Source organism: Leptosomus discolor, chromosome 25 (assembly GCF_034619465.1).
Source record: "Leptosomus discolor isolate bLepDis1 chromosome 25, bLepDis1.hap2, whole genome shotgun sequence".
Lineage (NCBI taxonomy): Eukaryota > Metazoa > Chordata > Aves > Leptosomiformes > Leptosomidae > Leptosomus > Leptosomus discolor.
The window spans coordinates 2,930,263-3,049,185 of NC_141415.1; the positions used below are offsets into that span (position 1 = coordinate 2,930,263).

The 118,923-nt window shown below is 62.8% G+C and overlaps 9 protein-coding genes across 11 annotated transcripts; 4 read left to right on the forward strand and 5 right to left on the reverse strand.

Moving 5' to 3' along the window:
• Positions 1-346: 346 nt before the first annotated feature.
• GFAP (glial fibrillary acidic protein) lies at positions 347-7,372 on the reverse strand. Its single transcript, XM_086478168.1, has 12 exons — positions 6,906-7,372; positions 6,243-6,303; positions 5,749-5,844; positions 5,514-5,675; positions 4,456-4,581; positions 4,021-4,241; positions 3,764-3,807; positions 2,997-3,082; positions 2,621-2,658; positions 2,183-2,240; positions 1,028-1,100; positions 347-561 (listed from the first exon to the last, which is right to left on the reverse strand). Exons 1-12 carry the CDS (start codon positions 7,370-7,372, stop codon positions 347-349), a joined length of 1,647 nt encoding a protein of 548 aa, XP_086334294.1.
• Positions 7,373-11,044: 3,672 nt separating this feature from the next.
• On the reverse strand, positions 11,045-22,226 carry KIF18B (kinesin family member 18B). The gene is made up of 15 exons (XM_086478169.1): positions 21,917-22,226; positions 19,089-19,246; positions 18,815-18,919; positions 18,452-18,562; positions 16,786-16,983; positions 16,404-16,580; positions 15,940-16,014; positions 15,709-15,821; positions 15,271-15,403; positions 14,362-14,462; positions 13,948-14,168; positions 12,672-13,215; positions 11,802-11,897; positions 11,505-11,596; positions 11,045-11,160 (listed from the first exon to the last, which is right to left on the reverse strand). Exons 1-15 carry the CDS (start codon positions 22,224-22,226, stop codon positions 11,045-11,047), a joined length of 2,550 nt encoding a protein of 849 aa, XP_086334295.1.
• Positions 22,227-24,700: 2,474 nt separating this feature from the next.
• Positions 24,701-30,571, reverse strand: C1QL1 (complement C1q like 1). Its single transcript, XM_086478043.1, has 2 exons — positions 30,011-30,571; positions 24,701-24,880 (listed from the first exon to the last, which is right to left on the reverse strand). Exons 1-2 carry the CDS (start codon positions 30,569-30,571, stop codon positions 24,701-24,703), a joined length of 741 nt encoding a protein of 246 aa, XP_086334169.1.
• An 8,846-nt stretch (positions 30,572-39,417) lies between these two features.
• On the reverse strand, positions 39,418-44,618 carry DCAKD (dephospho-CoA kinase domain containing). Its single transcript, XM_086478058.1, has 4 exons — positions 44,507-44,618; positions 42,372-42,575; positions 40,385-40,472; positions 39,418-39,863 (listed from the first exon to the last, which is right to left on the reverse strand). The coding sequence occupies exons 1-4, from the start codon at positions 44,616-44,618 to the stop codon at positions 39,578-39,580; spliced, it is 690 nt and encodes a 229-aa protein (XP_086334184.1). The 3' UTR covers positions 39,418-39,577.
• A 3,732-nt stretch (positions 44,619-48,350) lies between these two features.
• NMT1 (N-myristoyltransferase 1) lies at positions 48,351-65,899 on the forward strand. Its single transcript, XM_086477903.1, has 12 exons — positions 48,351-48,493; positions 55,188-55,299; positions 56,599-56,743; positions 59,071-59,189; positions 59,768-59,859; positions 60,493-60,609; positions 61,065-61,235; positions 61,615-61,723; positions 62,810-62,980; positions 63,270-63,437; positions 64,125-64,262; positions 65,825-65,899. Exons 1-12 carry the CDS (start codon positions 48,366-48,368, stop codon positions 65,843-65,845), a joined length of 1,491 nt encoding a protein of 496 aa, XP_086334029.1. The 5' UTR covers positions 48,351-48,365; the 3' UTR covers positions 65,846-65,899.
• Positions 65,900-68,168: 2,269 nt separating this feature from the next.
• Positions 68,169-79,130, reverse strand: PLCD3 (phospholipase C delta 3). Of its 2 annotated transcripts, XM_086477941.1 has the most exons (16): positions 79,028-79,130; positions 76,496-76,657; positions 75,201-75,429; positions 74,983-75,112; positions 74,214-74,439; positions 73,138-73,339; positions 72,903-73,047; positions 72,676-72,828; positions 72,445-72,600; positions 72,215-72,250; positions 71,438-71,597; positions 70,428-70,544; positions 70,176-70,324; positions 69,414-69,549; positions 68,340-68,489; positions 68,169-68,257 (listed from the first exon to the last, which is right to left on the reverse strand). In XM_086477941.1, exons 1-16 carry the CDS (start codon positions 79,128-79,130, stop codon positions 68,169-68,171), a joined length of 2,343 nt encoding a protein of 780 aa, XP_086334067.1. The 2 variants fall into 2 exon arrangements, with proteins under 2 accessions (XP_086334067.1, XP_086334066.1); XM_086477940.1 differs by lacking the exon at positions 72,215-72,250 and having other exon boundaries at positions 70,428-70,587; positions 71,442-71,597.
• A 5,139-nt stretch (positions 79,131-84,269) lies between these two features.
• Positions 84,270-92,650, forward strand: ACBD4 (acyl-CoA binding domain containing 4). Of its 2 annotated transcripts, XM_086477989.1 has the most exons (10): positions 84,270-84,339; positions 84,449-84,569; positions 84,657-84,741; positions 84,835-84,955; positions 87,535-87,648; positions 88,833-88,939; positions 89,697-89,850; positions 91,182-91,345; positions 91,707-91,751; positions 92,109-92,650. In XM_086477989.1, exons 1-10 carry the CDS (start codon positions 84,270-84,272, stop codon positions 92,217-92,219), a joined length of 1,092 nt encoding a protein of 363 aa, XP_086334115.1. In that variant the 3' UTR covers positions 92,220-92,650. The 2 variants fall into 2 exon arrangements, with proteins under 2 accessions (XP_086334115.1, XP_086334117.1); XM_086477991.1 differs by lacking the exon at positions 87,535-87,648.
• Positions 92,651-94,683: 2,033 nt separating this feature from the next.
• On the forward strand, positions 94,684-95,614 carry HEXIM1 (HEXIM P-TEFb complex subunit 1). The gene has a single exon (XM_086478079.1). It carries the CDS (start codon positions 94,684-94,686, stop codon positions 95,611-95,613), a length of 930 nt encoding a protein of 309 aa, XP_086334205.1. The 3' UTR covers position 95,614.
• A 14,377-nt stretch (positions 95,615-109,991) lies between these two features.
• LOC104352220 (myosin light chain kinase, smooth muscle) lies at positions 109,992-113,051 on the forward strand. The gene is made up of 9 exons (XM_009958500.2): positions 109,992-110,007; positions 110,409-110,499; positions 110,622-110,825; positions 111,086-111,303; positions 111,714-111,837; positions 111,916-112,068; positions 112,230-112,350; positions 112,427-112,517; positions 112,891-113,051. The coding sequence occupies exons 1-9, from the start codon at positions 109,992-109,994 to the stop codon at positions 113,049-113,051; spliced, it is 1,179 nt and encodes a 392-aa protein (XP_009956802.2).
• The last annotated feature ends 5,872 nt before the right edge of the window (positions 113,052-118,923 follow it).

The window sequence follows — 118,923 nt, forward strand, 5'->3', positions numbered from 1 at the left end:
GCTGAGAACTTTGAGCGCCATCATTTCAAACTGTTCAATGTTCCTTTGAGCTCCTTAGCTGAAGCAAACCCATTTTTTTAAATTTCGGTTTAAAAGTTTCATTTTTGAAGGAAAAAAATATTTTTCAAATGAATCTGGTGATTTCCTTCAGAAATTTCTCTGGGTTTTGGTTGTTATTTTTAACTCACCCAACTCAGCACAGACTTGTGAGTCAATATTTATCCCTGACAAAATCATTTTGCATGTCCTCCAAAGAGGGTGGCATCTCTGCAGGGTTTAGGTGGTCACTCATTTGCTCCTCAGCGTGGAGCAGAACTTCCCCATGGAGCTTATCTCCATCCTTTTTTCAAGGATGTGGCTTGGGGTTTTCAGCTTTCCCAAGAGAAATCCCACTGTCCAGGAGAGCAGCACTGAGGGTCCCAGTGATGCTCCAGCACTTGAACCATGTAGATGATGTGCAGGATCTAAAATCCACCATCACGACCAGCACCAGTCCTGACAGCTGCAGCCGATCCCAGGAGCTTCCCAGGAGCTGCAGCCTGGGTTTGTGCGGGGAAGGTGCTGGGTTTGAGGTTGAAGAACCCCGAGCAGATCCCTGCTTCCCCTCCCTCCCTCCTGGGAAGGGGATCTCTGCCACCCCGCTGCCTCGCTGCCGGCTCTGGGGGGGTTATTCCTGCACCCCCCTCCCCTGCGTTGCAATCCCTTACGGGTGTTGACCCAGGGGTCAGCCATGCCTTGGGGTACAGCGCTGAGCCCCCGGCAACTTTGAGCTCGGTTTGGGCTCGCGAAGGGCCTCGCCGCCCTGCCTAATCCCAAATAACCCGCGGCGCTGGCTGTGGAGCGGCGAATTGCAGGCACGACCACGGAAGCACGGCGCTTGCATTCGCTTTATTTCTCATCTCAAGCTGCTGCGGGCGTTAGTGCATTAATTCAGCAGCAACGTGGGCTGCACAGCTCCAGCCGGAGGCTGCTCATGGGGGACCGAGCCACCCCCCAGGCCACCGCCATCCCCCCATGGATGCCAAACCTGGCAGCCCCTGGGCCTCCCAGAACATCTCCTGCCCCTGGGAATGGCCTTTCTGCAGTCGGTAGCTGCGAAGCTGAGCCAGGGGACAAGGGGGACAGAGGGGACAAGGGGGATGGCATCCGAGCGGCACCCCGTGTGCTCATCCCAAAGGGCTTACAGGGTATGAGAAGTCCTGCTGGGTTGTTGCTCCTACGTTAGGTGGCATCAGGGCAGGTTTCACTCGTGGTCAGTAGCTAAATCGAAGGTGGGGACAGGGGCTGCGGGCAAGCACCGGGCTGGCAATGGCCCTGGGTGGGCCGGTGGCATGTGCTGGTCTGGGGGGAGCACAGGAGGACAGGTGAGGGGACGGGGCCATGTGGAGCCCAGGGACAAGGGATTTTTCCAACCCCATCTTGAATATCCACGAGGTGGGTGGGCTTGGGCTCCATGTGTGGCCGGGATTGTGTCCAGGGCAACCCCAATCCCCAGTCCCCCTGGCTCCTGGTGTGACCCTGGGTGGGACAGGCAGGACGAGGACGGCTCTGTCCTCCCTTGTCACTCCTGGGTAGCAAGAGGCACCTCCTACTGTGAGAGCACCCGTGGGTGCCCCGGCACGCTGCTCCTCCTCCTCTGCACTCCCCTCCTCTCCATGTTCACCTGCGTGGGACCCCCCCAAGCACGGGGCCAGGCGCAGGGATGTGGGTCACCCCTCGCCACGAGCCCCTCGGGACTGTTTTTTCCCCACCACGGCGATGGGGACACCTTGGTGGCGGACACCCAGTGGGGGTCAGGACAGCCCCATAGCTCTGTGCCAGGAGAAGCCCTTGAGGCCACCCAAGCTGCTGTGCCCACCCCTGCTCCAGCCCCACACACCACCCCAGACACCCCAGCATCCCCAGGAACCCCTCGTTATCCCATTTCATCATCCTTTGACAGCTTCCCGACAGCACCCTGCCTCTCCATCCTCCCCTTCCTCCCGCCCGTGCCTCTTGGCCAAGCCCACCCGGTACTTGGTGACGGGGAAATGTCCCTCACAGCTGGTACCTTACACCCTGCAGCCCCCCCACCGCAAGGGTGCGCAGGGCCTGGGTGCACTGGGGAGATTTGGGGTGGCCTCCCAAACCAAAGAGAGAGGGCAGCAAGGTGGGGTGCAGGGAGAGTTGCTCTTTGCACCACCGTCTTGTCCGACTGGTGCACGGAGATCGAAACACGACGGACGTTGACGAGCTGGAGACTTGGGGGGAGCACAGGCACAGCCCCAAAACTACTGGCCCCTCCGTGCCGTGGGAATGTGGCAGCATCCCAGCAGGGGAGCTCAGCTCTGCCCGGTACCGCTCGCCTCCACCAGGTATTGCCCATCCCCTCCCCACACAGTGCCCGGTCGGACGGGTGCTTTGCTGGCAGCCAGCCCCAACCAGGGTGCCAGGGGGGTCCCTGGGGCACAGGGCGACGTGGGAGAGGCGAGGGGGGGATGGGAGGGAGGTGCCCTCCAGCCGAAGCTCCACCAGCTCCTCCCGTGACCCGTGCCCGGCCGTGGGGCTCCCTCGCAGCATCGGATGGGACCTACGGAGCTACGGCTACAAGCGTGTGGCTGCTGCAACTCGTCCGCCCTACGCCACCTCCTTGTGCTCCTGCTTGGACTCCTTGATCACCTGGAGGCGGAGGGAGAGGGACCGTCACGCCGCGCTCAGGCTCTCCTCCCCAGCTGAGCCTGCCTGGGCTCTGAACAAGCCTGGGGACAGGGACAGGGGTAGGGACAGGGACAGGGATGGTTTTCTCTAGAAGCTGCCAGGCTCAGCTCCACCACAGTCGAGAACCAGTTCATGCCATGCTCTCAGGGCACTGGGATCACTGGCTCCTGCCTGGGCTGCTCCTGGGGCTGCGGGATGGTGGCCCCATGTGCATGATGAATGACTCCCTTGGGGACAACCCATGGGGAGGCAGGGGTGGAGGGGAGGCAGCGTGGGTGACACAGATGAGGATTTCCTACCTCTCCATCTCTGGTCTCCACAGTTTTGACCACGATGCTCCTCTTCAGATGGGCTTCTGACACGGATTTAGTGTCCAGACTGGTCTCTAGGGGACACGGGCAGGACGTGACAGTGACCCTGGGTACAGCCCTTCGAGCCCCTCTCAAATGGAGGGTCCAAAGGAAACAGCTTGGGCTGGAAAACCCTGAACCATGGGAGACAGTGGCCCTGGGGACGTGACCAGCTTCAGGGACACTGTTGGCCTCAGGGGCATGGTTGGCCTTGGGGATGCAGTTTGCATTGGGGATGTGGCTGGCACTGAGGATGTGGCTGGCTTTGGGATGTGATGAGCCTTGGGGGCACAGTTGGCACTGGGGACTTGTTTGGCCTTGGAGATGTGGTTGGCCATGGGAACATGGGTGGCTTTGGAATGCGATTGGACTTTTGGGGACAGGGTTGTCCTTGGGGACAAAGTTGGCACTGGGGAACACAATTGGCCTTGGAGGTGTGGTTGGCATTGGGGATGTGGTGATATAGTCAGTCTTGGGGACATCATCGGCCTTGGGGGCATGTTCAGCCTTGGGGATCTGGCCATGGCACACTCCTCCCCGTATCTTGAGAGAACCCAGGAGTCCAGGTTCTTTGAGGTTTGGAGGAAAACCTCCTGGTCCCTCTGGATCAGGCAGGGATGGCCAAGATGGCACATCCTTCCACAGAACCCCCAGAAGCCACCCCTGCTTGTACCACCATCCTGCCCACCCTGCCCTACATGTGACCACAACCTCACCTCGGATCTGCAGGTTGGAGAAGTTCTGCACGGGGATGGTGATCCTGCAGGAGTAACAGGGGGCGTTGGGAAGAGCACAGGGGTCCCGCCACCCACTGCCCACCAGCTCCACCCTGCCCAGGGCTGGGGCAGGAGGGCTGGAGAATGGTCCCCAACCGAGCCGGACACCCTAGAGGGACCACAAGGACTTGGGCTTCATTTGGGGCATGGCTGGGGGTGTGGAGAGGGGAAGGATGGAGCCCCCGCTCTGCCGTCACCTGCTCTCCTCGCCCTCCAGCAGCTTGCGGTATGTGGCGATCTCGATGTCGAGGGCCAGCTTGACGTTGAGCAGATCCTGGTACTCCTGCAGGTGCCGGGCCATCTCCTCCTTGAGGCTGCGGATGTCCTCCTCCAGCCGCACCACCATGTCCTGGTAGCCAGCTGTCTCCAGGGCGTAGCGCTCCTCCAGCTCCCGCAGCTGCCTCTCCAGGGACTCGTTCTGGGGGGCCATGAGGGGAGGTGACACCCTCCATGGCCACCTCCTCCCAGGAGCTAGGGGGTCTCCGTGGTGCCCATCCATCTCCCATCCTTGGGGACCAGCCGTTCCCCCAGCACTGGGTGGTGGTCCCTACCGCCATGCCAGGGAACCCTGTGGTGGTGGCAGCTCCCCAAGGCCATGTCCCCCTGCCTTGCACCCCTCGGCCATCACCTACCGAGCCCCGCAGAGCCTCCAGGTCGCAGGTGAGGGCCTGGAGCTGGCGCCGGTACTCGTTGGCCTCCTGCTTGGCTGCTCGCAGGGCCTCTGCGTGCCGGGCGGCTGCGTCCGTCAGGTCTGCAAACTGCAGGGGGGGGACACGTGCCGTGGGGTGGGACAACACAGCGGGGATCTACCCCGGTGGCACACGGCGTGGGGACATGACACTGCTCTGCTCCACAGGAGGGACATGGGCCCGGGAGTACGTGGTGTGGAGAAATGTCTGATGCTGCAGGGTGGTGGGACAGTGCACATGGGACATACACGTGGTGTGGCAGTGGGGACATGTCCCTGTTCCCGTGGCAGGAAGGGACACCTGGGACATCCCCAAAGGCACGTGTGCCAGGGACATCCCAGCTCCCATGGGAGGGCTGTGGCCCCGGCAGCACGTGTCATGGGGACACATCCCTGCTCCCACGGTAGGAAGGGACAGCACACGCGGGATATGCCTCCAACGGCGTGTGGTGCTGAGGACGCGTCCCTGCTCTTGTGGGTGGAAGGGACAGTGCACGTGGGGCGTGTAGCCGATGGCACGTGTTGTGGAGGCGTATCCCTGCTCCCTTGAGGTGATGGGACAGTGGACGTGGGACACACCCCTCATGGCAGGTCTTGCTGAGGACATGTCCCTGCTTTGCGGGTGGGAGGGCTGGTGCCTTGGGATGTCACAGGGGACATGTCCCTGCTCCCGTGGGACGGTACACGTGGGCCATATCGCTGTGAACACCACTCCTTAGGGACCTTGCCCATGTGACTCACCATGGGGGACACATCCCTGCTCTCCATGGGGACCAAACCAGATCACGGGACAGAAGTGGGGAGAGTGGGGATGCCAAACCCGATGCACCACCACCAAGAACCAAGAACCACCCAACCCTGGGGGGGGTCAACACCAGCCCCAAGAAGGTGACATCCCACGAGGGGACAGGCTCCACCAAGCAGAGCCACCCAAGCCCAGCCCTGAGGTGACATCCCGGGAGGGGACAGCCAGGCCACCCATCCCTTGGGCTCCCACCGCACCTTGGACTTGTACCACTCCTCAGTCTCCTGGACGTTGCTGGCGGCCATGGCCTCGTACTGGCTGCGGATGTCACGCAGGGCGGCCGTCAGGTCCGGCTTGCTCGCGTCCACCTCGATGTGCACCCGCTGCCGGGCCAGCTGCTCCTGCAGCTCCCGCAGCTCCTGGGGGACAGCGGGGCTCAGCCTGGACCCCCCGAGCTCCGTGACCCCCCTCCAGCCCCCTGAGCGGGGTTACCTCCTCGTGGACCTTGCGGAGGAAGGCAATCTCATCCTGCAGGGTCCCCACTCGCCGCTCCAGGTCCAGGCGAGCCAAGGCAGCGGCATCCACGTCCTGTCACCGCGGGGGGACAGGAGGGAGTGTCCCCAGGGCTGGCCACCCGGGGCTGTTCCCTCCTGAGCCACCTGGCCCTGCCCGTTCCTGCACCATCCCTGCTCCATCTCTGCTCTATCCCTTCCCCGTCCTTGCCCCATCTCTGCCCCATTCCTGCTTTATATTGCCCCATCCTTGATCCATCCCTGGCCATCCCTGGCCATCCCTGCCCATACCTGCCCCAATCCTGCCCATCTCTGCCCCATCCCTGCCCATCCCTGCCCCACCTCCGCTCCATCCCTGCCCCACCTCTGCCCCATCCCTGCTCCATCCCTGCCCCATCCTCACGGGAGGCTGAGCTGGGGGCTGAGCCCCTGGGGTGCAGGATGGGGGACGCAGGATGCAGCCCCTGCCCTCACCTGCCTGTAGGCAGCCAGGTTGCTCTCGGCCTCCAGCCGCAGGGTCACCTCGTCCTGCAGCCTGTGACGGAGCAGAGGCACCGTTACTTGTCCGGCACCGTGACCCCCTCAGCACCGTTACTCGTTAGGCACCATTACTGGTTACTCTCAGCCCCACAGATGGACCCCCCGGGTCGATACAACTCCACGCCACCAGCACCTGCACCCCATGTCAGTGCGTGTGGCCGTCCCACACCCCCTCACCACCATCCCACACTGTTCTCAGGGGGTCACCCTGGTCCCTGTTGCCACCCATGTCCCCATCACCACCCTGGTGCCCATCAGAGCCTGGTCCCCAGGGCTACCCTCATCCTGGTGGCCACCCTCATCCCTCAGGACACTCCAGTCCCCTTCTAGACCCAGGGTTTACCCTGGTCCTTGCCACCACCCTGGTCCCCAAGACAGCCCTGATCACCATCCTGGTGGCCATCCTGGTCTTTGCTGCCATTTTGGTCCCAGTGGCCACCCTGGTCATGGTGGTCACCCTGACACCCATCCCAGTGGCCACTCTCAGTCCTGTCCTGGTGGCCACCTTGGTCCCCATCACCACCTGGTCCCATCATCACCCTGGTCGTGGTGGCCACCTTGATCTCCAGGACTACCCCAAGCAGGGCAGCACCTTACTTCTGCTGGAGGCTGCCGAGGTCCTCAGCGAGGTTGTCCCTCTCGATCTCCAGACGGGCCTTGGCAGTGGCCAACTGCTCCACGTGGCGCCGCAGGTCACGCAGCTCCTCCTGGTAGACGTCGGCCAGACGCGAGGGCTCCTGGTCCCGCGCCTGGTTCAGCTCCACCACCAGCACCTTGTTCTGCTGCTCCAGGAGCCGGACCTTCTCGATGTAGCTGGCAAAGCGGTCGTTGAGCTCCATCATCTCCACCTTCTCGTTGGTGCGTGTCTCCCTGAACTCCGAGTTCAGCGCCGTGGCCAGCGAGAAGTCCATTTTGCCCAACCCCAGGCGGGCACCCATGCGGGGACCCAGCTGGGTGCTGCGGGGCGCCCGGAGCCGGGCCGGGGGGCTGGCGGGGAGAACCCGGTACACCGGGGTGGCGGGGCCGAAGCGGCGGCCGTAGGAGGACAGACGCTGGCTCTCCATGACGAAGGGATGGGCGCGATATGCCCGGCCAGGGGGGTTTTATGGAGCCTGGGGGCCCCGGGCCCTCCCAGCACTGGCCACCGGCCAGGGAGTCAGAGGGCCGGCACAGAAGCCAGCCTTTGTGGCGCCCGGCGGGGGCGGATGCACCCTGGCACCCGGCCCGGGCACCGCGGCACGGCCCCCTGCCCACCGCCTGCCCCCCCAGCGGGCGCTGCCAGGGCCAGGAGGGGCCTGGGGCACACGGCAAGCGGGGAGGCAGGGTGGTGGCCACAGGCACCCGTGGGTGGCTGGGTGCTGGGTGAACACCAAGGGCGGCCTGGCCACCATCCCCTGGGTGCAGCGCCACAGGACACTGTGGGTGCTGGGTGCAACACCGCAGGGTGCCGTGGGTGCTGGGGGCAATGCCGCGAGGCACTGTGGGTGCTGGGTGCGGTGTCGTAGGGTGCCCACTGCAAGGGCCCGGGCTCTATCTGCACCCCAGGGATCCGTCCCCACGACACCCCTGGGCCCAGCAGCGTCTCGAGGTGCTCGGGGCAGGGAGACATGGTGGGCAGCTCGGGTGTGCGCGTGCAAGGCCTCCCGCTGTGCACACACACACCTGCAGGCACGTGCGCACACCCTGCCGTGCACACCCACGCTCCATCCTGTGCACACCTCCGTGGAGCTATCCACGCGCCTGCACGTGCACGTCTGCCCACGTGCACGCACCCATCCACTCGCGTGCACGCGCACACTCACGTGCACATACGCACCTACAGGTGCGCACGTACGTCTGACCGTGTCCACACGCACGTGCACGCCCATCCCTCCGTGCCCACGGGCACACACACCACGTGCAACACGCACGCCTCCCCGTGCACAGCCGTGTGCACACACGCAGCGCGCACGGAGACGCACGCGCGCGCCGCTTTCCCTGAACACGCGTGCACCCGCAGAGCTGCGCACACCCATCCGCCCTTCCACGCACACGCGGCACACACGCGCAGCCGTCCTGCTACGCACGCGCGTGCACATCCACGTGTGCACGCTCCCCCCACACCGTGTGCTCTCTCCCCCCTCCCGTGTATGCACCCGCACGCACGCACCCCCACGCTCCCCGCGTCGCATCCCCCCGGGACGAGCCCCGGCACAAGCAGCTCAGCACCAGCCACCGAAGCCCCGTCTCCCCAGCGGGCCGCGACACTTCGCAGGCAGCCTGGCAGCGCGGGCAGGCTGCTAATTAAGGCAGGCTGCTAATTAAGTGGCTGAAGCCTCCAAAGTCCTTTCCACCCCGGTGGGTCTGTAAAAGCGCTGGCCCGTCGCCACCAGAGCCTGGCCGGGGCTCAGGACACCGGGTCCCCTTCCCAGCTCGGGGGGGACCCGATCCTGCCACGGCTCTGTGCGTGCGGCCACGTCACCGGTCACATGTGCACTGAGTTTGGGAGGTCTTTTGCCCCCCCGTTGGCACATGGCGGGGGGGACAAAAGCCTGGGACCCCTCCCCAGGCAGGGGCCCAGTGCCAGGGGCTTTCCCCGAGTGGCTGAAAGGGTCTTTGTGCGGGACCGGAGCCGGCGCTGCCCGGCACAGCCGTGGGGTGTCTTTGTGCCAGGGCACCGCGCTGCCGGGAACCACTGGGGGACAGATCCAGGGGCGGTGGCAGTGATGGGCACAGAGCCACCACCAGCCCTGTCCCCTCTGAACCACAGTGTCCTGGCCACAAATTTGGGCACGGCCAGGCCTTAGGCACAGCCTGGGCAGGGCACGGGGGTGTTTTGAGGACACAAGGGACATGTGGTGGCATCGGGGTGGGTGTCCCAAATGGCGGCTGGGACCACGCTGAGGGACAGGGTGGTCCCTGGGGTGCTGGTGGGGATGCTGCGGGGACAGGGATGGGGACAGGTCTTGCTGGCTGGCAGCTAGATGGCAGCCGATGGCCGGGAAAGGCTCCTGCCCGCTCTGGACAAGGACACCCGGCCAGGACCCGCTGGACCACGGCCACCATCGCTGGGCCACCGCCACCACCGCTGGGCCACTGATGGCAGCCGGTCGGGGAGGGCTGAGGCAATGGCTGTGCGCTCATGGGTGCAATCTGTGGGGACCCAGAGTCATTGGGACGGGTCATACTGGCGGGACTGGTGGCACTGGAGCAGCGCTCAGGGACGACCCCTTGCTGCCACATCCCCCTTTAATCCCCAGAAGCTCCTTGTCCCCAGCCAGCCCCATGTCCCCCTGGCTGTCCTGGGCCAGTGACACGCAGGGGTTTTGCCCACGGAAACGCCTGGTCTGGGGCACCAATGTACCCCCCACGTGACACTTGGCGTCCCCAGCTTGCCAGAAGCTTGGCACCCCTGGGGACACATGCTGTGTGCCAGCCCATGGTGACAGGGGACCTCTGTCCCTATAGACTTTCTAAAGCCTCCTGGGGTGCACAGCCCTCACGGGGCGGGGGGGGACACAGGGGGGACGCGGGGGCTTCGGGGTCCTGCGCGAGTCCCTGCTCCGCTCCCCAGAGATTTCATTTTCTCCCAGCTCCTACGCAGCCGGGATCAAAGCAGGGAAAGCTGTCACTCCGGCGGCTGCGGGGAGGCAGAGCTGGGCTCTCCCCCCTCCTCCTCCTCCCTGGCCCCCTCTTAATGAGACAAACGAACTGGGAGCAGGCTGGAAGTTTTAATTAGAAGCTTCCAGCCTCTGAGAAGACAAAGGCAAAGGCGAGATCTGCCGCTGCCAGGCAGGAAAGTAGGGCAGGAGGAGCTGGTGACCCCAGGCCCGTGGGACAGCAGCGCGCCCGGAGCTGGGCCCACCCTCCCCATCCTGCTCCTGCCACACTTGGTCACCTCTGAGGGTGGCTACGAGGAGATGGGGCAGGCAGCCAGATGTGCCCGTGTCCAGATGTGCCCTGGCAGGAAAGAGGGGGTGGGGGGGGAGAGGTGTGATCCCCCCACAGCTTGATCCCTGCCCCAGGCCTGGGGTTTGGCAAGCAGCTGGAGGGAGGAGCGCAGGGGGACAAGGAGACAGGGTGGCAGCAGCGGGGCAAGAGCACAGAAGCAGTTTCCCCCCCCCCACACACACACACACGGCAGCAGGAGGGCAGGCAGCCTCCACCCCCCTCGTGCCTGCACACTTGGGACACTGAGCAAGTGGCCCAGACCCCCCCCACCCCCCTCCAGGCCCAGTGCAGGGGGCAGAAGGCACCCCCAGGGCCCTATGATGAGGGGAGAGGGGGCAAAGCCAGGCTGGAGCCCACCCCCAGGAGCAAGGGCCTTTTCCAGGCCCGCTCAGACGGGAGCTGCTACTCCATCCTGGCTCCCTGCGCGAGGGGGAGGCGAGAAGAAACAGCCGCACGTCTCCCCTCGCCCCTCTGCTTTGAAACGAAAGAATTTATTAAAAGCGCGTGTTATTTCTTAGCAGCACCCATCTGTTAGCACTCGACACCCCGGCGCGGATTAGAGAGGGGCTGAGAGGGAACAGCAATAATCCATCTGCTGCAAAAACCACACAGGGCTGCGCCAAGCGGGGAATAACACGCAATGGGGGGGGGGGGGGGGGGCTGGGGGTGACTTTAGGGGTAGAAGAAAGGCTTGAGGGGGAGAGTTGGGGGGCTGCAGGAAGGGTGGGATGGGGCTTTCAGAGAAAATAACAACTTTTGACAGCTGGGTTTAGAGGGGGGGGGAGGGATCGTGGATGGTGGAGCCATCAGCATAAGAGCTTCAGTGGCTTGGGGGTGGAAGTAGTGGGGGCGCTGGTGAGGTCTGGGGGGGGTTTGGTGGTCTTCCTGCTGCTCTTCCAGGCAAGAGCTCTTGAAGAAAGCTCTGAGGATGGAAAAAGAAGAGGATGAGGCAGTTCCTGGGTAAAAATCAGCAAAGCCAGGTCCCTTCCTGACAGAGATCCAGCCCCCTTCTCCTTTCTACCCCTCTCCAAGCACCCACCCCCTTTCCCCGAGGCTGGGGCTGCGAACCCCAAACCCCAAACGGCATCTTCCACCAATGCCAAATATCCCAATTCCCAGATGTTTTCCCCCCAAAACCAGAGCGGGGCTGGCCCAGGACCAGTTTGCTGCCCTTCCCGAGGCAGGGCTCACTCCCACAGCCCATCGTGCCGCGAGGAGAGGGGCTCCCCGGGCACCCGGCGGGGTGCGGAGGGGCGCGGGGCTCACCTGGGATGCGGGAGGGCCGCACGGGTCTCCGGCTGCTGCTCGGGACTTGGGCAACGCGGCTCTGGGGCCCACCCAGGGAGGGGAGAGCAGCGCTGCGAAAGGGAAAAGGGCCGTTTTAAACCCCCGAAGCTCGGGATGGAGGCCCCCCCACCCTGTCCCCAGATGTCACGGGCGAGGCAAAGCCGATGCAGGCAGGGATGGGGGCTCAAGCCCCAGGAGGGAGCCCAGGCAGGAGCTGCCAGCCCTCGCTGCCTGCACGGAGCGCCCTGGGGCACGGGGTGCCTGCGGCTGCCTCACCTCTCCGCTTGCTTCCGCTTCTGCACGGGTGCTTGGGAGCTGGAGAAGGGCTTGGGGGTGGAGGAACCCCTCGCAGCAAACACCGGGATGCAGGTTCTGCAGGTGAGGAAGAGGGGGTCAGTGCCAGGGCTGGATCCTGACCGCCCGCTTCAACGAGGCTGGGAGGAGGCCAGGCCACCCGCGGGGAACAGAAGTCACAGTTTTGCAGGGGAAAATGGTTCAAACAGAGATAAGTCCCCAGGAGCTGCACACAGGAGGTGGCAGCCACCCGGGTATTGCTGCTCCCTGGCTGGGCTGTTTCCCTGTACCTCAGTTTCCCCAGTTACCCTCCATAGGAACTCCTTCCTAGAGCTACAGGAGGAGAAGGGAGACTTAAGGGAGTCCTGCATTACTAATGGTGTGCCAAGCTCTGGTTTTGGGTGCTCACACGAATTCATGCAACTCTGTGAAATCCAGAGCCTCTTTGAAGCACCAGCATTAAAAACCAAACCAAAACAAAACCAAACCAAACCAAAACCAAAAACAACCAAACAAAAAAAAAAACCACACCCAAAAAACCCCCCACTGCGCTGTCCTGACCCTCGCTCCAGCCTCTCTGGGAGGAGAGACGATGCCCCACCGGCTTCCCAACCAGCACGTGGGGCTTCAGAAGCCATCTGGAGGATGCTTCTCCATGTCCAAAGGGAAAAGGAGAGATATTTTCTTGGAATGCTTTTTATATCCTCACAAGCGATTCACACATGAGCTCGGCCCGCTGGCTGCCCGTCTGCAGGCCACGTGTCTTCTGCCCACAAAGGATCCCCCCAGACAGCAAGACCATGGAGGGGGGCTTCCCAAAAACACTATTGACCCATCCTGGGCAGCACTTACTTGGGTATGAAGGGGCCATCCTGCTTGTTTAGGATGCCCTGGACATTGTCCCAGACGGGGACTTCAGGCTCGATGTAGGCAGCTGGGTCGATCACGTCGCACGGGCTGGTGACCTGGCAGACCTCAAAAGTCACATTCAGGGCGTGGACGGGGGCGGCAGGCAGGGTGCTGGTGTTCTGGGCAGCCAGCAAGGCCAGTGGCACAGGGCTTTTGAGGAGTGTCAGTGGGCAGGTTTTGGGGGTGCTGGACGATGGCACCGGGGAGACAGGGGGTGCCTGAGGTGCTGCTTTGAGACAGGGGGTGCTCGAGGTCTGCGGTGTCCCGGGAGCCTCTGCTGCTTTCCCACGTCTCCGCTGGCGTTTCATTTGTGCTCTGAGGCTGCGGGGAGTTCCCAGCCGAGCAGCGCGTGTCGTCTCCAGTTTCCTCCTCTTCTTCATCGGGCTGGGAGCCGCCAGGGTGGAGTGGGAAAGCGGAGTGAGCTGCTGCAAGCACTGCGGGGCGGTGCTCGTCCCAGGGGCGCTGGGCACGGCGACAGATGCCTCTGCTAAAGGAGCAAAGAAACAGTCACCTCCCTGCCTGCAGTTCCCAGGCACCCCCAAACCCCACGGGTCCCTCTCTGCCCCCCACCTCAGCTCAGATCTGCCCAGAGAACTCAACAGCAGCCACTTGCATCAAGCCACACTAAACGCAGAGGAGAAGAGCCAGCACAAACCATCCTGCGCCTTGCCAGCCTGAAGGCACCGGGCTGGTCCCAAAGCAAGTGCCCCGTGGCCATGCCTGGGCCATCCCCGGAAAATGGGGTCTGCTGAGCCCACAGCTTCGCTCTCAGGTTCGTGCATTGGCCCCGAGGCTGAGGAGGAAGAGCTCGGCCCTGGGCAGACACAGGCTGCCAGCTGGGAGGCTACAGCACGGCTGACTTGGGCAAATGTACCACGGAGGAGTAAACAAGATGAGGAAAAAAAAAAAAAATTAGGATGAGAACTGCTGCTTTGGGCTCCTGGAGCAGAAATGTCACTTGTGTTGAAGCTGACTTGCACACACACACACGCTGAGCTCCCCGGGGACAGGGGCTGCTCACGGCTCCTGCCGTGCCCTGGATCGCTCCACAGAGCGAGGCTGCAGCTGCTCTCGGCACAACCCGCCGGGCACCACGTCAGAAGAAACTCGTCTCCCTGCCCCGTGCCCGTGGCTGGAGCTGACCCCCACCACCGCCGGCTCCTCCGGTGCGTGCTGAGGCAAAGGAGAGGGGACAGCCCGGAGCGTCCCAAATCCAAACCCTCACCGTCACAGCCCTGCTGTGCTCTCCCGGCTGGGGTGGCCCCGCTGACCCCCGCAGGTCTCTTCGGAGCCACGGCTTGCTCCAGGCTCCCACCAGTCTCCTGCCGGACCAGGCGCTCCAGTTCCTCATATTCAGAGACCATGGCAGGAGTCAGGAGGTTGGCAGCCTTCAGGAGGGAATACTGCTGCCGGACAACACTCAGGATGGTGGCCATCAGCCTGGGACAGAGACAGACCCAAGAACCCAGTTAGCAGGTGAGCTTGAGCCAGTGTCACCAGTAACAGAGGCTCAGCACCACCAGTGTCACCTCTGAAACACGTCCTTGGGCAGGGCAGAGCCTGTTGGCAGAATTTTGGGCCAAGAGAAGCAAACTTTGAAAGCTGCGAGGTACCCAAGCTGTGACTCTCTTACTGGAGAACCTGAGCTGCGAGTTTTATGTTCACCTGTTGGTTACAAGGGACCAAATGGCATCCACGGACTTTTTGCTGGGCTTCAGACACTCGGTAGCTCAGCTAGAGGCATCAGAGACCCAGGCACACGTCAGGGCCAGCCCCCCTCAAAAGACCTTTCTAAAGAGGTTCATTCTGCCAAGACGCTTGGGGCAGAGACATCAGCAGATGGTGCCACGGGAGCCCTGCCAGGGCAGGACCTTGGGGAGCCGATGGAGGAGGAGAGGCTTCACTGAGGTAATTTCAGGACTAACGACGCACACTTAAGGCTCACATAGTTGCTGTGCCCGGAAACCTTAATTGCTGGCATTTCCAGGAGAGATTATCCCATGGGATTCGATCCCAAGGGAGCCAAACCCCTTCTTTTAGAGGGCAGGCAGTCATCTGCAAGCAAAGACCTGGTCCCACATCCATCTAGCCCGTCCTCAGGATGGCAATGTGCAACAGGAGGGTGGACAACCCGTCCTCCTCAGGCAAACAAGAGGACATTCATGTGGGGACACTCACGTCTCTGTCTGGCTGCTGGAAAACTTCTTTGGTTCCACCTGGAGATCTGTCTGGTGGGTTGCTCTGGGGCTGCTGCAAGGCATTTCCTCTGGAGCCTGGAGCAATCAGCCAAAAATCCTTATCTATCTAGCCTAGGGTTAGCCCATATTTGAGCTGAGTTTGGTCCCCAAACTCCCTGTTATCTGGGACGTTAAGGAGTTTTGCTAGCAATCCACAGGCCAGCACAGGCTGAGCCAGGACCTCACAGACTTAGCTGAACTCCTGCCCTCTCCCAGCATGCCCAGTGTACCCCTCGAGGGTATTTGAGCCCCACTGGCCTCCACTAGGCCCTGCTCATCATGCCAAGCCCTCCTGCACCACCTACCCTTTCTCTCACCTCCTCCTCCAACTCCATCTGCATCTGGACAGGCAATCCAGCTTCCAGCTCCAGCTGCTCTCCATCACTCTCCCTCTGACCATCCAGGGCCGAGCCTGTCTTTGGGACAGCTTCCTCCAACCTACAGAAGTTAGAGAAGAAGCCACTGAGCCAGAGAAGATCCAGTGGGGAAGCCATCACGTTCCCTAAAAAGTTTCTGGATGGGTCAAAGAAGATTTGGGATTTGCAGCTTCCCTTGTGCGCTGTGGTCTGTCTTCACAGCTACACCCAGCCACAGTCAGGATGATGGTGCCCCCCAGCAGAGAGGCTCACCTGCTCTGACAGACCCCTGGGCTCTGACCAGCGCTAAACCCCTGCAGCCTCCTGACACGGGGGGGACACCAGGAGATCACACCAAGCTCTGTCCCTCCTCCCCACCAGCCTCACCTGGGCAGCCCCACTGCGCTGGAGCTCAGGGGAACTGGCAGCGCCGGCGCCTGGTTCTGCGACTCCCGGGCAGCGTCCTTGCAGGCACGAAGCTTCACCCGCAGAGCTGCCACCTGCGAGGGAGGATGATCTGCTGCTTGGATGGTTTCGTGACTCCAGGAGCTGGGAGGTCCGTGCCCCAAGCAGACCACAGGTAGAGACAGAACCCTGCCCTCCCCGCCAGCACCTCACCTCCGCTTTCAGCCGCTCGCAGGTCTCGCAGTATTTACTAACGTGGCCGTCATAGCTGATCACGTTGCTCTTCAGCTGCAGAGACAGGGACGAGGCAGAGGTTAAAGAAGCCCTGGGGCAGCACGTACCCCTCTCCTGATGCTGGAGCAGGGCAGCTCCTCAGCCTCCTCCAAGCTCCAGGGTCCCCAGGGTGGTTGTGGTGGACACGATCTGCGCTCAGGGACCTGCTGCCGCAGTCACAAGCCTTTTTGGGCTCTGGGCTAAACAGCTTCAGCAGAAGACCAGGCACACGCTGGCTGCAGCTTCATCAGCTGCTTGCTGCCTGCAGGGGCACCCCCAGGGCTGGAAAACTCAATCTGGAGAAGGGAGGCACCCACTAATCTACCCCACCACGCCCCAGGCTCCTTCCCACCCGCCCCCAGCAGGTGTGATCACCACGCTGCAGATCACCACGAGGTCCTCACCGACAGCTTGATCTCCTTGGCCCGGCTGGCATACTTGAGGGTGTTGTAGGTGTCCTCGTAGGCCAGCGCGGAGGGACTCACCGCAGCCACCATGACGGTGCGGCAGTTGCCGCCGATGGAGTCCTTCAGCAAGCGCGTGAGCTTGCTGTCCCTGTACGGGACGTGGGTTTTCTTGCTCTGCACCAAGAGATCAAGGGTCTGCTCAGCTTTCGGCCCTTGGGCGCTCAGCTCCGAGCCCTGCCTCACAAGGGGATGGCCACGCTCATCCCACAGCACCTCTCGGAGCCCAGGCTGCCTCACGCCAGCTCGGCCATCACTTGACACCCCCCATTCACCCTTCCCAGCGAGCCAGAGCCCGGCTCTATGCGAGCAACAGCGTTACCTTCGCGTCAGCCAGCGCGTTGATGACGTTGATGAGGGCCAGCAGCGAGCGGTTGATGTTGGCTCCCTCCCGGAGCCGCTCTCCCTTGGTGTTGGCGACCGAAGCTCGCTCTGAGCCTGCCAGGTCGATCAAGCTCATCTTGGCCACTTGCAGATCCCGGGAGCGGCCGCCAATGCGGTCCTGCTGCTTCACATAGATCTGCGAGGGCAGAGACGGGTGAGGCTGCGGCTCAGCCAGGCAGGCGGGGGGGCGGGTTGGCGCCGGCCTCACCGGATTCAGTGTTTATAGAGGGATGGCGAGGTGGATCACAGGCTGTGAGATTGAGCAGGGGGAAGAGAGGAGCCCGGCACGCCGAGAAGACAAGCTGAAAACTCGTCAGTGACGCGAGCACCAACGCCACGGAAGGGATCTCGCAGGAAGCGACAGAGCCACGAAAATAAGCAGCAACTCTGGCGCTCGGGGAGCCAGCGGGGTACAGCTGGTCGGGTCCCCGGAGGGCAGCGCCCCAATCCAGAGCCCCAGGTGTGACCCCGCCACACGGTGGCAGCCCCAGACCAGACTCTGACTGTGGATGTTGCCGGCAACCCAGACCCCGCGGGGGGCTGCCAGCCCGCAGACAGCCTCGCGGTGCCCCTGGGGTGGCATCCAGCAAGGGCTTTCAGTGCCAAGCCCAGTTCCTGGCTGGTGCAGGCAAGGAGGGACACAGCCAACAGGACTCACTTGAAAGCACTCTGCAACTTCCCCTTCTGCACCCCTAAAGATGTCCTGGGAGAAGCAAACGCTTCCTCCACCGCCCTGGAACACCCTCAGCCCCCCAGGAGCAACTCCTGCATGGACTGAAGGTGCCACGGAGATGCTGGAGGCCGGTAACCAGTCCTGCACCCTCACCAGCCCATGGTCTGCCTGCCGGGAGGCAGAGCCGGCAGCAGGAAGGGCAGATTTCCAGCACGGCTAATGGCCTCGCGGCAGGCAGGAATCCAGCACCCACCGACAAGCCCAGCTGGGAAGCTGGCTGGGAAAGCATCCAGACACCTGGACTTCCCTCCTGCGAGCAGCGACGGGCAAGGCACTGAAATGACAGTCAGAGCCCTCCGTCTCCCCACGCAGCCGTGACGACCCTGCTAATTCAGGGAAGGGCCTGGCTGGAATGGAAATCGACTGGCAGGTTTGCGTAGGAGAGCGCCGAGAAACCGGGGAGCAAATTGACAAAGCCCCCAGGGGGGCGCAACTCCCAGCTCAGGGCTGAGGGGGCCACGGCGGCGCAGAGCAGAGTGCCTGCCCGTGGCAGCGGGGGAGGCACACGCAGGAGCCCGGGAGAACAGGGCCCCTCTGCTCTGGGTCAGGCTCCCACACGCTGAGGGGACAAGAGTCAAAAGCACAAAGTGAAATTTCAGCCTTTGGGACGTGTCACACCAAGCTGAGAGCACGGGGCTGTCCGGGAGACACGGCCACCAGCATGACCAGTGTGTGCTGTCCTGTTGCAGCGCTGGCCAGCAGCCTGCCCAGCCCCCTACCTCTCTTTTTGGGGCTCCAACCACTCCAGTTTTCCCCATGGCACACCAGGGGCAGCAGCAGGAATGCTGCGAGGCCAGTCCTGGCCCAGGCTTGCTCCCTCACCCCCTTTTTGGCCCAGATCCCGAGCGATACCGCAACCACCAGCCCTCACCTGGAAGACAGCGTGCGAGCGGGAGGAGGTGGCGTTGGCGTCGGTGGGATGCTGCGTCCGGTTCTTGTTGCCGTTGGCCAACATCTCCAGAAGCTGCTCCGCTGACACGGGCTGGGAGAGAACGGGCAGGAGGGCGGGCGTCAGCGCACCCTGTACATGGGTGCCGAGATGACCCACCGCGGTGCCGGGGCATCCTGCTGCTCTCCGGGGTGCGTTCCAGCTCGGGGCACGTTTGCTGCCGGCCAGCAGCCACGCAGACGTCGCCCCCGTGTCTTCACCCCCCGCCACGTCCCTCAGCCTTTGCGTTCAGGACCGGGGCAGGCGCAGCGCTGCCCAGAGCTTGTGCCCGTTTTTTACACCCACCTGGTGGAAGGAGAGACCCTGAACCACGACTCCTTTCTCCGGATCCTCCCGGATGGCCAGAGGGCCCTTGGGCTCCAGCAGGTCGTGGATCTGCTCGTTGTACACCTGGAGCAGGGAACGCGACGTAAGGCTGAGCAGAGAGAGGAGCTGTGTGCCCCGGGGTCACCACAACCCGGGGTCCCCCCCAACACCACCTATGGGGTCGGGACCAACCCCAACTCTTAGCGACGGTGACCCGGAGGCAGGAGGGGACACGGCTCGGCCGCAGCATTACCTCCTGGTAGGAGACTTGGACCTCGCAGTCCTTCTCCTCCTTTCGGGCCTCGATCCTCTTGTACAGCTCCACCATGGTGAGGTACATGATGCCAGGGCTTTTCTCCGAGCCCAGCATGGTGTAGGTTTTTCCTGCCCCCGTTGCGCCGTAGGCAAACACTGGAGGGAGAAAGGGTGGATGGTTGAAACCATCGCTAATTAATGGGAGCGGCATAACCTCCGCTCCTCGCCGGGGCGGAGAGCTTCCCGCTGCAAGCCCGACAGCGGGAGCCGCTCGCAGGCTTTGTGGAGACGAGGCAAAGCTAATTACCCTGTGCCAGCCACGCTGGCCGTCAGTGCAATTTTTTTCCTCGTTTCAGCCTCTCTAATTTAGCAGAGAGACAGAACGAGTTCCCAAACATCACCTGCTCAGGTGCTCGAGTCACCCCTGAACCTTCCCTTTCACAAACCGAGCAGTCCCGTTCCCCCGTCTCTCACCAGAAGGTGCTGCTTCTTCCAGACCTTGTAATTCACCTCATTTCCCCACCCATCTTTCAACACCCTCTTTGAAGCATCACCACCAGAGCAGGACACGCTCATCTAGAGAGCCTCAGCCCTTCTCCCCATTAGCAGCACTCGGTGCTTCCCGACGCTCTCATTTGAGGATCCTGCAGTTATTTCATGCAGATGGAGACACGAGACGTGCCTGCCAAGTGGGGACGGTGACAGAGGCAGCCTTCAGAGGCTCGCAGAGCACGCTGGAGAGCCAGGAATAGCATCCTGCGGTCCCAGTGCCCGGCCCAGCGCATGATGAGACAGGAGAGCGGTCGTCACCCGCTCGGTGCCTCCTCGCAGAAGCAACGTGCTCGTTAAGCCGCTCCTCTGCTGACAGCCTGCGAGTGGCACGGGGGGCTGCGCCGGCAGGCGAGGAGCTTTCAGACCCAGCGAGGAGCTTTCAGACCCGGCCATGCAGAGCTGCCAGCTTGGGAGGCGCTCACGAGGGGCACGGCAACCCTCGAAGCACCCCGAGATGTGGCTGCTTCACCCCAGATCCCACTCCGAAACTCCGCATCCTCCCAAAGCTCTGCCCATCACAGCAATTGGCAAAAACCAAGGTGCCCTTTGTGCTACAGATCCACCTGATTTCTTCTTCCCATCCTTCCCGTCCCAAGAGAGCAGGGAGCAAGTGATCCCCATCCTTCAGAATACCTGGAAAGTGCCTGCTCGGCCTCATTTTCTACCCCAACGCCCACCTCCATCCTCTACATCACATCTAAAGTGCCAAGCTGCGGCCCCCAGAATCACAGAACCACCGAACAGCCCAGGCCGCGAGAGACCTGGAGGCATCATCAGGTCCCAGCTTTCACGGGAAAGGGAACCCAGATGAGATCCTCACACCTCCCGCCCGGTGGCGCCTTGGTCACCTCCAGAAGTGGGGGCTCCGCTACGCCCCCTGGGACGTTGTTTCAGTGGATATTCTCACTGTAAAAAGTCTTTCTCATATTGAGATGAAACCTCTCCTAATACAGTATGTACCTGTTGCCCCTTGTTTTCTTGTGACCTCTCTGTAGCTGCCCTTTAAATACTTAAAAACTGATGAGGTTCCCCCTGAGCCTCCTCCAGGGAGAAGAGACCCGGCTCCTTGCTCCCTAGGGCAGGCTCTCCAGCCCTCAGATCACCTCCGTGGCCCTCCTTTGGAAACTCTCCACTCTGTGTCCTTCTTGACTTGTGGGGACCAGAGCTGGACACAGCACTGGGTGGGACGATCACGTCTCTATCTGAGCTAGAAACGCCCCTGGGGATGCAGCCTCAGATCCAACTGGCCTTCGCTGCTGCCCCATTGCACTGCTGATTCCCATTTCGGTCGTCCTCCACCAGGACCCCCAGGTCCTTCCCAATGAGGCTGCTCCCCAGCCACAAAGATCCCAGCCTGTACTGGGCTCCTGGGTTATCTCCCTGCCAAGTGCAAGACTGCACACTTGCCTGTGTTCATCTTTGCAGGTTCTTAGTCACCTGCTTTCCCAGCCTGGCCAGGTCTCTCCCTGCCTGCTCCACAAACCCTCTCCCCCCTGGAGCACTGCATCCCGCTCCGGGCCCCCAGCACAACACCAGCTCGAAGCGGGTCCAGAGGAGGCCACGAAGATGGTCAGAGGGCTGCAAGAGCTCTGCTCTGGAGAGAGGCAGAGGGAGTTGGGGTTGTTCAGCCTGGAGAAGAGAAGGCTCCAGGGAGACCTTACTGCAGCCTTCGGTGCTGAAAGAGGGCTTACAAGTCAGGGAGGCATTTTTTTACCATGGCTTGTAGTGGACAGGACAAGGGCCAACGGTTTTTAACTGACAGAGGGCAGGTTTAGACTGGACAAAAGAAAGAAATGTTTTGTGGTGAGGATGGTGAGACACTGGCAGAGGTTGCCCAGAGCGGCTGCGGCTGCCCCCTCCCTGGCAGTGCTCAAGGCCAGGCTGGATGGGGCTGGGAGCAACCTGGTGTGGTGGGAGGTGTCCCTGCCCAGGGCAGGGGGGTGGAACTAGGTGATCTTTAAGGTCCGTTCCAACCCAAACCAGTCTGTGATTCTGTAAGAGCACTTCATGTTTTGCTTCCCCTCATTTACCTGCTGAGATTAGACAACATCTCCATGTCAGGATCATCCCTGTCCCGATCACACCTGCAACTGCCACAGCTTGGTGCCACCAAGTTTAAGGCTGTCTGGTTTTGCATTACTGTTGTGTCCCCCCCATCTCCCCAACTGCCTGGGGGCTTCCAAAACAACTCCACGGCTCTGCTGAGCCCACCCAGCCTGAGAGCAGAAAGGGCACAAGCTCCTGCGAGGATCCAAAGGGTTTGCCAGGTCTTACCGGAGCAGTTGTAGCCGTTGAGGAAGCTGTCCAACAGCTCGCAGGTGGTGTGCTGGAACACCTCCTCCTGCGTGGCCTTCTCCCCGAAAACCCGGTCAAAGACAAACTTCAGGTCCTTGCTCTGGTGCTTGGGCCCACGGGGGGGTTGCACGCAGCCGGGGGGGCCGCCAGGCTCCTCAGGGTTGAGGATGAGGATGTGCTGGTCGACGACACGCAGGATGGGGGGCGCAGCCCGCTCCCGCTCGCAGGGGGCGGGGGGCCGCACCCGCACCGTGACAGCCACGGTGCTGTCCTCAGCGGGGGGGCCCATCGTCAAGAGAACAGGGGAGAGGTTGCGTGGGGGCACGGATCGGGCTGCAGAACACGGCTGTGGGTTCAAACATCCCAGGGGCCTCACACGCTCTGGGTGGGGGGGGAACGTGTCAGCCAAGGGGTGAAGTCGTGGAGGGCGAGCCCAAGGGTGTGTAAGGGATCACACCCCCACCCCGGGCCATGCTACCACCCCCTCCCTGTCCTAACTCCCACCAGTGCCCATCTAGCTGCCCTTGTAACCCCCCCCCCCCCCCCAAGGCCCTAAAGCCCCTTCACGCCCCCACAGCCTCCCCAACAGCCCTACATCCCCTTTGGGACCCCACAACCCCCTCCCACATCCCTACCTTCACCCCACCTTCAGGCCCTCACAGCCCGATCCCCCCATCCTTCAGCCCCCCACATCCCCCCTCAAAGCCCGACCCCCTCCCTTTCAAGCCCTTATAGCCGCCCCCCCCCCCCCCCCCCCCCAGCCATACCTGCCCCCTCTCAGGCTCCTATAGCCTCCCCGGACCCCCACACCTCCTCCTCTCGAGCACCACACCCCGCCCCCAGCCCCTATAGACACCCACCGACCACTCCCGGCCCCGGGGACCCTACAGGGGGCCCCTGAGCCGCCCCCATCGCCGCCCGCCCCGGCTCCGAGCGCTCCGGCGCCCCCAGCGCCGCTCACCCATCGCCTCCGCCGCAACGACTTCAAACTGTCCGCCGGGCCACGCCCACTTTTTGGATTGGCCCCGCGCCACACACCTCCCCTCCCATTGGCTCGCCCCGCGCCGCGCGCCCCGCCCACTCGCCGCGCGGCGCCGCGTGGGAGTTGTAGTCCCGCCTTGCCCTGGGCCGGCAGCCATCTTCCCCCCCCCCCCCCCCCCCCCCCCCAACTGACCCATCCCCATCGCTGCCGCGGCCACCGCGCCGGGGCGGCCCCTTGAGGCGGCGAGAACCGGCGGCCCAAGCGCTGTCTTGTGGGGAGAGCCCGGCCGAGGGGCCAGGGCGGGCTGAGAGGCCCGGGGTCCCGTCCCCCAACCCCCCCCCCCCCAGTGCCAGCTGGGGTGATGGCTGGGCCCTAATGGCGGCCTTCTCCTCACAGAGCTGACAGCCCCGGCCCTAACGAGCTGCCTCGTCACCGTTAATTAGCGCTGAGTAACGAGCACCAGGGATCCAAAGGGGCCGGGGGGGGGGGGGGGGGGGGCACCTCACCCCCACACCCTGTCCCCAGGGCCACCCACTTGTCCTCGATGGCTCCTGTCCTCTGACCCCACCGCAGCAGCTCAGGAGGCGGACGGTGGCCCCGGGCACCCGCTGTCACCTCTAATTGGGCCACGTCCTGCCCGCACCGAGGCAGCGGTGACGGGTGCACGTGTTGGAGGGTCCCCACGGCTCTGCATGACCTGACTGTGTTCCCCCCCCCTTGCAGTGGGGACACCGTGTCCCTGAGGGGACACCCCTTCATGGGGCCACCTGGGCTCTGGGGACAGGGACACAGCGGCGGTGGCACCCCCAGCGTCCCCACTGGAGGTGGCAGAGGGGTCACACCAGCCCTTGGGGACAGGGGAGCCTCTCCCGGCACCCCCAGGCTGGGCCGATTTGGGAAGCCAAGCAGGGTTGGTTGCGGGCAGGTGGGGAGCAGGAGGACCCCGTCCCCGGGGTGGGGGACGTTGGCTCTGCCCCACGCGGGGACACAGACAGCAGACGGGGAGAGGTCACAGCTCTGCTTTACCATGGAGTCGCCCCGGGGGCAGGCAGCAAGGCATCTCCCCCCACCCCAGCGCAGCCCCCCAGCACGGGGCTGGCCGGGGACGGCGTGGGGGGTCACCCGTATTGACACCTGCGCGTCCTGTACATATCTACACGCCGGCGGGGACCCCCCGGCCCCCGGCATCGCCCCGGGCGTGGGGAGGCAGTGGGGAGCGGGGCGCTATGGGGCCAAGCGGGGCACGCAGCCAGGGCATGGGGGCGCAGTGGGGCAGCGCAGGGGGGTCCCCCAGCCTCTTGCCGACCCCCGGCTCCCTGCGGCCCCCCAGCCCTGGATTAGCAGCCGTGGGGTGAGCGGATGGGCAAGGGGGGGGTGGATTGGGGCAACCTAGATGGCCTGGAGCGCTGTGGGGGGAATGCCGTGGGTCTGGACCACGGCAGAGGGATACCGTGGGGCTGGACAGTAGCAAGGGGAGGTTATAGGGCTGGAGAGCAGTGAGGGGATGCTGTGGGGCTGGGTGGTCTTGCCGTGGGGCTGGGTGGCAGCAGGGAGCCGACCCACGGCAGAGGGATGCCATGGGGCTGGACAGTCACTGGATAGCGGGGAGGCGGGGACGCCGTGGGGCTCGATGGCTGCAGGGGGACGCTGTGGGGCCGACCCACGGCAGAGGGATGTGGGCGGTCATTGGGGGATACCGTGGGGGGACGCCGCAGGGCTGGACGGCAGCAGGGGGATGCCGTGGGGCTGGAGGGCTGGGGGGCGATGCCGTGGGTCCAGGCTCAGTCCGAGTAGATGATGAAGCCGGAGAAGGTGCTGTACTTGTTGTTGTTGCCGCCGTGGGCTTTGCCGCCGTCCAGCTTGATGAAGACCTCGTCCCCCGCGTCCAGGTGCAGGATGACGCTGTTGCTGGCGTAGTCGTAGTTCTGGTCGGCGTCTTGCGCGATGGCGCTGGCCCGCACCTGCGCAGGGGGACACCCGCGTTACCCGGCTCCGGGGACGGCTCAGCCCTCGGATCCCACGGGACACCCGGGGTCCCAGCTCGCCCACAGTCAGGGAGACTGCCCGCCAGCTCTGGGGTAGTGTGGGGTGCCCCGGCTCCCCACCCACGGGTGAAAGGGTCCCAGATGGAGGTGGCTTCTCCGAGCATCGCCCAGAGCCTCTCCCTGACCCGGCAGGCTCAGATGTGGGACCACGGCTCCGACATGGGAGCACGGCTCCGGATTCGGATGCAGGATCACGGTTCAGACATAGGACCCCCACCTCCGAATTCAGATGTGGGACCACAGCTCTGACATGGGACCTCAACTCCGGGTTCGGATGCAGGACCACGGCTCAGACATGGGACCTCATTCTCTGGGTTTAGACATGGGACCATGGCTCAGACATGAGATCCCAGCTCCAGATTTGGATGCAGGACCGCGGCTCGGATGTGGGACCACAGCACAGACACAGGACCCCAGCTCCAGATTCAGATGCAGGACCCCAGCTCAGCCACAGGACCCCGTCTTCCAGCCCAGCCCCGACCCTGATGGACCCAGCACATCCCCGCACGTCTTCCCACGAGCTTCCCGGGGACCACGAGCGTGTGAGCTCAAATCCCCCCAAAACAAGCCTCGCTGCTCACCCGGATCCCAACCCGCTGCGGGGCGGGATGCTCCCTCCGATAAATATTTCCTCGGTGCCGGAGGACAAGGACAGGAGGTGTCGGCAGAGCCGGAGGTGCCGTAGCACCTGGCAAAGAAGCTCCGCGGCTGGAGCGCGCTGCCGCTGCAGAATTATTTGGGTAATCAAATCTACGCCGGTGCCTCGCAGGGAGATCGCGCGGCGCTGGGTGACAGTGACAAGCCGGCAGGTAAAATCTCAAGTGAAATGCAAAAGCGACGCGCCAGGGAGAAGCTGCTCCTAATTACAGCCGACAAGAATGGGCTCTTAATTGGCTCACAGTGGGCGGGGAGGTGCTGCCGAGCGGCTGTGGGGTCCAAGAGCTGTCGGGTGAAGGAGGGGTGTCCCCATGGATTCCTTTCCTTTGCCCCCAGGAGAGGGGTCCCAGGGGTCCTCTCCTCCTTGGGAATGCAGCTGCATCTTCCCCAAGCCCACAGGCAGCCTGCAATGGTGTGGTCAAGCACTGTTAACTCTGGAACCTACTGATGGCCCAGCAGGGGGTCCCATAGTGCTTGCTCTCACCCACACAGCCATATCCTTTGTGCCATCACGAACACTGTCACCCTGATACAAGTCACCCTGTGTCTCCCCCGCCACCACGAGGGTCCCCAGGGGGGTCACACGGTGAATCTTAGTCAGCCGCAGTGCCCCAGTCTCCAGGGGACGCTGCCTCGCCCGGGGTCCTGCCGAGGCAGAGAAGGGGGGGGAAGGAGCAGGGGGGAAGGAGAACCAGGAAAAGCCATTTGGTGCTGGGCTCTGGTGCCATCGTCCCCCTCTCCGCTGCAGCCGGAGCCGCCTGGTGCCATCCGTCTTCCCTCGTTAAGGAGCCGCCTCGTCACCGCGGGCCCGCCAGCCCTTCGCGCTAACCAGGGAAGATAAATGGCAGCGCCGGCGCTGGGCTGAGCCGCTCCCGGCACCGCGGTGGCAGAGCAGGTGGGGCTGCCACCACGTGTGTGTCCCCCCCCGCACCGATGGCCTCATCTCCCTCGTCCTGCGCCGTGCCTCAGTTTCCCCGGGCCGCTGCCAGGCGTAGCCCCCGGAGGTGGGGGGGACCCTGGTCTGCTGTAGCCGCTGTCGCTGGCCCCAGTGACACCACTGTGGGGTGTCACCAGCCCTGGGGATGCTGTGGGATGGTCCCCTGGGCTGTCGGGGGGCAGCGGGGAGCTCCCACGTCCGGGCTGAGCCGCTCGCGGTGACACTCGGTGCCTCGGGGACACCATGTGCCCCACATGCCACAGCCACCGCGGCCACCACTGCCAAGGACGCCCAAGGTGTGGCAGCAGGTGCCCCCCGAGGACCCCCACGTGCAGTGGCGGGTGCCCCCCCTCCAGCTCCCAGGCACGGCAGCGTGTGCCCACCCCAGGAGGCCTGGGCGTGGTGGCCCCTGAGGACCCCCAGACACGGTGACGGGTGCCCTCCCAGCACCCCCAGGTGCAGAAGTGGGTGCACCCCTCCCCGGACCCCCCTGAGCACGGCAGTGGCTGCCCCCCAAGACCCTTGGGTGCAGCAGCAGGTGCCCCCCCAGGACCCGCCGGCAGGTCCCTGTGTCCCTGCAGAACGAGTCCCTTGGGGACCGTCCCCAGGCCCCCACCCCCGGGGACCCCAAGCCGTGGCCACACACCCCTTCGGCTCCACCGGGCAGGCGGGATGGCCCCCGCCACCGTCACCGCCTGCCACGGGGACCCCAAAACCACCCGGCTCCAACCGCCCCCCCCCCCCCCCCCGTCCATCCATCCATCCAGCAGCTCGCCTCATCTACGGGCTAATACAAATAAAAATAATTCATGCTAATTAACCACCAGGAGCAGCTCCCTCTCAGCACCGGGGCTCCCCTGGCTCTCATTAACTCCAGCCCCGACGCAGGGGTGATGGGCTGCGCCCAGAGGAAAGTGGGGGGTCAGAGGGGGCTCCCCAAGTTATAGTTCCCTCGGAGGATGCCAGGATCGACCCTCATCCAGCAGGATCCCCTCTGGCACCCCTGGACCCCCCCCAGCTCTGCCAGGGTTGGGGTATTTTTGGCAACAAACCCCTAATTAACCCCCTTTTTAATTATTTGGGGCATTTTGGGGGTCCGTTTTTTAAACGCTCCCGCCGGTGCCAGCCCGCCGAAGCGCTCCCCTGCCTCCCGAGCCGTTTCTTTATAAACACGGGAGCGGCGATACCTCGTTAGTAATTAACAACCGGTTAATTAAGCTGCATCGCGCGCCCGACCGAGCGCGGTTCCTCTCGACGAGGGGCTCCGTAGCTTCTGGAAATTCATCCGGTAGCGCCCGAGTGCATCGATCCCCCACCAAGCCGGGGGGGGGGGTCAGAGCTCGGCACAGGGTGAGAGGAGGCGGGAAGGTTCAGGGGGGTCCCCAAAAATATTCTGGGGGAGGAAAAACAGGGTGAGGTGGGTTTTTTTTTGGGGGGGATGCTCAGTCCGGAGTTACATGGATGCTGCTTGGGAGAAAGAGACGGTGGTGCCAAGCATTGCTGGGACCCCCCAAAATTTGGGGGGGGGGGGGGGCAAAAAAAAAAAAAACCACAATAAAACAAAATTTAAACTGTTTGGATGGAGAAAAAATGCCGAGTGGCTCCTGCCCCCGCTGCGCTCCCGGCTCGGAGGTTTTTGGAGCTGAGGGGTGACGTGCAGTGGCCGTGCCAGGGCTCCCGCTTCCCCCCCACACACACCCCCCCCAGCTTTTTTTTTTGGGTTGATAACTCAGTTTTGGGTTAATTCGGTGTCATACATCCTCGGGTTAGGGATACACCGTGGGGCTTGATGCCGGGAGAAGATGATGGGAAGAGGGAGCGGGGTGGGATGAACCCCTGCGAGGGTGCTCCTGCGGTGACACCCAAGGGAATTGAGCTCTGGGTGACACGGCCACATCTTGTGCCTCGAGTCGCGGCCTCAGCGGGGGCCACGGTGTGGGAAAGGGGCAGCGTTGTGGGCATCACCCGAAAACCGCGGGGGATGGAGGGGCTGTGTGTCGGGATTGGGAGGATTTTCAGATGGATGGGGTCGGGGGGGATGCTGGAGCGGGGTGGGAGTGGGGGGCAAGGATGGAGCCAGCCTCGGGGTGTCACCCCCCATGGTGTCCCCACGCAGCCCAGCCAGGGATGGGGATGTCCCTCCTGACACAGCGGCAGCGGAGCCAGCTCCAGGCTGGGGATGTAGCACCCCAAAAGCAGGGCAGGCGCTGTCCCCCTCCAGGCCACCGCAGGCTCTGTCCCCTGCGGAGGAGCATTGTCCCCATTCCCCCCCTGCCCCTCGCCCAGGGAGTCCCAGCGGGGACGCTGGCATGGCCAGGGAGGGCAGGGCACCCCGGGGACAATGCGGGGACATCCCAAGGCACCCCGAAGGCACGGCGGGGTATGTCTCTGGGGCCAAGGAAAGGACTGAAGGGACCCTTGGGGACACATCAGGGCAGCACGGCTGTGGTGGCAGACTGTGTCCCCAGTACTGGGAGACGGACGGGGCACCTGGGGGAGCATCTCCAGGGGTGCGGGAAGGATGGGGCTCGCGCAGACGCACGGAGAGCCCATCACCGTCACCAGGAGAGAAGGATGGGGAACCTCAGGGGATCATCTCCGGAGACGGGAGAAGGACAGAGCACCTCAGGGTGCACCCAGAGTCCATCATTGCCACCAGGAGAAGGATGGGGCACCCCGGGAATGCACCCGGAGCCCATCACTGCTGCTGGGAGAAGGATGGAGCATCCCGGGGGTGCATCTCCAGGGCTGGGAGGAGGATGGGGCACGCCAAGGATGCATCTCCGGAGCTGGGAGCAAGACAGGGCATCCTGGGGATGCACCCGGAGCCCATCACGTCACTGGGAGAAGGACAGGGCACCCTGGGGCTGCATCTCCATTCCAAGGAGAAGGATGTGGCACCCTGGGGACGCACCAAGAGCTCATCTTTGCCACCGGGAGAGGGACAGAGCATCCTGGGGGTACATCCCTGGGGACGGGAAAAGGATAGGGCACCCTAGGGATGCACCCAGAGCCCATCATCACCACCAGGAGAAGGATGGAGCACCCCAGGGTTGCATCTGCGGGGCCAGGAGAAGGACAGGCCGCCCCAGGGGTGCATCTCTATGGCCAGGAGAAGGATGTGGCACCCCAGGGGTGCACCCAGAGCCCATCGTTGCAACCGGGAGAAGGATGTGGCACCCTGGGGATGCATCCCTGGGGCTGGGAAAAAGACAGAGCACCCCAGGGAAACACCCAGAGCCCATCATCAGCACCGGGAGAAGGACATGGCACGCTGAGGGATGATCTCCGGGGCCAGGAGAAGGATGGAGTACCCTGGGGGTGCATCCCTGGGGCTGGGAAAAGGATGTGGCACCCTGAGGAAGCACCCAGCACCCTTCTCCGGTGCCTGGGGGGCAGCAGCAGCTCCCGTCCCCGCGGCGGGGCTGGTAGCCGGGCTGGCCAGCCCTTACCTGACCGTTCTTGCAGAGGTCGGCCCACATGCTGGTGCCGTCGCCGCCGCGCATGAGGACGTGGTAGGTGAAGAAGTAGGTGCCGGGGATGGCGCAGGTGAACTTGCCGGAGGCGGCGTCGTAGCTGTTGCCCAGGTTGGTGACCACGTCGTCGAACTTGAGGACCTCGTAGCCCTCGTGGGGGTTCTTGAGGCCGGCGTAGAAGGCGACGCGCGGCACCGTGCTGTAGGTAGCCGCGCTCACCGCACCCGTAGCCCCCGGTCCAGGTAATCCCGGGGGTCCCGGTCGTCCCACTTCACCCCGCGCCCCAGCTGGTCCCGGCGGTCCTGGTTCTCCCGGTGGTCCCGGTGGTCCCGGTTTCCCCGGTCGCCCCGGTTTGCCTTGGGGACCTTGCACCAAGGTGGAGGGCGGCGGGAGGGGGCCGCGTTCAGCCGGTTGCGGGGGGGCGGCGGGGCCGTAGGGCTCACAGACCATACGGCAAGTCCCCAGCATCTCGTACCGGCCGTCGGTACCGGCGGAGCTCACCAGCACCGGGATGAGCACCACCAGCACCAGCACCATCACCACCCCCGCCGCGGCCGCCAGCAAAGTTTTCCGGCCCAGGCTGAGCCGCCGCCCGGCCGGGGCGCGTTGTCGCCCGGGGGCGGGAATGGTGCCGGTGGGGGGGAGCAGGGCGGCGGCGGCGGCGGCGGCGGGGGGGGGCTCGGGGCTGGCGGCGGCGGTGGCCGCTCCGCTCCGCTGCGCTCCGCTGGCTCCGGTGCGCCCCGCGCCCGCCCAGGCCACGCCCACCCGCTCGGGACACGCCCATCGGCACGCCCACTCCCGCCCCGGCCACGCCCATCACCATGCCTGGTCCCGCCCCCCCGGGCACGCCCACGCATCGCACTGGGCGGGGAGACCCGCCCCTCCCGCCCCTGCCACGCCCCCCGCCCCTGCCACGCCCAGCCCCGCAGGCCCGCCCCACCCGTCACCCCCGGTTTCTCCGGGGACCCCCTGTCCCGGCTGCCCCCCTAGACCCGCCCCACCGCTGGGGACCCCTCCGTGCCCCCCCCCCCCCCCCCCCCGTGGACCGTCCCCGCCTGGTCACCCCGAGCCACGCCCCGTCCCCGCGCTCCCGGCGGCCGTGTCCCCGCGGGGGCTGGGGCTCCGTCACCTCCGCGCTCGGAAGCTGGGCACACGCTGGGAGCCGCCACCCGTGTCCCCACGGGGGAAAAGCCCCGGGGGACGGTCCCCAGGGCATCCCCAGGGCCCTTCCCTCATCCCTGCCTCAGTTTCCCCTCCCGCAAGGGCCAGGCTCCGAGTGGACCCACGCTTTGGGCCAGCGCAGGTGACACCTGCATGGCCAAGCACCCACCACCCAGGTGCACCCATCGGGGTCAACCGCGGGGTCGCGGGACTGGATGCCACCGCCAGTGGCAAAGGCCACGGTGACAACGGGGCACTCACGAGTGCCACCATGGGGACGGCCGGGCCACGCTAAGGGGTGGCGGCCACGCGAAAGAGCTGTCCCCGGGAGGGCTGAGCACCGGCGGGCTCGTGACATGGGCACACGCGGCTGCGCCCGCTCCGTCGCCTGCCATCTCCATCAGCCTCGGCGGGGACAGCAGGACGCGATGGCAAGTGACAGCCGCCGCCAGCGCCGGGGGTGAGCGAAGGACGCGGGGCCGGGGGGGGGGGGACACGCAGCGGGGATGGTGGGGGGGCACACAGGCATAGAGCAGCCCGGGGGCTGCTCCAGTGCCACCCATCGCAGCGCTTTGGTGGCCCTGGGTGACAACGCTGACGTGGCATCAAGACCAGTGACACCTATGGGGTCCATGGGGTCATTGTCGCCCCCCTCCCAAAAACCCACACCCTGGGGGTGCATCCCCTTCCAGTGCCACACCCATGCAGTGTCCCCACACCCCAGGGGACACACAGGTGACAATCCCCAGCCCAACAGAGGAGGGGACCAAGGGGACACTTGACAGCCCATCGATCGCCCCTGCATGTCCCCCCCCCCAGCTCCCGCAGAGGCTTTAATTTAATCAGCATGCAAAAATCAATTAGCCGGCTTTAAGGAGGCAATTATTCCTGGGGGCTTAACGAGGCTTGGGGGGGGCAGAGTATTTTGGGGTGGGGGTGCTGCCAGCCCTGTGTCATCCCCCAGTCTGTCACCGTCATGTCACTGCTCCTTCCCTGGATCTTTTCTCCATCATTGTGTCGTGTGTGTGTCCCCCCCCCCACTCCTCGTTATCTTTCTTTTTTAACGAGCGCCTAAAAATACGCCTCGCCGAGGTCACGGGCTGCGTGAGTCACCCGCCGGCGCAGCACCGCGGTGGCCCGGGTGGGCAGGGGGCTCTGCGTGGGGACGGGGTGGCCGTGGCGGGGACACAGCAGGGACACAGGCACACCCTGGTTGCGTCAGGGCACTCGTCTCACCTGCAGGGTCAGGGGACATTCCTCAGCCTGGCCACTGTGTCCTCATGGTGGGGCCACAGACGCAGGTCACCTCATTGCCACAGGCCTTTGTGTCCCCATGGTGTGGCCACCACCCCAGGCCACCACACTGCCATGGGCTGCCATGTCCCCATGGCATGTCTGCCACTCCAGGTCACCTCATCAGCCTCGGTCACCTTGTCCACACAGCATGGCAACCACCCCAGGCCACCCCGCCCCCCTCAAGCCACCGTGCCGCAGTCCCAGGACACCTCACTACCTCAGTCCTCTGTGTCCCCATGGCATGGCCACCACCCCAGACTACCTCGCCACCCCGGGCCACCCTGTCCCCATGGCATGGCCACCACCCCCATCCACCCTGTCCCCAGGCCATGTCCCTACAGCCCGACTGCAGAGCTGGGACGGCTTCAACACAACCCTGGGGCAGCGGCACCCTATAGATGGGGACAACACCCCAGGTGACCTTGGCTGGAGACCCCAAGGTGCTCCCTGTCCCTGTGCCTGTCCCCAACCCCTGCACGAGGAGCGGGTGCAGCGCAGCCCCCTCGAGCCAGCTCCATCCACCTGGGGACGGACAAACGACGGGCAAACCTGCGAAGGGCCACGCTTGGGAGCGCAGGAGGGGCAGAAGGGACAAAGCCGGGCAGTGACAGCAGCGTTGGCAGCGGTTGCGGTGGCAGCGGCGGCTGCGGCGGCGGCTGCAGCGGTGGCTCCACTCGACGCCAGCCGCCGCCGCTCCTCTGCAAAGGTTAAGCAAACAGCAGCTCCCGCAGAATCGATGCGCGGCCGAGCCCACGGCTGTTTGCTTTGGCAGCGTGACGCGGGGAGGTGGGTGGGTGACGCCGAGGGGACGCCGGTGGCCAGGGCTGGGGGGGGGGGGCCTCGACTGATGCTCCAGGGGTGCAGGTTTGGCCTGGAGGGTGGCTGCATCCCCCCGCTGCTCCGCCTGCCGCTCGCTGGGAAGAGCTCGTTAAGGAGGATTTGGGGAAGGGTGAGGGTGGCCAGGTCAGGACAAGGGGTTTCGGGTGGTTCGGTGCTGCGCTGTGCCTCGATTTCCCCTCCTGGCGCTGTGGCTGGGTGGGAGCCGCTGCCACAGCTGCTGCCCGTAGGACCACGCATGGCCGGGGGACACAGGGACACTGCGCCTGCCTGGCAGCGTGGCACCCGCTGCCGTGGGTTAGCCCGGGCAGGCGCCGCTGATGGCTCGGCAGTAATTGGGACTGGGAGCTGGAAATAATTAATGACCCCGATGTCGGACCTCGCTGACGAGCTTGGGGAGGGAGCTGGTGTTTGCAAGCCATCCCTGATAATTTGGGGTGCTGTCACCTAAAGTCCTGTCGTGTCCCCAGGATGGGGCCCAGGAGAGGCCGTGGGAGGGGGATGCTCGTGGGCAGTGAGGGCAGGGCTGGGCCCTTGTACCCCTGGCAGGACACCCTGGGGCGAGGGGAGCCTGGGCTGCACCGGCTGGGGTGGAGCTGGGAAGGTGGCCAGGTCTCCTGAGCTGCCACCTGGGGCTTCCTCTGCTGGTTCCCACCACCTTGGTGGCATTCATCCACCATCCACCCACCCATCCATCCACCCACCCACCCATCCATCCACCATCCATCTACATGTCCTTGCATCGACACATCCGCCCATCCATGAATTCGTCCACACGTGTGTCCATGCATCCATTTGTCCACAGATTCCTCCCACGTCCATCCTGTGTCCATGCATCCATGCATCTATGTATCCACAGATCCATCCATCCATCCACCCATGCCCACGTGTCCATCCAGCCATCCATGCCTTCATCCAGCCGGCCACCTGCAGGAGGAACCAGGCTGGGACCTCCTGTCCAGGCTGTCCCCTGGTCTCAAGGGAGGACGCCAGCCACCCCAGCCACACAACCTCCAGACTGGTGTCACCTCCACCCCTGAGAAAGGACACCACGACCACCTCGATAGGAGGCAGAGATTATTAAAAGGAGGAATTAACGAGGAGTTTTCCAGGCGGTGGGTGCCCAGGGAGATGTGGCGCCAGCACAGACCCGCACGGGAGCAAGGGAAGGCCCCACGGACCGATCCCGAGGTGGAGATGATCCTGGCAGGAGCCGACACTCACCTTTTGGTGCCAGGCTGGGGAGAAAATGAGCCCCAAACCCCCAGGGCTGGAGGTTCCTCTGGCCAGGGATGGGCTGGGAGGTGTCCAGTGCCCCACTCGCTGTGCTGAGTGCGCCCGGGCTCAGCAGGGAGGTGACCGGTGCAGGCGCAGGCCCACAGAGGTGTCCCCACCCAACACACAGCCCAGGAGATGAGGGACAAACAGGGATGGGGCTGCAGGACGGAGGTGAGGGCAGGGCAGGTCCCGGCGCGTAGCTGGACGTGGGCTCCTGGTCAGCTGCCTGACCGCTGGCTGGCTCTTTGGGTGGATGGCTGGTGGCCTGTCGGATGTGTGGATGGCTCATTGGCTGGTTGCACATTTGGCTAGCGAGTTGGCCGGCTGGCTGCCTGGCTAGCCACACGGGTAGATGGCTGGTTGGCTGGCTGGCTGGTAGATGACTAGTCAGCAGCATGGCTGGCTGGTTGGCTGGTTGGCCAACTGGCTGGTTGGCTTGAAGGCCAACTAGATGCCCGGTTGGCTAGCTAGCTGGTCAGCTGGCTGACTGGGTGGTTGGTAGCTGGTGGGCTAGCAGGCAGAGGGCTGGTTGGCTGGCTGGCTAGATGGCTAGATGGAGGGTTGGCTGCCTGGCTAGTTGGTTGACTAGCTGGCCAGTTGGCTAGTTGATTGCCTGGCTGGCTGGTTGACTAGGTGGCTAGCTGGCTGGCTGGCCAGTTGACCAACAGGCTGTGTGGCTAGCTGGCTGGTGGCTGACCAGTTGGCTGGTGGCTGACCTGTTGACCCAGGGGGCTTGCTGGCTGGCCAGTGATGGGCTGACTGGCTAGCCAGCCAGCTGGGTTAGCCCTGGCCCCGGGACATCCCAGTACATCCCAGCCCAATGCTGGCACCGTCCCTTGCCCAATGTGGGGGGCCCAGCTGCAGGAAGGGGGGGGGGGGGGGGGGGGGCAAGGTGGCAGTGGCACGTCCTCCCCCGCCCCTGTCCCCGTGACACTGCCTCTCATTACGGACGCGGCAGGACCCGCCACCCTCCCGCCGCGTGGCAATTAAGGGCTGCCAACGCGGCTACTTAATTGGAGCCTGGCTGATGGGCTGGCTGGTGAGTGATGGGAACTGGCTGCTCGAGTGGCAGCAGGATCTGGCCACGGGCCGGGCTCGGGGACATGTCCCCCCAGGGGGACGTGGGCTGCTGGGACCTGCTGTGCTGTCCCCAGGGTGCCCCACGGGCGGTGGGGACGGGGTGTGACACAGCCGGGGGTGCACAGTGACAGTGGGTGACAGCCCACGGGATGAGCAGGGGGTGGCACTGGGGAGTATCCTGCGCAGCGATGGTGTGTGACACCCCAGGCCATGCAGTGACGGTGACACTGGGTGACACCCCGTGGGCCATGCAGTGACAGCGACGCTGGGTGATACACTGCGGGACAGCAGTGACGGTGACACTGGGTGACACACCGTAGGCCTTGCAGTGACATAGCACTATGTGACAGCCCATGCACCAGGCACTGACAGTGACTCTGTGTGACAACCCACGGGAGCTGCAGTGACACTGCGTGGCACCCGGCGGCCCCGCAGTGACAGTGACACCCTGTGCACTGTGCGGTGACAGTGACACCATGTGACACCCCAGGGAGCAACAGTGATGCTGTGCAATACATCAGTGACACGAGTGGGGCTGTGCAGTGACGGTGACACTGCGTGACGCCCCGGAGGCCGTGCAGTGTCGGTGACACCGTGCCACGCCCCAGGGGTCACGCAGGAACAGTGACACCTGTGACAGTGGGGCCATGCAGCGATACCAGTGCCATCGGTGCCATGCGGTGCCACCACACTCAGGCCCCCTGGCCTGTCCCCTCCCCCCTCCGTGGGTATTGGGGCCCCCACCCAGCCCACACTTGGGGACGGTCAAAACCGGGGGAGGTCACCCTGTCCCTACAACCCCATGGGGACACCTGCCAGCTCCAGGCCATCTGTACCCACCCCCCTCCCCTGCCCAGTGGGTGCCCTGTGATGGGTGCTGGGGAGGGGGTGCACTGGGACGGGGTGCTCCAGGGAGGGGACACTCCGGGGATGGGGTGCACTGAGGAGGGGGTGCTCTTGGGAAGGGGTGCACTGGGACAGGGTGCTCCAAGGAATGGGGTGCTCCAGGGGCAGGGTGCTCCAGGGATGGGGTGCTCTGGGGACAGGGTGCTCCAAGGAATGGGGTGCTCCAGGGGCAGGGTGCTCCAAGGGATGGGGTGCTCTGGGACAGGGTGCTCCAAGGACGGGGTGCTCCAAGGACAGGGTGCTCCAAGGATGGGCTGCACCAGGGAAGGGGTGCTCTGAGGAAGGGGCGCTCCAGGGAAGGGGGTGCTCCGAGTAGGGGGTGCAGCGGGACGGGTGGCTCTCTGTCACGAGCCCGCCACAGCCGCAGCGTAATTGATCCGGCCGCCAATTTGCAGCAGTTAAATATTTGGCTTGTGCGCGGTGAGGGGCCGCGCTCCCTCCTCAAACAGCCCCCGGTGAGAGGAGACGGATGGGCCGCGGCGAGCGGCTGCTCCAGACACCGCCCGATCGATGGCGGGAGGCGCGGCGAGCTGGGGCGGCCTCAGCGCAGGGGCTGGGGGGACGTGGTGGGGCTGGGGGACCTGGTGCAGCCTCCGCGGGCCACGGGAGCCCAGGTGGAGGCAGCACGGGGGGGGGCAGCATCCGTGTCCCCAGCACAGGGGGCTCAGCTGGGGTGTCGTCCCCCCCCGGCTGGGTACGCGCTGCCCTTCAGGCTCCCTCCGTGGCCATCGATTGAGCTGTCGATGCCACCCAGCAGCCCGTGGAGCGGAGCCACCCGTCACCGGTGGGGGACAGCTGCGGGCTGAGCCACGCAGGGTGTCCCGCCAGCTTGTCCCCACGGGGGTTTGGCTGGGGGGTGGCCGGGAGCAGGACCCGGGCAGGTCTGTGGGTGCTGGGGCAGCTGCCGGGGCTGGGTACCACACGGCACCCACGGGAGGGACTCGGTGGCCAAGCATGAGGCTCAGGAGCCCTTCCCCGATGGGTGCCAACATCAGGCACCCAACCCACGCAGGGGGGGCTCGACCCCCAGCTCAGCCCAGGGCACCAGGTACCCCCAAACCAGGCACCCCAAGGCCCCAGCGGCCCCAGCCGGCACCGTGGGGAGCCCCGCGCCTCGTCGCCCCCCTCCACCCGCCGGCTCCCTCGGCCCCGCTAAACGCGTTAGCGGCTGGCGAACGTCAGCAGGGCCGGAGCGAAGCGCCAAATGCGATTACGGCGCCCGTCTCGCTTTCTCCTTCCCCCCCTCCGGCCTCATCGCAGCCCCATTTATCGCGGAGGCGGCGAGCCGGGAGGGAGGAAGGCAATCAGAGCTTATCTCGGGCTGAGCCCATCCTGCTCCAGCCCTGATGGATGGGTGGCTGCGAGGGACTCCTGGCATCACCATCGCAATTAAGGGAGCATTAAAAAGCCGGGGAGGGGACCGGCGGAGGGTTATCGCTCGCGTACGGCTCCCCCCCAGCGCTGCTTGAAAAGTTGGGGTACCCAAGAGGGGTGCCCCAGCTCAGGGACGCTCTCCTGTGGCTGTAGCCGCACAGGGACCAGCGGGACTCCCCAGGCATGGGACCCCCGGGTGCAAGGCTGGGCTCAGAGGAGGGTGGAGGCGGGTGGGAAGGGTGCCCAGCCCCAAAAAGGGGGACGTGCTGGCTGGGCAGGGCTGTGACACCTTGGCAAAGGTCCCTGTGCCCAAAGGCTGGCACGGCACTGGGGACAGCGAGGATGCTGCCTCGCTCTGCTGCATCCCTGGCTGCTGGGGCAACAGGCCCAGGCAGGAGGGTGGGGAGGGGGGTCGGAGCCCAAACATCCCCTGGGGACCACCGTGTGCAGGGGCTGGCAACACCCACCTTTCTCAAAACACTGGGACAGCGGGGTGGCAGCAGGACAGGGCTGCCCGGGAGAGAAAGGACCACAGAAAACCCCAGCGAGTCCCAGGATGGCATCCCGGGAAGCCAGACCCACACCGTGGGGTGCCTGGAGCCACCACAAAACCATCGCCCCCCCCTGCCAGGGAAGCTCATGGCAGGGGCTGACGCTCCGAGAAGCTCCCCGGGACCAGTTCAGCGCTGGGTACTGGGGAAAAAGCACGAGTGCGCTCGTCAGCTCGGCTGGCGGGCGGTGAACTTTACCGAGCGCCGCCGTGCCCCGGCACAGGAGCGACCTGGGAGCGGGCCAGGGAAAGTGCCGCGCTCGCAGCCGCAGGTTGCGGAGCCGCCGGGGCCGGCTGCTCTTCAGCACTTTATTAAAACAAACCGAAGAGCCAACACCCGCTTCGCCCCGGCTCGTGCTCTCCCGTGGGGAAGCTGCCACCGGAGGAAAGCTCCAACAGCAGTAAATGAGCTTCAGTGAGGCAGGGCCGAGGCCTCAGCCTGCTCCGGGGCTGTATCAGACCCTCAGATCCAAAGGCAAGGGGGACCCCCAAGCGATGATCACGGCAACAGAGGGCAGGAGGGAGGGCGAGCAGCCAGCTGAACACCTAACCCGCAGGAAAGGAGGTGCTGTCTGTTCCCCCCTCGGGCAGATTTTACACGTTTCCATTAAATCATCGTGAAAGAAGAGGAAATCCCACGTCTAAATTCAGATCCAGGGCCGTGAGCCTGGAGGGGATCAACCTGGGGACACCCAGTAGCAGAAACAGGACCCGAGAGGCCACCTACTCCCCCAGTGAAAAGATTGTCCTGGAAGACATTAAAGTGCCTGAATTCACTGCAGTCCCACGAGGGCCTTGTCCCCTCCACGGGCTGCAGCCACGCAAGGGGGAGCGGTCCCACCCCACCAGTGGGTAAGAACCTGAGCAGGAAGAAAGGAGAGGGGAGATGGCGCCGGGAAAAAAACCCTCCACCCCTATTTTCACCTTGGGAAGTCTGCAAGGAGACGCCTCATCCCAGTGTCTGCATTCAGCTGGCAAAGCTCATTAAAAGAGGTGGCCTTTCACTGCCCTTTTCAAACCTGGAAATTCAGCCCTCTTCCACGACAAAAAGAAAAGGTGAATTAAGAGATGAAATGCCGGAGGAGGAGGTACACCAGCCCTCCAATCCCAGCTACAACCGTGCCCGCTGCCAGCCGTGCCCAGAGGAAATCCAGGGAATCCTCCAGGCGGGCGTGCAGCCGCAGGACCTGCCGGCGCGTGCTCTCCCGGTCCCCGGAGTTGTCGATGACGTGACTCGCTAATTTGCGCTTCTCGTCCAGCGGCAACTGGGAGGCGATTCGAGCTTCTGCCTCCGCCCGGGACAGCCCGCTCCTCTTCATCAGCCGAGAGAGCTGCGTCGGCGGGTCGCTGCCGGGATGGGAGGGCGACACTGAGATGGGGGTGCGGGAGGGAAGAGGGGGGGTTTGCCTGCTTTCCTCGGCACGAGGGGGAATAGCTGGGGTAAAGTGGGGGGAAGAGGTGGGCCCCGCTTCGTTTTGGATCTGGCGCAGCATCCCGCGCTCGGATCAGCAGAGCCAGCGCCCGCCGCGCTGCCCAGGCTGAGCCCACTGCGGGTTCTGGGCATCCCCACGGCCCGTCACCCCGGGGCGGTGCCCCAAACCCTGCCCCAGCCAAGGGAGCACAGGTTGTGGAAGGCCCCAAGGCAGCGATTTCCCCCGTACGATGGCGCCAGGTTTCAGGGAAACCTCAGCAAGAAGCTCCTCAGACGGGGCTGAAGGAAGGCGTCCCTTCTCACGGCGGTGTTAGCGATCAGCTCCGCACCGGGGCTGCAGCGAAATCCTCACCAGAGCGAGAGGGACGCGAGGGTCCCCTCCAGCCTCTAAGGGAGGTGGCAGCGTCGTGGTCCTCATGGTTCACGTGGCACTTACCAATAAACCAAGACCGTGTACTTCATAAGCTTGGTCAAGCTGTTGGTCTCGAAGAGCAGAGGGATGTCGAGGATCACGTAGCGGTAGCCTGGAGAAAAGACAACATCCCCCCCCCCAAAAAAAAAGGGAACAGCATTACTTGGGTTCCCAAATCCCTTGAGCTGCACACACACCGTGGCCACAGCAGGAGAGCTCTACAGCTCCACGATTAGAGAGGAGAGCAGAGCCTGTTCGCCCCCTCCCTCTCAGAGGGAGGAAATGGTTTCGTTCCAAGTTTCCAGAGAAAAAAAACAAATAAAACAAACCCCAAAAACCACAAAAAAAACACCAAACCCTAACCTGGATGCTCTCAGACCAAAGGTGAAGCTGCAGAAATATAATGAGGAGCTGAAACGAGAAGCTCAAATGGAAGTGCCTGTGCCTGGCTGGCAGAGCGGCAGTCACGCTGCCGTTGCCAGTCTCTCCAGGGGAGCAGTGCCCACAGCAGAATTTGCTCTCCTCTCCTGCACTTGTCCGAGACTTTGCCAGGCTGCGGTCACTCGAGCTGATGTTTCCCAGCTGGTTTCTTCCCTTTATGGAAAGCTTTGGCTAAAGGGTTCCATTTTTCCAAATTCTTGCAGAGCTCTCACAGCTGTGACACAAAGGCAGGGGTGCCTCCAGGCAGAGCCTGGTGGCCTGAAACCTCACCAAAACCGGCCCCGTTTGGTTTAAAACCAGTCACCCCGCGGAGCAGCTGGTGGAGGAGAGCCCATAACCACCAGGTGCCGCCCTCCCAGACCCTGCAGCCCACCCCAGGTTCTCCACGTGCCTCTGCCCTTGGCAAGCACCCGCTCCCCCGGCAGACGGGAGCGTTTGGGGACGTGGGGGGACGCCCTGCTGCGCCTGGGGGAGCGGGCGAGGGGAGGGGAAAGCTCTAAGTCAGGACCTTGCTCCCCGCTGTGCTCCCCAGCCACGGGGACATCTCCAGTTTTGCTGGTGTCCCCTCTTTCTAACCCACCCCCCACACACACACCCATGCTGGCCACGGCAATAAAAGCTTTGACAAAGACACCATCATCCAACAAGCCACCGTTTTCCCAGCATCTCCGCCCAGAGAGACTTCTTGCTGCCCTACGGTTTGATCGATAAGCGCTTTCCTTACACAGTGATCCTTAGAGACAACATCCAACTATCCCAAATCATTAAAACCTGACTAATGAGGACAAAGCAGCCTGCTGAAGACACACAGCGCTCTTGCCGAGGGCCAGGACAGCATCCGCCTCCCCAGCCCGCAGCCCCAGGTTCAAGACTCCATCTCTGGCTCCCGGCTTTCCTGCCTGTTGCTTCCTTTGCGCTTTCTCCTCCTCCTCCTCCTCCTCGCCCTGCAGCCGGGCACAGCCCCCGGCACAGGCCTATTCAGCTGTCACAGGGCTCAGCTTTGATAAGCTCTGCAAAACCAGACTGACTCTATTAAGACATCCTTCTGTCTACACGGAGACCTCCAAAACAGCTGGTGATCTTATCTGGCATTTGATTAGACCGAGTTTGACAGCTGTATTTGTTATATTTATCAGGGGAAAAAGTGGGACTTTGGAAACCACAGCTGTCAGCCCGTTTCTCACCTTATCGAGACTAAAAGGGCTCTGCAGCTTTCATCGAAGCCCGAGGAGGTTGGGGGCAGGGAAGAATATTTGGCCGTTTTGGGAAGGTATGACATTATCCAGCGAGTAATCTCAGAAGAGGCCTCACAATGCTTTTCTCGGGCCCTACAGATGTACTTTAAACCATAGAAGAAGCAGGTGGTGAAGGGCAGCAGTGAAAGGCAGGAGCGAATCCTCCAAACGCCGACGCAAAAGGCCGCCAGTGGCAGAGCACAAAGGCTGTCACTCACCGCCGGCTCCTTTTCTCCTTCCCCAGCCCTCTCCCCGCTTTCAAACCGAAGGCGGAGCAAGCAGGGACAGCCCCTGCCTGAGCAGGAGTCCCGCTGCGCTGGGACACGGCCTCTTACCCAGCACAAAGTACTTCAGGACCTGCTTCAGCATCTCCTTCTGGATCTCCGGGTGGGTGATGGAGTTCAGCAGCTGCCGTTTCTCCGGGTGGGAGAAGATAATGTTTCCTAAAGCCTCACGATTTATCTCGCCGTTCTCCAAGAGGATCTCGGTGCCAAAGTAACGCACGATCTGCCGATAGGCCTTGCAGCGGGGCTGCACCACTGATAACATTAAACAGCCGGAGGTTAGAGCCAGTTCTACAGCACAGTCGGTGTTTGCATCAGCGATCGGCCTCAAATGAGTTTTGCTCATTAAATAACCGAGCCGACGCTCCTCGGCGGGCAGCACATCTGCCAGCGCCCGCCGAACCCGCAGCGGCGCCGCTCGGCGCTGCGGCGCGGCCGGCACCTGGATTCGGTGCGGCAGGGATGCGCCTGCAAAAACCCCTCTCGGCCCAAGGTCCCTCCGAGGGCTGACACCCGAGAGATCGAAGCGTCCTGCGAACATTCATTCAGCGCCACAACCCTCCCTGGTGCGTGCTGCTGCTCGGGGTCAGGAGGCAGCAGGGCGGGCGGGAGGGCTGGCTGAGGGCTCCCAGCCAAGGCACGGGCAGGGACGGGGCTGAGCCGTAGCCCGCGGGGTGAGGAGTCGAGCAGGGAGATCCTAAAGGGCCCGGGACCAGCGTCGGGTTTATTTTAGCTGAAAACACCAGCGCCAGGTGAACACAGCCTGGCTGCTACGAGTTGGCTCGGCTGCCACTAAGGTTTTTTACTGTCTTCTGCCTCAGCCACCGAATTCTTCCGGAGAATGAACACAGAAACCTTCCAAGAGATCAATTCCCAGTAGGTATTTGATGTTACATGAGCATATAATTTTAAAGCCACCAAAAAATCACCCACAAAAAGGATGCAGTAATAAAACCCTAATTAAGATCAAGCTGAGGCTAACCACAGAGAACGACAGACCGTATATAATTTTCTCTCCAAACCCCAGGAACATTGCCACAGGTTGTAACCTCAGGCCAACCTAATAAAAGTCTTTAAGACCAATTTCTTTCTCCTGCGGAATTTCACATCGAGGCAGTTTCAGGATGGGTGAAATCCATGTAGTAAATAAACATATAAAAAGAGGAATTGGAGAAAAACGAAGTGATTGGTAGAAAACTGACACTGAGTATCTGCAGTGTTTTCCTATCGTCTCCGAGGGCTTTTAGCACCTCCAGCAAATTTCCCACACCTCGAGGGGGAATTACAGTGCAATAAAATGTTAAGAGCATCGCAGCTTCGAGTGGCTACGCGCTAAGTTCTTCACCAAACAGAAAAACGCAGGCGCTTCCAAACGACACCGCCCGCACCGCGGCTCCGCTGCAGACCCGAAACCTTCCGCATACAAAATCAGCAGCCCCTGCTGGAGCCAGCGCTGCCCCCCTCGTCATCCCAGCGGCACCGAGGGATTGACACCTCACCCCGCATCGCGCAGGCGATCGGGGAGAGCAGGGTCGGCTCCAGTCCTGCTGAGGCAACAGATTCGGATTTCTGGGTCTTTTCTGCAGCCTGGAGCGCAGCCGGAGGCAGGCGTGCCGCGCAGAGGCCCAGACCGAATTCCCTCTGATCTGGGATATTTGGAGCCTCTTTTCTTTTTCTGAGCGCGATAAGGCACAAGTCATTTTGTGGACTGATCTCTCAGCCCTGCCATGCAAGCAACATCCAGCACCGAGGGAAATCCTCTTTTGAGCGCGTTAGTGATCACACCCAACACCACCCAGTTAGGGGATGGGGGTCCTGGGGGTTCAGGGGAACATCAGATCAGCCGAGGAAACCCGCTTTGCAGAGAACCGCAGTTGTTTTGCCCGGAGTTGGCTTTCCAAGCGGGGAAGAATTGCACTCCAGGAGAGGGAAACTCAGGGCAAGATCTCCCCACGGTGTTTATTAGGACATGATCTTAGGGGTTTTTTTCTTTATTAAAAATATATCCTAGTTCCAATCCGCCCCCCCCAAGACAGCTGCTCCACACGGCCTCATCCACTGGGGAATGGGAAGGAAACACTTATTATCTAACGTACCCAGAGCACCCTCTGCCGTCTGCGCTTCCCCGGATCAACCCCAGTTGTCAGGGGAACCTCGGGGAGAAAGATCAACTACGCAAAACTCACCCTCTCTGGCAATAACATCGGCATCAATCACGGCACAGCCCAGTTCCCGGAGTACGGCCACCACCGTGCTCTTCCCCGATGCGATTCCACCCGAGAGTCCGACCAGGAACATTGTGCTCTGAAACGGAAAGAAAAGAGCTTGAAGACACGCCAGGACAGGGCTGTTTTGTTCATGCTGTGCACATCAAATATCCATCCCAACCAGGCAACCTCATTCAAAGCTCATTTTCATACATTCTCAGGGCGCCACCAAGACACTAGCCCAATTTTGGCACCCCTCCGAGCTGAGTGCCCCTGGTTTAGGGGCTGAAGTACAGCGTTGGGTTAAACGAGGCTTCCCTGGACCCTGCTAACTCGGGGTGTGCAACATGAGCCAGCCCGAAGTTCCTCCAGCCGGTTGACCTGCAGCTCCACGCAACTCAGTCCCCTTTAGCATCTGCACCCGCCAAGCCACAGTCTCACCTACAACACCCTAAACCAGAGGAAATTTCTGGCAGGGCTGTCGAGGAGGGCCCAGGATCAGTGACAAAGGGGACAAATTCAGGCAACATCTCAGCTTGGGCCAAGAAACACGAGGGCTGAGAGGGAGAGCCCTGCTCGATCTCTACAGCCAGGGTGGAAGAGGAGATAAGCTACTTCTGACAGAACCAGGCGCAAAGCACACCAGCCAGTAAGTAAATCACATCCCCACGCTACCTGGGAGCCAGCACAGTCATCAGCAGCCCGATGGACACAAGAAATCACAGCTCTGAGCACCAAACTTGTGTCCGTCCGCTTGCAAACACGGCACCAAAGGCAGAGTCTGGCCCCGAGGCTGGGAGGGCGCTGGTAACCCCCCCGGCTGACCCAGAGCAGACGATTTCTCTCACAGTTTCTGCACCAAGATCTCTCCCCACTAAATCCAAACCCTGCAACCCTCTAACTCCCACTTGTGCCCTTTCGAAACCAAAAGGCTGAGCGACGCAGAGGCAGCTCTGGACAGGAGCAGGGACCCCTGTGAGCAAGGTGGTAACTGCCTCCCCAAAAGAAGCAACAGCCACAGCAGGCTGGGAACAGACCCCAGCGGCCCCTCTCCAGCCCCCATGGACCAACACCAGCCCCAGCCAAGGGTGTTCAGGGCTTTGTCTGGCCAAGTCCTGCAAATCCCCCAGGACAGAGGGGACTTTGCTGTCACCTTGTCCAGGGCGATGCCGCTCTAACAGGCGAGGAGGCTGAACCTCCCGAGCCCCAGTCTGTCACTGTTGCCCCTTGCATCTGAGAAGAAACTGGCTCCATCACCTGCAGCGAGGAGCCACAGGCTGCTGGCAGACACCCCTCAGCTTCCTCTCGCCCAGAGGCAGCTCCCGCTGCCTCTCCCAGGGAGCCACGTGCCTCAAAATCCAACAATCTCAGTAACCATCACTCTGCCTAACCTGGGTCTGGTGCCACACCTCCCTCCAGACGGCCAGCCCCAAAAAACTCCCCACATCCAGGAACTGGGTAGCAACTGCCCACACCGTCCCCCACGAACAGGGAATGCGCTGCTTTGCGCCAGAGGGTGGCCGTCAGGAACACAGGCCCGCAGAGCAGCTGAAGGCGGGTGAAACTGCAGCACCGCTTCCTTTCTGCTAGAAAAAGACACTTTTGTCATAACTCGGTCCTACAAACAGGACCCAGACCCACGGTGGGGGGTGAGGAGGGGGCTGGGTAAGTCCTGTGGCAGCTGGAGGCGATTCAGCGGCGGGAGGAACCAGGAGTTAGAGCAAGAGCCGGCAGCACCTGCCAGCAGCGCCGCAGAGCGACTTCGCTTCGTGGCTGCCGAGAGCCGAGGCCAGCCCGCAGCAGCACCACGTGCTCCTTTCCCTTCCAAGACACCAGGCGAACAGATGGGGTTAACTCGAGCAACAACAAGGGGGAATTCAAAGGGAATCAGAAAGGGCACTTAAAATAAACACCAGTGCTTTGCAGGAGGCTGACATGAACCCCAAGCTTTGCTGCCAAGCGAGAACCTGGTCCCCGCAGGGAGCCTTTCCCAGTGTTGTGGTGGGCTCGGCGCAACCGAGGGGCTGTTTCTGTGTTTATTGCAGCAGGTTAAAATCCTGCCCTCCCTGGCAGGATTTTTATATGCTCTCAGCAACAGCCTGCAAGGGCTAATGCTGCACGAGGAGAATCCGGCCTTCAGTGTGCTGCCTTGCAGGGGTGAAGGCTCCACTCGCCTGTTTTTTAAAAATACATTAAAATCTCTCCTGCCCATGTAGAGTAAATACAGGGTTTTAACTGCGGTAACCCTGACGCTCTGGCCTCCAGCCTCAGCTGGGACTTGGTCCCAAAAACCCCTGCTATTTCTGTCCCTCCGTTACATACCTCCGCAGGCAGGCAGCTTGCTGTGAGAGTTACTGCGGGGGTAAAAGAGCACTTGGAAGGGTTAGCCTGGAAACCACGGCCAAACGGGGTTTGAAAACACTTGTGCTGTCACAGGGCCTGTACAGATACAAGATCCACAGTACACGGTATAAATATTTAACAATCTTGGGTTTGAACTGTACACAAGGGTAGAGAGGCCAGCCCATTCCTGCAGATGTTACAGGCAGGAGCCAGAACCAGTTTTCCCCAAAATACACCATTTTTTTGGTGAATTTGGCCTCTGCCAACTAAATCAAAAGTGGGGAAAGCCAAAACACGACCCACACAGGCTAGTCAGACTGGAAAACTTGGCGAGTTATTCTTGCTGTGAGGAACGGTGCCCTGGGAGATGTAACCCAGAGCCCTGAGGAACTGGCTTTTGAAGTGCCCAGATTTCCCTCACGGCCCAACTCCTCTGGTTTTGGAGCACAGCACAAGTCGCCCTCCTCAAGCCGTCCATCCTGCGTGCCACGGGGCCGAGGACAGAGCCAAAAGCTGTCCTCCTCCAGCGCCATGCTACACCCAGCCCTCCTCCTGCTCCCATCCTCCGCTCTGACTGGGGCCTGGCGCACTGACAGACTGGGGTTTGGCTTGAGGAGGCTGCAATTAAAAGGAAAAACCATAAAATACATCGTTAACTTCGCGGAGAAAAAGCCACCACCATGAACCACCCCCTGGGCTTTTTCAGCCGGTACCGAGTCAAGCCCCGTGCACCGACAGTTTTTGCTGGACAGGGCCCTGACTGCCAAACGGCGCTTTCCCGGTGGTCCCGAGCCGGTCCCGGGCCGTGGCCACCCCCGCAGCCTCCCCCCGAGCCCGGGGTGTCCCCGCGGCTCCTGCCCGGGGCCTGCGACACTGTTGGGGGGGGGGGGGGGGGGGTCAGGCCGGGCTGGGCCGCCCCGAGCGGGGGGAGGGTGGCAGAGGAGCCGGGGAGCGGAGCAGGGCCGGCCGGGGAGCGGAGGGACCGCCCGCACCGGGCCGGGCCTGGCCGCCGCCCCAGGGGGCGCGGGACGGGAGCGGGTCCCCTCAGGGCGCCCTCACCCACTCACCCTCACCCGGCTTCAGGCGTGGCGCAGTGTCCCGCGCGCCTATTGGCTGGCGGGAAGCGCGCAACCCTCTCCCAACCAATCGGCGCCGCCCTCAGTGAGCTCGGCCCGCCCCCTCGGGCAGGAAGCGGGTGGGGGCGCGGACACCGCGGCCTCGGCGGGGGAACGAGGGACGGAGGGGACGGGCGGCGGCTGCCCGCCACGGCGGGTGGCTCCGCACGGCTGCCCCAGTGTGAGAGAGCCCTCCCGCCCCCAGAGCCCCGCCCCGGGTCTCCCCCAAAGGCTGACGGGAACTGTAGTCGCGGCCCCAGAGGGACCCAGCCCCCGCATGCCCGCGCAGACTACCGGTCCCGGCATGCCCCGCGGCCCGCCGCCCAATCGCGGCGCGCTTTGTTGTGGGGGTGCGGCAGGCGCCGAGGTCCTGTTTCAAGATGGCGGACGACAGTGAGACAGCAGTGAGGCGGCCACCGGCGAGGTCTCCGCGGCCGTCGGCGGAGGAGAACGACCACGAGCACTGCAGCGACTGCGAGAACGAGGCGGAGCACGGCTCCAACCGGGGGTGAGCGGCGGTCGGGGCCGCCCGCCGCGGCGGCGGCCGGGCCCATTGAGGAGGGCAGCGGCCGGGAAGTGAGCGGCGCGCCGCCCTGCGGGCTCGCTGATTGGCCGTCAGGCAGCATCCCGCGCTGCGATTGGTCGAGGTGCCCGTCAGTCTGGCGGGGGGGGGACGGGCCGACTGGCTCCCATTCACGCCTGTTGTGGGAGCGTGTGCTGAAGCTAAGCAGGGTCGGGCCCGTCCGTGGCGTGGATGGGTGACGGCTTGCGCGGTGTCTGCGGGGCAGCCAGAAAGGTGCCGCGACTGCCTTTTTTTTTAGTAGAAATGAGCCGAATTCGCAGCTCTTCTTGTCCTTGTGTTAGGGCGTGTCTCCCCACTTTCCCTCCAGCAGAAGCCCCGAACCCCTCCCAGCACCTCTGGCACCACGGTGGCACCCAGGTTGGTGGCATGGTTGGGTGAGTTAATCCCGCTCCCTGAAGCCATCCCTGCATCCTGGAAGAAGCCCAGGCTTCTGCACACCCATCCCGTCATTACCCAGCCGTCGTCATCTCGTGGTTTGAGGAGCATGGCGTCCAGAGGGACGGAGTGGTGAAATAGCAACAATTAGGCTGGGAGCAAGCGCACGCGGTGAGGCAGGTCCTTATCTAGGTAGGAAAGATCTAAAATCTGTAACATAGTACCTGCGTTACTCACTGCCTTAATTAACAAGGCGCAGAGCTGCCTTGCCATGCCTGTGGTCTGTATGAGAGGCTTCGTCCTCATTCCTGCAGGCTTTGCATGCAGCAGGGCGTGTCAACATGTGGTTTACGCCGCACCACGTGCTTCCAGAGGTTTCCAGAGGTTTTGCGCCTCGTGCCTCACGCACCTGAGCCTCACCGGACTCCTCTTCCCCCTCACCCAGTGCCCCAGTGGCTGCTTTCCCGACCCTGCGACGCAGAGGCCGTCGGCTTGGAGAGCTCTTCTCCCTCCGTCGGCAACTTTCCACAGGCAATCCCGCCTGTCCGGTAACCAAAGTGAATAAAAGGTCACGCAAGAAATATCACAGAGGCTTTTTTTATGACAGCACAGATGCCCGTTTATATTTTATTTGCCTCCTGGGTGTGGCACCGTGTCTCGGTTTAATAGGTTTAGTCGTGCTTGGGGAGATTTTTCTTTTCTTTCCCACTGACATGATTAGGTTTGTGGAAACCAGAGCCAAGCAGAGAGGAGACAAGGTACTTAATCACTGTTATTTCCCAGCCTAGCGGTTCAGTCTGCCCTTTGCCAGGAAAAGGTGTGTTCTCGAGCCCTTTTTGTATCCTAGCGTGGGCACCGCGTCTCCCGCAAACCCAAGGAGTTAAAATGCGGTAACCTGCCCTGGCTAGGGCGAGCGTGGAAGTACAACAAGCTAACTGGGCAGCCCGGGAAATGTCCCGTAACAAATGTACTTGGAGAGTTTGGATCGCTCAGGAGGTGACATTAAAACTGTGGCTGATGGGCACAGCGATAACGAGCATGAGCCAGGGAGGCTTTGGAGCTCTCTGGCAAATCTCCTGTCCCCCCCAAACCTAATGGGGGATCCACCTAGAAGAGAAAGGACCGAGCGGTAGGAAAGTGGTGGTTTTCTTTCTTGATGCGCGTTTGTTCTGGTGATTTCGTTACGCTGGGATGTGGGAGCATTTCTGGTCACCCCAGCGGGATGCTGTCCCCAAAACCAGGGCAGGGGAAGTGCCTTGAGCTGCTGGGGTTTGCAGAGCAATGCCTGGAGTCCTGCCTCTGCCCAGTTCGTGTTAAGAGTCACTGGGTCTTGGCTCTGAGATGTAAAACATAAAAGTATGACTTGGTGAGAGCAATACTTCCTTTCCTTTTAAGGACAGGAAAGAGGAATTGAGTTTCCTCCACCTTAGTCCAGTGTCAGCACTGGAAGAGGTGGCTGCCCTGCTCTCCGCTGCGTCCGTCCGAGTTGATTTCCCAAAGTAAAAAAAAAAAAAATCCCACTTTGGTATTTGTTGTGATTTCTTTTGTGCGGAGAAGACTTCTGTCATGTCTCCGGTGTCTGTGGAGGGTTTATTCCCATTGGAGATAAAAGACACTGGGAAGGCAGGGACAGTGACGTGGCAGTGGTGAGACCAAGGATCCGAGTGTCCCAGCCCCGTGAAACTCGTCTGCCATTGGCAAAACCACCCAGGGAAGTGGTTTTGGGTGGCAAAAGTTTGGGGACGGTCCTGTGGCACGAACTGGCTTGTTGCCAGGTGGGGTGTGGGGAAAGTAAAGGGGCTTTTCTTGGTGGGGCAGCGGGCAGCTGCCTGGTTTGGCAATTCCTGCCTGCACTTAGATCATGGAAGGATGTTCCAGGGACAAGCACCATGCTCTGACGTGCAGAATTTAGTTTTAGGTGTTACATGGAGCACAGTAATGGCATGCTCTGCTTTGGGACCAGTGCTCTGCCATCTGCAGAGCCTCCCTCCGTGCTCCGGGCCCTAATGAGATTACAGCCTAAGTGCCGTGCCCGATTAGCCCCAGGTTTGGCAGAAGGATTTTTCCAGCACCTAAATACGGAGCAGGGATCTACTGTTGCTCATCTGACACCTTTCAGACTAGGAAGCACGGCCGTGCAGTGGAGGAATTGCAAACCACACAAGCCCTTGTCTGAATCTGTGTTTCCAGTTGGGTTTTGAGGAAGAACCATCAATGTTTGATACCGTTTGCTGCCTTAGGTGTGGGATGGTCTGACAGCCCGGGCACGGTTTGTGAAACAAAAGAGGCTTTTTGATCACCACAGCACGTATGCTACGGGAAATAACGCCCTGCCCAGGCTGTCGAAATCCACCCCAGGCTGACCCAGAGCTTCCCACCAGGCTGAGGGAGCTTGAGGGAGCGGCAGGGAGCCGGGCGCAGCTGGAGTTGTCCTCCCTTGTGCTTTCCTCCCCCACCTTTCAAAAATAAAGCTCTTGGATCTGGGAATGCAGCCGGAGCGCACGCAGGTCCATGCGATAGACAAGCGGGTGCTAAGTATCAGTTCGTTACTGGATGTGTCTGGTGTTTGCCAGCCTCCAGAGGGGCTGAGCTGGTGGAGGACAGTCAGTCTGAGCAGATCTCGCCTTGAACAAGCCCGGCTGGTTTAGTTAGGTGCTTCCAAAGTCTGGTTTCGAGGTCGCTCAGGTTGTGGGTGTTGTTTTCTGTGTAGTGGTCAGCGCTGGCTCCTTTCCCTCGAGCTCAAGGAGCCGCCTGCGAGCGGGGAAGGGAGGACTAGAGCGAAAGGTAATGGCCATGACGGCAGCGATACCTTTCCCAGGAGAAGGGAAAAGTGTTTTCCTTCCTGAGAAAATGGACCGTGGCGATCCCGCGGGTGATCGGAAGACGTTTCGCAGCCAACGCGCCCTTTTCCACCCGCTTTATCTCAAACCAGCTCTGGCTGGAAAGGAGATAGGGGAGGAAAAAGGCTGTAAGTGCAGCTGGGAAGGCCGTGGGCTGTCGGGCAGGAGCTGGCCCAGCAGTTAACCCTTCCTGGGGGGTGAAACCGGCTTCAGTCCCCGCAGCTTCGTGGGTCTCATCATCTGCAGTGGCTGGGATTTTGGACAGTGGTGGCTTGTCCCAGAGCACCGATGAGGTGTTGCTGTTAATTTGGGGAGCATCCGAGGGGCTGCAGTTACACTGGAGCATAAAGAAGAACATATTTGCTTTACTAAATGGATTTTAAAATAGAAAATGCCTATAATTGTGGCTTCCCTAGGTGTAGCAAGTTGGACCTTTGGGTGTTCCAGCATTTTCTTACGTGCTGGCAACTCCTCTCCCCGCGCCACGGTGCCTGGGAATGCAAAACCTCATCCCACCTTATGCCACCCTGATTTCTTCCAGGTCACGATGGCTCTGCTCATAAATCAGGGAGGATTTTTCTCAGCGCTTTTACCTGCGAGCCTGGCGTGGGGGTAAAGTGATATTGGTTGGGCTGAACTCATTAGTGGCAAGCTGGGAGTTGGCAGCTCTGATTTATGAAGCAAGGCGACACCGACTGAATACGCAGGAGCTGGGAGGATTTTGTTTGTCACATCTGACACCCGCAGCATCCCGACAGGGAGGTGGTGACCTGGGAAAATGTACCCCTGTCCTTTGGAAGGGGCAGCTTCCAGCGTCTGCCCTCGGATGCGCTCGCAAACCCCCCTCGTGCTGTCAGTTTGTGGTGTTAAAATCGGTAAGAAATGAGTTGGGGGTGTTTATTGCAGCTCCACGGCGGATGGTTTGACGCATCCCAGGACCTCAGTTTGGCCGTTGTCTTGCCTGCGCTCCTCTGAGGAGTTAAAAAAAACCAAACCACCACGTTATTTGTCACCCAAATCGATAGCGATGTCAGCGCCGCTTTGCCGTAATTACTTTTGCTGTCATGTCAGCGCTCGCCTCTCCCCGGCTGGAGGCAAAGCCCTTTCCAGCGGTGGGAGGGAAGGTGAGATGTGCCCCCCCTCCCCCGGGAGGGTCCGGCAGCGCCGCGGGATGCAGATCCCCGCAGAGCTGCGGCTTCGCGGCTGCTCCTCTCTCTGCTCCGCTGCGAGCGCTTGATGCGCCCCTGGAGAAGAGGGGGGGCTTCTCGTCCAGCCCCCTTTTGTGGAGCAGCAGCTCCCCCTGGGCAACTGCTTGTTCCCCTGTGCCGGTGAGCAGGAGCTTGGTGGTTCACGTGGGGCTTTGCTGACAGACAGGAGTCAAACGCCTTCTGCAGAGTCTCCGCCGCTGTTGGGGGTTTGCCCGGAGTTGGAAAGCGTTTCCCAGCTCCGCTGCTCCGGGTCCTGCAAACCAGACGTCTCTGCTCCGCGGGGCGATGGCTGCCCGTCACGTCGGGTTTCTGCGTCCCCGCACCTCCCGGCTTCGTCCTTCCTAAAAACATTTCTCTAGCCGCTTTCCCCTGGTTTCAAAACTCCCTTGCTGCTCAGCCCAGGGATTTTTTTTTTTTTTTTTTTGAGACCTTATTCCCCTCCCGACTCTCCCCTTTTCCTGGCCTTGCTGAAATAAATAGTTGGATGCTGCTCCAGCATATTTTCCAACGGGTTTCTTCTTTCCTTTCCCTGCTCCACCCTCTTCACTGCTATCTTGTGTTTGGTAAAGACATTAAGCTGGTCTGGGAGCAAGCAGTACTTGGGGGGGGGTGTGGTGTGGTGTGTCCAGGCTGGTCAATGCCTTCAGATCACCATCTCCCTCTGGGCAGATCGGAGCCGTGCGGCTGTCCCGGCTGTGAGAGCAGCAGTCGTCTCAGGAGTGCAAGGAGGGAGTCACCTCTGTGTCCTAGAGTTAAAAAATATCCTGGCTTGGATCCCCAAGCTGAGATTTGGGGAAAGAGGAGGATGAGATCCCTGGGTACAGGAGGGCTGGGACATGTCCCAGAGCATCCAGGCTGGCGGGGGGGGGGGTCTGTGGGGCAGGCCTGGTACTGGTTTCCAGCTCTGCTGTGGTGGTGGGCTTCGTAGGTGCTGTGGATGTGCTGCTTGATGCAAGGAGCAGCTTCCACCCGGGGTTCTCCATGGCGCTGTCCTCTTCTGTTGAGCCGGACGTGGGTTGTCATCCTCCGTGAGAACAGAAGAGGAAAGATGCTGTGGGTTTGCTGCCAAACCAACCTGGCAGCGCTGACGAGGGCAGAGCTGAGTGACACTGGGGGTGCACACACCGTCCCCCCCCAGTTTGCTTTGCAGAAGATCCCTCGTGCGTGTCAGCCGCTGACAGGTCACCCCTGGCCCCATGCGCCCTCACCTTCCCCCTCATCCCTCAGTCCTGCTCCAGCCATCCCCGGGGTTGAATTTCCACCTGAGCTGTGACCCTCTCGGGGGCCGTAACCTTGTTTTGGGGGGCAGTTGGCAGGGGGGGCTCCCGGCTTGGGCTGCTCCAGCTCCGCAGCGGTAACGTTGCCTGTCCTGTCCCGGGTGTCTCACGCCGGGGTGAGGTCACACCCGCTGTGCCAGGAACAGGCACCTCTCCCATGTTTTGGCATCAGGTCGCTGCTGGACTTGCCCGTCAGCCAGGCTGGGCTCGGTGCGGGGTTTCACAAGCCGGCGGCTGCTTTGGGGTGATCGTCAGCGGGATGTCCGGGGCTGCCCTGCATCCCTGAAGGAGGAGCCGTGCTCCGGCACAGGCGCTTCCCACTCTGCGCTCCCAAAGAGATTTGCTGCTTGGCCTTGATTTTCCAGCTGCAGCATAACGATAGTTTCCCAATGGAGCAGCCACCCGTGTCCCTCGATCATCACCTCGGCGGCTGAGGTGACAGTTGGTGCAGTGTCCTTGGCCACCGGCCCCTCTGTGGTGCCTGGACCTGCTGCGGTGCCTTATCTCCAAGGCTGGAGCGGTGTTTGTTGCTCCCACATCCATCCTTGGGCTCAGAGAGGAGGAAAAACCCTAAGCTGGGCATCACCACCACTTTGTGGGGTGGATTTGGGCACGTGGGGCCGAGTGGGATGACGTGATGGCAAAGACATGGTCCCTGCGGTGCGGGGCTCACTCCCCACTGCTGAGCAAACCTGCAGGGTGGGAGATGTTGGCACTGGGAGGTGTTGGGAGCTTGGCACTGGGAGAGATGCCAGGGAGAGGACGTGTGGCTGCAGCCCCCATGCACCTTCTGTTCCCCCTCCTGGGGACTTGGACTCAGAGCAGGGAGCTTGTATTTTCTTTAGAGAGCTTCAGAAACCCTATAAATGTTCTCAAAAGAAACCCCCAAGGCTCCAATGCTGTTTCTCTTGTTCCCTAGTGGCTTGAGTCCAGCAAATGACAGCGGAGCCAAAAAGAAGAAAAAGAAACCCAAACGGAAGAAAGAGAAAGGAGGAGATCAGCCCGACCAGGCTCAGGATCAGCCGGTGAAGGTGACCAACCTCTTCTCGAAGCTGCGACCCCACGCAACAGCCAGCCCCGTCCTGAACCTCTCCGATGTAGTTTAGGGCAAGGGAAGAGTCTCCCAAGTCCTGGTTTTAGGCCCTTGGCTGTTCCAAACGCTTAAGGTTTAGAGTAATTTCCCAGGCTGGCTCCGGGCATGGGAATTCCTGCTGCTGCAGAAGGTGTTTGCAGAGCGCTCCGGGGTAAACGCGGTCCTTGGCTGGGTATCCCAGCGGTGAAAGGGTCAGACTGGCGTCTCCGAGTTCTTCTTCCCAGACACCAGCTGCCTCCTTGCAGGCAGGGAACTGCCACCTGCCAGCTTCCCCTCCTGCCCGCAGCCAGCACGACGAGCGCGTTCCCCTCCTTCGTGGGCGACATCTGATGTTGTTGATTTTTGCTTGATTAACATAAGAACAGCAGCCGGGTCAGAGCAGGGTCTGTCTTCCCCCTCTTGGCTTTGCAGCCGGTGCTTTGTGAAGGGGCGTGGGACACGCAAGGTTTGTCCCTCCTGGTGCTGGCAGTCACCCCTCTTGTCCCCTCGGGTCCTGTAGCAGGGGACACACACGCAGATCTGCACATCGACAGAGGCTGTTTTCTGTCTGATGCCCAGTTCCCATCCAAATATTTCTAGTATTTTGTCCTTCTGACTGCGCAGAGCATTAAACTTTGAGTGTTTCCGACTAACTTTACCAGGAATCAGGGAGGAGCTGGGGTTGTGAATTCAGCGCCGAGCTGCCCACCCTGCCAAGGTCTGCCTGAGGAGGAGGAGGAGGAAAGTGTCCTTTGTCTTGACTGAGCCTCCCTGCCTTGTCCTGGTCTGTGATGCCAAGGGGCTCCTCTGGAAGCTGCAGTTTGCAGATGTGGATCCAGCTTAGATGGAGGAGGCTGGAGAGAGAAAAGCCACTGCAGAAAGCCCAAATGCTGGGTGTGGGTTGACCCAGGGCATCTCTGCGTGGGCGTTGGCCAAGGTGAGGCAGGGAGGTTTGCTCTTGGGGTCACAGCACCCTCTTAACTGAAGCTAGAAACATTTTAAAGCAGGTCATCCATCCCCTTTGACCCAGGAGTGCCTAGAAACCAGCTCTAGGTGTGTGGTGGGTGGCTGGTAAAAGGTTTCATCCATCTTGTAGAGCGTTACAAGAGGATCTAGGCTGGGAAGGGGGTCTCCTGCCCGCTCTCCCCAGCACCCTGAGGCAGGGTCAGCTCCAGGTTCCCCTGATGAGGAGCTGAACTACAGACCTGGCAGCTCCACTTACTTGTTTTGTCTTTCTGCCCTCCTTTTCTGCCCTCAGGTGAACTCTTTACCTGCTGAGAGGATCCAGGAGATTCAAAAAGCCATCGAGCTCTTCTCTGTAGGTCAAGGCCCTGCCAAAACCATGGAGGAAGCCAGCAAGAGGAGCTACCAGTTCTGGGACACGCAGCCGGTGCCCAAGCTAGGTACGTACAGCCCCTCGCCATTTTGTGCTCCACGGGAGAAGCCTTGTGGTCCCCAGGCTGCTCAGAGAAGCCCAAAGAAGCTGGTCTCTGGCCAGCAAGCGGGTCCCTGGATGGCCTGTCACTGCTGTCCTACCTGGGCTTCAAAGGCAGCAGTGACACTTGTCCGCCGTTCAGTATCGTGGACCAAGTGGCCAGCCCAGCCGCTGGAGAGCTGTGCCGGCGGCTGAGGGGGTCGAGAGGGGTGAGGAGCCATTTCAGATGTCCCATCTGATGCCTCCTGCGTTTGAGTGTCGCTTAATCTCAGTCTTTAGCCTTTGAATTGGGTCTCCCCAGCCCTCTGGGCCCAGGTTTCGTGCGGGGTGTTGCCACCCTTCCTCCTGCCAAGTCCTAGGGGTCTTGGAGCTAACTAGCTCTCCCCTTTCTGGGGGTTGAAGCTTCCCAGCAAGAGATCCTTCATGGGGAAGGTAACTTGGGGTGAGACGGGGCCAGCCAGTGATGGGAGCCACTCAGGGAAGCAGGTCCATGTGCTGAGCTGCCACATGGTTGGTTTGCTGCCTCTGGCAGGGGCAGGAGAGCTGGGAGAGGCGGGGCACAAACCTCGTGAGCATCCACACACCCAAGCTTCCATGCCCATCTAAAGATGGGGAAGCCTGTCTCTTATTTCTTCATTCCCCTCTTTCTCCCACAAACAGCCCAGCTGGGCTTCCCAGCTCGAGTCCTTGCTCCAGCCCTTTCTCCAGTTTGCTCTTGACGCTGTCAGCCTGTGTCAGAAGTGATCTGCTGTCGGTAATGAGGCGTTTCTCAGCGTGGCAGGAGCGCTTGGCAGCTGAGCAGATCTGAAAGGAAGAGGAGCGCGCTGGCACAGAGCTGTGTGGCTCGAAGGCACTGGCTCCCGAGCTAATTGGAGCAAACCTGCGGCGCTCCTGGGGTGCCTGGGATTGCTTTGCTTCGTCTCCGTGTCCCTACTCCCCCAGAAAAATCCACGCAGAGCTCAGGAGAACTAGAGAATGAGTCCAAGCTCATGGTTTCTAGATTTACCCGAAGCTTGTCCTGGCTTCAAATTGGCTGCTCTTCAGTAATTTCGTTCATGGGGTTCTGTCTGACCCCTCTTGCTTCAAACACCGCGTTTGATTCCCTTTTGATGTTGTCAGCACCAGTCTGACGCTTTCTTTGGTCTCAAAGACTTTGCTGGGAGTGATGGTCTCAGCTTTGTGCTGGGAAAATCATAGTGAGATACCCTGGGCGTGGGTCTGCGTGAGACAGCAAAGCCTGATCTTGCATTTGCCCTTTTCCCCAGAGGCTCCTGCCTGTGGCAAACGTCATTTCTGCTTGGGTAGACCCTGGAGGGTAGAAGGGACCTTCTGGGGAAGAAGAGGCACAAACCAGCCGGCTCCTCCCTGCACCAGACTGCTGGCTGTGCTCTGGCTGCCCGCCCCTTGCTGGGGCCTGCCATCTCGTGCTCCAGAGCACGCTCTGGCACGCAGCGTTACGGACACGAGGCTATTTAGGGCCGGGTAACAAAAGTGCTGTGGGATTTGGGGGGCCGGATTTCAGGGCGGTTCAGCACCTGCTCAAAACAGAGAGGACGGCCAGGGGTGAGTGTTTCTGGAAGCCACCCGGGGTGGGTGTGATGGGGGCAGTTCTTGCTCTGGGCTTTTCTTCACCTCCCCATTGCCTGGAAACCTTTTCAGTCCCTTTTGAAGGGAATTCCTGATGAGCGTGGCTCGCTTCTCCTGGCAGCACTCAAGTGATGCCGCTGTGTTGACATCCCCGAGAAAGCCTGTGCTTCGACCGACGTCTCTTGGCTGAATTGGGGGGCTTTAGGAGTCGGTGTTTTTTCAACAAACGTTGTCTTGTTCGCTGCAGCTCTTCTTTAAGTGCAGTGGGAAAGAAACCCTGACGCTGGCCAAATGGCAGGGGCCAGAGCTGGCAGGGAGAGAGCCACCAGCCGATGGAGCGGCTCATGGGAAAGCGCTGGCTGAGGCTGGGACTGTGGGGATGGGGAAGGATGAGGCATCACGTGTGGACCTGGAGGACGGAGCTCTGAAGCTCTGGTCAGTTTGGTGGCTTCCTCTCTGCCGCCCCATTGGCTCCACCGTTGCCCTTGAAAGAGGAGGTTTGGTTCTCTGCCCCCGTGTCGCATTGAATGTGTGACTTGTCCCAAACTGGGTGGGTGAAATGGTGGTCCCTGGCTGCCCTCTGCATGGACTTGGGGTGGGAGATCATGCTGGGGAGGTGGAGCACACTTTTCACCAGATTGAGGTGTCGTGGAGATTTGGCCTCACACAGCAGAGAGCATCTTCATGGCTCCCTGCTCTCTCTTACAGGAGAAGTGGTGAACACTCACGGTCCCGTTGAGCCGGACAAAGACAATATCCGTCAGGAGCCATACACCTTGCCCCAGGGCTTCACCTGGGACGCCCTGGACCTTGGAGACAGAGGCGTGGTGAGTACAGGCAGCTCGGCACGTGTGTGTTGGGAGGGTGTCTCCGGTTGGCAGTTCCATGCTTGGGCTGACGAAGATGGTTTTGGGGATGGGAACGTGTCTTTCACCACACCAGGCAACTCCAGCCCAATGGTCACGCCACTTCCTTGGAGTTAGATGGGTCTGACTTCCTCCATCGTGCAATTTCCTCTCACCCATCCCATGTTGGCCTGGTTTCTTCATGGGGATGAGCGGAGACTTCTCCACATGCTCTTTAAGCGTAAGGATGCCTGAAGCCAGGAGTTTTCCCTGAGGAAGACCCTCCAGACCGTGACCCACCTCCCTGGGAGATGACCCAAGGGCAGCAGGACTTACCCGTGTGTCCTGCTGCTTACTGTGCTCTGCAGCGGTGCTGGTTCCGCAGCTGGGAGCAGGGGGACGTGCCGGGAGCAGGGGGGCGTGCCGGGAGCAGGGACACGGCTGCACGTGGCTCCCCTCGCTGCGGCCACACAAAAAGCGTTCAGGGTCCCGCCTCGGGGCAGCTGGGGTGTGCGATGGCTGGATAACTCTCTCGACCTGCTTGGTCTCTCCTGCTTTAGCTGAAAGAGCTGTACACGCTTCTGAACGAGAACTATGTGGAGGACGACGACAACATGTTCCGGTTCGATTACTCTCCCGAGTTCCTGCTGTGGTGAGTGGCACCGCGGCCGCGGAGCAGAGGGTGTTGGATGCTGGCAAGGCTGATCCCGGTGACAGCACCGCAGCTGCCTTTGCTTGTCCCGTCTCGCTTCTTTCCGAAATCTCCCTTCCCCGTCTGTCACCGTGCGCGGTGTCCCAGGTACACTGCGAGAGCGGGCTCTCGCCCAGCCCTGCCTGCCTCTGGCTTCTTGGAGATATGGGAGTCTAAAACTGGATTTTTTTTCCACTTTGGTTTGATTCATGGAGTGTTTGTAAAGATCCAGGTAGCTGAGGAGCTTCTCAGTGCCCCGGAGCTGTAGGATGAAGGCGGCTGCCAAGTACTGTTGCCAGCAATAACACTTGGAGACCTGTTGCAGCAGAGCTGCTGTTTCCTCCGGGCGTTCCTGAGTCGAGGAACATGGATTTCCACCTGTGTCGCTAGTGAGAGCTGGCCTTGCCCTGGATCCCAGCGGCCCTGCCTTGTCACCTCACTGTCACCCGCTCATCCTCCTGCCTGCGAACCCGCAGCTGCGTTGGGCAGCCTGGAGCAGGACACGGGGCATCCCGGGGCAGGGTGGGGAGGCAGGAGCAGGTACGCTGGGGACCTTGGGTGGGACGTGACTTCTGAAGCGTGTCTCTTCTCCAGGGCCCTGCGTCCTCCGGGCTGGTTGCCCCAGTGGCACTGTGGAGTCAGGGTTGTTTCCAGCAAGAAGCTGGTTGGATTTATCAGCGCGATTCCAGCCACTATCCACATCTGTGACACGTGAGTGCTGCTCTGCTCACCCTGCCCCTTCCTGGGAGCGCTTGGGAGGTCTGGCCATGTCGTCCTGGCTGATGGCTGAGCCAGACCTACGCCCTTCAGCCGTGGAGGTGCTTCGCTGCTTGGAGGAGAGGGTGGGGGATATTTACAGTGGGCAGTGAAGTTCTGTGCAAAGACATCTTGTAGTCAGCAGCCATGAAGGCTGTTCCCTCAGCGAGTGAGGTCAGCTTGGAGCTCTGTCTTACAGAAATCCTCCAGAGCTGGATGGAGACCATTTTCCCTGGGAAAACCTTGGGTAACAGCTTAAAGGAGAGTTCTCCAAACCCAGCCCTTGCCCCGTGGCCTTCCCCGAGGCTTTGACTCCTCTTTCTCTTGAAGGGGCTGGAGCTAAATTGCCCAGGGCGTTGGACTGATCCTCCCAGGTCAGGACTCATGCTCTGCATTGTTTCTTTCCCAAGAGAGAAGAAGATGGTAGAGATAAACTTCCTGTGCGTCCACAAAAAGTTGCGCTCGAAACGGGTGGCTCCAGTTCTGATCCGCGAGATCACGCGGCGGGTTCATCTGGAGGGGATCTTTCAGGCTGTTTACACTGCGGGGGTGGTGCTGCCAAAGCCTGTGGGGACTTGCAGGTGAGTGACTATGGTTGTCCAAAGAGATTTTGGTCTGCGGACCGTCCCTTGCCGGGATCCCCTCTGTGGTGTGTAGCCTGTGTGGGATTCCCCGGGACAGGAGGGATCGACTCCAGCCCAGGTTTCTCCTCCCCACCCCGTCCTTCCAGGATTAAGTCCAGTAGCTTTGCTTAAGCTGCTCACGTATCACAAGACAGGAGACTTTCTGCAGCACAAGCGCTTCGGCCGCCCTTGTTTTTCTCGGCGGGAGCCGCTGGCCTCTTCACGAGCCAGCGTGATGTTCTCGCTTGCCCTCTCATGGCAGCTACGAGAACCTCGTGCCCCTGCGGCCGTCCCGCTGCCCAAGAACAAGTCTCCCACCGCCAGTGTGTTTCTGCAGGTATTGGCACCGGTCCCTGAATCCTCGGAAACTCATCGAGGTCAAATTTTCCCACCTGAGCAGGAACATGACTATGCAACGTACCATGAAGCTTTACCGGTTGCCCGAGGTGGGTGCCAGCCGGGGCCGCGAGCCGCCGAGGCGGAGCTCATGAATTGCTCCTCGCTGAGCGAGGGGTGAGGCTGGGAGCTGGAGACACAAACCTCTCGGCCGAGGTCGAGTCCTCTGCCTGGAGAGCCGGGGTTGTTTCGTGTAGTGAATGACTCTGTCAAGCCATTGCACTTTATTTAATCTTTATTTATTTTTGCCTGGGTACCTGCATTTTAAGGGCAAATTCTTGCAGCTAGAGGACCCTGTGAGCTTTTGTTTCATGGTGAGTCATATGCTGTCCTCCTGGTAAAACGAGAACGCAGATATGACAGCCTTCATCTGTCCAAACACAGCCTCGGAGTGACCTTGAATTGGGTTAGTCCCTCATTCTTCAGTCAAACTGATCGGTTCTGTCACTGCGCTTGTCCTGCTGGGGAAGTTCCTCAGCTGGATATGGGAGAAAAAACAAACAAAGCATTAAAATTGCCTCCACCTTCCCTGACCTTGTTGGCTTCCTTCTGTCGGTCAGAGCTGCTCGTTTCGGTTGGAGAGCGCTGCTTTAGTGCTGGGCAGCACATGGCTCCTGTCCCCTGCCTCCCGCCCCAGCGAAGGCACCAGCTGCTGTTTTGTAGCTACTGATTTTGGTGCACAAAGCCAGACCCAGGAGCAGTCCCTGCTGCTTGATCCGGGCTTTGCTGAGCCATCCCAACCCTAGATTAGAAATCGAGTCCAACTGGAGATAACGCCAGGTGGTTCCTTGCGGTGCCTGGGGCACTTCTGCCAGCCCGTCCCCGCTGCGAGTGGGAGCAGGGAGCTGGAGGGAAGCAGAGATCTTGTGTGGTTAGTGGGTAGGAGGCCACTTCCAGTGGGACTTGACCTGGCACGTGGGGCTTTGGGACCCGCTGTGCTTCTCTGCCGTCTTTGCCATCGGCATCACGGCCGATTGCATCCAGCAAGCAGGGCTGGGGGGGAAGAGTGCTGGGTTGTGGGACTGCAAACGGGCTGATCTAAGCAGAGAGCATCTCCTTGCCGCTTGTCGGAGAGCCCTTGGGTGACGAAAGCCACCGCGCGAGCACCGCAAACCGATTTGTTCCGCTTTCTGCAGACTCCCAAGACTCCCGGCTTGCGGCCAATGGAGCACAGAGATATCTCTGCAGTGCACAAGCTCTTGACCGAGTACCTGAAGCAGTTCCACCTGACGCCCGTCATGAGCCGAGAGGAGGTGGAGCACTGGTTCTTACCTCAGGAGAACATCATCGACACCTTTGTGGTGGAGGTGAGGGGGCAGGAGCAAGATGGCGGGGTGTTTTCCTGGGCTTCTGCCTCCGCTGGAAGAGTGTGTGGTGAGCTGGGGGAGCGATCGGGGAGGTTGCTGCCCTGGGCAGGGTGATACTCTTCCAGGGTGGGAGGTTTGACCCACTGGAGGATGGTGCCTCTCCATCCTGGGCTGCCCCGAGACTCCTCGCAGGGAGCCCACGCATCACTCCGACTGGCCAAGCCCCTCCAAGGCTCCGGCCGGGCTTTAGCCTGGCTCTGACATGTTGTGGTGTCATTTCTGGCTCCAGAGCGCCCCAGGGGAGGTGACAGACTTCCTGAGCTTCTACACGCTGCCCTCCACCATCATGAACCACCCGACTCACAAGAGCCTGAAAGCTGCTTACTCCTTCTACAACGTTCACACCAAGACGCCTCTCATCGACCTCATGAGTGACGCCCTCATACTCGCCAAGTCGGTGAGTGATGGCAGGGCCGGGATAAAGCTCACTGGGCGGCGCACTGGGCGGGTCACCAGGCACTGGGCGGCGCACTGGGCAGCGCACCAGGCGGGTCACCAGGCACTGGGCGGTGCACTGGGCGGGTCACCAGGCACTGGGCGGCGCACTGGGCAGCTCACCAGGCACTGGGCGGCGCACTGGGCAGCTCACCAGGCACTGGGCGGCGCACTGGGCAGCTCACCAGGCACTGGGCGGCGCACTGGGCAGCTCACCAGGCACTGGGCAGCACACTGGGCAGCTCACCAGGCACTGGGCAGCTCACCGGGCACCAGGCAGCTCACCACTCGCCTGGCTGCCCTTGGCTGTGTGGGGAGGGCCGGCCACAGGGCAGGGCTTGTACCCAGGGCTGGTACAATCCCAAATCCTAAAGGATCTGCCACCCGGGAGGACGCAGGGGTAGCCTGAACCTTGCAGCTAGCGGTGAGCTGAGCTCGGGGTGTCTGCTCATTTCTCACAGCCAACGATATCGCCGTGTGCCTGCAGCGCTTGAATTGAGGGTGGGGACACGATGTTCTTCCCTGGTGGCCTCTGGGCGTCTTGGGTGTGCAAAGCTGGGCAGAAGAGGGGCCAGGCAGCTCATGGATGGGAGGAGCTCCCCAGCACGTAGGCAGGAGGAGCTGATGGCTTTGTGTCTTGCCTGTGCAGAAAGGATTCGACGTCTTCAATGCACTGGATCTCATGGAGAACAAAACCTTCCTGGAGAAGCTGAAGTTTGGGATTGGGGACGGGAACCTGCAGTATTACCTGTACAATTGGAAGTGTCCCAGCATGGCACCAGAGAAGGTCAGTGCCGTGGGGTGGTGGGTCCCCCAGCGCATGGGAAGGGGTCTTGTCCCCGCAGCCCCCAGGGAGATGAGTTTGCCGTCGCACACACCTTGGCGTTCCCCGGCCAGCCGCTGCCTGGTGCGGCATGACACGCGGTAACGGGTGATTCCGGTGACGGCTCCTCCGTGCCCTCCCGCTGTGTGGCACAGAGGGTGTCCCCGGGGAAAAGCTCTCGCCACTTGTCTGCCCAGGCTCGTTTTACTCTTGGACTAGTGCAGGTTGAGAGTCCTGAACCTCACGCACATCCTCCCGGGTGACCTCTTCCCTCCGGGGAAGGAGGCCAGGTGCAGAGAGGAGACAGGCAGAGGGCAGCAGGGTGACAGATGTGACGCCGGTGGTTGCAACAGTCACCTGGGAAGCGGTTGCTCTGCCCTGTGAGCCCGCACAGGACCCCGGTGTCACCGCGCAGCCCTGTAGCCTGTGTGTCTGTCTGTCGTGGTGGGGCGAGACAAGCCAGAACCCTTCTGGAGAGGACAGGCGAGCTCGAGAGCCGTCGGGTGGTTGTTAAGCAGGACCCCCTGATGATGGGGAGCTCTGCCAGCACGGTTGCTCGTAGCACGTGTGAAGGGGCTGAGCCACAGGACCTCTGGGGTGTCACCTTGTCCCCGCAGCCAGCAGTTCACTCCCCACCCAGCGACTCTGAGCACTGGCAGCTGCAGACACGCTGTCTGCCTGCCCTGGGCTGGTTTTAGGCAGCACCCAGTTGCCATGTCTCCACCTGAAGATGTGGTTCAGCATCTGTCCGTTCCGCGGCCGCCTTGGAGAGGCCGGTGCCTGAGAACCAGAAGCCACTGGCTGTGCAGCGCTGCAGCCTGCCTGTGCCGCGTCCCAACAGCTAATTAACGCCTTAATGGCAGTAACGAGGCTTTGCTTCCCTCCGCAGGGCGTGCGAAGCCGGGTCTGTCTCTGTCGGGACAAACCAGCCTTGCTCTGCTGCTGAGCCTTTCAAAAAGCTCCAGGAGGTTGCTGGGAGGTTCCAGCGATCCCTTTTCTTACTGGGAGAGGGAGAGCTTGATGCTGGGAGCTGCTCTCCGGCCATACCCTGCGGTGGGGCTGCCCCTGGCTCCGGCAGGTTGGAGCCTGAGACTGGCCACCAGCATGTCCCATCATGCAATGGCCAGAGAGCACTGGGCAGTGCCGGCTGCCTGCGGAGGGCCTGTCCCGGTGCCAAGCTCTCGGGAAGCAGCTTCTCCCAAATCTGTTGTTATTAGCTTAGAAACAACCTTGGCTCGTAACTCAAGGCTGTCTTGCAGACTGCCTGGGCTGGTCACACCCCAAACATCAGTCGCCTCCCCAGACTGGAGCTGGGCAGGGTCCGTGAGCCCCTTCAGCCGCACGCTCAGGCTCCCCCTGCTCCCAAATATCCCAAAGGCACGTGGGGAAAACCCACGCAGATGGTGCTGAGCCCTCCCGGCCGGCACGGCGAGGGCTTGCGAGCTGCCTCCACCCCAAGCCAGGTCTGGGGCAGAGGATGCTGGTGCTCGGGCACAGCGTGACCTGCCGTCTGTTGGCTCCCCCAGGTCGGACTGGTGCTGCAGTAAGCGAGCCCTTGCCAGGAGAGCGCGGCGCCGCCGAGGAGCTGGGCCCGGCGGAGGCGCTGCCCTCGTCCTTTCTGCTGAAGCTGGACCCGCACTGGGAGAGGTGGAACCGAACCCGCCGCACGGCCGCTCACCGCCTGGGTTCACCGCCTGCGTCCCGCAGCGCCGGCCGCCGCTCCCCCGCTGACGTCAGCGGTCTCCTTTGTTTTGATTTAATTGCATCCTCGTAAAGACGTGATCAAGGGAATGTAACTGCTGAAACTAGCTCGTGATTGGCATATAATGGAGTTAACGGGTGAATAATAAAAGTATATATTATATATATTTTAAATTTTTCCTGTTCCAAACTGACCTGAGTGCATTCGTCTGCTGAAGGCCACCTCCGGGTCGCTGGACCGTGACTTTTCTCGACGGGGCCAACCGAGGTAGATGCTTGCTGCGCCGAACAGCTCGGCGCCGGCGTGGTGGAGCACCGGGATGCGGTGGCCGGGCTGCCGAGCCCTCCTGCCTGCCTGGAGGGTGTTTTGGGCTCCGTCCCCCTGCTCGGCTGTTTTCCCTTGGTTTGCTCCCCGCTCCGTTAAACTCGCTCCCTCCTGCGGGTGCCTGGAGAGGGAGGATGGCACCGTCCCTCCCTGTGGGCTCGGGAGCACGGCGAAATTTCTTTCCAAGGGCTATTTGTGCAAGCGATGCCTTGTCCCTTCTCCTCCCCAGCCTCGGAGACTTGAACCCTCCCTGCTCAACGGGGCAAGCGCTGAACCGAGGAGCAGCAACGCCCGAAGATACGGGGGGACTCGGCTCCTCGCTGCCTCCGGAGCTCGTCCGGCACTCCCCGCTCTGCTCGGACTCCTCAGGGTCGTTCCTCTCCACCACCCCTCGTGACACCAGGGCTGTGGGCATCGGGGGGATGATCCGTCGCCGCTGCCGCGCCTCGGGGCTCTCCTCGGCTGCTTTCCTGTGGAAGCGTGGAAATACGGATACACACGCAAGCGACGGCCCTGCAAGACGCCTTCGGCATCACCCCGGGGCTTCAGCCTCTCCAGCCACCCCGGTGCCTCTTCCACCAGGCTCATCATCTTGTGCTATGGGAACCTCCGAGGTAAAGGCAATGCTTTCTTTCATGGAAAACCTCTATCCCATCGAGATATCGTGGGAAAGAAGCACCCGGGCAGCCTGCTGCCTCCTGCCGCATCCACGAAGAGCTCCGAGATGTTCCTGCCCTCCCAGCCAAAGGTTTCCAAAGCTGCACACCAAGGCCAAGACCCCATCTATGCACTCCCACACCTCCCTGTCCCTCCATGCCCCCGGCGTGCACACCATGGACCCCGAGGGCCTTTGCCCACCCCGGCCTGGACCTGCGGGGCCTCAGTGGGGGACCAGGAGCCCGTCACGTCCCCCCCAGCGGCGCCATCGCATCCCCCCTGCTTGGGGTCCTGTGTCGCCTATGCAAGTACGTCTGTGTCCCCTCCTGTGTCCCCAGTGTCCTGGGCTGGGGGAGGCTGGGTGCAGGTGGGGGGAGGTGTCCGGAGGGACCCTCCCTCTGTCCCCACGGCACTTTGAGGGCTTCTCCAATGCGCTCCCCCCAGCTCCCATGGGTGCAGCACCCGTGGCTGCTTGGCAGCTCCCTGGGGCAGTGCTGCATTTGGGGGTGGGCTCAGCCTTTATGTCCCCCAGCCTCTCCCCCAACCCAAGGGGCCCCAGGAGGTGACAGGGACGCCGGGACAGGCTCTGTTAAAATAAAACCTTTATTCGACTGGCTTGACACCGGGGTATAAATCTGTGACCGTCGCCGGTGCTGGAGCAGGGGGTGGGGATGCGGCCCCCAGCCAAGCAGGGACTCGACGCCGTGGGCACGATGGGGCATGTGGTGGCAGGGTCCCCTCTGGGTGAGGGAGTCCCCTCGTGGTGATGGCACTGTCCTTGCAGCCCAAGGAAGGGCTGGGATCGAGCATGGCTGGGGGTGGTGACATTTGGGGGTTGCTGTCATCCGTCTCACCCCCCCCGGGGCTGTGCTGGGCTTTCGATGGCCCGGCCACTCTGTCCTGGTTGTCACAACATCTCTGTCCCCTCGAGGTCATAGCCAGGGAGAGGAGGAGCGGGGCACGTGGGCCAGAAGATGGGTGGCACTACGGGACGTGGAGGGGGTCCCCTACCCCCTTGAGTCCCCCAACCAGCCCTGCAGTCACCACGGCCAGGCAGGTGGTGTCCCCAGACCGTCCCCGCACAGCGAGCGGGGTGTCTCCGGCGCAGGAGAGTGCCCACCCCATGGAGGAGCATGTTGTCCCCCACGTGGGGACACGACATCCCTCCCACTGGAACCACAGGGACCTCACAGGCTTTTGCATCGAATATGCACAAAGAGCGTGGCGGGGGACAGGGACGCCCCGTCCTTGGAGAGCAGGTGGATGTGACGATACCCTGGGGACAAAGACGAGGGCTGAGCGGGTGACAGCGGGACTGTCCCCATCCCCGGGGGGCAGCGGGGTGGGCGCCCACCCACCTTGCCGCATGCTGGCCAGGGGCAGGGTGAACTGCCCCACGAAGTCGTTGCAGGAGGTGCTGTCGTAGTCCTCCACCACGAAGCGCACCAGGGCCAGCTCGGGCGCCCGCAGCTGGAAGCTCAGCGTCTCCTCCCAGCGCGGGTTGAAGCCTACGGCACCAGGACGGGGCCGTGGGCACTGCCACTGCGGCCACCGGGGCCACCCGCCACCCTGGGCGTGGGGACCCGCTCGACCCTCCACTGTGCTCGGCTCTGCCCTGGCTTAGCTGCCATCCTGCACTGGGGTGTGTGGGGACTGGGGGAATGGGGGTGATACTGGGGCTGGGCTGGGCTGGACTGGGGAATGGGGGTCATACTGAGGCCATGAGTTGGGTATACTGGGGGAAAAGGGGTCATAGTGGTGCCGGGTTGGGCTATACTGGGGGACAGGGGTCATACTGGGGCTGTGATGGGGTGTACTGGGGGAATAGGGGTCATACTGGGACCATGGTGGGGTATGCTGGGGGAATGGGGGTCATATGGGGGCTGCAATGGGGCATACTGGGGGAATGGGCATCAAACTGGGCCTGTGATGGAGTATGCTGGAGCTTGGCTGGGGTATACTGGGGGGGGACGGGGTTCACACTGGGGTTGGAGCTGGGTATACTGAGGGCAGGAGGGAGCAGCACTGGGGAGGACTGGGATATGCTGGGACCCTCCCACTGTGATGGGGATGGAACACTGCAGGACTGGGGTGCACTGGGGGGGACTGGGATGTCCTGGGCTCCAGCCTGGGGGCAGGGGCTGGCGGGTGGTGGGTGCCCGGGGAGTTGGGTGCCCGAAGCTCTGCCACCCCCTGGGGCTCAGGGTGCCCTGAGGACGGTGCTGTGGGGTGTCCCCAGGGACTGGGTGCTCTGGGGTACCCCTGAGGACCAGGTGTCCTGGGGTACCCTGGGGACAGGGTGCCCTGAGGTTGTCCCCGGGGACTGGGTTCCCCTGAGGTCTGGGTGCCCTGGGGTGTCCCTGGGGATCAGGGTCCGCTGGGGTGTCCCTGGGGACTGGTGGCCGGGCCGTGGTGGCCTGGTGGGTGCTCACCGTTGTTGAGCTTGTGGTGGGTCTGCTGCTTGCTGCAGTCGGCCGGGACGCCGTGGATCTCCACCCGCACGAAGGGGTCCACGATGGAGCTCCCCTTCTCCCGGTTCAGCTTGGGCAGCTGCTGCGCCGTGATCACCTGGGGACAGAGAGTGCTGGGGGCCGGTGGCACGGGGCACCGTGGGGTGATGGGCCCCAGGAGAAGGGACGTGGGTGGCAGGGTTGGTGTCACCCAGAAGGGATGCAAGCGGCTCCTGGCCAGGAGTGGGGATGGGGTGGGGAGGAGGGAGGTGGTTGGTGCCGCCCAGGAGAAGGGACACGAGTGGCATGTGGCTGGGTGCAGGGTCAGGGTTGATGTCTCCAGGAGAAGGGACATGGGTGGCACTTGGCCAGGCATGGGGATGGGGACAGTGTCACCCAGGAGTAGGGATGTGGGTGCTACCCAAACAGGTGTGAGGACAGGGTCAGCGTCCCCGGGAGAAAAAAGCTTGGTGGCACCCAGGTGGGTGTGGAGTTGGTGGCACCCAGGAGAAGGTGTGCAAGTGGCACCTGGCTGGACATGGGCTTGGCGTCACCCAGAAGGGATGTGGGTGGCACCTGGCTGGACATGGGGTTGGCGTCACCCAGAAGGGATGTGGGTGGCACCTGGCTGGGTGTGGTGTTGGTGGCACCTGGCCAGGCATGGGAATGTCACGAGCGTCACCCAGCAGGGACGCAGGTGACACCCACCGGGACGTGAGGCCGGAGGGAACGGGGTGCCCTCACCCTGACGTGCAGCGCCAGGTGGCAGGGTCCCTCCCCGGGGGGGCTGCGCAGGCAGGGGGGCTTCAGCACGTAGCCACAGCGCCCGTTGCCCAGGAAGCGCCCGGCGTTCAGGTCCATCTCGTAGCCCGGCGTCTGGAAGTTGAGGGCCACTGTGGGGACAGCGGGACGGGGTGTCAGGTGGGCGACAGGTCTGGGGGGCAGGGGGGTGAGTGCCAGGTCGTGGGGTGTCCTCCGGGGCCCGCAGGGTCTCACCCAGCTGGCAGCCAGCGTTCCACATCTCCTGGGGGTTGTAGTTGGAGGAGTTCATCTTCAGCCCCAGCGGGTAGACGCGGCTGAGCTGCCGGGTGTTGTACCGGACCAGCGCTGGGCCTGGGGGGGGAACGGCTGAGCGGGGCCACTGCACCCATGGGTGCTGGTGCGGGGCCCTGCCAGCGGGTGCGGGTGTCCTGCCTGCACCCGTGTGCCTGGGGACATGGATGGAGCCCACCCGGCTGGGGGGGCCCAGAGCCCGAAACGTGACCCAGGCCCTGAAACCAGGCCCTGGGATTCAGACCCCGACCCTGGAGCTTGACCCTGTTCCTTGATCCCAAACCCTGACCCCAGACCTCACACCCTGGATTCTGGCCCAGATCTTCACCCCAGATCCTGACCTTGACCCTACACCTTGACTTTAGACCCCAGACCCTGACCATGGGCCTTGACCCTGGATCCCAGACCCTGACTCTGGACCTCACACCCCAAACCCCAACCCCAGACCCTGGACCCTGACCCAGGTCTTAATCCCAGCCCTGGATCCCAGACCCCAACCCTGATCCCGGACCTTGATCTTGGACCCCAGATCCTGGATCCTGACTCAGATCTTAATCTCAGCCCTGGACCCCAGGCCCTGACCTCAGATCCTGACCCTGGACCCTGAACTCCAACCCCAAACTCAACCCAGACCTCAGTCCCTGGACTCTGACCCAGACCATAATCCCAGCCCCAGACCCCAGACCCAGATGCCACATCCCAAACCCTGACCCCAGACCCTTACACCAGACCCTGATCCTGGACCTGTGACCCTCACCCTGGCCTCTGGCCCCAGACCCTGACACCAGACCACAGTCCCACCAGACCGGGGTGGCCCAGCTGGGGCCAGCATGTCCCCAACCATCACCCATGAAGCCACCCAGTGACAGAGCCCATCTGTCTCAGCTCCATCCTGCATCCCAGTGCAGTCCCCACCCCTGCCACCATCCCTGTCCCCACCCTATCACCCTCACCTGCCTCCTTGATGAGCTTCCGAGCCTTCCTCTCACTGAAGGAGGACATCTCACAGGGCCGGGGGTGGCGCAGGGCATGGGCCAGGCCAGGGAAGGGGACAGCCTGGCAGTACACCACTACAGCCGACAGCTCCGGGGCCACCTGCGATGCATCCTTGGCCTGCGGGAGCCACTGTGGTATCAGGGCCACCCTGGCTCTGCTGGTCACCCACCTGCCTGAGGGTCTACAGACACCCCTACCCTGCTAGTGCTGAATGCTGAGACCCCCAAGGCCGTGGAAACCCCCAAAGCGGTGGAGAACCTTAAGCAATGAAGACCCCAAGGTGATGAAGATCCAAAAGCGATAGAGAACCTGAGGCAATGGAGTGCTGGACCCTGAGGTGATGGAGAACCCAAGCAGGTTGAGACCCTGAGGTCATGGAGAGCCCAAGGTGACGGAGACACTGAAGTAATGGGCAACCCAAGATGATGGAGAACTTGAGGTGCTAGAGACCTCAAGGGGATGGACACCCTGAGGTGATGGAGAACTAAGGTGATAGAGAACACCCCCACAAGGCAATAGAGATCCCAAGGGGTCACACTGGAGGTGATGGAGACCCCAATGTGCTGGAGACCCAAGGTTATTGAGTTCCCAAGGCAATGGAGACCCTGAGGTGGTGGAGACCCCAGAAATGGAGCACCCAGCCCAATGGAGGAAGAGGGAGGCATAGCTGTCCCCGCTCGCCGTCCCCATGGTGCCCGACCCGTCAGCCCACCCAGCTCCACCACACAACGCACCTGCAGAGGTTTGATCTCCTGCAGCGACTGCAGCGACTGGAAGAGGAGAGAGCAGGGCTGCATCGGGGGAGCGCTCACCTGCTCCCGGGCCCCAGCGCTGCTGGGACACAGTGGTCCCATGGCACTGCCAGCATGCCATTGTCCTCCAGGACCACCAGGACACCACGGTCCTCCAACACCACTGGGATGCCACGGTCTCTCAGCACCATAGCCCTGGGTGAGCCCTTTACCTGCCGGCTGCTTCTCTCCTGCAGCTTCTCCTCCTCTTCCTCTTCTTCCTCCTCCTCTTCCTCCTCCTCAGGGTCCAGAAGGGAGGTGACACCCCGGGGCTCGTGCCATGGCTCTGGCAGCTTCTTGCCCTTCACCAGGACCTTCCCCTTCAGCTGCTGCGGGAGGAAGGGCCAAGCTCAGGGCTCGGAGGGGACATGGGGACACCGTGGTGGGCAGGCGGGTGGCCTTACCTCCGGGGATGGGAGGTCGTGGGGGTCCTGCCCCTCCAGTGGCTGCGTCAGCAGCATGTCCCCCAGGATGGCCTTCATGTGCCGGGCCATGGTGGCCTGCTGCTCCAGCCCACAGTGGTTCTCCAGGGACAGGATGACGGGGTAGGGCGATCGCTGGCGACGGGGACGGGCAGCGCTCAGCACCCAGCACCCAGCACCCGTCCCAGGGCTGCCGGCACCCGGCTCACCTTGAAGGCGTAGTCGCGGATGCTCTCAATGACATCGCGGAAGAGGATCTTGGAGGTGAGCGTGTGGCCATGGTAGACGACAGGTTCCCCGTCGGAGCCCTCCCAGCAGTCCAGCTCCACGCAACGGCATCCCGCCATCAGCGCCCTGCCACCGCGCCATCACCGGATGAGTCCCTGCACCGCCCCGGCACCATGGGACCATCCGGGCATGGAGCATCTGACCAGGGACACCCACCTGACGTAGGCTTCGGTGCTGCTGGTGCCACCGATCTGGTTGCGGGTCAGGTAGGTGTTGTGGGAGGAGGAGATGAAGTAGTGGCACAGGGGCTGGCTCATGTCCTGGTGTACCTTGGTGTGCTCCTGGTTGAGGATGTCACCGGCAGCCGAGAGGAGGTACATCATGAAGCCGTCCAGCATCATCAAGTCCTGCTGCCTGGCTGCGGGACACAGCGGTGGGGTGTCACAGAGGGCTGGCATGCTGCTCGCAGGGTGGCACCCCAGGGACTGTCCCCACCGGGATGTCCCCTGTCTCCCAGCAGTGCCATGTTCACCCCAGACCTGGCACTGCTGCGCTCAGGGGACATGTAAGTTCCCTTGAGTGTCCCATCTCCACCCCGGTGTCACTCATCCTCCTAGTGCCACATTCACCCTGGACCTGGCATGGTCACCCCCATGAGATGCAGAGGTCCCCTGTCCCCACCCTGACATCCTCTGTGCTCCCAGTGCTGTGTTCACCCCAGAACTGGCACTGCAGCACCCAGGGGATGTGGAGGTCCCTTTGGTGTCCCATCTCCACCCTGACGTCTCCCATCCAGCTGGTGCCACATCCACCCAAGGGGTACTGCTGTGATACCCGAGAGACATGGAGGACGTGGAGGTCCTTCAGCCCCACCGTGATGGTCCCTGTCCTCCTAGTTCCATGTTCACCCTGGACCTGCCATGGTAGGACCCAAGGGACATGGAGGTCCCCCGGCAGTGTCACATTCACGTTAGAGCTGGCACTGGGTCACCCAGGAGACATAGAGGTCCACGTGCTGTCCATTCCCACCTTCATGTCCCCTGTTCTCACAGTGCCACGTCCACCAGGGACCACCAAGGCCACGTGTTGGAGTGCTGACACCCGGTACCACCCTGGGGAAGGGACACGGGGACACTCACCCGAGCCTCAGAGGACCCCATAGCAGCTTGGGGGGTGACACCACCAAACAGAGCCCTATCCCCACACTGTCCATGACCTCCCTCAGCTCCGGCAGTGCCCATCCCACCATCCCACCACCCGCCATGAACCGAGCTGGCCATCCTCAGCCCTACCCTTCTCGTTGAGCTCGTAGGTGCGGATGACGGCACGGGCCTGGCGCAGGCTGGCGTCCTCGCCCTGGTCCCGCAGGAAATCCCGCAGCTCCTCGGCCGACAGGACACGGTCCTCGCCCGAGTAACGCCCGAAAAGCTCCTCCAGCTCCGGCCGCCGCAGCAGCCGTCGGCAAAACTCCTCCAGCTCCCGGCCCTCCAGCCGCTCGTCACCCGAGCGGTCGCACTCCTGATGGGACCACAGCCCAACCTTGGGGACCGTCCCCTGCCCATGGGGATGGGGGTACGGCCACCCCCTGCCTTGTCCTGCCTGTCCCTTGGGGTTGGCAGTGTGTGTGGTGAGTTTGGGGGGGCTCAGCTACTGGTATGTGGGCTTGGGGATGTGATGTGCCAAGGGGGGTGGAGGGGCATGTCCCCTCTGTCCCCTCACCAGTAGCCCTTTGACCTGCCAGTCTGGGATGGAGCAGAGCAGAGCGCCATGCCTCAGTTTCCCCAGGTGGAAAGGGACCTTGGGAGATGTCTATGGGGACAGCAGCCGTGAGGGGAAAATGCCACACCTTGGGGGACCCACAGAGCAGTGAGGGGGGACAGCTCACCCCACCGCATCAGGAGCTCCTGCTCATGATGGGGCCCAACCATTGGTGATGATGGGTGGCTTTGGGTGTGACGGGTTTGGCAGTTCTCTGCACTTGGGAAGGCAGAGGAGGAGGCAACATTCCCTCCTGGTGACAGCAGCAGAGGACAGCGGGTGATGGAGCACAGGACGGGGTACCTTGAAGAGCTTGTAGGCGTAGACATCATCCATGTCGATGTTGATCATCCTCAGCATGCTCTTCACCTCCCGGAAGGACATCTTGTTGTCCTTGTTCCTGTCTGCTCGCTGCAGGACCCCATGGATCCAGCTACACCAGGGTAAGGAAACCAGCTGGCGTCACCCCCACAGCCATCCCCAACTTGTCCCCAAGCCCCCATAGCTCCAACAAAGGATACTGGTCGAGCTTCTCCGGTTGGCTCATGGCTTGCAGCCGCCCCATCAGCTTGGTGAGCCCTTGCACCCAGTGGCGGGCATCCTCCTCGCCCCGGGCAGCCAGGTCGAGGTTCTTGCGCTTGCCCTTGAAGACGAGGGTGAAGCAGTGCCGCTCGGGGAAGGCGGCACCGTACTTGCGGAGACCCTCCGACTGGTGTCCCTCGCGCACCCCCTCGATGTGCATCACCGAGACTGCAGGGACACGCGCGGTGATGAGACCACCTCGGAGATGGAGGTGGTCCCTTGGCATTTCCCCCACCCGTGAGCATCCTGGCTGCCGATGGACACCCTACATGTCCCCAGGGGCACCCCAGGGGACTGGGGCTCAGCTCCTGTTGATGCTGCAGCCGGGCTTAACACACTAATCCCAGGCGAGACAGCAGCCGTGGCCGCTGGCCCCTGCGGGGATGGGGACTGGGACGCCGGTGGGGGATGGAGTGGTCTTGCAGCGGTGCCAGCTCCAGGCACCCGTCCCAGATGAGAGGGTGGAAAGAGATCGGTGATGGTGGGGAGCGGGGACAGAGTCTGGCCGAGAGGGAGATGGGACCTTGTGCTGGTCCCGAGGGGGATGGGGAAGGGTGCGGGCTCTGGGGGCTCAGCCTGGAGTGCACTGGGAGGCACTGGGTGCAGTGAGTTGGGGTCCAGGTCCTGGGTGGGGGGTCCGTGTTCTGGACTGGGGTCCACATCTCGGGTCAGGGTCTGGGTCCCAGGCTGGGGATGCAGGTCCTGAACTGGGGTCTGGGTCCTGGGTGGGGGTCTGGGTCCTGGATTGGTGTCTGGATGCTGGGCTGGGGTCTGGGTCCCAGGTTAGGGTCCAGGTCCCAGGTGGGGGTCTGGATCCCAGACTGGGGTTCGGGTTCTGGGTGGGGGTCTGGGTCCTGGATTGGGGTCTGGCTCCTGGGGTGGGCATCTGGGTTACACGTGGGGGTTGGGGTCCTGGGATGGAGGCTGGGTCCTGGATGGGGGTCTGGGACTCAGGTGAGGGCTGGGTTCTTGGTGGAGATCCAGGTCCTGGGTGGGGGGTCTGGATTCTGCGTTGGGATTTGAGTTTTGGGCTGGGGTCTGGGCGGAGGTCTGTGTCCTGGGCTGGGGTCCAGGTCCTGGGTAGGGGGTCTGGGTCCTGGCTTATGCCCGGGCCCCCAGGGGTGGGTTTGGGGCACCGCCCAGGTCCCACCCCCTCCCTGCAGCTCAAGGCTGTGCATGATGTGGTCTGGGGTCTCCGAGCCCCCAGGAGACGGTCCCCAGCGGTGGCACTCACAGCTCTGCTGGGAGCGAGCGCGCCCGAAGCGCCCCTCGAAGCAGACGGTCGCCCCGTCCTCCTGCAGACGGAAGAGCCGCTCCCTGGGGTCCCCCCGGGACTTGATCTTCCGGAGCAGGGAGCCCCGCAGCATCCGCTGGATGTCCTCGTCCTCCGTCAGGCCTGCGGGGACCAGCCCGTGGGCACCCTGCGCAGCTGCCAGGTGGTACTGGGGAGCACTGGGAGGTACTGGAGGCTCTGAGGGTGTACTGGGGGTACTGGGTGGGAGTGGGGGGGGGGGCCAGTGCACATCTGCCTGCACATCCGCATGTGTACATCACTGCACATCCCATGGGATAGGATGGGATGCGGTGGCAGGGGACAGACGGGACAGGACAGACATGATGCGATGGGACAGGACGGGATGGATGTGACAGGCACGATGGGACAGAATGGCACAGCATGGCATGGGACAGGATGGAGGGACGGGACAGGACAGGATGGGATGGACAGGAGAGGGCAATGGGATGGGATGGGATGAGACATACATGACACAATGGGACAGTACAGACAGGACGGGATGGGACAAGATGGGACAGGTAGGATGGGACAGGACAGGGTAGGGCAGACATGATGGGATGGGATGGGATATCACAGGATGGGACAGGGCAGACAGGACAGGATGGGACAGATGGGATGGGCTGGGCTGGGCTGGGATGGGATGGCACGAGACATACAGGAGAGGACAGACAGGACGAGCCACTGCCATCAGGTCCCTGTGGGGCACTATGCGGCCGGCCGGGGGGGACAGGGCACAGCAGCGCTGTGGCAGAGCCCTACTCACACGGCAGAGCTGCTAAATCCCAGCAAAGCCGCCTACAACCCGTGTGGGAAGCGCCGGGATGGTGCCGGCAGCGAAAGTCAGGCTGGGCACGCTGACGGGGCGACCTCGGGGGACCCACAGGCCCACACCCGGCCTCACAGCGGGGCTGGGACTTTTCCGTCTATTCTCCAAAAAGCAGTTATTTCCTCTCTTTTTGTTTTGGCAACCGCTGCTTGAGAACAGCCTCAGCGCCCGTGTCCCCGCTGCGGCTGGAGACACTGCTCCTGGGCTGGGAAACGGCAGGTTTGGGGCCGAGCAGGGACATCCCGAGCTGGCCACGGCCTCGGGGATGTGGCCACCAGCTGCCGCCACCTCCTGCACAGTCACGACCCGCCCACAGTGGAGGGTTGAGGGCACATTCAGAGGGCAGGGACGGACACACGGACACAGGGACGCACGGATGTATGGATGCATGGATACAGGCACAGGGGCACAGAGACGCACGGACACACGGGCACATGGGGTCACAAGTGCACAAGTGTATGGATGCATGGACACCGGTATGCAGGGATGCGTGGATGCACGGATGCACGGACGCACGGACACACGGACACACAATCATATGGATGCACGGACACATGGATGAATGGATACACAGACGCAGGGATGTATGGACACGTGGATGCATGGACAGAGAGTTGTAGGGACAGACGGACGCATGGATGCACTGCTGCAAGGACACACGGGCACGCAGATACATGGATGCACAAGTACGTGGGTGCTCAGACCCACGGATGCCCGGACACAGGGACACACGGACACTCGGACACAGGGACACGCAGAGCGGCGGCAGACACGCAGCCGCCCTGGGCCGTGCAGCTCCGGGCTCCCACGGCTGCGTGCCCAAAGCCACGCGCAGGCCAGCACAGCGGCGGGAGCAAAAGCCCTCCCTCGGCGGCGCAGGGCCAGCCCCTGCCCTGCCCTGCTGCACCCACGCAGGATCGGGCCCGGCCGCCCCGGCAGGCACACCCTGACCTTCCCGAGCCCCCGCTCCTCCTGCCCACGCCTGACCGGCAGCTCTGCCCTGGGTGCCACGAGGTCAGCGGGGCCCCGAGCCGACAGCACTGCGAGTGGCGCTGCTGTGTGGGGAAACTGAGGCAGGGGCTTGGGCGAGGGTCCCAGGGAGCTGGGGCTGAGCCTCGGGGGCAATAAATACCCTGAGCAGAAGAGCTTCTGTCCCCCGTGGTGTGGCTGAACCCCGACCCCGCTGCTCCCCAACATCTGGGGCAATGCATAGCTATTGTGGGGCTACCTCGGGGACCCCTCCCAGCCATGGGGACCCTTCCCCGCTGCGGGGGACCCCATCCACCTCGGGGACACTCCCTGCCATGGCGACCCATCCGTGCCATGGGGGACCCCACCCATTTTGGGGACACTCCATGGCCTGGGGACCCTCGTGGCCACGACGACCCCCTCCCTATGGTGAGGACCTCACCCAGCCATGGGGACAACTTCCTCCGTGGGGACCCGGGCTTTCCTGGGGACCCTTTCCTGCCTTGGGGGGACCCCTCCCCGCCGTGGGGGTCCGCATCCACTTCAGGGACCCTCCCAGCCACGGAGATCCCTCCTGGGACCCCCGCTGGCACAGTCCCCCCGCCGTTTCTGCCCGGTCCCCCTCTGCCCGCCCCGTCGGGTCCCCCGCCCCCGGCGGGACCGGCCCCGGGACTCACCCATTTTCTTCAAGGCTCTGCCGGGCCGACGGGGGCCACCGGAGCCGTCCGACGGGGAGCGGGGCTGCTCGGCGGGGGGCCGCGCCTTCCTGCCGCAGATCATCGTGCGGGGCCGGTGCCCCGGTACCCCCGGTTTCCCTGGTACCTCCGGTGCTCCCGATGCCCCCCCGGTGCTCCCGGTCCCGGCGGTGCCCCCGGTGCCCCCGACCGGTGTAGCCGGGCTGGGCGGCGGCGGAGGACGGGGCTGGGGCTGGGCTGGGGCTGGGCGGCCCCGCCGGGACCGGGGCCGGGCGCAGGGAAGGACCGGGAGGAGCCACATTTCAGCCCAAGCGGTGTTAACCGTTTGTGCCCGCCCCGGGCCGGGCGGCGGCTGCGGGGGGGTGGTGTGCACCGGGAGGGGTCTGCACCGGGAGGGGTCTGCACCGGGACGGGTCTGCACCGGGGACCGGTCTGCACTGGGACGGGTCTGCACTGGGACGGGTCTGCACCGGGGTCCGGTCTGCACCGGGGACCGGTCTGCACTGGGACGGGTCTGCACTGGGACGGGTCTGCACCGGGGTCCGGTCTGCACCGGGGACCGGTCTGCACCGGGGACCGGTCTGCACTGGGACGGGTCTGCACCAGGATCCGGTCTGCACCGGGATCTGCTCTGCACCGGGAGGGGGCTGCACCGGGAAGGGGCTGCACCGGGAACGCTCCGGGGTCACTGTGCGGACCGGAGGAGTCGTTCTGCACGGGGGAACGGCAAGGGAGGGGGGGGGGTGTCCCGCTCTGCACCGGGCATATCCCGAAGGGCCAGGCCGCCCCGGAACGGACCGGGGGTCCCCACCTCCACCTGGGGGTTCTCTTGCACCGGGCACCGGCCCAGGGGACACCCCGGTCTCCAATGGGGGACCCCACTCTGCCCGGGAGCACGGCTGCCTGCTGCTGCCGATGCCACCCCAGTACCACCGGTGGGGACTCAGGGGACCCCCTCCACCAAGCTGGGGACAGAGGGCCCCACGGGGTCCCTTCTGCCACCACACCAGGCGACCCAGTCCTGCCGCGCCCCCTCTGTCCTCACCCCGTGGGCAGGGTGGCACTGGGGCTGAGGGGCCGCAGGCAGCCGGTGTGACCCCCCGGGTGACCGTCCCCACCGGTGGGACAGCAGCAGGATCCGGGGACTGGATGAACCGGGCAGAGAGGACAGCGATGTCCCCAGTTAGTCCCCAGTCCCAAAGCCCCACGCGTGTCTGCAGGCCTGTACATTGTGTGTGTGTACATGTACATCCATGCGTGTGTGTGTGCAGCCCTGTGCATGTGTGTGTGTGTGCGTGCGGCCCTGTGCACGCGTGTGTGTGTGTGTGCGGCCCTGTGCACATGTGTGTGCAGCCCTGTGCACACGCCCATGCAGCTGTGTGCGTCTGTGTGCACAGCTGGGTACACGTGCGTGTCTGTACCTATGTGCGTGCAGCCACACATGCGTGTGTGCACGTGTGCACGCAGCCACCTGCATATGTGTGTGTGCAGGCACATGTACGTGCAGCCACATACACGCATTTGCACGCGTGCGTGTGTGTACACAGCCAGGTACACATGTGGGCATGCGTGTACGTGTGTTCAGACACACAGGAGTGCATGTGCGTGCACAGCCATGTACACACGTGTGCCTGCACAGCTGCGTGCACACACGCCTGTGCAGCCCCACACACGCCTGTGCAGCCCCACACCTGCCTGTGCAGCTGTACCTGCGCACGTGCTTGTGCGAGCATGTGCATGATTTTACCCCAAATCCCCACATTTTCGTACCTCCCCGCCTTTCCCACTGCCCCCGCTTGCTGAGGGCAGGTGGGGAGCGATGGGTGACCACAGGAGAAGACCCCCAGTCCCCAACCCCGAGGTCCCTGACCCCGCAGACTGGCCGGGGTGATCGGTGACGGAGCAGAGGCTTTGATTTCAAGCCCATAGAGCGGCACGGGGCTGTGCCTTTGCAACAAGGGGTAATTTTCCACCACCCAATATGGCTTCTTGCAAAAATCCGCCGTGCCCAGGGGGAACAAGGAGGCCACCCCAGGCCTGGCCAGGCCTTGGGGACCAAAAGCTGCAGCACAGGGAGGGGACCATGACCGCAGACAGCAACATCCCCTGGGGCTGGGTGAGACAATTGGGCACCCAGGGGTGATGGCAGGTCAGCCTGGGGCAATGGCTGGGCACCCTGGGTGATACCTGAGTATCCTGGGGCAACATCTGGGCACCCTGGGGCAATGTTGGGGCACCCTGGGGCAACTTCTGGGCATCCTGGGTGATCTCTGGTTATCCTGGAGCCAGGTCTGCACATGCAGGGCGACATCAGGGCACCCACAGCAACATCTGGGCAACTTGTGTGATATCTGAGTATCCTGGGATAAAATCTGGGCACCTTGCAGTGACGTCTGAGGATCCTGGGTGATATTGGAGTACCCTGGGGCAACATCTGGACACCCAGGCCAACATCTGGTCATCTTGCATGGTCTCTATTTATCCTGGAGCAACATCTGCACATGCAGGGCAATGTCTGGAGCCCCAGGCCAGAATCTGGGCAACCTGGGTAAACTCTGGTTGCCCTGGAGCAACATCTGTACATGCAGGGCAACATCTGGGTGCCCTGGGGCAGCACCTGGGCATCCGGGGGGATCTCTGAGTTTCCTGGAGCAACATCTGGGCACCTAGAACAACATCTGGGCATCCTGGGCGACACCTGGGCATCCTGGGTGATATCAGCAAGTATCACATATCAGTGTACATCAGATCTGGGTGGCCTGGGGTGGTTCAACCCGTTTAACATCAGGACAGCTGGGGCCACATCTGGGCAGCCCCTTGGCTGAGGGGGGGGGGGTGGTGTGTGTACAGCTGTTTCTGAATCCTTTGGGGCTACAGGGGACACGGGGCCTTTTCACCGGGGACAGCCCAGCCCGGGGCAATGCCCCCTCCTGTTTGGGTCGAGGCTTTGACCACCCCAGGAGCTGCGAAATATCTTGAATTTCTTTGCGCCAAATGTACTTTGCTTTGCCAAAAACCCTTCGGGAAAGCAGCAGCAGCCCCCGCCCCAAAATGCACGTGCAAACCCCATCAGTGGGCTCTGCTCCCAGTCCTCTTCCTCCCGTGGGAATTGCATCGCCAGGAATTCAGCAATGGACGCATCGACGTGGTGAAACGACCGGGATAAACACCTCTCGCTGCAAAATCCCCTGCAAAAATAAATCCCAGTTGCCATTTCCCCCCCCCTTTCTCCCGCGGCGTTGCTATTTTTTACCGCCCGCGAGCGATTTGGAAGGAGCCCCATGGAAAGTAGCAACTCGCATTCCCGACCGCTTATAGCACAGCACGTGTCCCCGTGAATCACCGCTCGGGACTCGGGGTTGGGTTTTGCCGGGAGTCGGAGCCAGCAAGGCCCCTGCCGCCACCGTCCCCGAGCAGAAATCCTGAGTCAGAGCCTGGAAATGGCAGGAGGTTTCAAAATCTCTGCTGGTTTTTTTTTGGGGGGGGTTGTGGGTTCTTTTTGGCTGGATCTTGAATTTGGAGAGGAAATGTTTCCTCAGGGGATGCAGGATGGGAATAGGGGGTTTGTCCGTGTCACCCATGTCCCCACAGCATCCTGCTGTCAACAAAAGCCTTTGGAGCTGAGGGTGAAGGAGTGTCACCTCGGGGACCCTAAATCCTGCCCCTTCTTTACCATCATAAATAACAAAAGTTGATAATAATTAACAGTAATCCACTGCTCTGCTAGAGCCAGCTGTCCCCTGCCTCATGCAATGAGACTGTGCCCCTGCCCAGTTCCCCGGTGACATTGTCCCAGTGCAATGTCCCAGTCCTCAGGGCCCTCGGGTACATGACCCCAGTGTGTTGTCCCCACACCTGGTGCATCATCCTGGTGCATTGTCCTGTTGTCACGGTGTATGGCCCCAGCGTCCCCACACGCGGCCCCACTACCCTGGATGATTGTCCCACTGCCCTGCTGCCCCACTGCGTCACCCCACAGCCAGTGCAACGCCCCCCTGTGCTGCCCCAGCGCACTGTCCCCTCTGTCGCCCCATGCCCTGGTGCAATGTCACCGGGGCTCTGTCACGGTGCCCTGCACCACAGCCCTGTCCTGTTGCACGGTGCCGTTGCCCTTTCCCGGTGCAGTGTCCTGGTGCACGGTCCCGGTGCACAGCCTCGCTGTCCCGGTGCACTGCCCTGTGCACTGCCGGTGCAGAGGCTCGCTGTCCCGGTGCAATGCCCGGTGCAATGCCCAGTGCACTGTCCCGGTGAAATCTCCTGGTGCACTGTCCTGGTGCACTCTTCCTGTGCAATGCCCGGTGCACGCTCCCGGTGCGCTCTCCCTGTGCAATGTGCCGGTGCAACGCCCGGTGCACTGTCCCGGTGCACTCTCCCGGTGCACTCTCCTGGTGCAATTCCCGGTGCACTCTCCCGGTGCACTGTCCCAGTGCACTGTCCCGGTGCAATTCCCGGTGCACTGTCCCGGTGCACTCTCCCGGTGCACTCTCCTGGTGCAATGCACCATGCACTCTCCCGGTGCAATTCCCGGTGCACTCTCCCGGTGCAATTCCCGGTGCACTCTCACGGTGCACTCTCCCGGTGCACTCTCCTGGTGCACTCTCCTGGTGCAATGCACCGTGCACTCTCCCGGTACACTCTCCCGGTGCACTCTCCCGGTGCACTCTCCCGGTGCACTCTCCTGGTGCAATGCACCGTGCACTCTCCCGGTGCACTGTCCCGGTGCACTGTCCCGGTGCATTCTCTCGGTGCACTGTCCCGGTGCACTGTCCCGGTGCAATTCCCGGTGCACTGTCCCGGTGCACTGTCCCGGTGCACTGTCCCGGTGCACTCTCCCGGTGCACTCTCCCCGTGCACTGTCCCGGTGCACTGTCCCGGTGCGCTCCCCGCCTCACTCTCCCGGGGTCCCGGCGCGCTGCAGTCCCTCCCTCCGTCCGCAAGGCGGCGCCGCGCCCAACCCTCTCTCCGCTGGGCCGCGGCGCTCTCCCTCTCTCCATCCAGCAGAGGGCGCGCCGCGCCGCGCCTCTCCATTGGCTGCGACGCGCCGGGAGCGAAGGGGCGGGAAAGGGGCAGGGCGGCCCGTTTCGGAAGCGGAGCGGTGATTGGACGCGACGCGGAGGAGGTGGGGCTGGGAGATGGAAAGCGGGCGCTGATTGGTCCCCGCACCTCTCCCCCTCACGGAGGGGGACACGCACCGGGGCCGGTGTCGCGGCCGGGGCCCGGCGCCATGGCGGAGGCTGGTTGCGGGGCGCAGTTCCGCGCCGCCGTTCAGGTTATCCAAGGGCTGCCCCGGAGCGGTGAGTAGGGAGCCGGGAACGGGGCCGGGGCGCTGCGGCCGCGGCGGCGGCCGCGGCCGCAGCGCCCCGGCCCCGTTCCCGGCTCCGCTGAGGCCGTGTCCCGTCGCAGGTTCGTACCGACCCTCCTACGAGGAGATGCTGCGTTTCTACAGCTACTACAAGCAGGCGACGGCGGGGCGCTGCCAAGGCCCAAGACCCGGCTTCTGGGACCCCATCGGCCGGTACAAGTGGTAAGGCCCTAAGCCCCCCCCCCCCCGCGGGGGTCCCCACTTCGGGTCCGGTTCATCCCCCGCCTCACGGCCGCTGTCCCCCCGCAGGGATGCTTGGCACAGCTTGGGGAGGATGTCCAAGGAGGAGGCGATGGCGGCTTACGTGGCTGAGATGAAGAAGGTGGCTCAAAAGGTAACGGGGAGGGGGGCAGAGAGCGGGGGGGGGGGGGGGGGGGGGGGGGGGGGGGGCTCGGTGGTGCCCGCCGCAAGCTGCGCCCCTCCCCAGATCATTGACACGGTGCCCATGGATGAGACGACGGAGGAGATGTTCGGGTACTTTGAGCCACTCTACGAGGTGATCCGTGACATGCCCCGGCCCCCCGAGGCCTTCTTCAAGAGGAAAGAGGGTGAGTGGGAGCCGCTGCCCCCCCGTTCGTGCCCAGCACATCCCTCACCTCTGTGCCGTACTCCTGTCTCCTGCTGTTCCCTGCTTGCTTCTGCACCGGTAGGGCCATCACCTCTGGGCTCTGCTTTTCCCCAGGGCACGTCCTTCTGCTGCTCCCTGGAGGGGGGATGACAGGATGGACGCACCCCATCCCCTCCCATGGCGCCGCTGGTGCTGAGGTGCTTGTTTGGGCACCACCAAACAAGCGTCTCTTCAAGTGACACAGGTGCCCCTTCAGCCTGGGCTTTCCCTCAGCAACACCTTGAGGCGAGAACTTGAGGTTTAGCTTCCAAATGCCCCGTGGCCCAAATCCCCGGACGCACATCCCAGCTCCTGTGGGGTGTTGCGGCGGGGAGGCTGTGCTTTCTCTTGGCGCTGGCCCACCTCCAGGCAGGGCAGGCTGCGTACAGGGAGTCTGGGTCATCTCCTGTAAACATCTGCCTAGGCCGGCCAGTTTTCGCAGTGGAGTGGATGTGGAGTAGCTGGGGTTGAGAAACGGGATTAGTGGGACCACCTTGCGCTAGAGAAGAGTCGTTTCCCGGCCTTTTCCGTGCCCGTGGGGGCCACCTCATGCTGGGAGGTGGCTGGGGACCTGTCCCACCCCCGCAGCAGGGCAGTCCTCGGTGTATCTGGCTTGCGAGAAGCGTGCGAGGGAGCGAGGGGCTGGATGTGGTGGCTTAGAAAGGCGTCAGCCGCTGCGGAGCGAGCCTGCCAGCTGCGCCGCGGGAGCTTTGGCTGGGCCGCCTCTCCAGCGGACGAGACCAGCAGCGGAGGAGTTTGCAGGGTGGATTCGCAGCGGGTGTGTAAACTGTCAGCGCCTTGCTCATGTCGGAAGAGCGCTGACAAATAGACTCTCTCCCTGCCTGTCTCCAGGCATCTGTCCTGCGTCTGACAACTACTGTCACCCCCTGCTTCCAACGAGGATGCTGGAACCACGTGGCCTGTAAGGCTTTGCCTCAGGGTGGCTGCTCCTTCCTGGGGTACCCAGGCGCTTTTGTTCTCCATTTTGATGCTGAAGCCCTTTAAAAGACAAATAGACTTAATTTTGCTCTGGAACGTAAGAGCTGAGTCTAAACTCCTGGGCATTACCTGCTTGGGAGTGTCACTCTGCGCTAGTGTCACTTATAAATGACACTGTCACGTAAATCCAAACCTGGTAGTGTCCGTGGAGCGAAGGAGCCCAAGGTGCCCGAAACGGTGGTGTAAAGGGCTGAACCTCTTAGGCTGTTGTGTCATTGGTGTGAAAGGTTCTCAAACCCGCCCCCAGGTTTTGTGCAACTGCAGCTTTTGTTACCGATAATCCAGGGGACAAAGGTGACTTTAGATGCCGTGGCAGGTGAGAACGGAGCGTGGCAGGCGCAGGGTCCTCGACAGCTGCCGAGCTTTTGGGGGAGGGAGGTGCTGCATGGGGGGAGGCTGGGCAGGTTCGGTTCTGTTTCTTTCCAAAGTCAAGACGCCGCAAAGTGGCGCTTGGAACCCAAATCGTGGACGGTTCAGGGTCCCAGTGGATCTCCAGTCAGCAGAGCTTTCACCAGCGCCTTGTACCTGTAGGCCGAGACGCTGAAGCCGCTGGGAACCAACCACCAAGCCCCTAAGGCGCCAGCCCGCTGCTGCTCTGCCAGCCCCGTTGGGGGCCGGTGTTGGAGCCAGCCTTGTCCTGGCACGGTGTGAGGTGACAGGACCCTGCCCGTGCCCCCCCCGCCCCCTGGGTCACAGCACACACACACACTGAGGAGAGATGTGGGGACGGTGACGGTCCCAGCAGCTCTGGTGATAACTCCTGTGCGGGGTGGGGGCTGCCCCTGTGCCTCCCCCCTCCCCCCGGGGGTCCAGTCGACTGAGCTGGGCTCTGGGGGGGGGTCCCACGGCCGTGAGTCTGCTGTGATGGCGAGGGCAGGTTGGGAAGGGGGGAGATGTGCAGGCAAGGCGCGGGCCGGGCAGCGTTGCCACATCACTGCCTGGCCCGAGCAGGGAGCAAAGTCCTGGGGGCTGCTGGAAACGTGGCTGAGCTCAACCCCGTGGGCTCCGTGGGGTGTGGAGGGGCTGGAGCCCCCGGCGGGCGGCTGCCCCGGGCTCTCCCTGGGGTGCTGCTGCCTGCTGAGAGCAGCGTGGGCTGCCCAGACAAGGCTCTCCCCAACCAACGCTTCGTTAGGCTCTGCTCATCGCCCCGCGTGTCCCCTTCCAGGCGACGGTGGCCGTCACCCATCGGTGTTTCTCCCACTGTTGGCCAGTGCTGACCCCTCTGCCTGCTGGCGCAGGGGCTGGGGGGACAGGGACTCCCCTGCCACCCGCAGGGCAGCGAGGCGGCCTGCACGGGGTAGGCCCTGCTCCGCCGGCGCTGAGCGTGTGTGGTTCCCGGCCGTCGGCAAACGGAGCCGGCTCCTCTCCTCTCTGCCGGCCGCTTGGCAGAGGGTGGCCCCACGTCCGGGTGGCCCCCAGCCGTACAGGCAAGGAAGCAGTGCTGGGCCGAGCCCGCAGAGAGAATGAAAACTCAAGCCCTGCAACACTCTAATTCTGCTCTGCCCCTTCCCCTCCGTGCAGGCAGCCGGGAGCCCACGGCCGAGCCCAGCCAGGACGACCCGGCGAGCAGCCCGGCTCCGGAGCGCCCCGCGGACGCCCTGCCCGGGGAGCAGCACAACAGGCAGCACGGGCCAGGTTGGTCTCCCTGGTGTGGCCAGCACCCGGCAGAGACCCTGTGGAGGAGGCACGGGCCATGGGCCACGGGGCTGGGCTTCCATCCACCCACAGAGCTGTTGGCTTCAGGCACCTCTGGTCCAACCCTGCCAGTGCTTTGGGCATTGCCCGAGTCACGGCGAGCTGGAGCTTTTCAGGGGTCCAGCTCTCGGCGCCAGTGCTGGGGTAACCCTGGGCCCCTTGGTTTGGCTCTGCGTTGCTCTTACCTGTGCGGAGGGGCCTGATTCGGTAAAACTGCAGCGAGGAGGGAGGGTGTTTCCCCCTGAACTGGGAAAACGTCGCCCTGGAAGGTCCATGTTCCGGGAGGGATGTTCTCCCTCGACTCAAGCCGAGTCTGCCCCTTCCCAGCCCTGGGAGCCGCAGTGCTGAGCCCCGGCCCTCCCTGCCTGTGCCATGGTTAACGCCTTGGTCCTGGTTTTTCTCGTACAGCCCCTCGCACGCTCACCCACCCACCCACCACCGTGTGCCTCCCTCGAGGGCACGCGTGGCTCTCCCGGCTCGGAGGGGCCTCTGGCAGGGCCCTGGGTTGGGCAGGGTGCTCCAGGGGCACATTCCTCCCACCGCTGTCCCGGCCCTCCCCCCGAGCAGCGTATATGGGCACCGAGCGAGCACCGACGGCCGGGCCGTGCCCATCCTCACCGTGCCTGAGCTGGCAGCGTCCCTGCCTGCGCGGCGGGGTGGCGGGGTGTGAGCTGTACCTGCTCCTTGCCGCAGCACCCGGGGCCGTGGATCCCACTGGAGGGGCTCCCCGCTGTGCCGGGGTTTTGGCTGGCCGCCGCAGCAGCCCGCTCCCCAGGTGGGAGCCACACATGGGCAGAGAAGCCCACCCTAAACCGGCACCGTGTCGGGGTGTGCCTGCCCGTGAGCGGGGCTCTGCGACACCGTGGGCAGGAGAAGGGGCCGGTCAGTCCTTGGATTGGTGGCCGCGATCCGGGTGGTAGTAACGGAGCTGGTGCTTTCCCCCTCTGTGCCTCAGTTTCCTTCTCCTCCCGCCTCGCCTCGTGCACGCAGGTGCTGCCTGTCCCCCTGCCCGCTCACGGACCTGTCGCCTTGGGGCCGCGCTGAGCTGCTGCTGCCCTCCGGACGTGGCCGGGACCCCCCTCTGCCCCGCTTGCCCGCGGCTCAGCCGTGTGCTTCCCTTCCAGGAGGCGGGCTGGCTCCTGCCGCCGAGGCGCGGGAGGGTGGCCAGGTGACCAGTGACTCCGAGGGGGACGTGTACTGCGACACCCTGGAGCAGATGGAGCCTGAGCAGGTAACAGAGGGCTGGGCAGCGCCGGGGGCCAGCTGCCCCGCGGCGGTGGCTCTGCCTGCTGCCAGCCCTGCCCTGCCTGCACCGTACAGGCAGGTGGCTCCGTCCTGCCAGCTCCCCCGGCTCTGCACGCTGACGCTTGGCACCGCCATCCTGGGAGCCCAAAACCAACGGGGCCACCCGACTGCACCCCTCTGTGCTCTGTGTCCCTCTTGCAGCCTGGTCCCTGTCAGCGAGGGGAGGCTGAGGAGCCCTCGGTGCGCCCCAGCACCACCCACAGCCCTCCTTGTTCCCGCCGTGTGGCTCCAGTGGGGCACTGGTGGGCAGAGCGAGGCCAGTAGCCCCAAGCGGGGGTGGTGCGGGCACCTTGCTTGCACCCCTGCCCCTCGCTCCCTGCTCCCTGCTGCCACCGGCAGCGTTCGGCACTGGCGGTGCTATGGTGAGGCTCGGCAGATCCAGGGGGCAGGAGGGGGGAAGCCGCCCGGCTGCCTGGCTTCTGCTTGGAGCTCTTTTGCCTCTCGAGCCCGGGCATCTCGCTTCCCTCTGGGGTTCTGCTCTGTTGCCTTCCAGACCAGCTGCTGACTGGTGTTGCTGGTGGGATTTTGGCTCCGCTCCACCCCTGCATGCCCTCCACCGCCCAAAATGCCACCACGGGGCAGGGGGAGAGACAGCACCGCTGCCCCACTGTCGCCTGCCGTGCCCCTGCAGCCCCCGGGGAGGCAAGCAAGGGGTCTCAGGGCCCTTCTCTCCCCTCGCACAGGCTGGGCGGCTGCTGGGTCTCTCCCCAAACGGTAGCATCCAGGCCGGGCCTGAGCCCCCGACGCCCCGCGGTGCTGGGCAGGGAGAGCGGGGCGAAGGCCGAAGACTGGAGGGCAGGAGCAGCGCTGGCCTGGCAGCCCTCGGCTCCCGGAGAGGTGGGTGCAGCGTTTGGCTCCTGCGCGCCTTCCTGCTGCTCCCTCCCCACCTCCCGGCCAGCAGGGCCGGACCTCGGGGGGCTGTGAGGGGGCTGAGTGGAAGGGTGGGGGCTGCGACCACCGACAGGGAACGGCGTTTGGAGCCAGTGCCCAGGGGTGGGTCGTTCAATAGCCACAAGGAGTCCTGAGCGTCCCCTCCCTTCGCCCGTTGGTCCCCGAGGGGTTCGGTGTCTTTACCCCTCTAGGGGACATCCCCTGGTTGCCCGTTTCTCACAACGGTGGTGAATCGCCTGAATTTGGGGGGTGCTCTGCTGGTTCCTCCCCAGCAGCCGGGTACGGCGTGCGGATCCCCAGCTCCTGTGCTCAGCTCCTGCCTGGGGCTCCCGCTGCCACTGTCTTTGCCCGGTGCCTTTGGGTGCGGGTGGTGCTGAGGGGACAGTGGGTGAAGCTGGGCCCCTGAAGCCACAGGTCCCGGGGACACCCCGCTCCTGCGGTACCTCTCCCCCAGCGCTGCTGCCGGTGATTGGGGACAACGAGGCTGTGCTGCTGCGGAGAGGGGGACAAGGAGCCTCCTGCCAACCTCTGCGGCTCTCCCTGGACACATCCCTGGGGGCTTTCTGCTCCAGGGTGGCATTGCCACTGTCACCTGTGGGACGACAGGGGTAGTGCCGCCACCTCACCGGGGCACAGCCCACCCGTCTTGCCCTTCTCGTCCCCGCCCACTGGGCTGCTTGGCCTCGGAGGTACCTTGTGACGAGGCCGATAAAGCCGGGCTTGGCCGTCCCCCGGGGTGCCGGTGTGCCTGGGGGCTGCCAGCGAGCCCCTGCCTGCCTCCCGCTCGCGGTGCGGGTTGTCCGGGGGTTTGCCGGGGCGCAGCCGGGTGGGTCTGGGCCCTTCGCTGAGCCCCAGGGCCTGGCAGGGAGGCAGCGGCGCAGGCAAGGCCCCTGCCTGCCGTTCGGCGTCCCAGCTTCGCCAGGGTGACCCACGTGCGCTGCTGCACCCGCCACATCGGTGGGCTGGAGGTCACCCACTGCCGCCGCCGCTGCGCTGGGGGGACGTGGTGGCCCGTGTCACCGGGGACGGGCCCGGTGCTGGCTGGCGGAGGGGGCTGGGCTGGGCTGGGCTGGGAGCTCCCGGCTGTGCCCGGCGCAGCTGCGGTGCGGGCACCTGAGATCCATCGCTCACCATTGGGCGACAGCACCCAGAGAGGGCCGTGCCAGCCCTGGGGGTCCTCGGGGAGCATGGGGCCCGATCCGGAGGGTCAGCCCTGCCACGTGCACCACGTGCCTGCCCCGCCGCCGCTGAGCAGTGCCCGGCTTTGTGCCCCGCAGGTCTCACCGGGGGAGACCAGGATGCCGGGAGCGCCGCCGAGCTCACCCAGGGGCTGTCGGCGGAGCTGGACGCTCGCGTGGCCGGCACCGTCCGAGCCCTGCAGGACGACATGCAGCGGGTGCTGGAGCGCCTCAGCGAGCTGGAGACGCTCGCCTCCGCGCAGGTAACGCATCGGGCCACGGTGCCCGCGCCGGTGTGGGCCAGGCCAGCAGGGCTCGGCTCCCGTCCCTGCAAGCAGCCAGCCCCGGGTGTGGAGAGACCTCGGGGTTTGGTGGCACATCCCGGCGGGGCGGAGGCTGGTGCTGCTCTGATGTGCCCCGAGGTGGAGGCAGGGAGCTGAGGTGCAGGCAGGGAGCTGAGGTGCAGGCAGGGAGCTGCTCTCCCCATCATTCCCATCGCCCCAGCCTGGCTGCACCAGGGGGATCCCTCGCTTCTCCCCGTTCCCTCCCTCTCCCCAGGGACGCGGGGGCTGGAAGGGGGGTGCCCGGCCTCGCCTGCAGCCCAAACCCTCTCCTGTCTTGCAGGGGGACGCAGCTGGGACCGACCCTGGCCAGTCGCTTGCTCCACAGGTGAGTTGGAGGTGGAGGCGGTGCTGCCTGGTGGCCCTGCTGCCCCACGCTGCCCCCCCCCGCCCCGGAGGGGCCCACGGGGGCCTGGAGAGACAGCGTAGAGGGGTGTCAGGTCAGGGAGGGGACCCTCAGCCGGGGAGCAGGTGACATCCCTGGGGACGTGTCCCCGGCGTCCAGGCACTGGGGATGACGGTGTTGATGCAAGCTCTCCGCAGGATGATGGGTGTGACAAGGACTGCTGGGCTGTGACAGTGGCCCGCTGCCGTCTGCCTTCCAGCGGAGGGCTGGGGGGGGGATGTGTGGTGACACCTTTGTCCCCCTCCCCACACCGCCTCTCTTTCTCTGTCCCCTCCCCAGGAATCGTCCCCGTGGCCCCTGACGGTCTCCCCGCGCACCCTGCTCTTCCTCGTCACTTGGCCTTTCGTCACCCAGTGGCTGCTGCGCCGCTGGCAGGGCAGGAAGAGGTGACGGCCACGTCCCCGCTGCCACCAGCCCTCCTTCCCCCTCCTGCTTAGCATGAGCCGGGGAAGCGCCACGGGATCGACAAGGGAATGGCCTCACCCAGCCACGGGGGTCTCCGGTGGTCCGGGACCCCAGCCCCGAGGGAGGGGCAGCCACCACGCACCGCCGATTGCCACCGTCACTCTCAGGGTCTCGCCAGCACCGCCGGGATGGCAAAGGGACCGGCCGTCCTTGGGGAGCGGGACGTGGGACCCCTAAATGGGATCCCGCAGGATCCTCTCACTACCGTGCATGGAGGGACCAGCTGCCCACCGGCACCGCGGCCCCGGCGCTGGGCGGGGGGCAGGGGACAGCCACCATCCCTGTCCCCGGAGACCGGTTCCATGAAGCGCTTGAACATCTGAACCTGCCTGAATTAAAGCTGCCTTTTCAGTCCAGCCCCGGCTGCCTGCTGCCCTGCTGCTGGGGGGGGGGACAGCTGTCACCGGGGCCACCCCCTTGTCCCCGCAGTGGGCAGAGGGGCACGGTGGCAGCTCCCTGTCCCCGTCTCTGCCAGCCCTGGCCATGGCTGCCAGGTCCCTGGTGCAGGGGGGACTGTCCCCAGACCCCAGCCTCCCACACCGGTTCCTGTCCCCATCTTTGGGGCCCACGCCAGGCGGGTGGCAGTGCCACCGCGAAGAGGGCGGGTGCCCCCGGCCCCCAGGGGACCCACCGCGCTGCCTGACAGCAGGGGCCCGGGAGGGTGGGGGCTGTTGGGGACATCCCCCCCCTAGCCCCGGGGCCTGGCAGTGCCACCCTGGGGGTCCCCGGCAGCCACTTCCCCCAGGCCTTCGTGCCGTGGCCCCGCTGCCGTGGGGGGTGCAGCCGGTGCGGGGGGGGTGTGTGTGGAGCTGAGTAGGGCAGGGGCCCCCCCCGTGCTGCTGTCACAGCGGGTGACACAGCCCCCCCCCCCCCTGCGGGCTGCCCCCCACCCCCTTGGCCACGGATCCCCTGGGACTGGCCCAGCTCGCCCGTGGGTCCTACGGGGTGCCCCGCCCGCCATGTCACTCCCCCAGCCGTGAGTCCCCCCATGCCCCCCCCCCCCCCCCTCCGCCATGTGTCGTCCCCCCCCAAGGCCTTGGGTCCCCCAGGGATGTCCCCCCCCCCCGCCATGGTTCTCCCACAGCCCAGCCCCTCCCGCCCGTGGGTTCCCAGGCCGTGTGTCCCCCAGGGTGCCCCCCCCATGACCCCCCCCGCGCCGTGGGTCCCCCCCACGGCCCCCTCAGCCATGTACCGCCCCTCAAGGCCGTGGGTCCCCCAGGGCTGCCCCCCCCCCCCCCCCCGCCATGGCTCCCCCATGGCCCAGCCCCGCCCGCGGCCGTGGGGCCCCAGGGACTGTGGTGGGGAGGGGGGACACGACACGACACCGGCACTGCGGGGGTGGCAGGACCAGGACCAGGGCCAGACCTCCAGCCCCCCTCCCCCCACCCCCCCCCGCGGGCGGACCCAGGCGTCCGGGAGCGCCGATCAGCGTCGCCCCTGCAAAAAAAAAGGGACGCGGTGCCTTTAAGGAGGGACTTCTTTCCGCTCAGGTTTGTTTACATCTCCCTCCGCGCGGCTGCAACTCGGCACCCAGCGCGGCCCCGGGATTCCTCCGCCCGCCCCCCTCCCCCTCCAGCCCGCCCGCCCCCTCCCCGGCCCCCCCGGGGCCTCCCCGCCGCCCAGCCCGTTACAGCCCCTCTGGGCCGGGGCCGGTGAGCCCAAGCACAGCCCGGCGACTCCTCCGCGGTGCGGGGACTCCTTTCGGGCCGCCCCACGGGCTCGCCGCGGGGGGGGCGGGGGCGCTGCCCTCGGCGCGGCCCTGAAGGTCGCCGGACGCGCTCGGCACCGCGCACGGGGGCGCCCCTCCGCCCGTGGTACGGCCCGGCACCGCCCCCGCCCCCTCGGATTGGCGACGCCGCGCGCGAGTGACGTCCGGCGCCTCCAATCGTTACCCTCCTCCTGCAGCGGCCGGGGGCCGGGGCCCAGCAGACGAGCCTGCCCTCCGCGCCCGCCGATTGGCCGCAGGGCGGCACCGCCCGCGTGCGGGCAGCCGTAGTGGCGGCGGCGGGCGCGCGGCGGGGGCGGGGCACTGCGGGTCCCGGCGTGCCGCGGGGCGGGGCCGGCACCGCGCCTGCGCGGGGCGGGGCGGGGCGCGCGCGTGTACTTAAGGCGGGGGAGCGGGCGGGGAGCGGCAGTCGGGAGCAGGCGGCGGCGGCGGCGGGTGGCAGCGCGGGGCGGGGTGCGGCGGCGGGGGGGAGGTGGCGGCGCGTGCCATGCGCGCGGGGGGGCGGGCCCGGCGGCGTTAACCCCTCGGCGACCGGCGGCGGTGACCCCCGGGGCCTCGGCCCCGCGCCATGGCCCGGGCGGCCTGAGGTGGTGTCAGGAGCGGGTGGGCGGCCCCATGCGGCGCGGGTAGCGCTGGTCCCCCGAGGCAGCGGAGCCGAGAGCCATGGCTGAGGCGGCGCCCGCCGAGCCGGGGCCGGAGCCCCAGTGCGAACCGGAGCCCCGCTGCGAGCCCGAGCCGCCGCGGCCGGAGCCCCAGGCGGAGCCCGAGCGCGGCGACGCGCCGGCAGCGGACGGTGAGGCCGGGCGGCTGCCACCCCCCGGGGCGGAGGAGGCGGCGGCGGCAGGAGCGGAGGGCGCGGGCGGCGCCGAGGGGCGGCCGTCGGCGGGCGGAGCGGCGCGTCCCGGCCTGGGCCCGCGGTACCGGTCGTCGGTGGGTCGTACCGAGGAGTGGCCGGTGAAGAAGAAGCACCGTCGGCGGCCGTCGAAGAAGAAGCGGCGCTGGAAGCCCTACTCGAAGCTGAGCTGGGAGGAGAAGCAGCAGTTCGACGAGCGGCAGAGCCTCCGCGCCTCCCGGCTGCGCGCCGAGATGTTCGCCAAGGGGCAACCGGTGGCTCCCTACAACACCACGCAGTTCCTGATGGAGGACCACGACCAGGAGGAGCCCGACCTGAAAACCGGGCTGTACCCGCGGCGAGCGGCCGCCAAGTCGGACGACACGAGCGAGGAGGATTTCCTGGAGGAGGCGGCGGAGGAGGACGGGGGCAGCGACGGGATGGGGGGCGACGGCAGCGAGTTTCTGCAGAGGGACTTCTCGGAGACCTACGAGCGGTACCATGTGGAGAGCCTGCAGAACATGAGCAAGCAGGAGCTGGTGAAGGAGTACCTGGAGCTGGAGAAGTGCCTCTCCCGCATGGAGGAGGAGAACAACCGGCTGAGGATGGAGAGCAAAAAACACGGGGGGGAAACGGCGGAGACGGCGCGGGTGCGGCAGCTGGAGCTGGAGGTGGACAGGTTGCGGGCCGAGAACCTGCAGCTGCTGAAGGAGAAGGACCTGCCCGGGCAGGAGAAAGGCCCCTGCAAGCTGGGGGAGTGACCCTGGGGCGGGGCGGGGGGCCGGGGCCGTGGGGCTGGGGGGGGGGGGGGGGGCTTTTTACAGTGGTGGGGGGTGATTCTACACATCTGTACAGAGATGCCGCGGACCCTTTTTAACGGGAATAAAGCGCAGCTGGGGAGCGGGGGGCTCCCCCCCCTTCGTGAGGTGGCTGTGGTGGGGCGATGGGGGGGGGGGTGATGTATCGGTGATGTTTGGTTTATGATTTTATTTTTTTTGTGTCTAAACCAAAAAAAAAAAAAAAATCCCCAGGAAAGCTGTAAATTGGCCAAAACTGACTATAAAAAATTATAGAGGTCTAATAAATTTAATTACTTGTAACTGTAACGGTTTTGGTGTGATTTCTAGAAAACAGGGGTGTTCCAGAAGGGAATACGTGGGAATTATTTTCATGATGTTATAACTGGTCTGTGGTGGTTGATTAAAATTAACTGTAACCTCCCAATTTACCCTTTTTGTTAAATTTTTTTTTTCCCTTTAAGTTCTGCTCCTACTCCATGAGCTGAAAGAGTTAAAAATACCTGGCAGAGGGGTAACAGCTCTTAATACCGTGTAGAATGGACAGTGCCTACACCTCTGGTGTGTTAATAATCTGGAGTAGATTCATTTGCCTAAAGGCTTGCTTAAACTTAACTCCATTTCCTCCCAGGTCTGCAGGAACTCAGGTCAGTTAAACTGCAACTGGGCAAAAACTAACTAAAAAAAAGTAAGCTACAAGTGAGGGGGGAAAAAAAAAAAACTTGGAGTTTTGGAGCAGCCCAGGGAAAAGTTTTGGTAGTCAGCACTTGGCCTCCGAAATGGCTGACGAGGAGGGATCGGTGGAAGGGAACGCAACGGCTCAACCTTTTACTTCCCTGTGGCTGTACCTGGGAGGGGAAGGAGGAGAGGAAAAAACAGCAGGAGATGCTCCAGGCAGCTGTGGGGTGGGTTTTGGGGGAAAACAGGTAAATTAAAGGACAAAGTACAGCCCAGAGTCAGGCCCCTCCATTAATTGGAGGCTGTTGGGCTCAAAACAGGGAGTGTGTGCTCATGAAACTTGGATGAGGAGAGTCGGGATCAACTGGGGTGACCCCCCCACCCCTCCGTACAGCAGGGGGGAAAACCAGCCCTTTTATAAAAAAAACGGGGGGGGGGGGAAATCTAGGGGAGGAGGGGACAGAGGTGGCCCCAGCGCTGCTGTGCAGTGCTGGGGGGGGCGGGAATTGGGGGGTTCAAAGCAGCTGAGGGACTTGGCTTGAAGGATCACGGGAGGTTTTGAACTTGAACCTGGTAAAACCCGACCTGGTCTGGGGCCTGTGGCAGCATCGGGGGGGGGGGGGGGGGGGGAAGCAGAAGGAAAGGGAGTCGAGGGCTACTTGCTCAGGAGCCTGGTAGCCACCCGCGCTCCCTTCGCCTCTGCCATGACATCATCTGGCAGAGCCAGCAGCCGGTGCGCTGCGGAGGGAGGCAGCACCGCGCCAGCCCGGCGGCACCGCACGGCGAGAGGCGACGAGCTCCTCGGGATCCTGCCGGCCGGGAAGAGCGGCACCGGAGCCTGGGTCCTCCTCCTCCTCCTCCTCCGTCCGGGGGGGGTTCACCTCCCCGAGCAAGCGATGCCCTCTCCAGCCACGCTGCCTGCGCTCCTCCCGCTCCCCGGGGCAGGCCGGCCGGTGGCAGGTGCCGAGCTCCCCCAGCACCTCGGACGTGGTTCTTGGCACCCGGATAACGCGGAGAACCGAGCGCCAGGGAACACCAGCAGTCGCTGCAGCACGACGGCTGTTGCACAGCGATGGTGTCACCAAGCCCAGCGCACCCACGGGGTTTGCCCTCCCGTCGTCTTACCCCAACCTCGTCACATTTAACTCCTAGGAATAATAAATGATCTGATTTATCCGCAGCTGCTTTAACAAACAGCACTTTAAAAAAAGCCCTAAAAGTACCGTAACAATCAACCCTCCAACCTGCTTTGACTCCACCAACTTTTCCTACTTTATTCCGTGCTGTGTTTTAACGAGAACGAGCCTTCCCACGGCCCAGGGTACCCCATCCCCACCCCAGGGGGTGTGCGGGAACGGCCCATCACCTTCCGAAGGCTCGTTCCAGCTGCCGTGTCCTGGCAGCCGCAGCCCGATGGCATCCGGGGACCTTTGAAACCCGGGTCACTAACGGGCAGGGGGCTCGGCCCCGCTTCGCCTTCCCGGCCGAGGGGAGAGCTCGCCCGCCCCAGCCTCCCCGCGAGCTCTGGAGCTGGTCCGGAGGAGACGGGAGCTCCACTGCGGCTCAACTGTTTGAGAGGAACAAATAAAATCTCAGAGATCGTCAGAGATCAAGGTGCCGCAGCGCCGGCTGCGATGTGGTATCAAAGGGCAGCAAGTAGTCCCTCCTGACGAGGAGGCAACGCGCTGCCTTAACGAGTGGAGGGCGAGAACCTCCCTGGAGGGCAGGGCAGCGGCGCTGCCAACCCTCGGAAGCACAGCCCTTCGCTTGCTGCCACCACGCGGGTCTTCCCTGGGTTGTTGGAGCCAACGGGCCTTCACTCCGGCTCCTCCGGGGAGCCCAGGAACGCCACCGGCGCGGCAGCGCCCCCCGCTCTCCCCGAACGGGCCGTGGTGGCGGGGCCAGCGGCGGGAGAGGCTCATGGCCGCTCTGCCGGCCGCGGGAGGACAACGCCAACACCGGCCTTGCGGCACTCGGGGCGCAGAGACCCTCTGGGCCAAGGGGCTTCCAACGTTCCTCCCCTGGCAAGGGCTCCCGTGCCGAGGGAAGGACTGCGTGCGTGTCCGGGGAGAGGGAGAAACCACTGCCCAAACGCAAAAGAAAAGGGGGCAAAGCCCTCCCGCCTGCAGCCACCGCCGTTCTTCCTCGACCCAGGGGCGACGCGGCGTCAGGACGGAGCAGCTCCCGGCTGCAAGGGCAGCCGAGGAGGAAGTGAGGCGGCAGCAGCCCGGCCGAACAGCCCGGTAACGCCACAACGGGTGCGGCGGGAAACCGAATCCTGCCCCTTCGCCCCGCGCTGCTGCCCTCCCGGCCAAGGAGCCTCAAGGAGCGGGTGGCCGGTACTCACCGGCGCGGCCACGGGGTCCCGTTAAACCCGGCTGTTCGATATTCCGGGTGGTCCAACGCCGGGCTACGGTGCTGACAGCAGCGCTGCTGTCCTGCCTGGGACTCACTGCGCCTCACGCCGTGGCTTTATGCTCTGAGGACGCTCATGCAGCTGCTCGGGGTGTCCTGGCGATTCTCTTGCGGCAAGGCAAGCGGCATTCTGGTTAAAAAAAGAAAAAAAAAAAAGAAAAAAAAGAAAAAAGAAAAAAGAAAAAAAAGAGGAGAATCAGCGAGCCCTGCACATGGAAGAGGTTTCCCGACAAGGCCATCACCGAGAGCTGGTGGGTTTCGGTCCCTCTGCAACACCCCAAACCCTGGCTGTTCGTGTTCGCTCCCTTCCTGCTCCCACCCTACAAAAAAACCCCCAACAGGCCGGGTAGGTGCAAGGCCCACAGCTTGAACTACGCGTAACCCTGATTAGTTTGGCAAAATCAGCTTGAAATTAGATCTTCAGCTGCCGTGTGCCTGCGAAGACACACGCGGAGATAAACCTCCCAGCTTTCACAACGCAGCGGTTTATGAAGATACGAAGCTTCGGCGTTCAGGACCTAATAAAGCAACACAGGAGTCAAAAATCATCAGCAGAGTCGTAACAACAAAGCTTCTTCTTCCAAAAAGTGCATAAATGTAAAATAATCCAGTTCTTAACTGGAAGAGTCCACATGTGACAGCGCAATCCTCACTTCCACCAGAAGCCTCCAAAACCTCACTGTTTTACATCTAAACCAGGTCCCGTTAATGCCCGGGGATGAGCCGGCATTATCTGCCTTCCGCAGAGGGAAGCAAGCGCAGCTGAGGCTCTTGCTTCAAGAAACCGGCCTGTAACGCAACCAGGAACTCACCCCAGGCTCCCCACGCTCATCGGGGAGCGGAGCAGAGGCTGCTCTCAGCTCAAGAACTTCCCAGTGCTGAGGTTTGTTTGGGGTTTTTTTGGTTGGGTTTTTTTTTTGTTTTTTTTGTTTTTTTTTAAATGAGTTGTTGGTAGTTATTTATTTTTTTTAAACAGGCTTTTTTTTTGACTTTGCACAGGAAAAAAAAACCCACTCAGTCCTTTCCACAGCCCTCGTTTCCACCAGCCAGAGGAGTGGCCTTTATAACTCAAAGACAAGGTTCGTCCTGTTTATTATCAGCATGAAAAGTTACCCCTTCGGCCCCGGCAACAGGCGAACGCTTTTGTGTTTCAGTCCCTCCAAGCACCACAGCTGTAATTGCTGCCTCCGTAGACGGCAGCAGGCGAGGGGAGGCCATATTAACTGAGATCCACTGGATCCAGCCGGGGAGAACCCCCTCCGGGGATCCAGCCGCGGCTCGGCTCAAATGCGTGAAACAAAGGATTAAATTTGAGGGATTATTTTTTTCCCCCGCAACGCAGTGTATCAGGAGGGTGTTACGCGATGGCACGGCAGCTGACAAGCCGCTATCACCCTTCCAGGAAACATGTTTTCTGACCCAAATCTCCCTTTCAATACAAACTGCGCTGTTCCTCCCCACTCCGCTCCCACCGCGGGTCAGGCAGGACCCAGCCCTGCAGGGAGCTCGGGCTGCTGCTGTCGAGCAATGTTCAAATACTGTTTAACGCCGGGTTTGCTACAAAAATACCCCCCACCAGCCCCCCCCCCCGCCCAGTATTACAGGTGAGGCCGGAGCCGAGGCGCCGCTTGCAGCAGAGCCACGACGTGAAAACCCGCGGAGGCCGAGGAGGGCCGGGCCGGGCCGGGCCTCCCCCCGCCCCACCGCGCACTCAGACCCCGGGAGAAGGCCACGGCGCCCCCGGCGCTTGTCCGGGTCTCCCCCGGTTCCAGATGGGCTCTCCCCGTCCCCGGAGCTCTGACAGGGCGAGCGGCCGGTGGCGGACGCGGCGCCACCGCCCACCTCAGAGCCGGCGGGGAGACCCGTGCTCCGCTCCCGGGGAAAGGGAGGCCCGGCCGGGCCGCCCGGCGCTCCAGGCTTGGCGCCGCGGAGGAGCCCCCCCCGCCGCCGGTCCCCGGCCGCTCACCGGCCTCGCCGCGCCGCGCCCCCCCGCCTCCGCGGCGGGCAGCGAGGCCCGGAGCCGGCCTCCACACACACAAAATGGCGGCCGCCGCTCCCCCACCGCCCGCTCGGCCGCCATAGCCGGCGCCTCAGCCCTGACATCCTGCCGCCAATCAGATGCCGCCGTGCCGCTGCCTGACGGCTTGGCGAAGCCAATAGAAACGAGATTCGTAAAGGAAGAGGAGGGGCGCGCGTCCTCCGCGGGGTCTTATGGGGGCTGTAGTCCGCTGCCGCGGCATGGCGCCGGCAGCGGTTGGCCGCAGACTCGCTGTCCCATGATGCCGAGCGGCCCCGCCCGGGAAGGGCCGCATCCGGGCGCGGCGCGTTGCCGTGGCGACGGGTGGGGTGGGGCGGGGCCGTCCGGTGGCGGCGGGGGCCGGTCCCGGTCCCGGTCCCGGTCCCGGTCCCCGCCCCGCCCCGCGCTGCCGAGCGCCCCCGGCCCCGTCTCGGCCCAGCTGCCGCCGCGGGGGGGGGGGGGCCGGTACCGAAGTCTCCGCCGGGGCGGGGCGGGCTCCCGCCTCCCGCAGGCCCTGGTGCGACGGGGGGCCTTACAGAGCGGCAGAGGCCGGGAGCTGCGGGCCCTCCCCGGGCTCCCCTGAGCCCCTCGGCGGGGGCAGCGCCTCGGTTGGGCGGTCAGGGCCCGTCGGGCTCCGGGGAGGAGGTTTTTGGCTGGGATAGAGGCGTTGAAATGCCGCCCTGGGTGCTGCCCGGCCCGGCCTGGCGGTGGCACAGTCGGCCCGGGCCTCGCTCAAGCGGCCGGGGGGCGGTGGGGCGGCTCTTGGAAGGTGCCCGGCTCGCAGGGGGGTACCCCAGCTCCGAGGGACGGTGCCCAGCTCTAGGCCCAGCCTTCTACTTCAACCGTCTGGCGCTTAACTCTTTACTGCCTCTCTCCTCCCTCAGAACCGTTCCCGGATGGCAATTAGCAGACACGATCATAATTAGCAGGCACGGATGGCAATTAACAGACGCGTCTCCCGGTGGGGAACGTGGCCCCTTCAGCCGGCACGGCGAGGGCTGGGAGGTGGCGGTTCTTGCCCCAAATTGAGTCTCTGCCTCCTCCTCCTCCTCCCAGGGTGAGCCTAGGCTCCATCTTGGATCTCACATGGAGAGGAGCTTTTCCCAAAGAGCTTTTCCAAGTGGCTCTCTCGGCTTTGTCCCCAGGGCTCCGTTCTTGCCTCTGGCACTGGTAACGATCCTTGCGGGTGGCCTCGACCATGGGTGTTACGAGTGGGGTTTTCAGTCTGCGAGTATGTAAGGGAATAATGTGTATTTTGGGGGATTAAGACACATAAAAGGCAAAAATAAGCAATAAATGTTGCATAAAGGGGGGAAAAAAAAAAGGCTCTCCGTGTGGAGGTGGACATTTGGACTTTGCTTTCTCAGAGGGAAGTGTGGGGCAGGCTGGGCCCAGGCTGTGGTCTCTGTGTGATTTTGGGGGACAATGATGCAGGGAATTGGCCTGTGCAGCTGCTTGAAGCTTTTTGAATCAAGTTTTGCTGTTACAAAAAGACAAAGAGGTGTGTTTTTTTTTTCCTGGGATGGTAAACCCCCAAATCACCCCACCCCCCACCTCTTGTTCATGATTTTAGTGAGTGGGGGTTGATTGTGCTGAACCCTTTGGTTGGAGGGTAGGTGTTGGAAATGGCCTGGCTGTTCCTGAATGGAAAAGGGGATGGAGAGGTGTAAAATGGGCCAAATCTTGGGATTTGGGTGGGGAGGAAGGGGGCAGACCCACCTCTCCCCCTCTGACTGTCCCAGCATGACCCTGCTGTAGATATGGGGGACAGTGGGGGGCAGAAACCCCTTTTTCAGAGACCCGGGGGGGGGGGTGGGCTGTGAAGGAGGCTGGTGATGCTGGTGCCACATCCCACAAGGGAGCTCCCTGGTGTCACCCCTGGTGTGGGGACCGGGTGCCCCCAGCCCCTCTGGGACTCTCCCGGTCCCCGCTGGGCTCCGTGCCGGGGAGGCAGTGCCAGGCTGTGCCGGGAGGTGTGGGCAGGGCTGGCAGCCAGCGAGAGGCCCGGGCTTGCCCCGCGCTGCGGCGGCGGCGGTGGCAATGGCTGACACGGTGCCAGGGAACAGGAGGGGCCCTGGCGCAGCCCCTCGCCTCCTCCGGAGGGTTTTGTCCCTGTCCCCTCCTTGTCTGGGAGATGTTGGGGTCTTCATGGGGGGGACAGGAGGGAGGCAGAGCCAGGTTCCCCGGGGTGCTCCCCGGACACGGTCGTTGCTCCTTGCACCCCCTCAGCACACCCTGAGCTCACAGGGAACGGTCAGATGTGCTCCCAGTGCCGGCCCATCCCTACAGGCTGGAGGGACTCCCCTTTTTGGGGGGTTTTCTGTGTTGGGAGCGAGGTTTCGGTAGCTATGACATCAGCAACTCAGTCCTCCACTAGTGCAGATGGTGTTTGACTCCCTGCGTGTCCCATTTCCCAGGTTTTTGTGCCTTCAGAGGATCAGGTGACAACAACCCCCTCGGTCAGGGGTGTCTGTGCCGTGGGACCCCCCTGCTTGCTCCTGCCCTTCCCTTGCCTGCCGCTGCCCGAAGCAGAGAGCAAGGCAGAGGCACGGAGGGGTTTGCAGGAGCAGGGGAACCGCCTGGCGTGCTGATAACCCACACCTCCCGGGGTGCCGGACTTATCTTTCAGCCTCGTGGCCGTCCCGGCACAGCTGAGCCACACACACACACACACACATGCGTGTGCCAAGTCAGCCAGCGCCCAGCTCCGGCCCCTCGGTCCCTCCATACGTGGCGTATTTAACGGTAGGAGCCACGGTGAAGCTCTCTGAGGTCACCATGTGCGATTATTTTTTGGCCCACGGGGTTGCCGTAAGGATCCGGAGGCAATCCCGCTCCCTGGGGTGCTCCAGGAAAGCGCCGTCAGTCCCGTCCCCCGAGCTGCTTCGCTTTCCCCGGGCTGGAGGAACAGGTTCAAGGTCCTGGCAGCACCGGGGGCTCAAGGCTGCACAGAGGAGCTGGAGGTTTGGCAGCCAAGCCCGTGCAGGGGCAGGCTCATCCCTGAGCTGCTGGTGCTGGAGGGTTTTGTGGTTTATAGCTCCGGATTGATTTTTTTTTTTTTTTTTTCCCATTTTGGGTCTTTTCCAGCTGTGTTTTAGCCTCCTCCACACCCTGGGGGGTCTGGCTGAACATGACTGGCTGGGTCTGGGTGCAGCCATTGCCCCGTCTGTCACCCATGGGTCCTCCTGCCCTTTGTGGCACCCAAAAGCCTGGGTGCCGTGACCCTTTCTGCACCTCTCGGGAATATTTTGGGGGCGTTGCGTGTTGTTTGTACAACCCTCAAGTTGCAGAACTGGCCTCCTGTGGGTTGGCAGACCCAGCTGGGTTTGCCCCCAGCCTCCGGGCAAGCTTTGCAGGGGGGAAGAAATGCTGTAGGTTGGATTTAAACCGCTGACATGGCGGGGTGTCTCCTTCCAGAGCAGTTCTGGGTCCGGATTTGCAGTCAGAAGGGGGGTTATCACACCGCAGCCCCGGGGATAGCGCAGCCCTGGATGAAGCAGGGCTGGATGGGACAGGGAGCTGCTTGTTGGGACCAGCCTGAGCTTGAGCAAAGCCTCTGGCGGCCGGGGCAGGGGTGGAGCGGAGGGAGCCCAACGCTGGCGACTGAGGTCTGCGAACAGCCCTGGCAGCCCCAGCCCCGAGCCCAGACCCAGCTCCTGGATGTGCCGCTCCCGGCATCGGCGCGGGCAAACGGGTGCCGTGGGCAGTGCCGTGGGCAGCGCCATGGCCGGGCAGCCGGTGGCCTGGCTGGGACATGGAGCCCTGCCCTGGGGACAGGCTGCCTGCCCTGCCTGCACGCTGCTGTTGGGAGCCCTTGGGTGCCTTCACCCCCCCCAACCAGTGCTGTCCCCAGGGCACCCGAAAGCCCAGCCTGCGACCCAGCTCGCCTCGATTTCTCCCTTCAGGCCAAAGCTGATGTGAAACATTTCCTGGCTCCGGCAATGCTCTCACACCTGCTTCCCACAGCCTGGCCGCCCAGCACCCATCTCCCCAGCACCCATCACCCATCCCCCAGGACCCTGTACCAATCTCCCATCACCCATCTCCCAGCACTCCCAGCCCCCATCTCCCAGCACCCCACACCCATCTCCCAGCATTCCCAGCTTCCCACATCCATCTCCCAGCACACATCTCCCAGCACTCCCAGCATCCCACATCCATCTCCCCAGCACCCATCTCCCAGCACTCCCAGCACCCCACACCCATCTCCCAGCGTTCCCAGCACCCATCTCCCAGCACTCCCAGCATCCCACATCCATCTCCCCAGCACCCATCTCCCAGCACTCCCAGCACCCATCTCGCAGCACCCCACACCCATCTCCCAGCATTCCCAGCATCCCACATCCATCTCCCCAGCACCCATCCCCCAGCATTCCCAGCATCCCGCATCCATCTCCCCAGCACCCATCTCCCAGCACTCCCAGCACCCCACACCCATCTCCCAGCGTTCCCAGCACCCCACACCCATCTCCCAGCATTCCCAGCACCCATCTCCCAGCACTCCCAGCATCTCGCATCCATCTCCCCAGCACCCATCTCCCGGCACCCCACACCCATCTCCCAGCATTCCCAGCATCCCACATCCATCTCCCCAGCACCCATCTCCCAGCACTCCCAGCATCCCGCATCCATCTCCCAGCACCCATCTCCTAGCACCCCGCGCCCATCTCCCAGAGCTCCCAGCACCCATTTCCCAGCGTTCCCAGCGCTCCCAGTACAAAGCTGCTCCCACCCGCCCCGAGCGCAGCGGGGCGCCAGAGCCGGCCACGTGTGCCACCGCCTGGCCCCGCCCACCGCAGCGAACACGGGTCTGGCCCCGCCCACTGCGTTGCGCAACTGCCCGGACCCGCCCCAACCCCGACGCCTCCGCTGGCAAGTGCCCCGCCCCCAGACTTAGCCCCGCCCCCCGCGCCTGCGCAGCCGGCCCCGCCCACAAGTGGCGCACCCAGTGCCTGGCCCGGCCCCCGTCCCTTGGACCCCCCTGTCCCCCAAGACCCCACGTGTCCCCGTGTCCTCTAAGTGTCCCCATGTCCTCTGAGTGTCCCTGTGTCCCCTGGACCCCCTGTCCCCCAAGTCCCCAGGTGTCCCTGTGTCCCCCACGTGTCCCCTGGGGCCCCCGCGTCCCCCAAGCCCCCACATGTCCCCATGTCCCCCACGTGTTCCCATGTCCTCTGGGTGTCCCCACCTGTCTCCATGCCTCCCTGTGTGTCCCCAGGTCCCCTGTGTGCCCTCCCCATGTCCCCCTGTGTGTCTCTGTGTCCCCTAGGTGTCCCCAGATTCTCTCAGGTCTCCTGTGGCTTCCGTGTGACCCCGGCCCTGGGGTCCCTGTGTCTCCTGCACCCCATGAGTCTGTGGACCCTTATGGCTTCCATGTCCCCCCCAACCCCATTGTCCCCTGCCTCTCCTGTGTCCCCTCCGTGTTCCCTGGTCCCCCCATGTCCCCTGTGCACCCCCGTGTCCCCATGTCCTCAGTGTTCCTGTGTCCCCATGTCCTCCATGTGCCCCCATGTCCCCTGTACACCCCTTGTGCCCCCATGTCCATGGTGTCCCCATGTTCCCATGTCCTCCACGTGTTCCCAAGTCTTCCATGTGTCCCCATGTCCTCCACGTGCCCCCATGTCCCCTGTGCACCCCAAGTCCTCTGTGTCCTCTATGTCCCCATGTTCTCCATGCACTCATGTCCCCCATGTCCTCCACACTGCCACATCACCCATGTCCCCACATGCCTGGCCTCAGCGCACACCCCGAGTGCTGCACCCCCAGACAATGGGGAGTGGGGAATTTGTCCCCCCCCGGCGTCATCGAGCCCATCCCTCAGGCACTATGGGATCATGGACAGACGGACACCCAGATCCTGGACTCAGAGAGCTGACCCCGTCCCCAAGAGCCACACGGTCACCCAGCGTCAAGGTCCACCAGCCGAACCCTGCGGCAGCAACATTTATTGTAGGACCTACAAAAAAGCAGAGGCAGCTCAATCCGCCCAGCGCCCCGCGCAAAGGGGGCCTGACTCAGCCCAAAGGCTGGGGGGGCTGCACTGGGGGGGGTGTGGGGGTGTGTTGGGGTGAAGCGGGGAGGCCCGGTGCGGCACCCGTGGGGAGAACAAGCGAGTTTGGGGTGTGGGGTGGGGGGTGGGGTGTCACCTAGAAATGCCATCCCGGCTTTGCTGGGGGCTCCTCCGGGCAGGTGGGCACGACATGATCACCCAAGCGGGAACACATGGATGCCCGGGTGTGAGTGCTGGTGATTATTGAATTAATATTATTAATTAATTAATTTTATAAGGCACAAGAAGAGGATGTCCATGGCGAGTAGTGCACCACCAGACATTTCGGATGGGCCACGTTCCCAAACCCGAAAGCAAAGGTGCAAGAAAGGGCCTGGGGTCGGCAGCCGTTAAACGAAGCTCCGTCGGTAACGAGGTTCCTTTTGAAGCTGGAAAACACCACGGGATGGGTGGATCTGCTCGTCCATTCCTGACCCCTCGCTCCTTAAAATCCTTCTGGCTTTTCCCACCGTTGATCTGAAAGTCCTGGGGATACTCCGGTAGATGAGATCAAGGAGAAATTTGGTTTAGAGCTTGAAAATGAAAGTGTCCTTATGCAGGCTCGGGGGAGGCTGAGCCAGGTTCTGCTCCCGTGGGAATTAAGGGCTGGGAGGGGGAGAACTGCTGGTGCTGGGCAATGGAGGGGTGGCGCTGGGGACAGGCATGTTGTTCCAGACCCGTGCTTGGCTCCAAGCCGCTTGTTGTCCTCATCGGATGCCGGGAAAAAAAAGATGTCTGTCTGTGGGTGACAAGAGGTCGAGTCCTGATGGTGCCCAGGGCGGTGGCCCGTCACTGTGCGGGGTCACCCCGGTGCCCCACGGCGCCCGCAGGGACCCCTGGTGTCCGTGGCGTTGTCCCATGGATGCGACTCTCCATCCAGAGGGGTGGGGTGGGAAGCGGCTCCTGGAGGATTCACCCTCCAGCCAAGCGCCGGCAGGGACGGCGGGTGCTGCCACCCCTCCGCGGGTCCCCCAAACCCCAAATCTTTTTTTCCTTCCTGTTTTTGCTCATTTTTGCTGCTCGTCACGGGAACGAGCATCGGGCCAACACTGACATCAAGTGGCTGCTGGGATCCCACGCACGCCTGGGCCCTATCCTGCCTCTCCCCGCGCTGGGAGCAGCCCGGCATCACCCGCGCGGCCTCGTCCTGCCCCGCGGAGCGACCTGGAGCCAAGCGGGGTCAGGAGCCGTGACCAGAGGTGCCCAACATCCGCCCGGCCGGGTCTCCGTCCCCCCCGTGGCCCGGCAGGCAGGGGCAGGCAGGATGCGGCCAGCCGTGCTCCATCATCCCCCCGCTGCCTGTCCCCCGCCAGGCCATCGCCGTGTCCTACTCCTGTCCCCGGCGTGCCCGGCCGCAGCAGTCGATATCCCAGCGGGGTTGAGCCGAGCGCGCCGGCAGCATCGCCGAGCGGGAGCATCCACCTCATCCCTCGCCCGTGGGGTGCTGGCGGGGATCCCCCCTGGCCACAGCACCCCCCTTCCACAGCGCTGCCTCGCCGGTGGCAAGGTCACGGTGACGGGCCCTGCCACCGCCTCGGCGCTGGGGACACTCGTCCTCGACGCCCTGCCGGCAGCCGTGGACTTTGTGCCGAGCGTGGGAGCGGCGGTGGTGACACGTCTGCCAGCGCTATCAGAGCCCCAAATCGCCCGTGAGACCCGGCTTTGGACAGCAGGTAACACCAGGGTGACATCCCCTCCGCTTGGGAAAATGCTGTGACATGGGGCTTCCCGGGGGGGGACAAGTCCCCCTGCGGTGCTGCTGCCCCATCCCTGGGTCTGGAGGCACCTCCAGCAGGCAATCACGGAGTTATCTGCATTTTCAAGTGGGGAAACTGAGGCACAGCAGTGCACCAGGTGCCAGAGCAGCCACGCAGTCCCACTTTTTGGGGAATAAATGCTGGAAAACCCCATTTTTTTCTCCAAATGATCAGGCTCAGAGGCCTGGAGGAGATTTGCAACAGCCTGTTCCCCTTCATCCTGGCTTCCCTGAACCCGGAGCTGAGCTCACCTGGGAAATCCCGGATGGGTTTTGGGGAGAGCAATGGCTCTGGTGAGATATTGGCTGCAGGTGGAGCTGGGAATAGGGGAGCAGGTGTAGGTGTTCAGCCCCTCTGCAGGAACCCACCCATGGGTGGGGAAGGAGGTGGAGGTGTGCCGGGGCTGGGCTGAGGTGGATTTAGCTCCCGAGAGGCTCTGAGGTCTGGATATGTGCTGGGAGGGCTGAGTTCTCTGCTGTGTAATGAGGTGTGTCAGGTCTTTGCAGACCTCCCCTTGGGATTTCTCCAGCTGAGACCTCTGCGTTGCAGCCTCGTGACCCTGCGTGGTGCTAAAGGGGGTGTTGGGGGGTTTGGGACCGCGGTGCTGGACACAGTTTGGGGAGGGCTCAGTGATGATGCTGGTGGTTGTTTATCCCCTGTGTCCGGAAACGCTTTGCTGGGAAGGAAAGGGAGGGGAGAGCGGGGGGCTGTTCCCAGCACCGGAGCGGGAGGGATGCTCCGGACTGTGCGCAGAGACAACCTCGAGACATCCCTGTGTATGTGGTCCCAGCAGTCCTCGACCCCCAGCATCGCCTCTTCCTTCTCACTCCAGCTCCCTGGTGGCTCCTCAGTGACCAGGAAGGATCAGGGACCTGCTGGTGGCCTGGGACAGGACAGGACTGGACGGCGACAGGTCAGCGCTATGGCTCTGGGGTTGAGGTTTTGGTGCTGCTGCCCAGCACCCTTGGGTGTCATCGCCCTGTCCTCCCAACCTTTGCATGGATGGAGTGGGGAGGGGATGTGTGTAAGGAAACAGGTCCTTTGCCCTAGAAAGGTGGCTTTTCCTGGGGATTTCCTGGCTGATGCATAAGAAAAACACCGGCTTTGAGCCTACGGTGCTGCTGGAAAGACATTGTCCCCATCTAAGAAGGGACCTTGCTTTAAAATTGGGCTTGGCCCCTTGCTGGGTCTCTTCGGGTCCACCAAGGTGTCAGCTCTTGGGTAGGATGGGAAGCGGAGGTGGAGCGATGCTGGTGGTCTCACGTGGCAGGGAGAAGGTGTGGGGCTCCGGGGAGCAGCCGGAGCGGACACGTGGGCACCCCCTGCCTCAGCACCCCCACCCCAGCACGAGGCTGCCGGGAGCCTCGGGGCCGCATCCAGCACCCGTCCTGACTGCGCCGGCACCCAGCAAGGAGCTGGTGGCACCACCATGTCCCAGGCAGAAGGTACGGCTGAGCCCTCGGTCTGTCCCAGGGGAGGTGCAGCCTTTGCATGGGGACCCCAATGCTGGTGTGGTCCCCCACCCCCCCCCGCCCCAGATTAACACCAATCTCCGTCCCATCCTGTTTAATGGCCCCACTTCACTTAGAATTTTGATCCTAAAAGCACCTTTCACCCCAAACCCTGATTTTCAGGGTGCTGGGCTGCTCCAGGAGCTCCTGTGGCAGCAGTCCTTGTCCCCACGTGTCCCCGGGTCCCACCTGCACCCTGTGGGGAGAATGGCTGGACCTGGATGGGGGGGGGGGGGAGGGGGTCACAGAAATAAGCACTGGAGGGGCAGCTCAGGCAGCTGGACCCCAAAACCTGAGGGATCTATGCATGGACCACCCTGCTCCATCCCTCCCAGGAGGTGAGGAGACATTTGAATACTGTGACGTGGTCGTCAACAGCCAGGAAAAGGTTTCAGACGTGTACACGCGGCTGGAGAAGCTGGGAGAGTAAGTGGGGGTCCCATGTCCCCACCGCCTGGGGATGGTCCATGGCTGTCCATGCGCAGCCTGGGGTGGGATGCAGGGTGGTGGTGATGGCCCCTCCATTCCTCATCCTCGCTCTGTCCCAGGGGAAAATTTGGGAAGGTGTATCGGCTGCAGGAAAAAGGCACCGGCAAAATCCGGGCTGGGAAATATTTCCGGACGCGGACAGCTAAAGAGAAGCAGGCTGCTTGGGCTGAGGTGGAGCTCATGAACCTGCTGCATCACCCACGCCTCGTGCAATGCCTCGCCGCCTTCCAGGGCCCCGCCGAGCTGGTGATGGTGATGGAGTAGTGAGTGGAGGGGGATGGATTCAAGTTGGGGAGTGGTGGGGAGAGTGCTGGGCTCTGCCAGGGAGAGCATTGAAGGTGGGGAGGGGTCCCTGTGCCGTAGGGTGCTGGCATGGGGCATAGGATGGATGGGAACCTGCACACCCTGGAAATATGGGTGGTGAGATGCTCCCAGAATGCTAAATCTGGCTTCCCTGGTGAGGTTTCTCCTCCTCGGGGCTGGTAGACCCCAGCGGGGTCCCCAGCACCTTGTTCTCCCCCAGCGTGGCAGGTGGGGAGCTCTTCGAGCGCATTGTCGATGATGACTTCGAGCACACAGAGCCCAGCAGCGCCCAGTACATGCGGCAGATCCTGGAGGGGCTGCGGTTCATGCACAGCCAGGCCATCGTCCACCTCGACCTCAAACCTGAGAACATCGTCTGCGTCAGTCCCGGCAGCCACTGGCTCAAGATCATTGACTTCGGCTTGGCACGGAAGATGGGTGAGCAAGAATGTGGGTCCTGGGGGACTGGGGCAGGGACTGTCACTGTCACAGGGACCTGATCTGGCTGCGCGCATCAGCAAGGAGCTTGGCAGCCTCCTGCCTGGGCTTCTGGGACAGGCAGCCCTGTGACACCACGTCAGGGCCCTTCCTGGTGACTATAAGATGCTCGGGGGAAATCTGCATGTCCCCAGGCCTGCCTCTGAGGTGGAGACCCCCAAGACCCCTGTGCCTGTGGGTGCCCAGCACCCAGAGATGCTCTAGGAGAGCACCAAGACCTGTGAAGGGTCCTGGAGGGCGGCAGCTCCACCTGGATGCAGGGACTCACCTGCCCAGCATGTGTTGGTGTGCAGCTGGGCTGCCCTGGGGAGATCCCGGGTGGACGCCTGCCCCATGCCTCTTCTCTGCAGCTCCAGATACCCCCGTGAAGGTGTTGCACGGCACCCCTGAGTTCATGGCTCCAGAAGTGGTCGCCTTTGAGCCTGTGGGCTTCTCCACGGACATGTGGAGCGTTGGTGTCATCTGCTACATCCTGTGAGTGGCCTCCTGGGAACAGCAGGTCGGGCTGGAGCGGGCTGAGCTGTCACTGATGTCCTTGCATCACCTCTCCAGGCTGAGTGGGGAGTCCCCCTTCCAGGGGGACAATGACATGGAGACGCTGAGCAACATCACAGCTGCCCAGTGGGACTTTGAGGAGGAGACCTTCTCGGAGATCTCCCAGGAAGCCAAGGACTTCATCAGCCAACTGCTGCAGAAGAACCCCCGGTAGGACCTGGGGTTGGCTGTGAGGTTTTGGGATGCCAAGGGAAATGGGCAGGGGAAAACACTGAATGTGGCCAGCAGAGGGGATGCTCCATGGGGCTGTGCCAGCAGCTGAGGGTTTGATGGTGGAGGAGCCCCCCCATGCCCACCCCGTCTGCCCACAGGTGCCGGCTCTCCAGCGCGGCGGCTCTGCTGCACCCCTGGCTGCAGCAGCCCCAGCCCAGCAGCACCAAGGCGCTGTCGAAGGAGAGGATCAAGCAGTTCCTGACGCGTCGGAAGTGGCAGGTACCCGGGGAGACGATGAGGACGTGGGGATGGGGAGGGCTCTGGTGGGGCTCAGTGCTCCTTCTCTTCTCTTCAGAAAACAGGCAAAGCCCTGCTGGCCCTCAACAGGTTGACCCTGCTGTCCCAGAGCCCGGAGAGGAAAGCGTCAGAGGCTCAGGACGGGGAAGGTGATGGCCCCTGCAGCACCATCCCCAACACACCCCACCAACCCATTCTCTCTACTTTGCCATCCCTAACTCTTGCTCCTGGGCAGCTTCCCCCACCTTTGCTCCAACCCACCCTGGTGCCACCAAACACCCAGGCATGTCCCCACTGTGGCATTTCTGCCCTGGGCCAGCTTCTGTGCCCCAGAGTCCTCTCCATCCTCATCCCTGAAGGGGATCTCTGCAGCCTTGGAAGGGGCACATCCTGCTCTGCAGGGCTGGGATCTGTGTGTGATCCAGAGCTGATGCCCCCGGGTGCCACACATGTTCCTCCAGCAGCGGAGGGAGGTTGAACTCAGCCAGCTCCTCACCATTCCCTTTGTCCATCTGCCCACAGACCTGGGCTGCAGCCCGGAGGAGGACCAAGCCTCTGGGTCTCTGCCCCAACAAGGTCCCAGGTTCTTGGAGCTGCTGACGGACCGAGAGGAGGAGGAAGGTGGGAGCACTGCAGCTGCAGGGGAGGCAGAGAGCAGCGTCAGCGTGGCCGTGCCACCCTAGCCCTGGACCACCTAGAGCAGCTGGTGAGAGAGGAGCAGGCAGTGATGGCGATGAAACCTCCTCCAGCAGCTCACATGATGACCTGGCCAGCCTGGGGTAGACCCAGACCCCACGGCTCCTCCCCCATGGGTGAGCTCTGGGGTCCCACGGTGTCCCTGTCCTGGTGTGTGGACAGCCACGCCTGCTGTCCCCAGCAAGGAACCAGTGCTCCTGTCCGCATGGCTGCCTGGGCTTGAGCTGTCACCAATAAAGCACTGAGGATCTCTGCACTCCCTGTGCTGCTCCTTTTTTTTCCCCAAAACCCCCTGAGAAGGGTGGGAAAGAGCTGCCCAAGCTGTGCCCACCCCTTGTGAGCTGGCACCAGGCTCTTCCCCCATCTGTGTCACCATTCTTGTTTTCTCCTGGAGTGATGCTGGCCCAGGGGACAGCTCTAGCAGTAGTCCTTGGTGTCCCCTGCTCAGAAGGGTCTTCCTTCATCATCAAGGTGCCATGTCCTGAGCCCACAGGCAGGGGGAGCCAGGATGAGCCCTGGGGATTCTGGTCTCTGCATTTCTGGGCCAACTCTGGTACCATCAGGGTTGGAAGGAGCCCAGAAACTGCTGTGTGACCTCCAACCTCCTCCTAAGGAGGCAGAAATTGGGGTTTGGGAGCCCTTTTCCTTCAACAAGAAGTGCACATCCCTGCTCCTGGGTCAGAACAACCCCATGCACCAGTATGTGCTGGGGGACACCCAGATGGGAAGGAGCTTGCCCGGGGGGTCCTGGTGGACACCAGGTTGACCACGAACCAGCAGTGTGCCCTTGCTGCAAAGAAGGTGAATGGTGTCCTGGGCTGCATTAGCAGGGGGAGGGAGGTGATCCTGACCTTTATTCAGCACAGGTGAGGCCACACATGGAGGACAGTGTCATGTTCTAGGGTTTCCAGTACAAGACAGACATGGACACACTGGAGAGAGTTCACTGAAGGGTAGTGGAGGGACTCGAGCACCTCACTGTGAGGAAAGTCTGGGAGACCTGGGATTGTTTAGTCCCAGAGAAGGCTCAGGGGGGATCTCATCAACATACATAAACACCTAAAGGGAGGGTGCAGAAAGGAAGGAGCCAGAGCACCAACTGAAACAGATGAGGTTCCACCTGAACCTCAGGAAACACATTTTTTACTGGTGATGGAGCACTGGCACAGGTTGCCCAGGGAGGTTGTGTGAGCTCCATCCTTGGAGATGCTTTAAAACTGTCTAGGTGTGGTCCTGGGCAACTGGCTCTAGGTGGTCCTGCTGGAGCATGGGGATGGATGGGATGACCTCCAGAGGTTTCTTCCATTCTCAACCATCCTCTGATTCCCTGAAAACCCACCTCCTGTTGAAGCTGGGCTGGTGGCTGCTCTCCTCTAGCAAGTGCTGATGCCAGAGTCCCTGCGAAGGTGCCCTGGTCGGAGTGGTCCAGCCCTGTGCCCACAGCCAGGGTGTGGCAGTGCCAGGTAATGCACAGCCGAGGCACAGTTTTGACCCTTCCTCCTCCTCTGCCTCCACCCCTGCTGTGTGAGGCCACCGGGGGTAGGAAGAAAGTGTTATTTTTCTTGAACAGAACTGAATCCACCCATTCTCACAACCATGGCGGGGGCACATGTCTGAGAGCTCAGGCCAGGAACACTCATGGGATACAAATGAAGGGAACACCGACCATCAGAGCTGCTGCTGGACGTGTGATGACGAACCCACTTTTGGATAGTTTGCTGAATGCTCTAGGAAGCTCTCGGCCACCACAGCAGGAGGTTTTTGTATCAGGATGTGGCATCCTGCTGCCTCCAGGGATGACAGACCAGTTGGAGTGTCTGTAGTCCCTTGGTTGGGGGACTTTGTGGCTCTTATCTGCTTTTCTTTTGGGCTGACGGGGAGGGATGCTGTCACCTTCCTGTCATGTTACTGTGGCATTGACTCTCCAGCTGACAAGGCTTTATCAGCACCCAGGCCCGACTTGAATTTTTGTGGCAAAAGCCTGTTCCTGTTAATAATGCCCATGGCTGATGGCAGCTTCTGGGTACATCTGACCACGGGAAACAGGAGACTGCCGTGGTGTGGTGGAGTTGTAACATGCTCTGCCCAGGACTTGGTAGTCATTTCCCTTGTTGGAAACAGTAGATGCAACTTAAGAAGGAACTTGGTTTGGAAGTTGCTGCACTGACCACCAGCCAGAGCACAGGGAGCCTTTTTGGGGACTCCCCAATGATGGTGAGGCCACCTTGACGTTGTTGCTGCTTGGCATGCTGTCCGCCTTTCCTCACAGGGTTTGGCCACGGCTCTTTAATGGCTGTGTGAGACACCTCCTGACAGAGCCTACCTGCTTTCTGTTCCTCCCGCGTTTTCAGTGGGAGAAGTGGATTCACTGCTCTGAGTTGAAGTAGAAGCTCCTTAGAAACAAATAAACAAACAAAGATGTTCCATGTTCTACCCACGGCATCTGTTTGCCTTTCCCAGAGGAACAGAGGGAGGCTGAGGAACCCTTTTCTCCTCCACTGTTTTTCCCTTGATGTTCACGCACATCATATCCCAATTTTTACCCGTTATCTATTCCATGTTTTCCTCGTTACACAGACTCTGAACTCACACGCATCCCTCGGGAACCAAGCCGAATGCCTTCAAGCTGCAAATGATAAGCAAACACCAAGTTATGTATAATCAATCCCTTGATGAGCTATTTACCATGTGACACTATCAAAATATTTCTGGTTGGGAACTATGTTTATCTTCATCTGTTTTCCAAACTCCTCACCGCCCTGAAAATCCCTATCACAGGACTCCAGACACGAGCTTCCTCTCTATAGTCCTGCATTTTATACCATAAAAGCTGTTTTACCTACAGAAGGTGCACGTTTCTTCTCCTTCCACTGCTTCCCATGGCTTAACGCATCAAAACAGGAACTTGGGAGAGTAATGGACCAAATGAAGAGGGGAGTTATACCTGGAACTCACTGCAGCCACCGAGAAATTCAGCAACACTGAAAGCAGAAACCCAATCTCAGCGTCTCAGAGACAAAGGAATTAAGATCTTGACCCTTCCATCAAGAAAGGCTTTTGGGCTGACCTTCACTTCCGCCACACAACTTCAGAGTAGGTCCTCAAATCATCAGAAATCCTCCATCAAGGCAGCAAGTAAGAGCGATGTCCTTGGGGAACCTTGAGAAACGGTTCCTTCCCTATCTCAGGTACCCCTAGGCCCAGCTCCTTGAAGGTCCGTGAGGTGGGGTCAGCTGTCCAAATACCTTCAAGCTTCTGGCGCTTAATCCCTCAGTGCCAAGTTATCGTGATAATCTTGGGTTTATTCTGGCCTGCACGATCTAGCTCTAGGAATGCTTATTTGGATGAGGAAATGTTGTCTGGGTAGCTCTAGTGTCAAGAAATAGTATTTTTTTGTGGGCCTGCAAGTTCAGGAGAAAAAAGCAGAAGAGTACAATGTCCTGCTGGAGTGTTTTCCAGTGAAATGAAATCAATTAAGAAAACAAATCTAGGTCTGAAGTCAACCTTAATGTAAGAAAAAAAAAATTAAAAAAGGGGCACATATTGAAAACAACTATTTGAACACGTCATTTCTAGAATGTTTTTTTAAGGACTCTTACAGCAGGGAGCGAACAGCCAGCAGGTAATTCGAGTTGTCAGATAAAACCCTTCACGTTATGCGAGTCAAACACCAGAAAGGTGGTGAAAGTAGAGAAGACATGAGGGTATGAGGACTTGGTAGCAACAGATGCAAAGGCAGTTAAATGAAGAGAGAAGCTGTAAGTGATGAAGGAACATCAGTAATACCCGGGTTGTGATGCCCTCGTCTCTCAGCAAAGCTCCCCAAGCAACGCGGGGTGTCTTCACCTCCCAATGGGCGTGGGTGTCCCAGCCAGGTTCTGGGGGACCAGGAGGTTCCTCGTGGTCACAGGAGCTCAACGACCATCACCCCAAGGTGCAGCGCCCAGGATGGGTGGCACAGGGCTGGCCCAGGAAAAGAGCAGAAAGGAGCCATCAAGTCCCCCAACCAAAGGACCGCAGGCCCTCGGGCTGGTCTGCTTCCTCCGGCGGCGTCTCAGTCTCTGGGGATGAGATGAGGGGTGAGCAGGGAGCTCCCCCACCTCATCCTCCTGGTATCGCTGGTGCAGGGACTACCACGGCCAGCCTGCACCAAGGACCTCCAGCACCCCAGAAACCAGGACTGGGCTCCCTCTCTGCAGAACCATGCCCACGGGGATCAGCGCAGTGCCAAATCCCTCGTGAAACACCTCCCCGTGCCAAGGGGGCCACAAGCCCTGTCCTCCCCAACGCGCAGCCCCCATTTCACGCCTTGCTTCCACGGCCTTCATCCCACCATCGCAGCCCTCCCCATGGCCAGGAGGTGGTACTGTTGGCCTCGTCCCTGTTTCTCCTGGGGATGGAGAGCCACAGTTGTCCATCATGTCAACCCCATCCTGCCCAGCCCTGCCTGCTGCTCTGACCGCACTTGCCCTCGACATGGGGCATCCCAAGTCAGGAGGGAGTTGGTGGGAACCTTTGAGATCAACGTCTGGCCCAGCCTGGCCCAGCAGGCAGCCTGGGGCCTGTCCTAGCAGCCATCTCCCACTGGGCTTGGTCCATGCTGGGTCTCTGACATCACCCAGGTTTCACCACGGCGTGTGGGCAGGTTGCTCATGGTGGGATCCAGACTTTGGGGTCCCCACTGACACCCTGCCCCATAGCGGAGCCTGTTCCCGGCATGAAAGAGCTCTGGGTGAAAGCCTTGGTCCTCACACATGGTCCTGGTGACACCCGTCCTCCTGGGCACGCGTCTGGGACAGTGTCGGAGCGGCCATGCCCATCCCCGCAGCGGGTCGCAATGCCTTCACTTAAAAAACAGGATCAGGGAATTAAATGCAAGATATTTAATGAGATGGTGGAATATTTAATGAAATGAAGCAATTTCAACTGCAAAACTGAACTTTGGAAAATCAGAACGAACCCAAATGTGGGTGACCCCAATTTCGATGCCGCTGAGCCGCCTGTGGCTCCTCTCCCTCCTCCCAAACCCCCGGGGATGATGGGGAGGACGCAGCATCGCACCAAGGGCAGCTCGGGAATCGGTGGCAGGTGCCTGCTGGTGACGTGCGTCCCCTGCCTCGGATTTGGGGTTTGCAGAGGGCGGAAGAGGTTGGTAGAACAGGTCCAGCGTGTTCCCCCGGTCCCTGCGGTGCCGAGCGCCTTTCCCCGACACCTCGGCAGGTCTCGCCAAACAGGGGGTGCCACGAGAGCCGGATGGATGTGATAACGCTGGTGCCTGGCCCCAGGCTGCGTGGGGGGTTCCAGACCATGATGGATCCTGGGGGTCCCAGGATGCCATCTAGGTCCATCCTCCACCCACCCCTCAGGAGATCTCAAATCCTAAATGTCAACAAATCTCAGTAAATCTCACCGAATCTCAGTAAATCTCACCGAATCTCTGTAAATCTCACTGAATCTTGGTAAATCTCATCGAATCTCAACCAAATCTCAGTAAAACTCACCAAATCTCGCCAAATCTCAATGGAATAATGTGCTTCGTATCCTGGCAGCTGTTCGGAGCTACGGCTATTGACGCCGGCGCGGCAGGAGCCACAGGGAGAAGCCTTGCTCTGTGCGGGCAGGAGTTGGGTGTTGACTGTGAAACCAGCTGCCACATCGCAGGCCGTGTGCGGAGGATGCTCAGACGAAGAGGGTGGGTGCTGCGGTGCCCCTGGGACCCACGCCCCCCGCCGGCTCCATCCCCGCGTGCCCCCTGCCCATGGCACCCTTGGGCGAGCTGGTTCTGCTCCTCCGGCTTTGTCCCGGCACGGCGGCATGGCAGGAGTGTCGCAGGCCACCAGGACCTGTCCCTCCCGGCAG

What these genes read in the sequence shown, in the direction of transcription:
- DCAKD (XM_086478058.1), bottom strand. Translation starts at nt 44,618, where the DNA reads ATGTTCCTGGTCGGACTCTCGGGTGGAATCGCATCGGGGAAGAGCACG. An exon ending in CGATGTTATTGCCAGAGAGG is followed by an intron (nt 42,576 to 44,506) that starts GTGAGTTTTGCG and finishes TAATGTTATCAG; the next exon opens with TGGTGCAGCCCCGCTGCAAG. An exon ending in TACACGGTCTTGGTTTATTG is followed by an intron (nt 39,864 to 40,384) that starts GTAAGTGCCACG and finishes CCATCCCGGCAG; the next exon opens with CGACCCGCCGACGCAGCTCT.
- LOC104352220 (XM_009958500.2), top strand. An exon ending in CGGCTGGAGAAGCTGGGAGA is followed by an intron (nt 110,500 to 110,621) that starts GTAAGTGGGGGT and finishes GCTCTGTCCCAG; the next exon opens with GGGAAAATTTGGGAAGGTGT. An exon ending in CTGGTGATGGTGATGGAGTA is followed by an intron (nt 110,826 to 111,085) that starts GTGAGTGGAGGG and finishes GTTCTCCCCCAG; the next exon opens with CGTGGCAGGTGGGGAGCTCT.
- PLCD3 (XM_086477940.1), bottom strand. Translation starts at nt 79,130, where the DNA reads ATGATCTGCGGCAGGAAGGCGCGGCCCCCCGCCGAGCAGCCCCGCTCC. An exon ending in TCCGCGACTACGCCTTCAAG is followed by an intron (nt 72,829 to 72,902) that starts GTGAGCCGGGTG and finishes CCCCGTCGCCAG; the next exon opens with CGATCGCCCTACCCCGTCAT. An exon ending in AGGAGAGAAGCAGCCGGCAG is followed by an intron (nt 71,598 to 72,444) that starts GTAAAGGGCTCA and finishes TGGCTCCCGCAG; the next exon opens with GCCAAGGATGCATCGCAGGT.
- NMT1 (XM_086477903.1), top strand. Translation starts at nt 48,366, where the DNA reads ATGGCGGACGACAGTGAGACAGCAGTGAGGCGGCCACCGGCGAGGTCT. An exon ending in AGCTTTACCGGTTGCCCGAG is followed by an intron (nt 61,724 to 62,809) that starts GTGGGTGCCAGC and finishes CGCTTTCTGCAG; the next exon opens with ACTCCCAAGACTCCCGGCTT. An exon ending in CCCTCATACTCGCCAAGTCG is followed by an intron (nt 63,438 to 64,124) that starts GTGAGTGATGGC and finishes TTGCCTGTGCAG; the next exon opens with AAAGGATTCGACGTCTTCAA.
- KIF18B (XM_086478169.1), bottom strand. Translation starts at nt 22,226, where the DNA reads ATGGGCCCCCCCGCTGAGGACAGCACCGTGGCTGTCACGGTGCGGGTG. An exon ending in AGCGCAGTGGGGCTGCCCAG is followed by an intron (nt 15,404 to 15,708) that starts GTGAGGCTGGTG and finishes TAACTTCTGTAG; the next exon opens with GTTGGAGGAAGCTGTCCCAA. An exon ending in GATGGCCCCTTCATACCCAA is followed by an intron (nt 11,898 to 12,671) that starts GTAAGTGCTGCC and finishes CCTCACCTGCAG; the next exon opens with AACCTGCATCCCGGTGTTTG.
- ACBD4 (XM_086477989.1), top strand. Translation starts at nt 84,270, where the DNA reads ATGGCGGAGGCTGGTTGCGGGGCGCAGTTCCGCGCCGCCGTTCAGGTT. An exon ending in CTTCTTCAAGAGGAAAGAGG is followed by an intron (nt 84,956 to 87,534) that starts GTGAGTGGGAGC and finishes CCCTCCGTGCAG; the next exon opens with GCAGCCGGGAGCCCACGGCC. An exon ending in AGCAGATGGAGCCTGAGCAG is followed by an intron (nt 88,940 to 89,696) that starts GTAACAGAGGGC and finishes CCCCTCGCACAG; the next exon opens with GCTGGGCGGCTGCTGGGTCT.
- C1QL1 (XM_086478043.1), bottom strand. Translation starts at nt 30,571, where the DNA reads ATGGTGCTGGTGCTGGTGGTGCTCATCCCGGTGCTGGTGAGCTCCGCC. An exon ending in ACCTCTGCAAGAACGGTCAG is followed by an intron (nt 24,881 to 30,010) that starts GTAAGGGCTGGC and finishes CCCCCTGCGCAG; the next exon opens with GTGCGGGCCAGCGCCATCGC.
- HEXIM1 (XM_086478079.1), top strand. Translation starts at nt 94,684, where the DNA reads ATGGCTGAGGCGGCGCCCGCCGAGCCGGGGCCGGAGCCCCAGTGCGAA.
- GFAP (XM_086478168.1), bottom strand. Translation starts at nt 7,372, where the DNA reads ATGGAGAGCCAGCGTCTGTCCTCCTACGGCCGCCGCTTCGGCCCCGCC. An exon ending in CTCGGCAGCCTCCAGCAGAA is followed by an intron (nt 6,304 to 6,905) that starts GTAAGGTGCTGC and finishes GCTCCGTCACAG; the next exon opens with GCTGCAGGACGAGGTGACCC. An exon ending in ACCTGGCTGCCTACAGGCAG is followed by an intron (nt 5,845 to 6,242) that starts GTGAGGGCAGGG and finishes CCGCGGTGACAG; the next exon opens with GACGTGGATGCCGCTGCCTT.